Raw genomic sequence first — 113614 nt, 5'->3', positions numbered from 1 at the left:
CACGGGCTGCTCTCTCAGTAGTAAATGGATGGCTTGGGCCGCGTCTGCGACCAGAGAGCCTGGTGTTGGCCAAGCTGCTTTAGGCCCAGCTCCCTGTCCACTCCTGCAGACACGTCAACTGCCACACTCAAAACCGAATTTGTCGTCTCTTCCCCCAGCCCCACGTCCCTCCCACACCCCACTCTGCTGCTCCTGTTTCCTGCGTCTCAGCTGAGGGCACCAGCACGCCCACGGCCAAGTCCAGGAGTGTGGGTCTCACCTGAGCTCTGAGCATGACTCCGGCTCCGCCTCAGTCAACAAGATGTCAGTCACCTGGTCTGAAAGGGACTAAAAGTTCATCTTAGTGCCTCACTGCCTGGGAAACAGGATGGGTTTCAGTGTCGTTCCCTTCTTTTCTTCTGAACGATGCCTGGGACTCTTGTTGGCAATGCGTGCGTTTGAATCTCTTTCCCAATGTGGGGGATCAGAATTGGCCACCCCAACATGTGTCTCTTTGTCTTGCCTTCATTATTTTTAGGAACAAAAGACTCTGAAAGAAACTTTAAGATTCTCCCTATTGCCTGAAAGAAATTGAAGATAAAGGCCATCCCAGGACAGGCCATCACCATAGATAACTCTGGGTATCTGGTAGACTCAGAGGGTCCCTGCTGAGCCCATCTTACCTAAGTTCTTTTTACCAAACATTTGCTTTTCCATTTCTATGTGAATTGTCTTCCTCCCCTATGAAGCCCCAAATCACCAGCCCCAACATCCTCCTTTGTAACTGAAGATGGTATTTAAGATGGGAGCCTCTGCCATTTGGGCTACTTACTCAGTTTTCCTGAGTGTCTCCCATGCATACATGTTATAAAGCTTTGTTTGGTTTTCTCCTGTTATTCTGTCTCATGTCAATTTAATCTGCAGCCCAGCCAGAAGGGCCCAGAGGGTGTAGGATGTGCCTTCCTCCCCTACACCAGCACAGCTCCATTTTGAAGTGAGTTTATATCTCCTCTCGGTGGAGTCAAAGCAACTCCTGGAGCTGCGGGCAGTGGGGTTCCCAAGAAAAAGAGAATCTGTAATGGATGCACTGAGAAACCGGGGCGTGGGAGTCCCCACCCTGGCTGGCGAGCTCTTCCCTCCTTTCTGTCAGGGCTCAGAAGGCCTGGGTTTCAATGCTGTGTGCATTAGCAGCTGTGGGACGTGATAACAGAACCGCCCTGGATGGTAAATTGCCCGCCTCACGTCTGGTAGGAGTAAGTGAGATGGAGGAGAACCCTGGGCCCAGTGCCTGCCGCCACACCTGGGCATGTCGGATGCGTGAGCCTTGTCCTCTAGGAGGCGTGGGCACGGCTCGGGCTCCCCTGTAGCCTGGGGCTGCCCAGGGCGGCCTGCAGGGAAGGGCGCTCCTCTTGCCCGGTCAGGATGCTCCCGGGCCTGCTGGGGCCGGGCCTGTGTCTTGGATGCAACTTGTCTGCCGCTGGGAGGGGCAGCAGGCAGGGCTGGTGGACCGTGTGGTCCTTGGTAGGAGCCTGGAGGCCTGGGGGGCTCGGTGGGTGGCTGCCGCCTGGCGGAGCCTCAGCCTGTGTGCCGTCAGGGGCCTCAGAGTTGCCTCCTGCCCGTGGAGTTCGTAAGCGGCCCTCCTGGGCTGAGACTTGGTCACTCTGTTACACCTGTGCTGAGGGCCTCGGTCCAGGGGGCTGGGGGGAGTCGAGTGCTTTTGGATTAGCAGGACTGGGGCTCTGGTAGAGGTCGGGGCGGGGGCAGGCAAGTGCAGGCTGGTCCTGTGGGGAAGGGCAGCTGGCTCAGCATGCCCTCCGCCCCCAGGAGCTTCCTGCCCCACCAGCCATGTGCAGGCAGGAAGGACTGCACCTCCTGGGAGCCTGAACTCGCCTCCTCCAGAAACCGCCTCTTTTTCTGCTGTGTCACTGGCTTCCCGGAGGGAGGGAGAGGGGCTGGGCAGCAAGCGGGTGGAGTGGCTGCAGGCAGAGAGGACTTCCCGTGGGAACCGGGCCTTCAGGAAGGGCCTGAGGGATGCTCCGCCCAGGTCCCTCAGCTTCCTGGTGCCCCATCCTGGCCCTCTCTGCAGCAGCCTTGGCAAGACCAATGGAGAGCAAGCCAAGCCATGGGGGTGGTCAGGGCACACTGGCTGCAGTGACCTTAACTCACACAAGGTTCAGCAAAAGGGGCTGACCGGCTCCTGTGGCAGGGAGGGCCGGGGGACGTTCACAGACAGACAAAGGGACCGGGCCTGGCGCGCTAGGACAGACTGCACGCTGCACAAGGCGTCTCTCTCCATTGCAGCCTCCCCTTCACTGCATGTTGGCCTCGTTCCTCCTACGGCAGGCAGATCCTCTCCCAGTGGGAAACAGGGCCGCCAGCCACCAAGTTAGCAACCAAAGCAGAAAATTAGCCCACTTCACCCAGTGTGTGTTTATCAATCCTGGGCCTGAGTCACATGCCGGTCCAGGACTCAGTACTTTACTTTGAACCATGGGAGTCTGGGGGAGCTTGCTGCGTAGACAGAATTAGCTACAACAGCTCACCACCCCCAGCTAATATTTTGATTCACCAAGTGAGGAACCAGGTCCCAGATTAAGCAGCAGGGAAACAGACTCACATGGTCACCTACTATGTGCCTGGCTGACTCTCACGTAACTTCCCGCATCCATTTAATGCTGACAGAAGCCCTGTGCAGCTCAATGGTATACAGAAGAGGATGCTCACCTGTGTACAGAAGAGGATGCTCTCCCGTGTGCAGAAGAGGATGACCGCCCGTGTGCAGAAGAGGATGCTTGCCTGTGTACAGAAGAGGATGCTTGCCCGTGTACAGAAAAGAATGATCGCCCATGTGCAGAAGAGGATGCTCACCCAGATACAGAAGAGGACAGCTCACCCATATACAGAAGAGAATGCTCGCCCATGTACAGAAGAGAGTGATCACCCGTGTGCAGAAGAGGATGCTCACCCAGATACAGAAGAGGATGGCTCACCCATATACAGAAGAGGATGCTTGCCCAGATACAGAAGAGGACGGCTTGCCTGGATACAGAAGAGGATGCTTGCCTGGATGCAGAAGAAGACGGCTCGTCCGTATGCAGAAGAGGATGCTCGCCCAGATACAGAAGAGGATGTTCGCCCGGATACAGGAGTAAATGAGTCATGGAAACGAGGAGCACTGCCCATGGGTCTGGCCTGGCTGGCTGCAGCCCTGGGCACTGCGGCTGCGATCATAAATGATACTGTTGGGTTTTTGTGTACAAATGTCAGTGTGGGTATCCTTGCCCTTCAGAGGTACTAGGATCCCACAAGTTCCATGGTGGGGAAAGCCCCAAGTCCTCCCTGTGAATTCTGCTAATTCTGGGGACTCCTGTTCCTGTGGTCTAGTGGTTAAGATCCGGCACTGTCACCACCAAGGCCCAGGTTCGTTTCCCGGTCCGGGAACCACCCCCCGTCTGTAGGTCATCCTTTCACGGCCGCGTGTTGCTGTGATGCTGAAAGCTCTGCCACCGGGATTTCAAATACCAGCAGGGTGACCCATGGTCAACAGCCTTCAGCAGAGCTTCCAGACTAAGACAGACTAGGAAGAAGGAATTGGCTACATGTTTCTGAAAAAATTGGCCATGAAAACCTTGTGAGTAGCAGGGGCATTGTCTGATAGAGCGCCGGAAGGGGAGAGGACAGCACAAAAGACCAGGCAGGGTTCGCTCTGCTGGCCACAGGGCTCCAGGAGTCCAGCTGTGAGCACGGACAACAACGCGCTCCCAGCAGCCCATGCCTCTGACTCCTATGCCCCCCTGGCTGTCTCTGTTTTGTCCCTCCTCTGTCCTGGCAGAATTGGATGAACTTCACTTCTTTTTTTCTAAATAAAAAATCTACTCACAGCAAACATTTTGCGAGTTAAATCGTTTTGATGAAGATTTGGGGCAGGGTGGTCCACAGCCTCGTCTGCCTCTCTCCTTCCCCTGCCAGCTCTGCCGCTCAGGAACCCCGATTTCCAGCCCTGTGTATGTGGAGCACCCCAGCTCACCCCCGCTTGGCCTCCCAAATGTGCACCTGCAAACCTAGCAAAGTTTCCAGACACGGCCCTTCCTTCCAATAGCACCTGCTGACTCTCCTTAGAAGGCAGCGGGGGTTAAAATATTCTTTTTCCTGATACGTAAAACTGGGACCGTCCTACACATAAGATTTTACAACCTGCTTCCCCCTTAGCAATACGTCATGAGGACCCTTTCATGCCAGCAAATACCCTTCTCAATGTCAATTCTAACAGTCATATAGCATTTTATCCTAGTGATGTGCCACGATTTATTCTGCTAAACCCCATTACTGAATCCATCAGGTGTTTCGAAATTCGCACTATGATGACTAATGCTGCACTAGTTATTCTTGGCTGTGCCACAGAAGCCCCAGAGGTCAAGACCACCGAGGGACGCCCTGGCTGGGTCACAGGTCACAGGTGAGGATCTGGCTATTTATTCCCACTCTGATTACTGGACGAATATCCATCCTTTCCCCTCTGTTATTAACTGCCGTTTTTATCATCCACTAAATAATTACATACGTATTTGGAGCTGTGTCTAGGCTTTCTCACTTCTGTCTGCTTGTTCTCGTGTCAGGACTGAAATCTTTGATTTCATAAGTGTGAACTACGGGCAATCTAGAATTCAGTATTCCTCATTATTTTCTAGGCTGGTCACATCTTTCGTTTTTTTGGCTAATCGGGAATCATCTCGTCAGTCCTCTCCCCACTTCCCAGTTAATTTTCAGGTTTGGCTTGAAATTGTATTAAATGTATAAATTAATTGGAGATCGTATTAGTTACGTATCGCTGCATAACAGGTTGCCCTGACGTTTGGTAGTTTTAAACAGCACGTCTATACACACACCTCCCACCCCTTCTGCGGGTCAGGGTCTCGGATCGGCTTTGCTGGGTGCCTCCGGCTCCCTCGGGAGGCTGCAGTGGAACACTGACAGGGCTGCCGTCTCCCCTGTCCAGATCCTCTGCTGCACTCACAGCCGCTGTTAGGAAGCTCCAGTTCCTCCCGCGTGGGGCTCACAACGTGGTTTCCCCAGAGTCAGGGATGCGAAAGAGCGAGGACCGGGGAGGGAAGGTGAAATGTCTCTCTAGTGATCTCTAAAGTGACAGGCCATCCCTTCTGGCTCAACCCTGACACGTGTGCGGGGCCACACAAGTCATGAACACCAGGAGGTGGGGACGGTCAGGAGCCATCTGAGGGCCGACTGACACAGACGAGAACTGAACACTTCACGGTACCGGGTCCTTCTAAGTGTGAACGTGCCGTGTTCCTGCACCGGCTTAAAGCCTGGGTGTGTCTCAGTGAGGGTTCTTGCTTTTCTTCATACAGAACCCCATGTTGTTCAAGTCGTTCCCGGGATTTCCTATCTGGTTCCTCTTGTGAACAGGATCTTCTTCACGTGTTTTCTGAGTCGCGGTTGCATTCCTAAGGGACACATTGATTGTTATGGCCGTGATTTTTCAGCGGAGCTTAGCTGCTGACAAGGCAGAAATGACGCTAGACTTTCACTGAGCCCTTGGATTGCAAAGCTGAGCCCCGGGGAGCCCCTGAAGGTGCTGTGGGAGCTGCTGCCCCAGGTGACTGTGCCAGTGGAGGTGGGAGAGCCGTCCTGTGGCCCATCCTTGTGTGGTGGCCACGCCCATGGTGCTCACGGCCGAGATGCGGGGTTCCCTGGCCACCGCTTGGCCTTGCCTTTGAGGGAGCCATGCAGTCAGGGCCTGGGGGGCCAGCAGGGCCGGCATTCTGTGGCAGGGCCCTCAGTCACCTGATGCCCCCAGACTGAGTCCACCTGCCCACGCCTCTCAGGTCCCAGCGTCCAGCAACCTCTCTCCAGAGTCCTGTTCTGGACGCCTCCCCAGCATCGCACGGCTCTGGCCAACTCCACTTGGAGAGTTCCTTCATTCTTCCTCTTCTCCAACAGCTATTGTCCAGCATCTCTGCATGCCAGGCAGTGTTCTAGGCCCCAGGGACACTAGGGAGGCACCGGCCCTCATGCTTGTTATCTTGTAGGGAGAGAGACAAAGCACAAACAAGCAAGTAAAATGATACTTTACAAAGTAAACGAGAAGGGAAAATCCAGCAGAATAAGGGAGGACCAGGAGCTCAGAGGAGTTAAAATTTGAGCAAAGACATGAAGGAGGTGATTGAGTCACATGGGTTCCAGGCGGAGGGGACAGCCTGTGAGGCCCTGGGGAGGGAGCTTGCCTGGTGTCTGCAGAACTGCAGGAAGCCAGCAGGGTGGAGCCTGGATGGAGGGAGAGCAGAGAGGGGCTTTGGGGGGGCGGGGATGAGGCTCTTCTCCAGCCTAGGGCCTCGGGCGATAGGGAGATAGGGACGATTCATCCTTCCCAACGTCACAACCTTCCAGGCCAGGAAGGGGTGGCCTTGCCTGCACTTCCCTCCCTGGAGGTGAGGGTGGGGGTGATGTGGACAGGGCTGTGCATGACAGTCTCTGCCCCACCAGCACTGACCTCCATTCGCATTTTAGGACTTTTGAAATACATTTTATTTCAGTGCTATGGATTATGTAGGTATACCTTACTCGTATAAAATGATACCACGTTTTTAAAAGTGGTCTCTCTCCCCCTTCCAAGAAGGAAGAAACCGCGTGTGTTCTTCCATTTTTTCCCTTTGTCTACATAAAAGTGATGAGACATATCGAGTTTAAAAAACGGATTACACTATGCACACAACTCCGCTTGCGGCCCTTTCATTTTCCCTGCCAGTGGACATCTTTGCTGCATGGCAGGCAGGTGGACCCCATTCTCTGTGACAGGTGTCGCGTCCTGTCCTGGCTGCCGCGCCCCACGGAGGCCGTCCAAGTGGTCTCCAGCCCCTTGTCCGAGGCTGCAGGCATCGCCTCTGGCCCAGGAGGAGCGCGTCAATGTGCAGTTAATGCAGAATTAAATGCATCTCGCCGGCCGGGGACAGAAAACAAGACCAAACCAGCGCAAAGGAGGCAGAAAACCGTGTCTGAATCCGGGGCTCACTCGTTTCTAGTCGGCAGCACCGCCGGGTTCTTTTGTCACGCTGGGGGCCCGGCCATTGAAGGGCTCGTGTCCCCTCCGCCTGGGTCCCATGCATCCCCGGTCCCCACAGAGCCCAGACACTGCCAGGGGCACCCCCGGGCAGAGGGAGGGAGGTGGACCGGAGTGTGGACCCGGCGGAGGGAGGTGGACTGGCGGGTGGCTGGTAGGAGGGACACGAGTCCCTGCCCCAGCCAGGCTGCACCCCCTGGCTCAGATCCCTGACCACTCCCTGCCTGCTGCGCCGGGCTCCCAGAAGCACCCCACCCACCTCCGTGGCACAGAGCGGGGCGCTGGCCGGGTCGCTCCTGCCTGCCTCCCTACCCCCGTCGGTGTCACCACCCCGCGGGAACCCGGCCTCATGCCCGCTCCAGCCGCCCCCTCTCGCTGTTGGGTCTGGGCCCCGGGAAGTACGAGGCAGGGCAGCCCGGGTCTAAGAACCCCGGGGTGGGGGGCGCCGAGCAGGGGTCGCTGCGCGGGCGGAGCAGGATGGCCCAGGCCGGGGGGCGTGCAGGTCCCAGTGCCAGCGGGGCTTCGGTGCTGAGGCCCCAAGGTCTGGGTGGCGCTGGGACAAGCCAGCTAGACTTGGGGAGGGGCAGCCTGGCCCCCACACCTCTTTTTGACCCTGCAGGCTTAGAGCTCACCTGGACCCACCCGATGGTGCTCCTGTTGTGTGAACTTGCAGAGGGAGAGTAGGGCCCGCCCACCCCTGCGGCCACCCGCCATAGGCGCCTGACCCACCTTTGGTCTCATGGCCGGGGAGGGGACTCGCGGATCACCAGTCCCGCCAGGCCACACAGCCAAACGCGTTTGTTTTCTCCCGGTCGGTAGGTTTTCCAACCATCGCAAGATTCAGTTGCCAGGGGATGTAGTTTGGAAATGGAGTAGGGCCCCAATGCAACAGCTTGTCTAGTGGGTAGCATAGGCTGGTCACTTACCTCCTCTGGACCCCGACATCCTTGTCCGAGTACAAGGGCAGCAGTGAGTAGCTCTGAGCACACATCGACCAAGCTTTGGTCCCAGCGACAGCGGCTCCCACCCACCCTAAAAGAACACGGCTCTGTCCAGAGCACGGCAGATTCAGGGCACAGAGAAGACTCGGTTTCACTCTTTCTCATGATCTGCAGACACACGCAACAAACAAGAAAACCATCAGCAGCTAGCGCTGAGCCCCGGAGGGTTGACGTGTCAGCCCCTGCAGAGCTTTCGAACCTCCTTCCAGAAACGGGAGACGACGCCCCCCTCCCTCGTGTCTTCGAATTCTGTGATGAAGCCCCTTCAGGGTCCCTCCTGGTTCCACTTGGTTTTCTGTTTGGCTATAACACAGTCAGAAGGAAAGGAAAGGTCTCTCCTCTCCCCAGGCAGAGTTTTAAAAGTTTTACCTGAGGGTGCCAGACGTCCTGGAAAAGAATAAGCTTGGCGAGGTGGAGCAGGGACCGAGAGGGGCTGAGAGCCGAGCCGCTCCTGGCTGGCTCCTCTGGCCTGTTCGAAATTGGCTCAAAGGATGTGGAATCAGCAGGCGAGGCTGCCCGTTCCTCCTCCTCTTACCTGCCGGGGAGAGATCGGTTCCTGGCTGGCCCGGGCACTGTCATTGATACAACTGGTGTCATCGTTACCTTCCACTGACAGATCACTCGACACCTGCCAGCCCAGGCAGGGCTGGGCCCGGGCATCGCCCTGCGAAGCTGGAGGCTCTGACCCTCCCCGTTGTCCTGGAACTGAGGGGGAGGCCAAGACGCTGGCGCTGCTGGGATGCGCAGCTTGGTGACCCAACACAAAGACTAGGTTGCTTGTGGTGCCTGCTCCCCTTGTGGGGTCTGGCTGCCTCCCGTTTCCTGCAGCCTGGCCTCCGTTGCCGTCCTGGGCAGAGGAGAGGAATTTGTCGCTGGCTGGGAGTGAGGCCGAGTGACGGAGGATGCTGCACCCAGAAGGGGCTCTGGGCGTGAGGACCTGGGGGTGAGAGTCCCACCCAGCCCGGCCCTCCCGGTGTGTGCGTCCCGGGCGGCGTCATGCTGCAGCAGATCCTGCACGACATGTACATCGACCCCGAGCTCCTCGCCGAGCTCAGCGATGTGCAGAAGCACATCCTCTTCTACAAAATGCGGGAGGAGCAGCTGAGGCGCTGGAGGGAACGCGAGGCTTGGGAGGCCCTGGCCCAGGCCGAGGGCCTCAGGCCCCCGACGGTCAAGCGAGGTAGGTGGCTGGGGTCACCGAGGGGCTGACCCCTGGCGTCCCAGGAGGTGGAAGAATTATTGATGCCGGGCTCTGTTGTCCGGTCACATGGGCACTGGTGTGATGAGGGCTGGCGGCGTTAAACCCTTGTTCTGTGGACGTCCGGTCCCGTTAGTCCTGGCCTCTGACTTTTGACCCGGTCTGTAGGGTTCCAAGGCTGCAGAGGGGACTACCCAGGGACCCCGATGGGGTTGGGGAAGGGGGACTTGCTTTGTCTTGTTGTGGGAGGTCCAAGTTCTGGGAAGATACATTTGGGGTCTCAGATTGTGCTCAGACACAGTTGGTGGTGGCCTGGGGAGGGAGTGGGCGTATTCTTGACCCTCATCCGTGGTCCTGGGACAGAGGGACGGGGTGCAACAAGATGTGCTATTCCTGCCTCCCTTGTGTGTGCGGCCCAGTGGACCTCAGCTAGCCAGCCCAGTGCCCAATGCCCTGTCCCCCCTCTCCCCGTGTACGAGGCTGTGAGAGGTTGCTTTGGGTTGTGCCTGGAGCCCCACTGGGCATGCGGAGAGAGGGTGTCAAGGGACGTCCTGCTCAATGAGTGACCAGCCCCAAATGGCAGCAGCAACTGCAGACAAGAAGCAAGGGCCCCAAGCCATGTTTCCGGTGGGTCATGTGCGGTCAGGTGCCGGTCACGCCCAGGGCCTGGTGCATCTGCGGGTAAAGGCGCAGCTGAGTGGTCAGGCTGTGGTGACCTGGTACCCGACTCAAGACCCTGCTGGGAGCGGGGGTGGGTGCTTTATGTGGATGCCACACCTTCTGGGTTGCAAAGCCCTTTCATCTCTCTCTTTCACTCCCCGCAGCAGCGCTCCTCATGGCCTCCATACCGTTCACCAGAGCAAAGTATAGACCTGGTCTGTTTGCAGTTTTCAATCCAGGACAAAGTCCTGTTTCTGGCCTGAGCATCCAGGCCCCTCGGTGACCTGGCTCGGGCTCTCCACGCCAGGCTCCCTGAGGGACAGCCCCTGCCATGTGCCACAGGCTGCGCTCACCCATCCGTGGTTGCGCCAGCCCCTGCCTTTGCGTGTATAGTTCTTCCTGCTGTGAAGGTGCGCCTGCGTCCATCCCCTGACCAGCTCCTCCACGACCAGCCCTTGCCCCCCGGAGTATTCGGGGATGTTCCCAGCACGGGGAAGTCCTTGCTTCTCTGCGGCTGCTTGGCATGTAGGACCCGCCGTGCCCTACCACACGCCATGCTGTCATTGTCGTTCGTCACCTGCTTGCCTAGCTCTCCCAGGGGACTCAAAGCCACTGGAGTGTGAGACCGTCCTCCATCTGTCTTCCATCTTTGGGTCTGGCACAGAGTTGGCACATACTGTTAAATCCCTGTTTTGAAAAAGAGACAGCAGGACCCCAAGGAGGGAGAGCTCTGCCTTGGCGGCGTGTGGCTGGTGCCGAGGCGGGGGCCTTGCGGGCGGGGCTGTGCTGGCGGCTGCAGCGCTAGCTGGTGAACATGACAGGTTGCCTCTCCAGCCCCACCCGGCCTGGGCCCCGGGGCCTCCCGTCGTCTGTCCAGTGGCTCTTCTGGGAGGAAGACAGATGCCTCGAAATTTAACTGCAAAAATATTTTTACGGCCATTTGTCACACGTTGACATCTACATTCGTGTATAAATTATGCATTAAACTCGTTTGGGTTTCTGGTGCAGAAGACTCTTTTCTGGGTAATTAGTTTTCTGATTTATAAAGAATGGAAAAGAGGAGGAAACACAGTGAGGGATGTGTGGATTCCAGGGTGGGATCCTGCCAGACCTCAGCCCTTTGCTTCAGTCCTGTCCCTGGAGCTGTCTGGGGAGACCCCGGGGAGCCTTCAGCTGCAGGTCCGGGATACACAGTGCCTGCCCCCCGTCCTAGGATCATGATGCCACCGCCCCGACCTGGTCTGTGGGCTTTACGCTTACCAGGGGCCTGCCCTCACTGGATGCCCCCGTAGCCTTGTGACCCATTTCAGACGAGGAAGCCACGGCTTGCAGAAGTGACACAATCCATCCAAAGTCACCTGGATGCCCAGAAATGGAGTCGGCACGTGCGTCCCGTGACTTTGACCTTGGGTCCCGTGACTGATGTTTCTCCATTCGTTCCCTTCTGAGCTCGGACTTCATTCAACGGATGATCTGTGCACGCGTTCATTGTTCATTCATTCATTCCTTTGTCCCCTTGTTCGATGTCACTCAATGCTGCCTTTGGTGAGCTGAGCAGCTCAGGGGGACACAGCCAGGTGGAGCGCCAGGGGCCAGGCCCGGAGCAGAGCGGCTGCTTGAGGCTCGGGCAGGAGTGCGTGGGGACGGGCTCCAGTGGCTGGGCCTCTTCTCTTCCTTACTTTCGCAGGCGCCCCCTTCCCAATTTTGCACCCCCACTACCCCCTGCAGCTTGTCCAGGAGGAAGCATCTGTGTGGCCCGTTGAGCTGTGTACCAGCCCCTTGCATCCCTGAGCCCAGCTGACTCGGGCCTGGTCGGCCAGAATGCTGCTTGGCCTCCTCCTGCCCACCCCCCATCCTGCTCGTCCTCTGTGGCCTCCTGCCACCCTCTCTTTCCTGGGCACATTTCCCGGCTCCCAGTGGGCCTAGGGCTCAGGCCTGGAGGACGGGCAGGGCAGGGGGCACCCTGTCCCCAAGAGTGTCCCTTCTCTCCACTTGTGCCTGAGAGGGTAGGAGGAAACAGTGGTGACACGGATTGTTCTAGTTTACACAGCTCGGGGCTTTGTTGCTGCTGGGACACACAGCTGGGGTCCACACCGAAACAGGTGGGGGTGAGATGGTGGTCACAGCTGGCGCACGTTGCTGCCCTGAAGGTGTGGGCCTGTCTCTGTTTTCACGTTATGCTTTGGGGAGGATGCTCTGCTCTGATGGGGAAGAGGCAGACCTTCTGCTGGGGATGTTTTCTCATCTCCCGTAGCATTTGCTGTTTTGCCGCATTTCTGGCAAAATCGGACGTTTGGCGGGAATTTGCGCTCCTCCCTTGAGACCCCGGGGAGGAGCGTTACAGTGTCCTGTTCCTGCTAGACTGGAGCCGAGCCCTCCAGTGTCGTTCTGACCTTTGCAATCTCTTCCCTCTCAGCCCTTTTGCCCCCACGAGATCGCACGCCCGTGTTAGGAGTCACAGCCTTCACAGCCCCGCAGGACCCTCTGCATTTGCTCCTCTCCCAGTTTCTTGGCCTGGAGCTGGGTGTTGCCTGGGACACAGGACGCAGGTGACGTGTGTTCACACTGCTGCTGTGACCCGGGAGGCCTCCTCACCTGGACCTATCCGTTCTGCCGTGACTGACAGTTTCCATCAGTGTCGAACCAGTTCCTCTGTGACCACCTCCTTATGTGCCTGGACATCCTTTGCTTGGAGACCAGACATCTTTCCCCACCCTCCTTCACGCTTTCTCCTTTCATGTGGCCGACACCAGCCACGCTGTGAACCAAGCCTGCACACTCGGGGAGGGGTGCTTCCTCTCCTCTCTGTCTCTCACCCACACAGCCAGCCCCGGGTCAGAACCCCCGCACGCCTCCAGCGCTGGCTCCCTGGTCTGCCCCCTGTTCCAGCCTGTGGGGTCCTGCTGGGCTCCAGTCCCTGCTGCCTCCGTTCCCCACAGCTAGGATCAGGAGGCGGCTGCCATCCTAGGCCTGCCTTTCCCTGCAGGCTCCGCCTGGCAGCTCCCAGCCGCAGTCCTGACTCAGAGGTGGGGGGAGACACCCTCCTTAGCATCCTCTCTGTGTCTCAGCATCAAGCCGCTCCTGCTGCCTATCGGCCCCAGGTGGGCCTGGTCCATGCCCTCATGGAAGCCATGGGATGTGGTCTTTCTCGACCATCCAGTAACCACGGCAGCCTCACTTGCTGGTCCTGAGCCGTCAGCCTCATCATGTTCCCTTTCACAGCGTAGATGTCCTGGCCTTGAACACCAGCCCCGCTGTGGAGACACAGTGCACGGCCTGGGACTGCCCCGGTTGTGATTGTGTGGCTGGTGTGGGGCCCCTCCTGGGCAAGGCGGTGGAACAAAGAATCTAGGGTCTCTGAGAGCTCTGTGTGTGTATATGAATAGTGTGGGTTCTCCCAGTAGTTTGGGGCACGGAGAGAGGGGCTGGGGGTCATGTCCTTCTGCTCCACCCGCCTAGATTGTGAGACCCAGTGTGAGCCTTCCTCGCAGCAGGTGCTCCCCCCAGGTTTGTGGACTTGACCCTGATGGGCCCCCACTTTCTGGCTTCCCAGCCCTACGTCCTGGCTCCGTGTGGTGAACAGAAAGGTGGACAGCAGTGCTGGTGGGTGGAGCCCTCTCACCTGCTTCCTGCAGCTCTGTTCCTTCATCTGTCACGGGCGGGGGGCTCCGGGGGCTGTGAGGGTGAAGGAGGCCATGTGCGACGTTCCTGCGTGGCACCTGCCTTGGGCCTCCGGTTCCTTTCAGCCCCGCATCACACTCCCTTTTCCTCCCTGCCTCCCTGAGACCAGTGGTGGGCTCCTGACTGAGGTGGCTCCAACTGGCCGAGGGTCCACGGCTCCCCTTCTCCCACTCCAGCACCTTTAGGAGCTGGAAAGGCCCTGACTTGCCCGGCAGAGGCTGCTGGGAGGGGACGTGGGGCGCCTGCCGTGATGGCTCTTGGTGCCTGGCAGCCTGGGTGTCCCCAGGGGTGACGGGCAGTTTCCTTGGCTGTGGGGAGATCAACCTTATGTGGCGCCCTTAACTGTCAGCTTTCTATATCTAGAAGGAGAGAACTGAGGCGTGGCCTTGTCCAGCTGAAGGCTTTTGTTAGGGGAGTCTGAGGGTGTCCTGGAGAGGGGGCCCGGGTGCTGGAAGCTGAGAAGGGTCAGGTGGCCAGCAGGGCAAGGCCTGAGAACCCACCCAGAGGGAGCGCCTCCTCTGTGTCTGGCCCGTCCTGGGCCCTTCACGTGCCCCTATTTATCTCACCCGCTTAGGGACCTGGGAGCCGGGCCCTTGAAAGACGCTATTATTTATATACTAGGAAGAAAGCTGTAAATTAAACATGGGAGGCTGTGGTTTGTGAGACACATCCTGATTTCAGAAATGTGAAAATATGTGTCTTCAGATCAATGAAGTAAGTTGTTGTCCCCATTGGAGCTGAGCAAACTGAATCTCAGGAAGGAGGCACCCTGCTCCAGGAGCCGCGTGGCGCTGGGGCTTGAATCTGAGTCTGGGCTGCCGGGCTCAGGTTCCCTGTTCTTCCCACAGCATGCAATGCTCCTCTGCACAGCAGCTCCCTCGGTGGAAACAAGATATTGCAGGCGGTTACAGAGCAAAACAAAATTATAAAAGCAATGAAAGAAAACATGGGACAATATGGGGAGGGTAAGGCTTTCTTAAATAAGACATGACAAAGAAGATAAAGATGAATATGACTGTCTTAAAAAAACTCTGTGATAAAAGATACCAAACTGAGTTTAAAAAAAGAACACAATGAGATAAAAGAGAGAAAAATATTTGCAACATATAACAGGCAGACGCTTAGTGTCCACGGAACATAACAACGTTCTCCAAACCAACCCGTGCAAGACAAACAGTAGAAACATGAGGCAAAGACGTGCACAAGCCATTCACAGCAGTGACATTTCAGGCCACAGTGACTGCATGGACCGGTGTTCAACCTCATGGTAAACCACAGTGATGCGAACTGAACAAGATGCCAAGAGTCAAAGAGGTTCGAGGGTGGTGGTGTGGTGAGGGCCTGGGAAGGGAGCTGTTTGCTCTCCTGCATGGCCAGCCGGCGGAGGGGCGGATGCAAAGAGAACAGAGAGCACGTCCTCTTCCATTGTTTCTGCAGGTTTTGGAAGAGCTTGGGCCCATGGGGTGGGGCATGGGATGAAGGCCGGAGCCCATGGCCTCACATCGGTCAGTGGTCGGTGGCCCAGCAGAAGACTCGAGTTCCAGTGAAGTTCACCTCCGTCTCCTGTCTGCTTCTCCCAGCGGCTGCCAGAAGCCCCAGGACTGTTTGAACAGACGGACTGACGGAGCTTTGCTGGGCTCTGGGGGGAAGCACCTCCCCTGCCTGCTGCAGGGCTGGGGGGATACTGGGCTGAGCCGCCCGCCTGCCGGGGGCTGACTTCTGTCCCCTTGCCTCGGGGGTGATCGCCTCTGTCACCTCCCAGCTCCCCCTTCCAGCCTGGGGTCAGCAGGGGCCATTTCCGCCCTCGCAAGGCCACCAGCTGGTTATCTCCTGACTCCCTGAAACACGAGCGGCCGGCTGAGCTCCAGCTCAGAGGAGCTGGGCTGAAGCACAGGTGTGGGCAGCCGCCTGGCCCTTGGCTCACTCTCGCGGTGGCTGGCTGGCGTTACTGCTTTCCAGGTTTTTCTCATGTAAACGTTAGCAGAGCTTCTGAGGGTTTTCCCGTTGGGACCCAGGTTTTGCATCAGACTTTGGGGTCTAGATTTCTTGGGCAGCTGGCCTTAGAGGCGGGGGCCTGTGGATTCCCAGGGATGACCACACCGAGGCCAACACACATGCAAGATCTGGGGTTGCTCTCTTGTTCTTCTCGTAAGGGAGCAGGGCTTCCGTGAGAGACGTGGCCTGGATCTTAGGGACCACTGTGCAGGCCCAAGGCTGGAGGGAGTGATGGATGGTTTGGTGCACCTGACCCCGTGTCTGTGCTGCCGACCCGCAGCAAAGACAGTTCTGAGTGCAACATAAAGGAACCTGGCTTTACTGACCAGGGACCTTTCGCCCACACTGCTGGCCTTCACGTCGCCTGTGCCCGAGGCAGTCTGCCCAGTGGTCAGGGTGTCTGCGTTCGGGTTTCGGCTCTGCCCACTCCCTAACTAAGGGTAGCTACTTTCCACTTATAATTTGACCGCAGCAAGTTGCTCAAGCCTGCCTGAGCCTCAGTTTCCTCTTACGTAAACTGGGCATGTTGACGATAGGACCTATGTCCCAGATCTGTGGGGAGATGAAGTGGGATGGTCTCGTAAAGCCCCCTTTGTTGTAAGTACCTGGTAAACATTACCATGAGCACATTTCTCACATTCACAATGAGTTCTTTTCTGGTTTTTCTGGAAGGTTAAAGTTCACAGCTTAGAACAAAAGGCACCTATGTTCACACATCATGACACACCCGTGTCACCTGTCAGGGCAGCCGCCTCCCTGCGGGATTCACTGGAAGGGACCATGTCATCAGAAGTGCCCTTCCCTTAGGAGTATCTACCTGTCTATCATCTATCATGTCATCTATCTATTTTATCATCTGTCATCTCTCTCTCTATCTATCATCTATCTTTCTATTATCTGTCATCTATCTAACTATCTATCTATCCATCCATTTATTTTAAGGAATTGGGTCACACGATTGTGGGGCTGGCAGGTTCGAGATCCGTAGGGCAGGCCAGAATGCTGGAAACTCAGGCAGGATTTCTATGTTACAGTCTTGAGGCAGAATTCCTTTTTCCTGGGGAAATCTCAGTTATTTGCTCCTAAGGCATTTAACTGATTCGATGAGGCCCACCCACATCATCTAGAATAGTGTTTGACCAAACAGCGGGGCACCGTAGCCTGGCCACGTTGGCACATAAAATGAACCATCACAGTCTGTGATCGATCTGCTTACCTGTAGTGAGCACCTCCTGTGTGCGGCGTGCATCTCCTGCGAGAGATGCTGAGTCTGCGCACTAGACTCCTTCCACCTGGCTGGAGTGCCCAACATTTTGGTAAAGCCGTGCTGGGGAAAGGGGCATTCTTCCAGGGTACTTCCCAGAATCCAAGAACGGCAAACAGCCCCACTAACGCTATCCCGGATCTGAGTCCATGTGGCTTCCACCTCCAAGATCCGTTATCACCAAGTGACGCCCACACTTTCCGTGTCTCAGTCTAGATTCCGTTCAGCGGGCGTCACCTCTGTGAGCAGAGGTGGGGGTCACAGGGAAGGCGGCCATGCTGCCGTTCAGGGTGATGAGCTGTGGCCGGCAGAGCTGGGAGGGAAGCTGGGTGTGATGGGGAAGCTGATAATGTCTCCGCTTAGGGTGGACCATCTTGTTTTTCTTGACCCAGACTTTCCTCGTTTTAAAGCTGAAAGGTCTGCATCTGGGGAATGCCCTTGGTTCCAGGCAAACTGGGACTGTTGGGCACCCTCTCTCTGGCACATTAGACACACTTACATGAAAACTACCCAAAAAAGTGGGTTTAAGGAATAGGAAAATTGCTGCCATGTAAGTGCGGAGGAGTCAAAGAGAAGGGACGTCTTCCTGGGCCACTTCTGGAGGCAGTGACCACGCAGCTGGGCCCTGAAGGAAACTGGGTAAGACAATGCGGTGGATATTGATGGCTCTGGCTCCGGGCACCGGAGCACTCTTTCTCTTTGGAGGGAAAATGGAAGATGAAGGGGGATCTTGTTACCTTTCCCACTCATTGGCTGCTGGAATGTGGGCATATATGGTGCAAAGATAGGGTCAAGGTTCTTTTTAGTTTCTTTATGAATGTCTATTTTTTCCAGTACTCTTTGGTGGGATAAAACATTCTTTCTCCACTGAATTACCTTAGTACTGTTGTTGAAAAGCAATTGATGAGGCCAGCCCGGTGGCACAGTGGTTAAGTTCGCACGTTCTACTTCAGCGCCCCAGGGTTCACTGGTTCGGATCCCGGGTGCGGATGTGGAACCACTCATCAAGCCATGCTGTGGCAGGCATCCCACGTAAAATGGAGGAAGATGGGCATGGATGTTAGCTCAGGGCCAATCTTCCTCAGCGAAAAAAAAAAAGAGGAGGCTTGGCAGCAGATGTTAGCTCAGGGCTAATCTTCATTAAAAAAAAAGGAAAGCAATTGACCGTATGTGTGGGTCTATTTCTGGACTCCATTCTGTTTCATTGATGTATGTATCTACCCTTACACAAACACCACATATCCTGTAGCTTTATAGTAAATCTTGATACTAAATTGTATGAGTCATTCAACTTTGTTCTTTTTCAACATCGTTTTGCTATTCCAGGGTCTTTGCTTTTCCAGATATATTTTAGAATCAGCCTGTCAATTGCCATAAGAAGCCTGCTAGAAATTTGAGATTGCGTTGAATCTGTAGACCAATTTGGGGTGAGTTGACATTAATACAGTTGAGTTTTCCAATCTGTGAAAAAGGCATATTGTTCCATTTATTTAGGTCTTTGATTTCTCTCAGCAATGTTTTGTGGATTAGAGAACACATTTTGTTAAATTGGTCTCCTTCTATGTTTTATGATGCTATTGTAAATGGTATCTTAAAATTTAATTTTCACTTTGTTGATAAACTACAGAAATACAATTGATTTTTGTATATTGATCACCTTATCTCCTGTGACCTTGCTAAAATCACCTACTGGTGCAAATCGCCATTTTTGTAGATTCTTTGAAATTTTATAGGTAGATGATTGTGCCATATGCAAAAGAGACACTCTTATTCCTTCCTTTCCGGTATGTGTATACCTTTTATTTCTTTTTCTTGCATTATTGCACTGGTTAGGATGTTCCGTACAATGTTGAATAGATATGGTGAGGGGAGACGGCCTTGCTTTGTTCCCAATCTTAGGGGGAAGTATTTTGATCATTAATTTTAATGTTAACCAAAGATTTCTCATACCTGCATTTTATCAGGGTGAGGAACTTCCCCTCTATTCCTAGTTTGCTGAGAATTTTTATTAGGAACGACTGTTAGATGTGTCAAATGTTTCTCTGCATTGAGATAATCACAGTTGTTTCTTTTTTAGTCTGCTGATAGAACAGGTTGCTTTGATTCATTTTCAAATGTTGAATCAACCTTGAATTCCTGGGATAAACCCTATATGGTTATGATATGTTATTTAAAAAATATATTTCTGAATTCAGCTTGCTAATACTTTATAAAGAATTTTTAAAACCTGGGTTTGTGAGAGATCCTGGTCTGTAGTTTTCTTGAAATGTCTTTAGTTAAAAGTCAGGATGATGTTGACCTCATAAAAATGAGTTGGAAAATAGTCTTTCCTCTTCCATTTTCTGGAAGAGTTAGTGTAGAATTGGTATTATTTCCTCCTTAAGTATTTGGTAGAATTCACCAGTGATGTCTTCTGGGCCCAGGCTTTTGTTATGAGCAGGTTTTTTTTTAAAAGATATTTTGTTTATTTCCTTTTTCTCCCCAAAGCCCCCGGGTACGTAGTCCCACATGCCGCAACTAGAAGGACCCACAACTAAAAATACACAACTACATGCCTGTACCTATATCTATATTTTCAAATTTATTAAGACAGAATAGCACATGATATTCTCATGTAATCATTTCTTATTTTACACTGTCTTTATCACTCCTAATGCTATATATTTTTGTTTTATTTCTTTTTTTACTTAATTAGGCATTCCAGGTGGTTTCTCATTTTATTGCATTTTTCAAATAACATATGTTTTGGTTGTATTTATAACATATAAGCTTTGCATTTCACTAATATTAGCTGTTTTTCTTCATTAATTTTTTCTTACTTTTACCTTATTTTATTGTTCTTTTTAATGTCAGATTGAAAACTTAGTTTATTCATGTTCCATCTTTTTTAAATAAAGCTTTTAAAATTTCTCATTATAAAATATTTGAACATATGGGCAAAATAGGAAATAATATAATAAATACTCATGGCCCCATAATGTCTTTATTAAATGTTAACATTAGTGCTTTCTTTGTTTTTATTTAAACACTTCATACATACATTTGAGACCCACTTTAATGCCTTTCTAAAATTTCATTCCCCATCTCTAACCCTTATTATAAATTCAATGTGGATCATGCTTGTATATTTCTGTACTGTAATATAGATTTTGTAAGCAATAATGCAACCCGATTTTAATGTAATTTTGTGGTTCTTTATTTTTCTTTCTTTCTTTCTTTTTATTTTTTTATTGAGGTAACTGATATATAACATGATAGAAATTTCAGGTGTACATGATTATATTTTGATTTCTGTGTCGATTACATCATGTTCACCACCCAGAGACTAACTACCATCCATCACCACACACATGACTAATCACCCCTCTCACCCTCTTCCCTTCCCCCTTCCACTCTGGTACCCACCAATCCAGTCTCTGTTGCTATGTGTGTGTTTGTTTGTTGTTTTTATCTTCTACTTATGAGTGAGATCCTATGGTATTTGACTTTCTTCCTCTGACTTATTTCACTTAGCTTAATACCCTCAAATTCCGCCCGTGTTGTCACAAATGGCCACATTTCATCATTTCTTATGGCTGAGTAGCATTCCATTGTGTATGTATACTGCATCTTCTTTATCCATTCGTCCCTTGATGGGCACCTAGGTGGCTTCCAAGTCTTGGCTATTGTGGATAATACTGCAATGAACATAGGGGTGCATGTATCTTTACAGATTTGTGTTTTCAAGTTCTTTGGATAAATACCCAGCAGTGGGATAGCTGGATCATATGGTAGATCTATCCTTAATTTTCTGAGGATACTCCATACTGCTTTCCATTGTGGCTGCACCAGTTTGCACTGCCACCAGCAGTGAACAAGTGTTCCCTTCTCTCCACACCCTCTCCAACATTTGTTGTTTCCTGTCTTGTTAATTATAGCCATTCTGACTGGAGTGAGGTGATATCTCATTGTAGTTTTGATTTGCATTTCCCTGATAGCTAATGATGTTGAGCGTCTTTTCATCTGCTTGTTGGCCATCCATATATCTTCTTTGGAGAAATCTCTGTTCAGACCTTTTGCCCATTTTCTAATTGGATTGTTGGGTTTTTTTTGTTGAGCTGTATGAGTTCTTTGTATATTTTGGATATTAACCCCTTATCTGATATATGGTTTGCAAATATCTTCTCCCAATTGTTAGGTTGTCTTTTCGTTTTGTTGACGGTTTCCTTTGCTGTCCAGAAGCTTTTTAGTTTGATGTAGTCCCATTTGTTAATTTTTCTTTGTTTCCCTTGCCTGGTCAGACACAGGACTTGAAAATATGCTGCTCAGACTGATGTCAAAGAGCGTACTGCTTATGTTTTCTTCTAGAAGTCTCATGGTTTCAGGTCTTATATTCAAGTCTTTAATCCACGTTGAGTTGATTTGTGTGTATGGTGTCAGGTAATGTTCTATTTTCATTCTTTTGCGTGTGGCTGTCCAGCTTTCCCAACACCGTTTACTGAAGAGACTTTCCTTTCTCCATTGTATGTTCTTGGCTGCTTTGTCAAAGATTAGCTGTCCATAGACGTGTGGGTTTATTTCTGGGCTCTTGATTCTGTTCCATTGATCTGTGTGTCTACTTTTGTGCCAGTACCATGCTGTTTTAGTTACTATGGCTTTTTAGTACATTTTGAAATCAGGGAGTGTGATACCTCCAGCTTTATTCTTTTTTCTCAGGATACCTTTGGGTATTTGGGGTTTTTTTGTTGTTCCCTATAAATTTTTTTGATTCTTTGTTTTGTTTCTGTGAACAATATTGGAACTTTGATAGGGATTGCTTTGAATCTATAGATCGCTTTAGGAAGTATGGACATTTTAACTATGTTAATTCTTCCAATCCAAAGAAATACGGAATATCTTTCCATTTCTTTGTGTGTTTTTCAATTTCTTTCAACAATGTCTTATAGTTTTCAGTGTACAGATTTTTCACTTCTTTGGTTAAGCTTATTTCTAGATATTTTATTCTTTTTTGTTGCAATTGTAAATGGGACTGTATTCTTAATTTCTCTCTCTGCTACTTCATTGTTATTGTGTAAAAATGCAACTGATTTTTGTTTTTGTTTTTTTTCTTGTTTTGAGGAAGATTGGCTCTGAGCTAACATCTGTTGCCAATCCTCCTCTTTTTGCTGAGGAAGATTGGCCCAGAGCTAACCTCTGTGTCCATCTTCGTCTATTTTATATGTGGGATGCCTGCCACAGCATGGCTTGAGAAGCAGTGCATAGGTCTGCATCTGGAATCCAGACTGGAGAACCCCAGGCCCCTGAAGCATAGCGTGCGAACTTAACTAGTATGCCACTGGGCTGGCCTGCAACTGAGCTTTGTATGTTGATTTCTATCCTGCGACTTGACTGTATTCATTTACTATTTATAAACAGTTTTTGGTGGTTTCTTTAGGGTTTTCTATATATAAAATCATGTTGTCTGCGAAGAGTGACAGTTTAACTTCTTCTTTTCCAATATGGACCCCTCTTATTTCTTTTTCTTGCCTGATTGCTCTGGCTAGGACTTCCAACACTATGTTAAATAAGAGTGGTGACAGTGGGCATCCTTGTCTGGTTCCTGTTCTCAGAGGGATAGCTTTCAGTTTTTCTCCCTTGTGGCTTTGTCATATATGGCCTTTATTATGTTGAAGTACTTTCCTTCTGTTCCCATTTTATTCAGAGTATTTATCATAAATGGATACTGTATATTGTCAAATGCTCTCTCTGCATCTATTGAGATGATCATGTGATTTTTATTCTTCATGTTGATAATGTGGTGTATCACGTTGATTGATTTGAGGATGATGAACCATCCCTGCCTCTCTGGAATGAAGCCCACTTGATCATGGTGTATGATCTTTTTAATGTATTGTTGTGTTCAATTTGCTGGTATCTTGTTGAGGATTTTTGCATCGATGTTCATCAGTGATATTGGCCTGTAATTTTCTTTTTTTGTGTTGTCCTTGTCTGGTTTCGGTATCAGGGTAAAGTTGGCTTCATGGAATGAGTTAGGAAGCTTCCCCTCCTCTTCAGTTTTTTGGAAGAGTTTGAGAAGAATGGATATTAAGTCTTCTTTGAATGATTGGTAGAATTCACCAGGGAAGCCGTCTGGTCCTGGACTTTTATTTTTGGGGAGGTTTTGATTACTGTTTCAATCTCCTTACTGGTGATTAGTCTGTTTAGATTCTCTACTTCTTCTTGGCCCAGTTTTGGAAGGTTGTATGTTTCTAAGAATTTATCCATTTCTTCTAGACTATCCAATTTGTTGGCATATAGATTTTCATAGTATTCTCTTATTATCTTTTGTATTTCTGAGGTGTCCGTTGTGATCTCTCCTCTTTCAATTCTGATCTTATTTATTTGAGCCATCTCTCTTTTTTTCTAGGTGAGTCTAACTAGGGGTTTGTCAAGTTTGTTTATCTTTTCAAAGAACCAGATCTTGGTTTCATTAATTTTTTGTATTGTTTTATTTTAGTGTCTGTTTCATTTACTTCTGCTCTGATTTTTTATTATTTCCTTCTTTCTTCTCATTTGGGGCTTTGTCTATTCTTCTTTTTCCAGTTCCTTTAGGTGCACTGTTAGATCGTCTATTTGGGAGTTTTTCTTGTTTGTTGAGGTAGGCCTGAATTGCTATAAACTTCCTTGTTAGAACCACTTTTGCTGTATCCCGCAGATTTTGGCATGTCATATTTTCATTTACATTTGTCTCCAGGTGTTTTTTTAATTCTCCTTTTATTTATTCGTTGACCCAGTCATTGTTCAGTAGCATTTTGTTTAATCCCAACATATTTGTGGCTTTTCTGATTTTCTTCCTGTAGTAGATTTCTAGTTTCATACCTTTGTGGTCAGAAAAGATGCATGGTATTATTTCAATTTTCTTAAATGTATGGAGACTTGTTTCGTGGCCTAGTATATGATCAATCCTGGAGAATGTTCCATGGGCATTCGAAAACAATGTGTATTCTGTGGTTTTTGGATGGGATGTTCTGTATGTATCTACTAAGTCCATCTGGTCTAATGTGTTGTTTAAGGCCAGTGTTTCCTTATTGGTCTTCTGTTTGGCTGATCTATCCACTGGTGTAAGTGGAATGTTAAAGTCCCCTACTATTATTGTGTTACTGTCTGTTTCTCCTCTTATGTCTGTTAAGAATTGCTCTCTATATTTAGGTGCTCCTGTGTTGGGTGCATAGATGTTTACAAGTGTTATATCTTCTTGTTGGATTGTTCCCTTTATCATTATGTAGTGTCCTTCTTTGTCTCTGTTATAGCTTTTGTTTTAAAGTCCATTTTGTCTGATATAAGTACTGCCTGCCCAGTTTTTTTTTCATTGCCATTTTAATGGAGTATCTTTTTCCGTCCCTTCACTTTCAGTCTGTGAGTGTCTTTAGGTCTGGTGTGTCTCTTGTATGCAGCATATATATGGGTCTTGGTTTTTCATCCAAGCAGTCACCCTATGCCTTTTTTTCTTTTTTTTAAGGAAGATTAGTCCTGAGCTAACTACTGCCAATCCTCCTCTTTTTGCTGAGGAAGACTGGCCCTGAGCTAACATCCATGCCCATCTTCCTCTACTTTATATGTGGGACACCTACCCCAGCATGGCTTTTGCCAAGCAGTGCCATGTCTGCACCCAGGATCTGAACCAGTGAACCCTGGCCACCAAGAAGCAGAACATGTGAACTTAACTGCTTTGCCACCAGGCCTGCCCCTTACCCTATGCCTTTTGATTGGAGCATTTAGTCCATTGGCACTTAAAGTAGCTATTGATAAGACTGTACTTATTACCATCTTGTTCCTTTTTTTCTGGATGTTTTAGTAGTTCTTCTCTATTCCTTTCTTCTTCTATTGGTCTCTTTCCTTGTAGCTTTCTTTAGTATTATGTTTGGGCTCCTTTCTCTTAATTATTTGTGTAGTTATTATAGGTTTATTGCTTGTGATTACCATGAGATTCATACATAATATTCTATATAATGATCTACATGTATAGCAGTCTATATTGAGTTGATGGTTTCTTTACTCTGACCCCTTTCTAAAAGCTCTACTTTTTTACTCCCCTCCTCCCACATTTTATGTTTTTGATATCATATCTAACCTCTTTTTGTGTGTGTGTGGATCTGTTACCCTCTTATCATTGAAATAGGTAATTTTAGTACTTTTGTCTTTTGACCTCCATCTTATCTTCATAGGTGGTTGATTGGGTACCTTTACTGTATTTTTACCTTTATCAGTGATTTCATTGCCTTTTTTGGGGGAAAATTTTCTAATTCCTATTTGTGGTCTTCTCTTTCCCACTTTCCCAGCATTTCTTGTAGGGCTGTCTTCTTGATGACAAACTCCTTTAGTTTTTGCTTGCCTGGGAAACTCTTTATCTCTCCTTCCATTCTGAATGATAACCTTGCTGGGTAGAGTATTCTTGGCTATAGGTTTTTTCCTTTCAACACTGTAAATATATCATGCTACTCCCTTCTAGCCTGTAAGGTGTCTGCTGAGAAGTCAGCTGATAGCATTATGGGGTTTCCTTTGTATGTAAATTGTTGCCTTCCCTTGTAGCTTTTAGGATTCTGTCTTTATCTTTAATTTTGGACATTTTAATTACAATCTGCCTTGGTGTGGGCCCCTTTGGGTTTATCTTGTTTGGTGCTCTCTGTGCTTGCTGTACCTGGATGTCTGTTTCCTTCCTTAGGTTAGGAAAGTTTTCAGCTTAGCATTTTGGGTCTTCAGGTGGTGGTTGTGCTCCTTAGCATCACGTGTTTGTTCCAGCCATGAAGAACACGGGGAAGAAAGCGTGGATGGTGTCTCTATCAGGACAGAAAAATTTCTCACAACTTTCTACTTACATTCACTGGCCAGAACTTTGTCACACAGCTGCCCTTCCCTGGAGTGGAGGCAGAAAATGAAAATATTAAGCAAGTATATTGCTGTCTTGATTGAACTCAGAGTATTAAGAGGAAGGAAGCAGTGGGAGGATGGAAGGATAATTGGTGGGTAAATAATAGCATTTGTAGTAGTCATCGTATCTTTTCACTGTCACACACTCACAGTAAAATTAATGATGGTTTCACTCCTTGATGAAAGGGTAAAGCTTATTCACTTTATTGTAGGACAAAATGGGGAGTGTGCATAAAGCATTCTGCTGTGTGTTGAAGCATGATGAATTTCCTCAGGAAAAGCACTGTGTGACTTTTTGAGTTACTTGCTGAACTAGCCTCTTTATTCATGGAATACCATTTTTCCTTGAAAGAAGACTGATGACCAAACTATATCTTTTTTCAGACTTGGGTATTTGAAAGAGAATAAAATGAATCTGTCACTTCAAGGAAAACAACTGACAGAATTTATGCCCATGATCAAAATCCAGCTTTCAAGAAAAAATTAGAAATTTTTGGAAAACTTGTGTCTGCCACAATGAGCTTATTAGATTCTCGATACATAAAGGCTTTTCTTATGAGATTCATAATGATATTAATGAAGATGATTTTCTAACATTGTAAAATAAAATGGGTCCACATTCGGAAGACCTGCTAGACTTAGTGAGCCAATATTTTCCAAAGGACCAATGAATAATGTTGCAAAATTGCACGTGAGTAAAAGATCCATTCCAAGTGCTAAATAAATCAATGGATTTTTATTTTGCTTTTTAAAATTTTAAACTTTTAGTTTTGAGGTAATTTTAGACTTATGGAAGAGTTGCAAAGTTGTTCAGAGAATTCCCATATAAGCTTCCCCTAATGTTAACATCTTACATCACTGTGGTGCATTGATCAAAACTAAGAAATTACCATGACCAAAGAATTTTAGTATAATAAAGTACAGTAAAATCATTGATATTGTTTCAAGTTCCACATCACGAATAACCTACTACCCCTCGTTTGAGTTTTGGTACAGTGTCAAACAAGATTATCGATACATATCTGAAAAACTATTAATTTTTCTCTTTTCTTCTCTTTTCCAACTATATATCATGTGACATCAAAACTACTTTTATATACTTCAACTAAAATTATGTACTGCAACAGAGGGAATGCAGAAGCAGGTATGAGAATCCAGCTGCTTTCTATTACCCGGACATTATAAATAGACTTGAAAAAATATGACACAAGGCCACTCTTTGAATGAAATATTTTTTGTTTTAGAATATATAACTGTTTCATAAAAACGTTATATAAGTTAGTATGTAATGGATTCACCATTATTTTAGATAAATACATATTAAAATTTTTCTCAGTTTTAATTTTGAATATGGTGATATTGACAGATATCACCCACATAAACAAAAACTCTTTGAGATACTCAATATTTTTAAAGAATGTAAAGGGGATGCTGAGAGCTAATTATCTGATTAGCTAAATGATGCATTGAATGTAGTGCATTAACTTTCCTACATTGCGTCTAGACTAATACTGTCTGTACAGTATTAGTACTCTCTCTCATCCTTGGGAGAACTGAGAAAAATCATCATTCCAATTATGTCTTGTAGAGCTTATTTCTCTCAGAGGACCCCAGTAGAGAAAGACTGTTCTAGACACTAATAAATTAATAGATGTAAAATACGTTGAACCGTGACTAGTGGATCAGCCCTCTGTGCTTGTTAGCTGATATTGCTGCTGTTATTAATTGTTGCAATCGCTTGACAGTTATGCGTCTTCAAGTATCTTCTCTCAGTTGGTGGCTTGATTTTAATTGTTTTTATGGTGTGTTTCATTGTGTAGAAATTTTAAGCTTTTCTCTGTATTCAAATTTATCAACATTGTCTCTTTTACGTTATTGTCCTTTTTTCTTATGTCTCGGAGAAGAAACTCTTCCCTTCCCCAAAGTTATAATGATCTGCTTTTATATTTTCCTCTGCAAGTTTCTAACTTTCCAAGTCTTTGTTTTCACAAACTCTGAAACCACTGTTGTCAACCCCACCGGTGCCCACGTTGCGGAAGCCAGTGGTCCGTCCTCAGCCTTCATCCCATCGACTCATCGGCAGCCTTGACACATTCGCTCTCTCCTTGACTCCCGAAGTTCTTTCTCCCGTGGGCTCTGCAACATTGCTGTCTTTTGTTTTTTCCGCCTCACAGGCTGCTTTGTCCTTGTCTCCTCTGGGGGCCGTCCTCTTCTCTGCATGTGGGGGTGTCCTGAGCCTTCCTCCTTGGACCTCTCCTCTTTTCTGTCTATTCTCACTCTGCGCCTGCTCTGACCCAGTGTTGTGCCTTTAAATAGCTACACACTGACGACTCCAAACACTTCCATCTGAGTTCCGGCCTCTCCTCTCAACTCTGTTTTTTTCAGCTGCCTGTTGGATGTCTAAGAAGCACGTCAAACTCAATTTGGCCAAAACAGAAACGTTGATTTCTCCAAGCTGTTTCTTCCATTTACCCATTTCGGTAGCGTGACCATTCATTCAGTTGCTTAAGCGGAACCCTTGGCGTTTTCTTGTTCTCTTCCTTTCACAATTCATATTTAAAAATTTAGGCAAATATTGCTTTTTCCTTCAGAATGAATCCTAGATCTTAACCACTTTGTACCTCCGCCACCAGTACCACCTGTGTCCAAGAAATGGTTGTCTTTCACCTGCACTATGACAAATGCTAACTTGCCTGCGGGTTTGCTTGTCCCCCCCGTCTGCTCTCCACACGACGGGGAGAGCAAGCATTTTGAAATACACATGACATTACGTCACCTGCCCCACCCTCCACTTCTAGAGGCTTCTCATCTCACTCAGAATAAAATCCGACGTCCGTACCATGGCCGAAGGTGTCCACAGAGTGGGACCACTGCCGCTTCTCCACCTTCGTTTCCAGTTCTCCTTCTTGCTTCTCTGCTGCAGCCATGATGGGCTGCTGGCTGCTTCTGGGACTTGCTGAGCTCGTTACCAGCACCTGGCTTCAGTACTGATCCTATCCAGGCCCTGTCTCACTCGGAGAACTTTCATTCCTCTTTTCCCTGCAGGAGTCACATTCCTGGTGACCACTGTTTGCTTCCAGACCCACATGGAAGCCTGGAGTTTCACACTTCTGTTTGGTATAGATTCCATACAATATACATATTTGTATTTCTGTGCATTTTTTTCTTGTTATTTTGTATCTATTATTGTTACATCTTTGGAGAAGAGAGGTATATCTTCATGGGGACATCAAAAAGAAAAGCCATTAAGCCTTTAATTATAAATATAAAATATATTATATTTTTGTTTTAAGCTCACGGTTACTTGTGCATGTATATTTTTTGCTACATTTTCCCTCCCTACATAATGTGTCATTTCAATTTGATTTCCTCTAGATTCATGGGTTATCTAGGAAATATTTTCTTGATTATACATCAGTTAGGATTTTTTTTTCTTTTTGATGAGGAAGATTGGCCCTGAGCTAACATCGTGCCAATCTTCCTCTACTTTATGTGGGACACCGCCACAGTGTGACCTGATGAGCAGTGCTAGGTCCACGCCTGGGATGCGAACTCATGAACCCCAGGCCGCCAAAACAGAGCATGTGAACTTAACCACTACGCCACTGGGCTGGCCCCAATACATCAATCAGGATTTTTAAAGGGTATTATCCCCCACTGAGTTCTAATTTTTGTATTATTATTAAAGAATATGGCCTATATAATTTTTTTCCAAATTGCAAGATCAAACGTGAAATATATGTTCTCAGTGTTTAAGGAATAAAGTTCTCTAGTTGTTAAATAAAACTTATTGACTATATCGTTCAAATCCTCTATATTATTAATTTTTAAAGTCTATTTTAAAACCAACTTCTGAAAGAAATGTAGGAAAACTCCCCATCATGGGCACGTATGTATTTTCAAATCCTCCCTGCTTGTTAGGAGTTTTTGTTTTATGCAGTTGTCTGCCATGCTGTGTGTTGTATAGAGTCTCATGACTGTTATATCCTCTTTGTGGGCTGCATCTTTTATTCTCTCGTAAGACTCTTCTTTGTCTTCTGTTGAACACGTTTGTCCTTGAATTTGCTTTGTCTGAGATTGCTGCTTCTGCTTTCTTTTTGCTTTTGGCACTGTCTGTTGTTGCCCAGCTCTTTGTTTTTAACCTTTTTCTTTTTTTAAACGTGTGTTTTATTTAGATAATACACAGTTGCATTTTATTTTTTAGTCACATCTGACAGTCTCAGATTTTTAATAGGGGGATTGATTCTGTTCACATTTTTGTGGTAACAAGTATACTTTGGGCTTCGGTGTTATTTCGTTTGTTATCTGTATCAGTTAGGGATGCGCTTGACCATACGTAACAGAATACAAGGCTAATAATTGCTTAGTTAAATAAAACCCACATTTTTATATTATCATAGGTCATTTAATAGTTACAGAGCTTTATTCCTTGAAGTTCTGTATTTTTCTCAAATGACAAGAAATCTGGAGGATACTGCGATGGGCACTGTTGGCTTAGCTGCTCGACAAAATCCTTGAGGATCCATCTCCTTCTGTCCTTCCGCTTACTCATCCTGAGCTTGTGACTTTCTTCCTCACGGTTGCAAAAGTCTCTCCACAACTCCAGCGATCACTTCATCCCAGGGAGGAAGAGGGCGGCGAGGGAAAAGAGCAAAGGCTCAAGGGGTTTCTCCTAAGGAGTTTTCACCTTTTGTTTGGAGAAGGGAAGCCCCTTGCTGGGAATTCTGCCCATGTCTGCTTTGTCAGAAACGGGGACATCCGGTCACTCCTAGGCTGGTCACTTGCCAACGAGAATAATATTACAAGACGGCTTCGACCAATTTTATGTGTCCTTCAAGGCTGGAGTGGAAACTTGCCTCTCCCGAAACTGAGGGGTTTCTGTTACTCTCTAAACAAATCAGATTTTCTGATCAGGGAGGAAGGTGGGCAGGAAGGGGTGGTGGGCAGGTGACTGCCGAGTCTGCTGTGACAGCTACGCGTTTTTGTTGTTTTTTCTCTTCCTTTTACACATTTCTCCCTGTTGGTAAGCCTTTTAGCATTTAATTCCCCCACTATTAATTTGCAAGTTTTATAATTCTAATCGCGGTTGCCTCCCTGTTTCCATCAGTCACAATTAAACCCGTTTCTCTGTAACTATATTGCTTTCAACATGCTAAAAAATAGCAATGCCCTCCTATATTAGTCGGGGGGATCAATTTTGATTTGCGATGGGTATCTGCAATTCCGATATTTGCAGTTCTGCAGTGGATAACACCTGGCATGTCAGTGGACTGACACCAGGAGGGGCTGCTTCCTGGTTAATCACAGCGTGATGTGGGTTGGGTAGCCCTTCTGTGCCTCCCTTTCTAACATCAACTCACAGATCTGAATGCTTTTCTCTTGCAATTCCACCATCTTGGAGTTGTCTGTTTCCAGCTGGGTGGACAAGACGCAGAATGTGGAGAAGGCGCACCGGCTGCAACAGCCTCAGCCTGCAGGGACGGGGGCGGAGGAGGCTGAGGAAAGGAGGCGTCTGTGGGCTCAGGAGAGGAAGCAGGCGCTGGCATGGCGTGGTCCCTGACAGATTGTCATTCTGGTCCCTCCCACATTTGGTTCTTCTCCTCCATATGAATACACCCATCATCTCCCTGAGGGGGATGCCCTCGAGTCTCCTTCTGCCCCAGCATCCAGCCTTGAGTCCACAGTCTGTGGGGGCATTTGTCTTTGTCAGGTCTGGATGTGGCTAAAGAGACATAACATCTGGACACCCCCACGTTTAAGACACGACACGCAGTGGAGGCTCCGGGTCAGCACGCCCACCATGGGAAAGAGGGAGTGTGCGCGCTCAGGCCCTGTCTGCGATGCCCTGCAGTCCCACAGGTCGAGCTCTGTGGTGCGCCCCCCACAACAGGCAGTGAAGGGCCGGCCTTGACGGTGCCCCCGAGGGCCCCCTCCTGTTCCTTGTTCCGTGGCCTCGTCTGAACCGAACGCTGAGGATCACCCTTTCCTTGGGCCAGTACAGCCTTTGAGACCAGCCTCCTGCTTATCGAGGTTGGGGACCCAAAGGTTAAGTCTTGAGCATCCAAAGGCTTTCTTAGTCCAGAGTCAAAAACTTAGGAGGCTCCTGATCTGTTTGCATCCGCGTCCTGAGAAACCACGGCTAAGGGTCTTTTCTGGATGTATTCCACCGACTGACTGCACCTCGTTGCCTCCTTACCCCATGACGCCTCCCTCAGCTTCTTTGAAAGTGAGTGCGAGGGGTTGCACTCTGTGTGTTTGTGGCGGCCTGGCTCCTCTGAGGAGCAGAGACGGGAGTGGGATTAGACCCCTAGAGTTTTGCTAAGGAAACCCTGTGAAAGAAAGAGGGCAGAGGGCCGGCGGAGTCTGGGAGGGCTCTCACACCGCCACGCAGCTCTGACCTTGGGGCAATGAGGTGGGGAGCAAGTGGACAGAGGGGTTCCAGCAGCCATGACGTCCACGGAAGGCCTGCCGGGAGGAGTCCGGCATCTCCCAGGAAGGAGCCTGCCCTGCTTGGGCAAAGGCAGGAGCCACCTGTGGGAAGCGTGGCCTTGGGCAATGCCGGGAGGGCGGGAGCTGGAGAGCTCAGGTTGCTTATGTCCCTGCAGCTCCATGTCTGTGGAGCACGTTCTCACGGCCACCACGGCGCTCTGTGCCCAAGGTCACTCTATCCACCTTGCAAGTCTCGCTGGGCTCTGCCATGCAAAACCTTTAAATAGCCCATCCCTTGCACCTGGACCCTAGAAACAGGAGGTTTTTCTGATCCTACAAAGTTGCAAGTTTCTGCATTCTCTCTATCCCCTTTCATTTCTTCTTGCAAAGCCCTCTGTTCTTTTCTTGAACTCTCTTCTCTTAACACCTTGCCTGACACAGCTGCTGGCAACCAACACACCCCACCTGCCTTCTGTTTTCCAGCCACCTCCCTCAGAGCCACAAGCTCAGAAGGCAGGAGCGGCTGCCTCTTAAGCTAGTGTCCGACAAGTTTACCAGATGTTTGCTCCTGCGTCCCACGGATCTCCAGCCATTCGTCTGGCTCCACCTCACTCGCCGCCCAGCTGCCACGGCAGTGACATGCAGGGTCCGTTTCTGTCTCCACAGCACCCCGCTTTGGGGAGAGGCCTCCGTTTTAGGCGTGGGCTCACAGGATCTCTTATAACAGGCAAACTGGAAAGCTCAGTGGCTTCCTGCAACGCAGGTTTATTTCTTGCTCACGTCACAGGCTGACGTGGGTCAGGGAGACTCAGGGACCTTGCTGCTTCGTTTGCAACTCCAGTGTCTCCAGTTGTGTTTCTAGAGGTGGGCAGGAGAGAGCATCTCTGCTACGGATCTTGGAGGCGCCGGGCCTGGACACCTGCTGCGGCGGCTGACTCTGCTGCTGTGTTGCTGCCCAGAAAGAGTCGGAGGGAGGGAGCTGGGGCTGCTGTCTCTCTGGGATCCTTTCCATAGATGACAGCCTTCGGAGGGGGGTGTGACAGGCGGGTGTGCTCCATCAGCCAACTGGGTTGTCCTTACCAATGAGAATGCGGCCTGTTTCTTCTCCCTTGTTCCTCCTTCTGTCCCGATACAGAGAGCGACAAGCACATCCAGTGGCTCCTGGGGGCGGACGGCGAGGTCTGGGTCTGGATCATGGGCGACGGCCCCGGTGACAAGCCCTACGAGGAGATCTCTGAGGAGCTGATGGCTCAGCGGGCGCGGCTGCAGGCGCAGAGGGAGGCCGAGGAGCTCTGGTGAGTGGGCCGGGGGTGGGGGCCGCCCGTCTGTGTCTACGGGGTCTTTTCCCCTGGGTTCTGTAAGGTCCAAGCATCTTGGCTGTAAGCATTTTTGCCACAAGCATTTTCACCCTGTAACTAATTGGCCGTCAGGCAATTTAGATGTAAAAGACTCAATAACTGGTTGGCTGTTTCTACTTTGGTCATTTCGTTTCTCCATCGAGGAACTTCTCGCAGTTACTCCATTTTTCAAAATTTTATTTTATTTTGTTTTTTATATTTTTGGGGAAGATTAGCCCTGAGCTAACATCTGCTGCCAATCCTCCTCTTTTGCTGAGGAAGACTGGCCCTGAGCTAAGATCCGTGCCCATCTTCCTCTACTTTATATGTGGGACGCCTACCACAGCGTGGCTTGACAACCGCTGCCATGTCCACACCTGGGATCCGGGCCGGCAACCCCTGGGGTGCCAAAGCGGAATGTGCGCACTTAACCGCTGCACCACCGGGCCAGCCCCTCACAGTTACTCCGTTTTTATAGGATTTTAATCTTAGCCTCATAGCAGTCCATACAGTGAGGGGTGGACGTGCTGGTGGTGGTCTTAAAAGGATTCGCATTTCTTCCCATTGGCCACGTTATTGATGCTTCATCAAGCTGATGGATGAGGACAATGAGCCCCAAGAGTTGGCTTCTTATTTGAAACATGCTGCGTTGGAGGGGGCGGCCTAGGCCTCGCGAGGGCACAGCGTTGACCCCCGTTTCCCACAGAACAGGACAAGCGCTTGGTTAGGTACCGTCCGCACACGAAACAGAGTCAGTTGTTGGCACAGCATCACCGTGCATCTGCATACTAACGTTTTAAATGTCCTCAAATATTTTGTATTTCGCCATAAAGTCTTTTTAATTTTGTTGTCCGTTTTTTCACATTTCATTACATCCTCTTTAATTCGTGTCCTTCTTTTATTTTTCGCGATTTTATTTTTCCCAACCAGTTGCCTTATGGCAACTAGTTATGAGGCAAAAATGCTTCCTGCAAAGATGCGCGAGAGGAAACTACCCAGATCCGCTGGTGGGTCCAGGCCGGAGGAGAACGGGCGGGTGGAGGGGCAGGTCCCCAGCGGCCGCTGGCTGGTCAGAGCCCGGCTGAGACCGGTGACCCGGCATCATCTGGGTCTTGCCTCAGGAGGACCTTGTGGTTCGAATCCCGCGTCCACCTGTTAGAGGTGAGCTAGCCTGGGGCCTCAGTCTTCACATCTGTGCCGTGGGCGTCACAAGGCCCTTCCACCTAGACGGAGTGCCACTTCACGACATAATACAACAGTGCCCTCGCTTTCCCCTCCTGGGGTTGACCCGGGACAGGGGAGCAGTTTGGGTTCACTTCATTGTCCACTTGTCCTCCTCGTGTTGCCCCTGTTTCTCACGCAAGATGGACGGCGGAGCCCCAGAGAGATTCGGAGTCAGACTTCTTGCATAACCACTTTCAACATTCTTTTGCCAAACTTGGAAATCCGTGTGAAGTTGACTCCAACACTTTCCACCCAATTTTTAACGACAGCGTTTTAACTGTAAAATTGTAGCAACAACCCACACTCACCACCTGAAATGACCTCAACGAGCATTGAATGCAAGGCGTGCTTCATAATCGGCTTTATCCACACCTTGATAAGCTGATTAATATCGACCCATGACGTCATTTAAGATTCTGCCTGGTCTTCCTTTACTTGAGAAACCCAGCTTACTGGTCCTGTTAATGGACTTTCAGGTTGTTGGCAGTTTTTTGCGTTATTGAAGCCCTCTGATGAACACCTCCCACCCACACCTTTGTAAACTTGAGTGAGAAATGGGCTTTCTGAGTCTTTTTTCCTACACAGGTGAGCACCTATTTCTCCCCACCTTTGCCCACGTTGAGTTTTTCGACCTTAGACGTTTGCCATTCTGATGGACAAAGAACGGCGGCTCATAGTTTTTATGAGAAGTTCTGTCGTTCTGTGGTCCTTTGGTCTCCCACGCGAGCTCATACCGCTGGTTCTCTCGGAAGGAGACAGAAGGAGGCGGAGATCACCAAGAAGTTCCGGGATGCTCTGGCCAATGAGAAAGCCCGGATCCTGGCGGAGAAGTGGAAGGTGGAGATGGAAGACCGCAAGGCAGCTAAGGTTCTGGAGGAGGAGCGCATTCACGAAGAGTTCAAGGTGAGCCTTCTACGGGGCGTCTGTGTGCGGCCGCATCCTCCGACTCCCGGGCCACTGGGCCGATTTCTGGTTTGCACCAGCCTTTGGCCATTGGTTGGTTCTGAGCGCTTTATGAGAACAGAAATCCGGCAATGTCTGAGCAGGGAGGAATTTGACATCTGGGCTAATCCACTTCTCATTGTACAGATAAGGAAACTGAAGCTCAGACAGGGGAAGAGACTTGCCAAGGCTGTTTGTAGTTGGGCACAGATGCAGGATCAGGACTCAGGCCTTTGCCTCCCAAACCAAGCATCCTGAAAGGAGGCCTGGAAGTTCTGAGTCTGTGGTCAGACCAGCCTAGGATGCAGTTCCAACTCTATGCTTACTGCTGTGTGACCTTGGGAAGCTTGCTGAACTTCTCTGAGCCTTCACTTTTTTGTTTGTAATGTTAGTGTAATAACAACACCCACCTTGAGGTTTTTGGAGGTTTCAAGGAGATGAAAAATGCACATGGTCTCTATTTTGAGATTTTTTTTTTGCTACAGGAATAAATACATTTTTGGGGGGGTAGAAAATTCAGAAAATACATGTAAGCAAAAAGAAGAAAATAATCATCATGCTGAATCCCAACAATTGTATATTAATGGCATTTGCCCATTTTTGAGTTTTGAAAACCTTTTTTCCCCCAAAATGATTAGATAGTGAGGATATTGGCCCCTTAAGATCATTTCTGTTGCAAATGTTTTTCTCAGTGTTGTTGTTTTTTCCTAATTTTAGTTGTAGTGCTTTTGGGTGTGCAGAAGATTGAAATTTTTATTAGCCAACGATGTCAATCTTTATTATTTGTTTCATGCTTAGAAAGATCTGTGCCACTACAAGCTTATAGAAATACGAATCTACAGTTTTTTGTCTGTCTCTCGTGATTTTATTTCTTTGCACTTAATTTTCCTTCTCTTGGGGTTGTGGTGTGATAATCGGGCTCCGACTCTGTTTTCTTCCAGATGGTTGACTGGTGGTCCCAACACTGTTTACTATGAGGTCTGTCCTCTCCTCTCATTGGACTTGCTGGCTTCATTCTTACTTCTCACTTACTTATGAATCTCTTCGTGGATTTTTCTTCTTTGCCTGATTATTTCTGAGCCAGATTGACTTATTATTGTCTTTAAAATAAATCTTAACATGTGTTAAGGTAGGAACCTCTCATTGCTCTTCATTCCTAAAATGTCCATTTTCTTCTAATAGAGACACATATGAATTATTTTGTCGCTATCCTCCTCTCCCCAACAACAAAAAAACCACACGGTGGTTTTCATTGGAATTGCACCACATAGAGCTGTTTTTGTGGAAGTTGGACATTTTTGCGATATTCAGTCGATGAACCTTCTTGTTCAGGAATGTGTATGTTCTTCCTGTTATGCAAATCTTCTTTTTGTCTTTGATAAAGTTTGTTTTTTCAACACCTGTAAATGCACTGGTCACCCAGTCACAAACATCCACAATAACTTATACAAACCTACGTGCATCTATCTTTTGGACTTTCGTAAACTTATTGTTTTATTTAAGTGCTCCACATTTCTTTTTTAGTTAAACCTTAGGTTTAATATTTTTTGTTGCTGTTGTGAATGTATTTGTTCTCATTACTTTAAAACCTCTTGCAGTTGCTAGTTATATACTTATATATAGTGATTTTATTTATTGATCTCCTTATTTAACTTTCTCTAAGTTATATATTCTTTAGGAGATTCCCTTGCATTTTAAATGAAGCAATACTTACTGTCAAAACATTATGTTTAAAAAGAATTTCAAACTTGCAGAAAAGTTGAGAGAAAAATAAAATGAATGCTCATATATTCTCCACTTAAATGCACCAATTATTAATATTTTGCCACATTTGCATTCTCTCTTTCTTCCTCTCTCTCTCTCTCTATATATGTATATACATACATATATATATGTGCACTTTTTTTGTTGCTGCTGTTTTGCTAAACAATTGGAAAGGAGGATGCAGACATCTTACACTCTAACCCAGAGGTTAGCCAACTGTTTTCTGTAGAGGGCTGGGCAGTAAATGCTTCAGGCTCTGTGGGCCCCACTGTCTCCGTCACAATTACTGTGCTGGGCCTTGGTAGCGAGTAAGCAGCTGTGACAGCATGGAAACAAATGCAAGCAGCTGTGCACCAATGAGACTCTATTTTAAATAGCAGACGGAGGCCAGCTTCGTCCAGGGAGCCTTGCTCTGCGGCCTCTTGGTTAAGTCCTTCAGGCGCATCTCGCACGAATACGGACATCTCCCTGCACAGCCACAGTAATCACCACCACACCTGCTGACATTAACAATGATTCCATGATAGTATCTAAAACCCCATCCACGGAGGAGAGAGATTTAGTTTATCTTGTTAGATTTTGCACGGGATGGATTAAGTCTGCTGGGGAAGAAAGCCAGTACCTTTTCTGTGTCTCTAACAGCGGGCCCCTGTTCCAATGTCTGGCCTCGCTCTTCCCGATGTGGGCTGAGTGCAGAGGCTGGGAAGGCGGCTCAGTGGAACCCGGGTCCTAGGGCTTAGTTCGCAGGGAGGTGATGGAGGGACTGAGCTCCCAGTGGGGGTTTCCTGGCTGGTGGTCTCGTGGAGAAGCTCGGTGATCGACTGTGGGGTGCTCTGTGTTGGGGCTCACGGAGGGTTCAGTGAGGTCATCTGGCCGGGCCTTCAGGGTCACTGAGGACCCCAAATGCGGGCTTCGGGCATCATTTCCAAAGAAGGTTATGGTTGTTTTGTGTTTGTTTCTGTTTTAAAAATTAATTTGCTCAATGTGAATGTTTAAACTTTAAAACCCATAGTAATCCTGATTTGGTATCAGAGACGCAAGCCGTGTCTGCAGGCCCGGAGGCTCGTTAGGCAGCGTCTGCAGGGGCCTCAGAGCGTGGACTCCAGCTGCAGGCCAGGTTGCAGCTGGAATGTTGTCTGTCAGAGCGTCTGTCAGTGAGCTCCTCCTCATCACAGGGAACGGTGGCGCGCAGGCTGGAACAGTCTCTGAAAAGCTCTCTGTGGTGGATTAGTGGGGCTGCCGGTGGGTCCTTCACTGCCCCCTTTGAGAGGTGGGCTCAGTTTCCCCTCCCCTGAGTCCCGCGGCCTTGCGTCCAGCTGTGATCTGTGGAGGGCAGTGGAATGACTGTGTGTGATGTTCGAGGACAGGCTGCAAGAGACGTGCAGCTTCCACGTCCACCCCTCCTGCACTGCCCCCTTCCAGAAGCTGCCCCGTGGGAAGCCCTGCTGGCCTGGATGGCGGTGCTGGGAGGAAACTGGCCGGCCCGCCAGAGAGAAGGGGCCGGTGGAGGAGCACCGGCCACCAGACAGCCCTCACTGGGCTTCTTGTTCTTCCAGCGTCGCGTCTCGACCAAGTGACGGACTTCCGCGGACACCACGTGGGGCAGAAGGGCCACCAGCCAAGCCCTGTCGGAATTAATCATCTACAGAAGCACAAGCCAATAACGGCCGTTGTTCAAGCCACTACATTTTCTGGAAGTTTGTTTTTACTCACATAACAAACGGCTTCACCGAAGGGATTTATGCATCAGATTAGAGATTGACTTAGATGATTTTTATTGCATCTTTTAACACCAAGATTCTAACATAATGTGAGTCTTGCATGCAGCAATGTGCCAAGAGCATCATCTGATTTAACCCTTTTTTTCCCTGAGAACCTATATGCAGGTTATTTGGGGGGAGGAGGGAGGTGGTAGCAATACACGCCCTGCTCTCAAAAAGCTGACTAGAATGCGAACTGGTGCGGCTACTGTGGAAACCAGCATGGAGATTCCTCAAAAAAATTAAAAATAGAAATACTGTACCACCCAGCCATCCCACTACTGGGTATTTATCCAAAGAACATAAAATCAACAATTCAAAGAGACTTATGCACCCCTATGTTCATTGCAGCATTATTCACAATAGCCAAGATGTGGAAGCAACCCAAGTGCCCATGAACTGATGAGTGGATGAAGAAGCAGTGGTATTTATATAGAGTAGAATACTACTCAGCCATAAAAAAGACAAAATCATGCCATTTGTGACAAGATGGATGGACCTTGAGGGTATGATAAGCAAAATAAGTCAGACAGAGAAAGACACACACTGTATGATTTCCGTCATATGTGGAAGATAAACAGACGGAGAAAGAGAACAGATTAGTGGTTCCCAGAGGGGAAGGGGGTGGGGGGAGGGCAAAAGGGGTAAAGGAGCACATATATATGGTGATGGATGACAACTAGACTGTTGGTGGTGAACACAATGCAGTCTATTCAGAAACAGAACTATAATAATGTACACTGGAAATTTACACAATGTTATAAGCCAATACGATCTCAAAAAAAAAAAAAGGGCTTACCGGGTGCTGGGGAGAGAAGATAACTCCATGAGCGACCCTCAGCCCACCCACGCCATAGGGACTACAGTGGAGGACATAGGAGTTCCTCCAGGAATCTGGGCGCGAGCAAAGACAGGAGACGGAAGGCAGATAAGTGGACTGATGAATGGTCTGCTGGGGGAGAGCAAAAAGCATGTGATGGGTGGAGCCAGACGTAAGCCTGGAGGGGCAGGCTGTGGACCCTGGAGCGAAGCTGCCTGAAGGAGGTGGGCTGGTCTCTGTGGGCAGAGCAGAGCTGTGAGGATCCAAATGCAGAGGGACGTGGTTGGATCAAGTTTCGTGAGGAGAACTGGTGGTGATGGTGCAGGTCCAGTGGCGGAAGTTTGGGGAGGGAGAGGCCAGTTAGGAGATTTTTCACTGGTCTCCGTGGGAAATGATGTCTGTGGCTATGGAGAGAGAGAGACGGGGATGGACACAGAGAAAGGGCAGTGGTCAGGGCAGCAAGGCGTAGCATCAATTTGATGTTGGGACGAGGGAAAGCAAAGAGCGGGGGCATCTGAGCCCCAGGCGGAGGGATGAGTGGACGGCACCACCCTCCTGGCTGTGGAGAGCTGGAAGGAGGTGCGGTCTTGGAGGAGAGAATGAGCTTGGCCTGGCTGTGCAGAGGTTTTTTTTTCCCCTTGCCCAGAACTGGGAGAAGGGCTAGGGGCTGGGGTGGAGGAGGGAACCTGAGTGGAGGCTGGTGGTGGAGGGAGGTTGGCTGGGCTGGCTTTGGGCAGCCTCTGGTGAGCATGTAGGCAGCTTCTGCAGATTCTCCCGGTCATAGGAATGATGACAGTCAAAGTTCCTTTTAGAAAATGGGGGGGAAATCCCAGAATCTTATGTGGGGTTAAAGAGGGAACTTGAAAATAGAAGATACAGCTGGAAACTGGTTTGTAAAAACGGCTTTGTTGTGGCTGGTGCCGTTTGAAGGCAATTCACATGCACATTAAAGGTTTCCTTTAGCAAAAAGGACATCACGAGGCCGGATAAAACTTGTATTTTTTTCTGCTTTCCTTACTCATAAGCCTGCTTTGGGTGCTTCTTCCTCTGCTTAAGACCAAAGAACAGGGACAGTAAGGACCCTGCTGTCTCCCTCTGCCTCAGGTCCCGGGACCCTCCTTCTTGCTCTCCTGCTCCGACCTCCTCCCAGTTTCCCCATAAGGCACAGACACAGCTGACACAGTGAAGGTGTCCTTTGATTTTTCTCCATTTTCTATTCAAGGCTGCTCTCCTTTAGGTTTTTCTCTTTTAAGGTTGGAGTTCATTTTGGCCTCATAGTGACATCCTCTTCACCAATAGAAACTATCGTTACCTTATTCCCAATAAAGTTATAAGTCGGGGGAAAACCTTCCACTTTTCAATTTTCTCTTGAAAATTGTAGACTTTTCCTGTGTCTCTTGGACAAGGCTGGCGTCAACAAGACGACATGGTGTCCTTTACCCTTTTCCTGTCATGGGTCGTCACAAACCCTGTCTTGTCTTCATCCATTCAATAATTCACCCACTCCTACCATCAACGTTTATGGAATACCTACTGTATGCTGGGCCTTTGCTGGGAACCGGTGATGGAGGAAGGAGAGACAGGGGCCTGACCCTTTTGGAGGGCATCATCCCACAAAGGCAGCGGTGTTATTGGGGCCAGGCTAACAACAGTAACGACCAGAAAAGAGTGTCTGTCCCAGTGACATTTTCCCTCAGAGTGAGGTGGACCCCACGGGCCTTGGAGACTCCTCCGGTGCTGGTACTGATGGGTTTTCAGGAGAAAGAGACTGAGTCAGCAGGACAGCTCAGAGCTGGGCTTGTCGGAAAAAGGCAGTCGATCCCAGAGGGGGAAGGGAGTGTCTGCCTTTTGGCTGTGCTGGCTCTTGGGTGCCAAACACAAGAAAAGTGGACTTTTCTTCAATGATCACAGACGGGCCAAAGGATGCGGGTAGTAGCAACGACAATGAGTTTCCGCCAAGGGTGGAGCATTTTAGCAAAACCGCAGAGAGAAAGATCCAATACTCTTTATTTGCAGTCACAAAATGCTTTCTTTTGTCGTCCCCATCCCTGTGGAGAGCTTCCTTTGTCACAGGAAGTGGCCGGTTATTTTCCTTTGCGACGGAGGAAACATCAGGCTCCCTGGGCATTGTCCTCCACTCTCTCAGACGAAGAGGATCTAGTGAGCAGAGGGGCTGCCATTTATTTATTTATTTGGGGGTGGTAATTTTTTTCCCCACTTCATTGAGATGTGATTGACAAATAAAAATCGTATCTAAGGTGCACCATGTGATATTTTGATACATGTACCCGTCATGAAATGATCACCACAATCAAGCTAATTAACATATCCATTGCTTTACCTAATTACCTCTTTTTTGTGGTGTGAACGCTGATGATTTACCCTTAGCAAATTTCAAGTATCCGATACAGTATTAACTACAGTCATCGCGCTGTACGTTAGATCTCCAGAGTTTATTCATCTCGCATAACTGAAACTTCACGCCTTCTCACCAAACACGAGCTAAGTGTGTATCAGCAGATAAATGGATAAAGAAAATGCAGTGTATATATATATACAGTGGAATATAATTCAGTCTTAAAAAGGAAGGCCAAATCCTGCCATTTGGGCCAGCATGGATGAACCTGGAGGACCTTATGCTACAGTGAAATAAGCCAGACACAGAAAGACAAGCACTGCGTGATGCCACTTATATGTGGAATGGAAACAGTTGTAGAGAAGAGAGAGTGGTGGTTGCTAGAGGTTCGGGGGGTGGGGGGGTGGGCGCTGCCATTCCATTTGCTGCTTCCTGCACCCACAGCTGGTTGGAGTAGGAACACCGCATGGTTCTTTGAGGCGGGCCGTCAGATGCCCCTTGTCCCCTGTACGCCTGTCATGACCCTTGTCTGGGGTTGCAGTCTCCTTGTTATGAGCTGAATTGTGTCCCCCTACAATACGTGTGTCGAAATCCTAACCCCTAGCATCTCAGGATGTAACTGTGTTTGGAGATAAGGCTTTTAAAGAGGAAATTAAGTTAAAATGAGGTGTTTAGGGTGGGCCCTAATTCAATATGGCAGGTGTCCTTATAGTTAGAGGAAATCTGGACACAGACATGTGTGAACATGGAGGAAAGACCACGTGAAGACACAGGGAGAAGATGGCCGTTTACAAGCCAAGGAGAGAGGCCTCAGAGGAGACCAACCCTGCCGACTCCTTGAGCTTAGACTTCTGGGTTCTAGAGTGTGGGACAACACATGTCTGCTGTTGAAGTGCCCTGGTCTGTGGTGCTTTGTCATGGCAGCCTGAGCAAGCTAGTACACTCCTTATCGGCACCAGGAGCAGGAGCAGGGGATGGAGCCCTGTGGCTCTGGCAGCCTTGTCTGTATCTTTATTGATACCTTCTCACGCCTGGAAGGCTCCCGTGGGCGGGGGGTAGGTCCGAAGCACCTGGGTGGCAGCTGTCTTGGTTGGTGCCCTGTGTGCCGAGCGATGTGGTGACCACAGTCAGATTAGGGAGGCCTGGAGGAGGAATGGGAAACCTACAGTGTAAACTGTGAAGTGCTGTGCCAGTGGGAGAAGTGACTTTTTTGTGCTGCTGAGACGCTAGTGACCGATGAAAGTAAGATCCAACTTTGAAGTGAAACTCGACTTATTCTGCTTTACAGTCAGACAGACTTCGGTTCCAATTTTGCATCCATCACTAACTCTCTGTTCTAGTATTTCCCATCTTAAAACTCACTCACCCTCCCCATTTCCCTCTTAACCCCACCTTCCCCTCCAGCTGCTGCTCCCTGGAAGGGTTGTCTGCAGTCACTTCCACCTCCTCCCCGTGTAGCCTGGACCCTCCACTCCCCCAGGGCTGCTGGTGACAAGATCTCCCATCATGCCTCGTGGCTTCTCTGTCCTTATCTTTTGCGATGCCTCAGCCACCTGCAGCTCAGCTGACCACTCCCTTTCACTTGAAATGCTTCCTTCTCTTGGCTTCCCCAATGCACATTGCCCCTTCTGGGTTTTCCTCTCACCCCTTGGCCTCCTTCTCAGTCTCTTTTTCTACTTCCAACTCTTTCTCTCAACCTTTAAATGGTGGTGTGTCCCAAGGCCCTGTGGTTGTTTCCTCTTGATCTACATTCTTTCTCTCAGTGACAGCATTAAGTCCCACGGCTGAGAAACATCCTCCCAACTCAGACGATCTCTCGGTCAAGATCTTCAGCCTCACCTCGGCTGTAAGCCCCAGGCTCACGCGCCCCACTGCTAACGGCCTCTCGGATGTTGGACGGCATCTCAAACTCATCAAAAATAGAATTTTGATTTTTTTTTTCCCTCTGGCCACAGTGGATAATTCTGTTCTCAAACACACCCAACCCAGTCACAATGCTGGGGACATTGCATTGTGGCTCCTTCCGCCTGGAAATTTCTTCTCTCTGATGCTCACTTATCAGCCTCCTTCTTATTGTTTGGGTCTCAGATCGTACATCACCCCTTCAGAGAGGACTTCTGGTCATGAGGACTCAAGGAGCCTCCGAGATTCTCTCTACCACTTACCCTGTCTTAATTCTTTGCACACTGTTTATTATTTTCTGATACTTCTTGATTTTTATTTGTTGAGTGTTTTTTGCCCATTGGAAGGCGAGCTCCAAGAGATGGGGACGGTGTCTGCCTTGCTCTGTGCTGTATCCCCAAGCCTAGAACAGGCTGAGCCTCCTAGAGTCTGAAGAAGTATTTGGTGAATGACTAGATGAAGCCACTTTCCTTCTTCAGTCCTTAATTCCCAACTCTTAGAGAGTGGATCATTAGGAAGTTGGAATTTTGTCTACTTTTTAGAATTAAAAAATTGATCGTTGAGGTGGAGAAAAGTCCTCAATCTATGCCATTTCAGAGGCAACAAAACCTTGTGTCTTTTAAAACAAGGGATGAAAAACTCACAGTTGTCTGCCTTTTTTTCTTGTTGATCCATTAAAATAGAAGCAAAGGATGGGAAAAGTTATAAAACACCAGGAGAGAGATGAGAGGAGAGAATGGCTGAGAAGATGTCCACACAAGTCTGGGAGCTGCAGGAGAGAGACAGTGCTGGGGGCTCAGTGGGGTGACTGTCAGAAGGGGGCCCAGCCCAGAACCCCCACAGGCCAGGGCCTGCAGGCACGAGAGACAGTGAGGGGTGGGGCTGAGAATGTGGGACTGGCGACCAGTCAATGTGTGGCTGGCTGGACCCTCGTGTCCCCGTTTTCGCCTGTTTCTGCCAGGCTGCTGTGTCCCCCCGCTGACCAGAAGGAGATGGGGAGCTGGAAGGGACCGAGCAGGTGAGGGGCAGGTGGGAAACAGGAGGACTGAGCAAAGGTCTGAACCCTGAACAGTGGGACCTACAGCCAGGGTTGCCCCTAGCGGGTATGGGGCTGATAAAAACATTTTTGTGGGGTCTTTGTCTATATTAACAATTTGAGCCACATAAAATCAGCCAGTTAGGTCTATTCTGGTGACTTGATCTCATGTGATCTTGTGATCAAATTCTGTGCTGGCCATAAGGATCCATCTTCTGGCCAGGCCACCTTCCTGGAACCGTGGTGTGGCCACCAGGCCCCAGGATGACTCCAGAAGTACGAATCCTGGGACTCCTTGGGGCATGTGATCAACCGCTCACCTGGAGGAGAGGGTCAGAGAGCCCCTGGAGGGGAGAAACAGGGACGAGGGCTCCTCGGGGACCTGCTGTGGGCTTGGGACACCTCAGATGCACTGCACTTCTGCCCCAGCCTGTCCTGGGGGGACCTGAGGGGGAAATTCACAAAGAAGGCATTCAAAGCGTGGGGTTCCCATGAAGTGTGGGGCCCTGCTTGCTTGGGTGTAAGGGCCGTCCTGCCTCCCCCATTGACCTCTGGAACGCTGGGGGTCAGACAACACCCAGGTAGGACAGAGAAGACATGGAATCGTCTCAGAGAAAGGACCCGTAGAGCCTTACACTTGAGGGCTCCCCCGTGAAATGGCTGATGCAGTCATCCCAGAGTGAAGGCTGGCTCTCGAGGACGCCCTGTCCACACACGCCGAGTGTCCGTCCAGATCCTTCCTTCTTCTCTCCTGCATGTGAACAGTCAGGGAACATCAGCCGTCTGAGGAGAGCCTCAACACGAACCACAGGCACCAGATAAAGCAAACTTTAAAGAAAACAAAAAGCAAAAAAAATGGAGGAAATAGACCTAAATCAGAATGTGGGGGAGAAAGAGCTCGGAGCTCCTCAGCGATGAGCTATCGCACCCGTGAAACGAGTGGAGCGTGCAATGAAGCGAAAAGGGACACCCACAGAACGGGAACCAGGGCCTGGGAACGGCACAGGCAGCAGCCGAAATGAAAAAGTCAGCAGAAGGTTTGGAAGATAAAGTCAGTGGAATCAACCAGGAAGCAGAGCAAAAAAGACAAGAGACAGAAAATGAGAGAGAAGCTAGGGCACTTGCAGGATCTGCTCAGGAAGTCCCGCAGTTGACAAACGGGAGTTCAAGAAAGAGAAGGAGAACGGAGAGGAGAGGGATGGTCAGAGGAATCCTAAGCATGGATGTGTTGGGCTGGAGAGGTCGAGACTCTGGATTGAAAGCACCCAGGGCTGAGGACAGTCAGTGAGAGGAAATCTACACCAAGGTGCGGCGCGTAAAAAGTTCATGAAATCAGTGACAAAGAGAGAAATTAACCTCCTCCAGAAGAAGGAGGATCCCAGGGGCAGCAGCGGATGCCAGAAGACGGGGAGGTAAGGTCTTCCGTATTGGGCAGGAAAATGATTTTGAATCAAATGTTATGCTCAGCTCAATCAGCAGTTACATCTGAGGGTGGCGTGTAGATGTCTTCAGCCAAGACTCGGGAAGTGACTCTCTGTGCGTCTTTCCCTGAAAAGCACTGTAAGGCGTGTCTCTGCAGAATGAGGACACGGCCGAGAAAGAAAACGTGGAAGAAACTGGGGCTTCAGCTCGGGGAAGCTGAGATGTGAGTTCTGGGCGGGTGGAGGGACGGGAGGCCTGGATAGCAACCAGCTGAGACTGGAGAAGGAGGAAAGACGGCACCTGGGGGTGGGGATGTCCTGTGGAAAAAGGTAATTTCTGTGTTATTTCTTATAATAAAAAGCACTTGGTTAAACACAGAGAAAGATTTGCTACAGATCTTAGAGCAGTTTGGGAAAATTCAATACTCAACTTCAAGATAAAACAATAAGTAACTCAGGAAAAAAAATTATTTGAAAGGAAAAGCCATCATCCAGCCAACTTTTACTGAATGTAAGACACCCTCAACTGTAAAACTTATCATTCTTTTAAGAAGAAAGAAAAAGCTGTTGCCTATTAAAAAGGCAACTTGTAAGTTGTGGGACCCGTCCATGTTTCAGAGGTTGTGTTAGAAAGTTAAAAAATGTGCTCCTTAGAATTGGTGGAATTAGCGCCCTAGTTGGCTTAGCAGTGAACTGTATTTATGTAAGTACTGATTTAGCCACAAATCATGATATAAATTTATTGTGAGGACAAGGAGAGGAGAAGTGTGATGTGTACCTGTGTGGGACATCTAAGGGTTAAATACTTATGGACCAAAAAAGAAAGGCGGTCAATGTCTAGACTCGATGTCAAGAATCAGCAGCGTTACTGAGACACAGAGGTAACCACATGAAAGAAGGGCTGCCTTAGCTGACAATGGTGGGCTCGGCCCTGGGCGGGGTGGGGTAGGGTGGGGAGCAGTGGTTTGGGGAATTGCTGTTTTTTCTAACAAGCCTGTGCGTATCTGATGTGTGATTGACAGGTGCATGTTACTTTGATGTGAACAAAGTTAGAATAAAACACACACACACACACACACACACACACACACACACACTTGATCTTTTGGGAGCTTAAAAATGGGACAAAAATTGGAGATTTGGGGCACCCAAACCTACTTTCTCTTTGAAGTACCTTATCTGGACGTAAGGTCAGGCCATGACCATATCCTGCTTGATTGGCCTCCAGAAAGACTGGGTACCCTCCCCGTACCTCCCCTCCGTTGTCCCCCAGAATGGAAGGGTGGTCACAGATGGCCCGGAGTCCTCTTATCCTTGCAGAAGGCTGCACAGTTTACAAACTGTTCCAGGCATTTCACCCATTTGGTCCTTGCCAAAGCCTTGACGAGCTGCAACCACCTGCATTTCATGTGCGTAGAGGCCTGGACAGGAGCGGCCGCAGGGGCCGACCCCACGGGAGATGGCTCAGCCCTGCCCGCCGCAGACTCACAGTGTGGCTGTCGCCTGACCCCATTCTGTCCCTGTGATGTTTTAGAGGAAAGAGGAAGAGGAGAGGAAGCGAGGAGAAGAGCAGATTCGCCTCCAGGAGGAGCAGAGGGCAAAGGAGCTCTACTGGAGCCTGAAGCGGGCGCAGCTGCAGAGCCCGGCCAGCGAGAGTGAGGAGCGCGTGTGGGAGGAGCAGCGTGAGTACAGCCCGGCCTGCCTGCCCCCTGCTCCCCCAACTCACTGAGTTGCTGAGTCTTCGTTCCAGCTCACTCACTCAGCCCGGGGCCAGCCACGTGCGTGGTCCTGCTGAGGAGTCAGAGGGTAAAGGCTGTAGGGCATATTCCTAACACCAAAAACAAAACCCCACTGAGTAACCGGTAATTTCCTGGCTCTGCGCTAAGCCCTGGGGATCTAGAGATGAGGCCGGGCAGGAGATGGACACACAGGCTAAGGGCTGTGAGGGAGAGTGAACCACCTACCGATGGAGCACAGTGCCTGTTGTGGGGGGTTCCAGATGAGGTGCTGTCACATGAGGCTTGAGGGTGGCCCGGGAGCCACTGAGACCGAGAGGCTGGAGAGGATGCTCTGGAGGGAGCACTCGACGTGTGTAAGTCACGGCCACAGAGCGTGTGCTGTGCTTAGGAAGCTGGAGAGGGGTGGGCAGCCGTAAAGCTCGGAGAGTGTCCTGGGTGGTGGGAAGTTGGGTGGGAAGTTAGGTGGGATGGGGTTGGAGGGTGGTGTTTGAATACATCCCCGGGATTTGCTTTCATCAGGATGGTAAGACATGCAGACACAGAAACGACTGTGGCTCAGGAAGAGGGTTTTCCTCGCAGGGTCCCAGAAGCAGGAGGCAGGGCACGCCACACAGGGCCCCACAGGGAAGCACCAGGGTCGGTCAGGAGCAGGGAGCCAGCGTGAGATGTGGGCAGGAGCCTTTATCGTGGTTTCTTTGGGAAGGGGAAGGCGAGGAGGGGAGAGCAGGTTAGGACGGGCTGGTGTGAGTGACTTCAGCAGGCTCCGGGGTAGACGGCTGCTCTGGCTGTCTGATCCTGGCCCTCGGGTGATGAGGCAGGTGGCCAGCGACCCCGAGTGTGAGGGCTCCACAAAGGAGGTGGCTGGGATATGGGGTTTGGACTGGGTGGTTTGTGTGTGACGGGCTCGCTTGCAGGTGAGTCCTGTACTGTCTTTAGGGATCGGCCAGCCCTCTTTAGGGTCACCAAGGCCCCAGATGTGAAAACGTCAAAAAATACAGAAAATAGAAAGGTGTGATTAACATGAGTGGACAGTGGGAATCTCTGAAGGTGAGAGCATGATTCAGGCTGGGTTTGGGTGTGAGCGAGAGGAGGCTGTTGCCATGGTGCACGTTAGGGACGACTGGACCTAGGGCCACAGCGGGGAGAGCAGAGGGGCGAGGTGCCTCCTCCTGGCCAGTCCCCTGTCCTCAGCACTTCTTAACCACATGCCAGCTTCCTTAAACAGACTTTAAAAGAAACTAAGATATAATTCACATACCATAAAATTCATCCTTTTAAAGTGTACAGTTCAGTGGTTTCTGGTGTACTCACAAAGTTGTGCAACCATCACCACTAGACAATTCCAGAACATTTTCCTCTGCATGAAAAGGAGCTTGGTGCCCATCGGCAGTTACTCCTCCCCCCACCGCACCCCTGGAAAGGGCAAATCTAATTTCTGTCTCTCTGGATTTGTCCGTTATGGACATTTCATATAAATAGAATCAAACAGTATGTGGCCCTTTGTGTCTGGCTTCTTGCACTGAGCATCATGTTTTCAAGGTCCATCCACGCTGCAGCCTGTGTCATGACTTCATTCCTTTTTATGGCTGAATAAAATTTTAATGTGTGCATATTCCACGTTTTTGTTTATCCATTCGTCAGTTGATGGACGTTTGGGTTGTTTCCACTTTTTGGCTGTTATGGATAATGTTGCTCTGAACCTTCATGTATGTTTTTGTGGGAACATGTGTTTTCAGTTCTCTTGGGTATGTATCTAGGAGTAGCATTTCTGGGTCATGGGAACTTTATGTTTGCTGTGTTGAGGAACTGCCCGTACCATTTTGCAGAGCAGCGGCATCATTTTACGTTCCCACAGCAGTGGGTGAGGGCTCCCGTTTCTCCACATCCCTGTCAGCGCTTGTTTTGAGTCTCGCCACCCCAGCAGATGTGAAGTGATAACTCATGGTTCTGATTTGAATTTCCTTAATGACTAATGGTATTGAGCATGCTTTTATGTGTGATTTGGCCATTTGTATAACTTCTTTGGAGAATTATGCATTCAAGTTCCCTGCTCAGTTTTGAAAATTATGTCTTTCGTGGACCTGAAGGAGTTCTTTATACATTCTGGATGGCATTCGTTATAGATATATGATTTGCAAATATTTTCTCCCATTCTGTGGGTTGTCTTTTCAGTTTCTTGGTAGTGTCCTTTGAAGCACAAATTTTCCATTTCGATGAAGTCGAATTTATCTATTTTTTCTCTCTTTGCTTGTGCTTTGTGCTGTGGCTAAGAAACCACTGCCTACCCCAAGGTCACAAGATTTACACCCATGTTGCTTGTAAGAGTTTTATAGTTTCAGCTCTTACACTTAGGTGTCCAATGCACTTTGAGTTAAGGTTTGTGGGAGGAGGGTTCCCACTTAATTCACTTGCATGTGGCTACCAGTTGTCCGAGCGCCATTTTATTGAAAACATTCTTTGGATGGCCTTGGTACCCTGAGTTGAAAATCAGTTGACCCAAGATGTGTTCGTTTGTGGACTCTTGTTCTAGTTCATTGATCTCTATACCTATTCTTATGCCAGTACCACACAATCTTGATTACTGTAGCCTTGTGGCAAGTTTTGAAATTGGGTAGTATGAGACCTCCGAGGTTGCTCTTCTTTTCCTGGGTTGTTTTGGCTGTTCTGGGTCCCTGGCATTTCCATATGAATTTTAGGATTACCTTGTCGATGTCTGCAATAAAGCCAGCTTGGATTTTGATAGTCATTGCATTGATTCTATAGATTAATTTGGGGAGTATTGCTCTTTTTTTTTTTAGGTGATGAATTGTTAACTAACTTTATTGCGTTAATAATTTCACAATATATACATATAGCAAATCATTGCATTGTACATCTTAAATTTACACAGTGTTATATGTCAGTTATATCTCAATAAGGCTGGGAAAAAAAGTTACAGGAAAAGTTCCAGACTGTGGGTAGGGACGATGTGTTTGGTTTTATTGTTGTGGTTGTTTTATTTGAGGGGACATATTTTTAAGTTGAAAAATAAACAAAGTCAAAGTGAAAAAAAAGAAATGTAACGTGCAGGGACTGGGGTGTGTTAGAGGACGAGCGAGGAGGCCAGTGTGGCTGGAGCGGAGTGTGGTTGAGAAGGAGGTAGGAAGTGAGTCAGAGGAGCAGCCAGGGGTATGTCAGGACTTCGAGTCTTATTCCAAGTGTGACAGCAAGCTGCAGAGCCCGGAGTGTCCTGATCTGAGTTATATTTTCAAGGGGCACTTGCCTGCTGTGTGGGGCAAGGGGGAAAGCGAGCAGACAGTTAGGAGGATGTTGCATAATCCAGGCGAGAGAGGATGGTTGGGCAAGAAGGTTAGCAGTGGGGGTGGAGAGAACTGTTCAGAATCAGGATCTATTACACAGGCAGAGCAACCAGAAATTTATTTTTTTTTTTTCAATTATCTTATTGAGGTCATAATGGTTTATAACACTGTGTAATTTCAGGTGCACATTATTGTTTGTTAGTTTGTGTATAGACTGCATTGTGCTCACCACTAATAGTCTCATTTTTGTCCATCACCATATATATGTGCCCCTTTACCCATTTCGTCCACCCCTAGCCCCTTTCCCCTCTGGTAACCACTAATCTGTTATCCTTATCTATGTGTTTGTTTATCTTCCACATGTGAGTGAAATCATGCAGTATTGATCTTTCTCTGTCTGGCTTATTTTACTTAACATCTTACCCTCAAGGTCCATCCATGTTGTTGCAAATGGGATGATTTTGTCTTTTTAATGACTCAGTAGTATTCCATTGTGTATATACCACATCTTCTTTATCCATTCATCTGTAGAAGGGCACATGGGTTGCATCCATGGCTTGGCTATTGTGAATAATGCTGCCATGAACATAGGGATGCAGAAATCTCTTTGAATAGTTGATTTCAAGTTCTTTGGATAAATGCCCAGTAGTGGGATAGCTGGGTCATGTGCTATTTCTATTTTCAACTTTTTGAGGAATCTCCATACTGATTTCCATAGTGGTTGCACCAGTTTGCACTCCCACCAGCCGTGGATGAGGGTTCCCTTCTTTCCACACCCTCTCTAACATTTGTTATTTTTTGATTTGGTGATTATAGCCATTCTGACAGGTGTGAGGTGATATCTCATTGTAGTTTTTAAAAATAAATTTTATTGGGGTCATCATAGTTTATAACATTGTGAAATTTCAGGTGTACCTTACTATTTGTCAGTGACCATATAAATGGGCCCCTTTACCCCTTATGCCCACCCCCCCAACCCCCTTCCCCCCTGGTAACCACTAAAGTGTTCTCTTTGTCCATGTGTTTGTTTATCTTCCACATATGAGTGAAATCATACGGTGCTTGTCTTTCTCTGTGTGTCTTATTTCACTTAACGTAATACCCTCAAGGTCCATCCATGTTGTTGCAAATGGGGTGATTTTGTCTTTTTTATGGCTGAGTAGTATTCCATTGTATATATATATGTTACATCTTTATCCATTCATCAGTTGATGGGAAGTTGGTTTACATCCATGTCTTGGCTATTGTGAATAATGCTGCAATGAACATAGGGGTGCATAAGTCTCTTTGAATTGTTGCTTTCAAGTTCTTTGGATAAATGCCCAGTAGTGGGATAGCTGGGTCATATGGTATTTCTATTTTTAGTTTTTTGAAAAATCTCCATACTGTTTTCCGTAGTCACTACACCATTTTGCATTCCCACCAGCAGTGTTTGAGGGATCCCTTTTCTCCACATCCTCTCCAACATTTGCCATTTTTAGTCTTAGTGATTATAGCCATTCTAATGGGTGTAAGATGATATCTAAGTGGAGTTTTGATTTACATGTCCCTGATGATTAGTGATGTTGAACATCTTTTCATGTGCCTATCGGCCGTCTGTATATCTTCTTTGGAAAAATGTCTGTTAATATCCTTTCCCCATTTTTTTCTTCTTTTTGCTTGAGGAAGATTGGTCCTGAGCTAACATCTCTGCCAATCTTCCTCCATTTTGTACGTGGGATGCTGCCACAGCACGACTTGATGAGTGATGTGTAGGTCTGTGCCCGGGGTCTGAAACTGCGAACCCCAGGCCACCCAAGCAGAGTGTGCAAACTTAACTACTACACCACCGGGCTGGCCCCACTTCTGCCCAGTTTTTGATAGGGTTGTTTGCTTTGTTGTTGTTGAGTGTGTGAGTTCTTTATATATTTTGGAGATTAGTCCCTTGTCAGATATACAGTTTGCAAATATTTTCTCCTGGTTGGTAGGTTGTTTTATTGTTTTGTTCCTGGTTTTCTTTGCCTTCACAGAAGATTTTTAGTCTGATTTAGTCCTATTTGTTTATTTTTTCTTCTGTTTCCCTTGTCCAAGTAGACGTGGTATTCAAAAAGACCCTTCTAAGACTGATGTCAAAGAGTGTGCTGCCTATATTTTCTTCCAGAAGTTGTATGGTTTCAGGTCTTACCTTCAAGTCTTTAATCCATTTTGAGTTAATTTTTGTGCATGGTATAAGACAATGGTCTACTTTCCTTCTTTTGCATGTGGCTGTCCAGTTTTCCCAGCATCATTTATTGAAGAGACTTTCTTTTCTCCATTGTATGTTCTTGGCTCGTTTGTCGAAGATTAGCTGTCCATAGATGTGTGGTTTTATTTCTAGGCTTTCAGTTCTGTTCCATTGAACTGTGTGACTATTTTTGTAACAGTTCCATGCTGTTTTGATTAATAAAGGTTTGTAGTATATTTCGAAGTCAGGGATTGTAATGCCTCCAGCTGTGTTCTTCTTTCTCAGGATTGGTTTAGCAATTCGGGGTCTTTTGTTGCCCCACATGAATTTTAAGATTCTTTGTTCTATTTCTATGAAGAATGTCATTGGGATTCTGATTAGGATAGTGTTGAATCTGTATTGCTTTAGGTAGAATGGACATTTAAACTGTGTTTATTCTTCCAATCCATGTGCATGGAATATCTTTCCATTTCTTTATATCACCAGTGATTTCTTTCAATAATGTCTTAGAGTTTTCATTGTGTAGGTCCTACAGCTTCTTTGTTAAATTTATTCCCAGACAGTTGATTCTTTTTTTGTGATTGTAAATTGGATTGCATTCTTGCGTCCTCTTTCTGCTAGTCATTATTAGAATATAGAAATGCAACTGATTTTTGTAAGTTGATTTTGTACCCTCCACCTTTGCTGTATTTGTTGATTATTTCTAATAGTTACTCTGATGGATTCTTTAGGGTTTTCTATGCATAGAACCATGTCGGCTGCAAACTGTCAGAGTTTTCCTTCTTCTTTTCCAATTTGGACTCCTTTTCTTTCTTTTCCTGCCTAATTTCTCTGGCCAAACCCTCCAGTCGAATAAGAGTGCTGAGAGTGGGCATCCTTGTCTTGTTCCTGTTCTCAGTGGGATGGCTTTCAGTTTTTCCTCATTGTTTTCTCATGTTGGCTGTGGGTTTCTCATATATGGCCTTTGTTATGTTGAGGTACTTTCCCTCTATCCCCATTTTATCGTAAGTGGGTGTTAGATCTTGTCAAATGTTTCTCTGCATCTATTGGGATGATCATGTGGTTTTTATTCCTCATTTTGTTGATGTGGTGTATCACATTGATTGATTTGTGGATGTTGAACCCTCCCTGTGTCCCTGGTATGAATCCCACTTTATCATGGTGCATGATCCTTTTAATGTATTGCTGTATTCGGTTTGCCAATATTTTGTTGAGGATTTTTGCATCTATGATCATGGCGATATTGGCCTGTAATTTTCCTTCTTTGTGTTGTCATTATCTGGTTTTGGTAGCAGGATACTGTTGGTCTCATAAAATGTGTTAGGAAGTGTTCTGTCACCTTCAATTTTTTGGAATAGTTTGAGAAGGATAGGTACTAAATCTTCTTTGAATGTTTGGTAGAATTCTCCAGAGAAGCCATCTGGTCCTGGACTTTTATTTTTTGGGAGGTTTTTGATTACTGTTTCAATCTCTTTACTTGTGATTGGCCTATTCAGATTCTCTAGTTCTTCTTGATTCAGTTTTGGGAAGTTGTAAGAGTCTAGGAATTTATCTATTTCTTCTAGGTTGTCCAATTTGTTGATATATGGTTTTTCATAGTATTCTCTTATAATCCTTTGTCTTTCTATAGCATCCATTGTAATTTCTCCTCTTTTGTTTCTAATTTTATTTATTTGAGCCTTCTTTCTTTTTTCTTTGTGAGTCTGGCTGGTGGTTTGTCAATTTTGTTTATCTACTCAAAGAACCGGCTCTTATCTTCGTTGATCTTTTCTACTGTGATTTTGGTTTCAATTTCATTTATTTTTGCTCGTGTTTTTCTTATTTCCCTCCTTCTGTTGACTTTGGGCTTTATTTGTTCTTCTTTTTCTACTTTTGTTATGTGTAGTTGAAGATTACTTATTTGAGATTTTTCTTGTTGAGGATGGCTGGTGTTGCTATGAATTTCCCTCTAAGGACCACTTTTGCTGCATGCCATAAAAGTTGGTATGCTGTATTTTCGTTTTCACTTGTCTCTAGGTATTTCGTGATTTCTACTTTGATTTCTTCATTGATCCAATGGTTGTCCAGTAGCATGTTGCTTAGTCTCAACAAATTTGTGACTTTCCCAGATTTGTTCTTGTAGTTGATTTCTAGTTTCATAGCGTTGTGGTTGGAGAAGATATGTGATATGATTTCCATCTTCTTAAGTGTATTGAGGCTTGCCTTGTTTCCCAATATATTGTTTATCTTGTCTTGATAATATTCCATGTGCACTTGAGAAGAATGTGTATTCTGCTCTTTTGGATGTAATGTTCTATATATATCGATTAAGTCCATCTGATCTAGTGTTTTGTTTAAATCCACTGTTTCCTTGTTGACTTTCTGTCTGGATGATCTATCCATTGATATAAGTGGGGTGTTGAGGTCCCCTACTATTATTCTGTTGTGGCTAATTTCTCCCTTTAGAACTGTTAGCAGTTGCTTTTTATACTTTGCTGCTCCCATGTTAGGTGCATCTGTATTTATAAGTATTATGTCCTCTTGGTGGAGTGTCCTTTTTATCATTATATACTGACCCTCTTTGTCTCTCACTGTCTTTTTTTATATTGAAGTCCAGTTTGTCTGACATAAGCATGGCTACACCTGCTTTCTTTTGCTTGGAGTATCATCTTCCATCCCTTTACTCTGAGCCTGTGTTTGTCTCTAGAGCTGAGATGTGTTTCCTAGAGGCAGCATATTGTTGGTCTTGTTTTATAATCCATCCTGCTACTCTGTATCTTTTGATTGGAGAATTCAATCCATTTGCATTTAGAGTGGTTATCAATATATGAGGGCTTAATACTGCCATTTTATTTCTTGTTTTCCAGTTGTTCTATATTTCCATTGTTTCTCTTCCCTTGTATTTCTGACTGCCCTCTCAGTTTGGTGGTTTTCTGTGATAGTTTTCTCATTATTTATTAATTGTGGCTCTGCTCTGATTTTTTGTTTAGTATTTACCATGAGGTTTGTATAAAAGATCTCATAGATGAGATAGTCCATTTTTTGACAGCCTTTTATCTCCATTAGCCTAAGCAGGTTCCATCCTTTTCCTCTTCCCCTTCTGAGTTATTGTTGTCAACAAAATCTTCTGTTTTGTGTTGTGAGTTTGTGACTAAATGGAGTTATTTTTGATGCTTTCTTTCCCTTTATCTTTTGTTTTAATTTAAAGTTTGGCACCTGAGCTAACATCTGTTGCCAATCTTCTTTTTTTCTTCTTCTTATTCTCCCCAAAGCCCCCCAGTACATAGTTGTATATTCTAGTTGTGGGTCCTTCTGGTTGTGGCATGTGGGATGCTGCCTCAGCATGGCTTGATGACAGTGCTATGTCCAGGCCCAGGATCTGAACCAGCGAAACACTGGGCTGACAAAGCGGAGCACTTAAACTTAATCACTCAGACATGGGGCCAGGTGTAACTTTTATTTTATAATTAAGCATTTGCTAACTTGTTTTGATAGAGAACTGGAACTTTCTGATTTTGTCTGACTATTTATATCCTTGCTCAAAGTTTTGTAAATCTTTGCCTTTTTCTTTAAGGTTGGAGGGCTTCCTTCATCATTTCTTGTAAGGGAAGTCTAGTGGCGATGAACTCCCTCAACTTTTGTTTATCTGGGAAAGCTTGTATTTCTCCATCATATCTGAAGGATAGTTTTGTTGGATAGAGTGTTTGTGGCTCAAAGTTTTGGTCTTTCAGTATTTTGAATATATCATTCCAATCTCTCTTAGACTGTAACATTTCCTTTTTTGTTTTTAAAGATTTTTTTTGGTGAGGAAGATTGGCCCTGAGCTAACATCTGTTGCCAATTTTCCTCTTTTTTTTCTTCCCAAAACCCCAGTACATAGTTGTATATCCTAGTTGTAAGTCCTTCTAGTTCTTCTATGTGGGATGCTGCCACAGCATGGCTTAATGAGCAGTGTGTAGGTCCACACCCAGGATATGAACCAGCAAACCCCAAGCTGCTGAAGTGGAGCCCATGAACTTAAACACTGTGCCACTGGGCCAGCCCCACCTGTAATGTTTCTGCTGAGAAATCCACTGAAAACCTGGTAGGGGTTCCTTTGTAAGTTACTTTCTTCTGCCTTGCTGCCCTTAGTATTCTTTGTCATTGACTTTTGCCAGTTTTACTATTATATGCCTTGGAGAAGGTCTTTTTGCATTGATGTAAATAGGAGTTCTATTGGCTTCATGTACTTGTAAATCCAGTTCTTTCCCCACATTTGGGAAGTTCTCAGCTATTATTTCTTTGAAGAAACTTTGTGCTCCTTTCTCCTTCTCTCCTCCCTCTGGAATACCTATAATTCTTATGTTGCTTTTCCTAATTGAGTCAGATATTTCTTGAAGAATTTCTTCATTTTTAAAAAATGTTACTTTTCTCTCCTCCTCTACCTGAAACATTTCTATATTTCTGTCCTCTAAATCACTAATTCTGTCTTCCATAACATCAGCTTTATTATTTAAGGATTCTAGATTATTTTTTATCTCATTAATTGTGTTCTTCATCTCTAGAATTTCTGCTTGATTTTCTTGTTAGAGCTTCGATCTCTTTGGTGAAGTACTCCTTCTATTCATTAATTTTATTCCTGAGCTCATTGAACTGTCTTTCTGAGTTTTCTTATAACTCATTGAGTTTCTTTATGACAACTATTTTGAAATCTCTGTCATTTAGATTGTACATTTCTGTGAGTTCAGCATTGGTTTCTGAAGACTCATCATTTTCCTTCTGCTCTGAAGGGTTATTGTAGTTTTCATCGTGTCTGATGAACTGATCCTTTGCTGAGGCATTTGTAGTAGTTTCAGGTGGCAGATTCCACCTGCCACCTCTGGGTATGGGGGGTGGGGACAGGAGCTGTGTTTTCTGAACCCACTGTGTCTGCTGAAAGTTGTGCCGATAGGGCTCCTCTGCATTTTCCCACTGGCTGCAGGCTCTTAGTGGGTCACACACTCATGTGCAGGTGCTCTGGTGAGGGACCCCTGCCTTGGTAGAGGACGAGCTGAAATGGTGTGCTAGGTAGGAGTGGAGGGGCACTTCATTTTGTGTGCATGGCTGGCTCTGCACTCACAGCTGCTTTTCCTGAGCTGCTGCACTTGTTGGAGGCTCCCTCTTGGGAGCTGAGCCACACCACCTGGTGGGGAGCATTCCCATGGATGGGGCCATCATGGCATGGTGGGTGCTTCCGTGGCTGGGCTGCAACTCTGAAAGTGAAAGCTTTCTGGTGTGGTCCTGGCTGCCCCCCGCTTCCTCTTACAGTCATGCACCAGCTGCTGTGTGAGGACCCACCACCTAGATCGCTGCCACCATGGAGGGGGAGAGATCCACTCACCTCCTTCTACTGCTTCCTGGGGATCTGTCCCCCTAACCTTCAGATGTATGGCTGTGTGGATCTCTCAGATGTCCTATTGTGCTTTGTATGCAATCCTCTGCTGGTTAATGACTGTCTGTTCAGTTGTAACTTGGGGGGAGAGACTAAGGGAACAGCTCACTACACCATGATGCTGATGTTACTTGGGAGTATTGCTATCTTAACAATATTTTTTCTTCTAATCCATGAGCATGGGATGTCTTTCCATTCATTTGTCTTATTTAATTTCTTTCAGTAATGTTTTCTGGTTTGCAGTGTAGAAAGTCCTGTACTTGCTTTGATGAATTTATTACTAATTATTTATTCTTTTTAATGCTACTGTAAATGGAATTGTTTTCTTAATTTCATTTTTGGATCATTCATTGCTAGAATATAGAAATACAATTGACTTGTATATTGATCTTGTATCCTATAACCTTACTAAACTTGTTTATTAGCTCTAATAGATTTTTTGTGTATTTCTTATGATTTTTTTTTATCTACAAGATAATTTCATGTGCAAGCAGAGACAGTTTTACTTCTTCCTTTCCAATCTAGATTTTTAAAATTTCTTTTTCTTGCCCTAACTGCACTGGCTAGATCTTCCAATACTTTGTTGAATAGAAATGGTGAAAGCAGGCATCCTTGTTTTGTTCCTGATCTTAGGGGGAAAGCTTTCAGTTTTTCATACTTAAGTACCAATTAACCACTCAAGTGTGATCTTAGCTGTGGGTTTTCTGTAGATAACCTTTGTAGGTTGAGCAAGTTCTGTTCTTTCATAGACTGTTGAATATTTTTAACTTGAAAAGGTGTTAGATTTAGTCAAATGCTTTTCCTGCATCTATTAAGATGATCATGTGCTTTTTGTTCTTTATTCTATTAATATGGTATAATATTTCATTGAATTTCATACATTGAACCAATCTTGCATTCCTGGCATAAATCCTACTTGTTCATAATGTATAACCCTTTTTATATGTTGCTAAATTCAGTTTTCTAATATTTTGTTGAAGACTTGCATCTGTATTCATAAGAGATATTGGTCTTTAGTTTTCTTTTCTTGTGATTTTTTTTCTGGTTGCGGTGGCAGGGTAATATTGGCCTCAAAGAATGGGTTGGGAAGTGTTGCTTCCTCTTGTATTTTTTGGGGAAGTGTTTGTGAAGGATTGGAATTAATTCACCTTTAAACACACGGTAGAATTCACTAGTGAAGCCATCTAGTCCTGGAATTTCTTTGTGGGAAGTTTATTTTTAATTAATAATTTAAGCTCTTCACTCATTTTGAGACATTTTTCTCGAATAAATGTTCCCCATATTGCTTCAAGCCTTTGGTTAATTTCTAGCATTCTGAGAAAGTTGATTCTGACAATTTTTGCCAGTGTTGTCATTGCTTTTATGGAGGAGAGCATTTTCAGAGATCTTTAATTCATCTTTTCCACCAATACCCTCTTAAATCTATATTTAATTAATTCAAGGCCCATCCTAAAACACCCAGAACTTCTCAGAGCAGATTCAGAGACATCACTGGTCTGCTGGTGAAGGGGATGAGTGGGAAGTATTTGTTTTTGTGTTAGATTTTTAAAAATTCCATGTGACCTAATATATAATCAAGTTCTTGAAAAGAAACAAGCAAAATAGAAATTGAAAAAGTGAGAAATTTATTAAAAATTTTTATTTAATTTTAATTTCATGTTTTACATTTTTTTGCACCATGAGGCCATTGCAATTATTTTTTAAAGATTGGCCCTGAGCCAACATCTGTTGCCAATCTTTTTTTGTCTTCTCTCCAAAGCTCCCCAGTACATAGTTGTAGGTCCTTCTAGTTGTGCTATGTGGGATGCTGCCTCAGCATGGCCTGATGAGTGGTGCTAGGTCCATGCCCAAGATCCGGACCAGTGAAACCCTGGGCCACTGAAGTGGAGCATGTGAATTTCACCACTTGGCCATGGGGCCAGCCCCGAGGCCATTGCAATTTTTAAGATCCTAGTGTCCTCCCTACTTCTCAGCAATGAGGTAGGATGACCAGATGATCGCAGGCCCTTGAGCCATGGCAGCCTGAGGGGTATGTGCCTGGGCCCTGAGTGGACATCATCCTGAAGGCAGAAGCCTTAGAGCACCAAGGCTAGCATGGTTCACGCCTCATCTCTCAACCAGGCCTTCTGTCTTCCTTTCCCAGGGACTTGATGTCATAGTCATAAGAAAGTTTGAAAACCAGGCTCTCCAAAGGCCCCTTAGGGCTGTTGTTCTCATACTTGTTTCTGCTGAAGCCCACAGGTAAAGCGGGTGTGAACAAATGGCCTGGTGAAGAGGATGTGGGGGCCCTTGGTCCCTTAGCCCCGTGTATTCTCCCATCGCCTGTGGCTTCAGGAGCACTTCCATGAAACTCTTTGTTTCTCTGTGATACATTTTGAACACTACTGGCTTGACTGAGTGGCTTCCCTTAAGTTAAAATCTTCTTTTCTTAGGGAAAATTCCTTTCTTCCCTAGTGATCTCTGTACTAGGCACTTTGAATCACTGAGAGCATAAGAGATTGTATCATACAGATAGAACTGAATCTTGGGCCCACCCAGCAGTGTAAGCAGGGGCAAACTCTCCTGGTCCACCTGCTGGAGCACCAGAGAAGTGAGTCCATCCAGCTCTTCAGCTCGTCCTTACCAGGGCATGAAGGGAGGGGCCCCTGTCAGGATTTGTTGGAGACAGCAAAATGACTGGTTCAGAAGGATCCTCGATTTGGAATAGGAATGGAATTACTCTCTGGAATGCGTGTGTATGTCATTGAAATTACAATGGGATTTTGCTTTTAAGTCTCCACTTCTTGTTGCTTGGGTGCTGGTGTGCCCTTAGGGCTGGGGAGGAAAATACAGGTGGAGTCCCTGACCAGAACCATGTCCTCTTTCCCCTGTTGACCACTTCTGGCTGTGGCATCTGTGTCTCTCTGTAACAGCCACTTCCTCCTTTCAGACCTAACATTACAAATGCAAACTTTGGGTTCAAAGCTCATGTTTCTTCAAGGGCAAATGCATGGGAGGGAGAATGTTCCACCTACTCGTTGATAACTGCTCTTTAAGTGTTTCATGCCCATTCTCATAAGGGTTAGAATTGTTTCAAGAATTGCCAAATATTACCGATAACTATGTCCTCATTAAATTCAACTGAGTGCCCCAAACTCTGAGTGTTCACAAGCCTTAGGACGTCATTACTCATCTGCTTAGAACAGCTGTGGAGCAGAGTGGAGTCATTTCTGCTTTACTGATAAGGAAACTGAAGCTCAGACTCAGGAGGCAGGTTGGGGGATCCTGTGCAATGAAGGTCTCATTTTTCCTTACTCCTGGCCTAGTGTCTGGCCTGTGGATTAAGTGTCCTCCAAAACCAGGATGGAGGAGGGACGTCTTTGGCCATCAGCCTCACGGGGCCTCCTGAGATCTGTGCCCACGACTGTCACAGAGAGGCGATGAATGCTCATTGATTCCTGCCTGTGATGCATCCATTCCTGCATTTCAGGATTCCTTCCTGAAATGCACTTATTGATGCTGTTCATTCTGCTAAGATGCCCTTCCCACTTTCTTTACCCCCACTTTCCCCAAACTGAATGCCATTTCCTCCTTGGGGTCTCTCTGAATACTCTCCCTTCTTGGATGGAAAAAGGTATTCCATGTATGTGGAAACCAAAAGAGAGCAGATGTAGCTGTAGCTATATCAGACAAAATAGACTTTAAGCCAAAACAGTAACAAGAGTAAAAGAAGGTCATCGTATAATGATAAAGGGTGAATTCATTAAGAAGATATAACAATCATAAATACATCTGGACTCAACATTGGAGCAACTAAATATACAGAGAAAATATTAACAGATCTGCAGGGAGAAATAGACAGCAATACAATAATAGCAGGGGATGTCAATAACCTACTTTCAATAATGGGTAGATCATCCAGTCTGGAAAGCAATAAGGAAATATTGCATATGACTGTACTTTAGATCAAGTGGACCTAACAGACGTGTAGAGAACATTCTATGTAACAGCAGCTGAATGCACATCCTTCTCAAACACACATGAACATTCTCCAGGATAGATCACGTGTGAGGCCACAAAGCAAGTCTTAACAAGTTGAAGAAGATTGTAGTCAGAAAAGACACTTGATATGATTTCAATGGGATGAAACTAGAAATTAATAAGAGGAAGAAAACTAGATAATCCACGAATATGTGGAAATTGAACAACACACTCCTGAACATCCAATGGGTCAAAGAAGAAATCAAAATGGAAATAAAAAAATATCTTGAGATGAATGAAGTGGAAACATAGCATACCAAAACTTATGGGATGCAGCAAAAGCCCTTCTGAGAGGGAAGTTCATAGCAATTATGCCTACATAAGGAAAACAAAGATCTCAAATAAACAACCTAACTTTACACCTCAAAGAACAAGAAGAAGAATAAACAAAGCCCAAAGTTAGCAGAAGGAGGAAAATAACAAAGATCAGAGCAGAAATGAATGAAACAGAGATTAGAAAAACAATAGAAAAGATCAATGAAACTGAGAGTTGTTTTTTTGAAATGATGAACAAAATGAAGAAACCTTCTGCCAGACTAAGAAAAAAAGGGAGAAGACACAAAGAAATAAAATCAGAAACGAAAGAGGAGACATTGAAACTTATCCCACAAAAGTACTAAGGATCATAAGAAACCACTATGAACAATTATACTCCAACAAATTAGATCACCTGGAAGAAATGGGTAAATTTCTAGAAACATACAACCTACTGAGACTGAATCATGAAGAAAGAGAAAAATCTAAACAGACTAATTGGTAAGGATATTGAATCAGTGATCAGAAACTTCCCAACAAAGAAAAGTCCAGGACCAGACGGCTTCACTGGTGAAGCCTACTGAACATTTGAAGAAGAATTGATATGAATCCTTCTCAAAGTCTTGCAAAAAAAATGAAGAGAGGGAATACTTCCAAACTCATTTTATGAGGCCAGCATTATCCTCACACCAAAGCCAGATCGAGACAATACAAGAGAAGAAAATGACAAGCCAGTCTTGATAAGCACAGATGCAAAAATCCTGTGATGTTTTGCTACAAAATCTTAGAGCATTTGGAGAGGCCCTGTGGAGGAAATGGCATTTGGTTTGGGAAAAGCAGGGCGGAGGGCGTAAAGAAGGTGGGGAAGGGCATGATAGCAGGGGGAACAGCGTTGCACAAAGGCAAGGCCAACTGTGTGCGGCAGGACATGGCGTGCGTTTTGCTGTGGCTGCAGCCTGGGGTTGATGGTGGGAAATGATGAAAATGAGGCTAGAAGATAAGATGGGCCAGAACTAAAGACGAATTTATTCATTTAAATTCAGAACAGATGAAGAGAGAGGTGGAGAAAGAAGTCAGAGCAAAGGTTATACTGAAAAAAACAGCAGTGAACAATTACAACGTGAAGTCACACGAGGCTGGCTACTGTCGTGTGGGGGAAGGAGCACTGGGCTGGGAGTCCTGTCCTAGCTCTGCCACCTACTGATGGGACCTTGAGCAAGCTCTAAGATGCTCCGTTTCTGCATTTGTAAAAAGAGGGTGATGACGCCGAGCTGAGGCTTGTCTGGAGGGTGAAATGAGAGGAGGAAGCTGAAGAGCTTTCTAAGTTGTAAGGGGCTATCACTCACCAAGCGATCCTCTTTTAGGCGACGAGATGGAAAGTTATGGGCTGGGCTGGTGTTTTGTGGGAGATGGAAATCGTTTGGCCCAGGTCCTGCCTGTTTGCTAACTAATGTTCTGTGTGGCCACCGAAAATGGAAAAACCTTTGAAAGAACAGAGAAAAGACGGGATAATTCGGGCGCTGTGATTTTGGTTCCTCATTTTATGCTTTCTTAAAGAAGGATGAGCTCCATTCCGGAGCCTGTCATTCAAACCCTGCAAAACCATTCTGCAGTCAATTAATTTAATAGGAGAGATATCGCGGGCCATTAATCTACCGGGAGCAGCGGTTTCGGATAAAACACCCAAATTAAATCCCACAAATTGGAAGAAGAGGGAATTGCTCCCTTCGCTATCTCATGAAGGCGGAGTAGTTACTCGTTTCAAACAGCACATCAGGCTCTGGATTCGGGCTTCTGAGAAGCTCCGAGTGTATCAGGCAGAAATTCATTTCATAATTTCTCAACTGTGAGCTTGCAGGGGTAACATCTCGTTTCCCCGAGATTTAGAGACGAGCCAGCATGATGTAGTAAATGAGATTATTTACAAAAACTGGAACTTCATTGTTGTTGTTGTTTGATTAAAGTGTGAACAGTGTTTTGCAGCCGCCGGCCAGGCCTGTGTTCACCCCCCGGCTCCCTGCACTGTGTGATTCTGGTCGGGGCCCTGACCTGCTGTCGGTGCTCCAGCAGCCTCACTCCTTGCTGAGCTGTCGTCAGAGCCGGGCGAGCAAATGTGTGCTTATGCCCGGGCTGCAGTCTAGTTATGTTGCTATACGCTGTCAGGAAGGAGCGTGCCCCGGGGTCTGGGTTTAACGTCGGTGATTCTGAAATGCTGTGTGATGGAGACAGGCTGTGGAGACGGGGCGTGGTCTGGAGACTGGGGTGGGGCAGAGTGGAATTCAGGGCTGGAAGGAGAGCTGAAGGATGACGTGAAAGAAGGGCCTTTTCTGTCCACTGAAGGGATGGGCGATTGTGGACATAACTGGTTCGAACTGCTCCTCAAACTCCACTTATTTTTGGTTTTAGAACTCGAATAATGCCAGCCTGAGCCCCACATGCCCCATTCGTGTCCTGCTTAGGGTTCTCTCTCCGCTCTTGAACTGCTCAGGAATGCCTCGGGGCTGTATGTCAGCTGAAGTGAAGTCACTACATTTCCCACTGGTGTGGGGAGCCCTCTGGCCTTAGGAGTCCCTTCGGTTGCTGTGGTGGCCACAGGGCTCATGGCTGGCAGCCATCACATGGCAAGCAGGGCGAGGATGGGTGGAGCCACCCTCAGAAGCCTTGGGGTCAGGATGGAGAGAGCCCTCGCCTGGCCTCGCTCGCCTGCGGGTGGGCCTCCTTGGTTCCCTGAGGCTCATCTCTCAGGGTCCATCGTCATGGTGCCAAACCCTTCATTCCTCAGGGGACGGCTGCCCCAGCCGGCTGAGTCACCAGGGGCCGTGCGTATAGCCTTCAACATCTGGGCCCCTGTGTCCCTTCCTTGGGCGTCAGGAAGCATCGCCGTTTCCCAGACAGGAGCTCCCAGCCCTGCACCACTCCCCACCTCCACCCCGTGAGCCTAAACGGGGTGGGCCCTTTCTACCAGGGCGTTCTGTTCCCTTAGCTCATGGTGCACACAATGGTAACAACCACAGTAAATGCATTTAGTGACCCTTGACCCCGTGCCAGGAACCGTCCAAGCCCATCTACATACCATCTCATCTACGTCTATGAGGCCCCCATCCTTCAGATGAGGAGAAAAAGTACAGACATGGGAATTCAAGTTGCCCCAGGTCACGTGGAGCAGGAAATGGAGCAGAACTTAAACGCATCTGCACACTTGCACAATTTAGATCTTTCTTGGTGCCTTTTCCTGTATACAGGATTATTCCCTAATTTTCCGGGACGTGATACTATTCGCCCAAAGGTTACTGCAAACTGATACTAGTTTGAAGAGTTCTGCTTCTCCGTAGGATGTCGCTGGATTGTCTGAATTCCATAAAGCACTGGGCCCAGTGGGGAGGGGGCCCCGGGAACCAGGGCAAGCTCACCAGAGGGGTCTCGTGAAGAGCAGCAACTAAAGATCTTGCAGACCCTCGTGCCCTGTGGGTCCTTCCTCCTGGAACCCCACGGCACCTCTGCCTCCACACGTCCAACCCCATCCTCCTCTCCCCTGCAGCGTCCTTTGTCGCCTGGCTGTCAGATGCAGAGACCCTGCTGTCCTTCAGGTCTGTCGCTTTTGCTCTCTACCAATCCCCAAACTCAGGAAATTGTACGGATCCTACTTCCTGAGTATTTGAGCTTACGCCCCGCCTGCCCATTCTCCAGGCCCTGTCTTCACTTCGGCCCCCCTTGCTCTTTGCCCAGATTTCTGTTTTCCAAGTCTTCCTCCTTGTTCTTGTTAGATTCGTTCCCAACGCAGCAGCCCAATCAAGCTTGGAAAAGTGCATACGGCATCCGCTCTTCTCGTTAAAGCCTTTTGGTGGCTCCCCATCGCCCTTTAGTAAAGCATTAAAATTCCTTAGCCAGTGTCTGTGGCTCTCCTAAATGGCCTTTTCTGTTTCTTCATCCAGCCTCCTGCACCCACCCTACAGGGGCCGCCCTTCCCCCACGCTGACCCATTCGAAGAGGGATGCCCCAGCTCCCTCCTGCCTCTGAGCCTCTGGCCCTGAGCCTCTTCTGCCTGGAATGCCTTCTCTTCTCTTGGTTGAATCCTGGGGTCCACCAGGTGTCAGCTCAGCTGCCCTTCTCCGCAGGGTTTCTCTGCCTGGATCAGGGTCCCTCCTCCGGGCCCCACAGCACCGTGCACACAACCGGCTGCTCCCCTCACCCTTTGCTCCCATGCTCCCCCTGCCAGATAGTCAGCTCTAGGGGAGGCAGCGACTGGGCCTTGCTCCTGGCGGCATCTGCATTCCTGGCACCAGCCGGCAGCTGGCTGATGTAGTGACCTCGTGAGGTTGAGAAAAAGTCACCTGTTCCTCCAGACGCTGCAGTGCCACCTGCCAGAAGGCTGTTCCAGGACTTGTGCCAACTGGTGACGATCGTGCGGTGCCCTCACCCCTGGAGTTGTGTGCGGCACAGAGCTGGCATAGAGAGGGCGCTAAACACACACATACTCAATAAACGTCCACAGGCCACCCAACGATGGTGTACAGAAACCCTGTCTCTTGCCGCCACCAGCCTGGCTGTGTTTCCGGAGCGAAGAGGAAAACCAACTCCTGGTGTCTCTCTTCAGTGTCGAGACTGAGCTGGAGCCTTGAGCCCGGATGAGGACATGATCCCAGAACAGCCTAGCAGTTTGGGCAGCCCTGGACGAAGGATGGCACTGCCCTTATTTTCCACGGAGGGAAAACGCAGACCCAGGGAGGTGAAGACTTGCCGTAGGCTAGACAGAGAGCTAGGAGCAGAGCGAGGCAGAATGCTCAGCGCCCCCATCCCCACGCCCGCGGCGGCTGGCTCCCAGGTCTGTCTGCGTGAGGTTGGGCTGCAGACACTGGGAGACCCCCGGCTTCTTACTGAGCAGGAGGGACCCAGGCTGGGCAGGTGGGAGCGTCCTTGTGGTGGGAGGGCAGAGCTGGAAGGGACCGTCCCCTCGGATCTACAGACGGGTGGACTGAGGGGTGGATGTGGGCACACACATAGCTGACGGCGACACCTCGCAGGTCTTTGATTCCCAGCGCAGTGCTCATGACGCCAGAATGTTACAGAATGCCCATTTTTTTATTGTGGTAAAAAGTACAACATAAAATTGACCCTTTTAACCATCTTCAAGTGTGTGGTTCAGTGGTGTGGAGCACGTTCACATTGTTGTTCTACCATCACCACCGTCCATCTCCAGAACTTTTTCATCTTCCCAAACTGAAACCGTCCCCACTCAATGACAAATCCCCATCCTCCCAGCCCAGCCCCGGAGACCTCTGCCCTCTGCTCTGTGAACACAGCGACTCAAAGTAGATGTGGGACAGACGCAGAATCATGCAGTGTTGTCCTTTTGTGTCTGGCGTGTTCACTCCGCACCATGTCTTTAAGGTCCATCCGTGTGGTAGCAGGTGTCACACTTTCCCTCCTTTTCAAGGCTGAATAATATTCCACTGTTTATCTATTCCTCCGTCGATGGACATTTGCTTGCTTCTGTCTTTTGGCCACTGTGAATAATGCTGCTGTGCACATGGGTGGACAAATATTTGTTTGAACCCCTGCTTTCATTTCTTTTGGGTGTATCCCCAGAACTGGAATTTCTGGATCACATGGTAATGGTGTGTTTAGTTTTTATGGAACTGCCGTGTCGTCTTCCACAGCAGCTGCACCGTTTTGCATTCCCACCAGCACGGCACAGGGGTTCCAATTTCTCCATATTCTCGCCCACACTTATTTTCTGTTTTTTTTTAATTAAAATTGTCTATAGCAGCCGTCCTAATGGGTGGGAGGTGGCGTCTCCTTGCGGGTGGTCCATGTTTACTGTCTAACTCCAGGCTCTCATGGGAGGCCCTCAGCGTTTTCGTGCTGTCTCAGTCGTCCTCACAGTGTTTCTGTGAGATGAAGCTCACGCTCCCTATAACAGACGGAGAAAGGAGACCGGGGACCTACCTTAGAAACGGGAATGGCCACGTGCCCCTTTATTCTGCGTGCAGTGCAGGCCCTTGCACCTGCTGGACAGGTCTGCGTGGCGTCAGAACGTGGCCGTGGGAGGAAGCAGGGGGCTCCGTCTGGCCCTCACCTCTGTGGTGGGTCCTCCGGGGCACAAGGACAGTCCCGTATGTGCTGGCTCGGGGCACAGGATGCTTGTGGCAGCTCCTAACGTGGCTCCGGATGTCCGTCTTGGTTGTTTTCCCTCCATGAGTTCTGGCAGATCCATGGGACGCAGCCCGAATCGTCCCCTGATTCTGAGAAGGAGCTAAAGCAACCTTTTAAGATTTTGAAGCATCATTTAGGGTGAGCTGCTTGAAAACTGACCCAGAGCAGATGCCAGGTTATTGATAATCACGGTGCCTCCCGACCCTGGACAGCCAAGAGCTGCTCACGGCTCCCTGTCACCCGTGGCGATCCCAGGGCTGATGAAAATAAAAATTTCAGCTAACACTTCCTGTGGTGCTTAATAGGCACCTGACATGGTTCTACGTGGTTTATATTATCTGCTCTCTTAATCTCCGTAACAACTTTATGAGGACTATTACTATCTCCATATTTCTCATGAGGAAACAAAGGCCCAGAGTGATTAAGTAACTTGTCCAGTGTCACACAGCTGGTGAATGCAGTTGGGGTCTGAACCCAGGCAGCCTGGCCTCAGACTCAGGCTCTGGCAGATTTGGAGACAGGATCAAGGTCAGAGCCCGGACTTAATAAGACATTACTTTTCCAAAGCACTTCATAGTTTGCAGTGTTTTTATATGTTTTATTTAATCTTGCTAATAACTCATTGAGGAAGCCATTCGCATCGTTCTTATTTGCAGATGTGCAGACTGAGGCCTGGGGACATTCGGGGTTTTCTGAGGAAAGCAGGTATAGAGTGCTAGCGAGGCTGTGCAGAAAGGGGATCCCTGGTGCACTGTTGGGGGGAACGTAAACTGGCGCGGCCACTGTGGAAGACAGTGTGGAGGTGCCTCAAAACGTTAAAAACAAAACTAGCACGTCCTCCTGCAATCCCAGGTCTGGGTACACATCCAAAGGGAATGACAACAGGCGACTGGAGACACGTCTGCCCTCCCGTGTTCATGCAGAATATTCATAGGAGCCAAAAGACGGAAACTAAGTGCCCATCAGCGGATGAAGGGATGACGAGAATGTGGCGTGAACACCGTGGGATGTTACTCACCACGAGAAAGGAGGACATCCTGCCGTTGGCGCCAGCATACATGGACCTTGAGGGCACTACGCCAAGTGGGATAGATCAGAGCGAGAAGGACGAATACTACATGATGTAACGTATGCGTAGAATCTGAAAAAGCAGATCTCGCAGACACAGAGCAGGATGGGGGTCGCCAGGGGCTAAGACGGGAGCTGGCGAGGAACGGGGTTGGGGGGCAGCGGTCACAGGGCATGGACTTGAGTTGAAAGATGAGTACATTCTGGGGATCTGATGCCCAGCGTGGTGACTGTTGCCAATACTGCTGTAGTACGTGCTGCAAGGTTGCTGAGTGACTATATGTTAAATGTTCTCACCGTGAAAAAGCAATGAGGATTATGTGACGGGTTAGGTGTCAGTTATGGTGGCAATTGTCACAGTATAGAAACGTATCAAATCAACACATTGAATGCCTTAAACTTACACAAGGTTATATGTCACTTATATCAAAGAAAAACGATGCAGGGGGGCCGGCCCGGTGGTGCAGTGGTTAAGTACGCGCATTCTGCTTCGGTGGCCCGGGGTTCGCCTGTTCAGATCCCAGATGCAGACATGGCACCACTCATCAAGCCATGCTGTGGTAGGCGTCCCACATATAAAGTAGAGGAAGATGGGCACAGATGTTAGCTCAGGGCCAGGCTTCCTCAGTAAAAAGAGGAGGATTGGCAGTGGAAGTTAGCTCAGGGCTAATCTTCCTCAAGAAAAAAAAAAAAAAGGTGCAGGGAGAGGAAAAGAACAAGACAGCTGTTCTGGAGATGCCCGTGCCCTGTCTGACTGCACGTCAGTCCTTGTCCACAGCCAGGCCAGCAGCAGGGTTGGCTTGCCGAGGCCTGGTGGAGGTCTGGTCCTCACTGGGTGCCTGCAGGGTGGCTGGACTGCGACATGGACGCGGCTGCTCAGAGGAGGGTTCACAGAGCAGCGAGGACTTTGTGGAGCCAGGTGCAGAGTGGGAGCGGTGCAAAGGTGCCGGGGGTGGGAAAGCAGGTGGGTGGAAGAGCTTGCCCTCTGTCCCGGGTGCCGTAGAGCCCTGCAGGTTTCGGGGAGAGAACAGCGGGCTGAGGGCAGGGCTGGGGGAGGCTGGGCTCCGTCTCTGAGTGATGGCGGCTAGGGGCCTCACCTGGCTGAGTTGCGAGAACCTATACGTGACTTCCTGGTTGCACGTGACTTCCTTCTGCAACCTGTCTGCCTGGTGTCCGTGAGCGTCGCTGTCTCTCGGGTCACCAGCAAGGTCGCCAGCCTCAGTAGGGCACAGGCCTCTGTGTTTAGTTTGCAATCTTGTGACGCAAAGTCCGTGCCCGGTGTCCTGGCCTTGCTGGGCCTCTTACCACTGTGCAGGGCGGGCGTGGCGTTCGCAGGATCCGGAACTTACAGACAGGCCACGGGGCACTGGACCCAGGTTTTCTCCCTGGGGTGGCTTTTTCTCTCTCTTCCTTCTCTGGGAAACTCCTGTTGGCCTGTCCAGACCCAGTCAGATGCCCGTCTGCAGCCATGGCTCCCACTTCCTCACAGAACAGGAGTGTTGCTGCCCCTGAACCCTGAGATTCTCTGCCGGTCGCCGTCTTCACTGCGTTAGGGGTATTGATGCATCTTATTTCCCCAGCGCGGCTCTGAGTGCCTTGAGGTAAAGGGCTGTTCTTGTCGTCTCTGTACCCAGCTAGGACCCGGCACAGTCGTCCTAGAATGTGGACCGCCTGCCGACTGTGCTCGAGGAACCAGAATACAGCAACGAGTGGGCCAAGGAGAGTTGCCTGCCTGCCCCCGGGGAGCCTGCAGCCACTGGAGTCTCTGTGTGTGACCTTGTGACCTCTGTTCCACAAATGCCTTCTGAGGGTCAGGCTCCACGCGGCCTCCCTCAGACCTGGGGGACGTTATGTTTCAAGGAAGGGTCTCGGACATCTTGAGCAGTAGATCAGGGCTGTTTACCCGGTGGCCCCTCCAAACACAGCAGAGCCCAGTCCTCTGGCTGGGGAGGTTGTAGGTGTCGCTGCGTGGGTGTGGATGGGGTTAGAGCTGAAATAGACCATGGGTTTACTCGGGGCAGGGAAGGTGACCTGCTTGGCTAGTGCAATCACGGGTCACACACAATCAGGGGGACGTGGCCAGCTTCAGAGTCCTCCACAGAAGGGCTGGATTTTCGAGGCAGACGGGGGCCTGACAAGATGCAATCAGACTACAAAATAATTGGCTTTAATTCTAGACCTTGCCTCCTGTGCCCTCCCATGGCCGTCTCCCAGGTCCAGGACTCCCTTTTGAGTTTTAGAAGCAGTGACAGATGCACAGGTGTCTTTCCAAGGCCACTTGGCTGAGGCGGGGCCCGGCCTCAAGAAAGACAAAGAGCCGGGAGGCTGGAGAGAAGGGCGTCTTGGGGTCTGGAAACCTGTGGAGTGACAGCTATCAGAGGATCCTCTCCCCGCTCCCTCCAACACACTCGCTCCCCAGATGCCAAGGCCGCTGGAAACCGCAGAAAAAGGGTGTCAGAAGGGGGACACCAGTGTCCCCAACAGCTCGTCCTGTGATCACCGAAAGGATTGTTCCTGGCCTGGCTTGGCCACTGACCCTGCTGGCAAATCACTGCCCTTTCTTGGGCCTCAGTTTCCCCATGAGGAACATGAGAGGCTTGGACTGGATCGTCTTAAATGATCTTTCGGGTTTTGTAGGAAAGAGCAGGGGCTCTGGTGTCAGACACGTGATTTTACAACAAAGGAAGCTTGAGAGGTGGGGTCTGTGTGGTGGGAAGAGATGTGGGGGTTTCAGAGCCACATGCTCCTGCGTTCCCAGCCTGGCCCTATCCCTGATCAGCTCTTTAACGTTGGGCGAGTTACTGACCTCCCTGAGGCTGGGCTTCTGTGCAGAAAGAGTGGTGTGCCCTCCTCCCTCGGGAAGAGGCTACAACGAGATATGGCAGGGGAAGCCCAGAACCCAGGCCTGAGGGGGAGAGAGCCTACAGTGATGTGGGCGATGGGGTGGTGTCTGGACATGCCGACACTTTGACAGGTGCCCTTGAGCCCAGGTGGAGGGGCACCAGGTTGGAGAGGCCACTCTGAGCAGGGCACTCCCAGGAAGGAAGATACATGGAGATGGATCCGTCCAGAGGTTGCTGGCTCATCCTGGAACAGGGTGGCAGGAACAGCCAGATAACCCTAAAGTGCCATGGGGTCAGCTGGCTAGGGCTTTGCCTGCCCTGCTATTCTGGGGCTCTGAGCCTCCATGCAGCCCATGTGGGTGGATCCAGGTGGGTCCTGGGACTGTGGGTGAGTCCCGGGGCTCCCAGCCTGCGCCCAGCCCCTGCTTGCACAGTGTACAGCCCGGGTGGCGGGGCTGGGCGAACATGCTCTCCATCCCTTTCCAGTGCGTCGGTCCAAGGCGGCGGACGAGGAGCAGAGCCGCCGTGCCCAGCGCGCCCGGGAGGAATACCGGCGCCACTCGCTGTGCGCCATCCAGAAGGGCACGGTCGCCGGCCTCAGCTCCATGTTCCGAGAGCTCGGCCAGAGCCACGAGCAGGAGACCAGACTCTGCCACCACCTGCCAGGGCCTGGTCCGCCGGGACCCCTCGCCGTGCCTGCCAGGTGGGTTGGGGGCTCCGTGTCGGGGGCGGGGGCGCGCAGCGCGGAAATCCTGTTCGACTCTGCCACCGAATTACGGTGCAATTTGGGGCTAGTCGTCCGCTCTGCGGGCCCCAGCATCCCAGTCTGTGTAACCGGCAGCAGCGGGAGGGGAGGAGTCCGGATGGGAGGTCTCTGACTCTGGAGTGGGGCGTCCTAACCTTTTTGGGGTCTAGGATTCCTTTGAAAATCTAAACAAAGCTTTGCGCGCTCTTCCCTCCAAAGTGCGCGTACATAAATACTCCAAGATGTTTGCGTATACTTTCAAGCGCTTAAAGGTCCGCAAGACCCCAGGTGAAGAGCTTGTGATGTAAGACCTCAGGGGGGTTAAATAGGACCTGCAGCCTGGAAAGCAGGGCCGGCCGCGGTTTGTACCCACGGGGGTCTGGTGCGTCCCGGGTTCTGAGACCGGGTGTGCCGATGAGCGTGGGTCGGTGCAGGGGGGTCCCACACACAGCGAGTCTCCAGAGGGGTTTGGCGAGGGCGCTCAAGTGACCGCCCATTGTTGCGAGGACAGAGGTCAAGAGGTAGCCTGGAGCCTCTCCATCTTCCGCCTGGGCCCACCCTGGGCCAGCCCCAAGGTTGGTCCCCCGCTCCTACATGCACCATGGTTGTGAGCAGCTGCGGCCCCAGGGAGGGCTGGACCAAGAGCCGGGCCGGCTCCCTGGCCGTGGTTAATCCGCAGGAAGTCCCTCCATCCCCAGATGATGGAAGGCTGTCAGAGTTTTGTGGGATTTGGGATTATTCATAACCCCCTTCTCCTCCCCTTCTCCCTCCCCTGCCGTCTTGGGCATGCTGACTACATCTGCATTTCTTCCTTTCCTCCCGCCCTCCCTCCCTTGTCATTTATGCGACTCCCAAAACACATAAAGTGGTTGAAAAGACATATGGAGAAGAGGCTGACTGACATCCTTGCCTCCATCTACTCTGTTCCCCTCCACAACAGGAGCCGCCCTTCCTGGTCTGTGTACCCTCCTAGTGCCCTTTTGCAGTTGCCAATGCAAAAAGTTCTATGCCCCTGTTTTTTGTTTTATTTTAGTTTTTTTGCATGAAAGGTAGCATATTATGCACATGGTGCCGCATCTTGATTTTTTCCCATTTAACTGTATTTTGGAGGTCTTTTCATATCAATTCTTAGCTATTTATTTTTACTTGGTTTTCTCATTACAGCTGCATGGTATTGCACTGCAGAGATCTGTCATAATTCATCTATCAAAGACGATACTAATGGACATTGTTGGTGTTTTAAATCTCTGGTTATTACCAATATTGCCCTTAATGAGTAACCTTGTAGACATTAATTTTACACACAGACAATTATCGTCTGTGGGGGAGATTCCCAAAGGTGGGGTCACTGGTCAAGGGTGTGCTAATGGTTATCGTCAACCTGTGGTCCGCAGGGTGGGCCCGGTGAACGCATCACCTTTTAGCCTCGCCCGCAGTGAGTTGTCAGATAATGTCTCAGTGGAGGTTTAAATTTGTTTTTCTACTTGTGAGTGGGCAAAGGGTTTGTGTGTATTTAGGAGCCATTGGTGCTTCCTTGTCTGTTCATGCCCCTCCCTGCTTTGTCACTGTGCCTTTGGTCTTTTCCTCATCCATTCCCAGGAAGTCCTGAGATATTAGGGACGAGGACCTTTTTGTTTGTGATAAGCTTTCTTCTCAGTTTCTCATTTGTCTTTTGACTTTTGCCGTGAAGGTTTCTGTCGCCTGGGAATTCTTGATTTCTGTGAGGTCGGATTCTATGTTTCCTGGATTTGAAGATTTAGAAAACCTTCCTCCCCTCCTGCTGTTTTTAAGGAAACAGATGGTTTGTCCTTCAGGCCCCGGGTGTGTGAACCATGGGACCCCCTGGCTCCAGGCTGCTGCATGCAGTGGTCAGAAGGGGAGCCGTGGCCGCCACCCTGAGCCTGGGGGACCCGGGGCCGTGAGATCCAGGCCCCGGGAGAGGCCGAGCCTCAGCCTCGCTCCTGTGGCTGCCCCGTGGGCCTGCCTTTAGCGCTGCGGACACGGCTTGTCGAAGGGACGGGCTTCCAGGCCCAGGAGCGAGGCTTCTGGCCCGGTGGCCCTGTGGAGCATCCCGTCCTGGCATTTATGTTCTGGTGAATCAGATTCTCTGCTTAGAAATGGAGAGAGAAGAGTGAACGAGTTTCCTTTGCTCTTATTTCTAACCTTCTCTTGCCTCCTAAGGAGAATGAGTCCTAGAAACTGGAAGATCCGCCCCCCCCACCCCCAGCACAGTTATTTATTGGGGAAGCGAGTAAGAAGGCAGAGGCCAGGCAGCTGTCATGTGCTGCCTGATAAAGAGGAACGGCATCTGGGGTTACTGAGAAGGGCCGGTCCCTCAGGGCGGACACGCAGGAGCAGGGCTGGAGGGAGGGCGTGAGGGGAGCCCAGAGGCGGCAGCAGGAAAGGGGACGTTTGAGAACCGACTCCCACGATGATGGCTGTGAGCCATGTGATGGGACCTCACCTGCTGTCTTTCTCGTGACATCCTTTCTAAAATTCACACCCTCCACTGCTCTGTGTGTGTTGAGTGGGTTTGTTTTAAGGCAGTAGAAATATGAACTCGTTGTGTGGTTTGCAAGGAAGTGGCAGCTGAGGTTTATTTTATGGAAAACGGTGACAACAGTGGGGGTGCTAAATGCCAGTGCTCCAGGGGCAGATACAGCAGCAAAGTGAGAGCTTACCAGATTTCTCTCACTCGGGTGGGGAAGACGGAGAGGCTGTGGTTGTTGGAGCTGGGTCAAAGGCCCGTCCTCAGCTGCTGTATTTTTTTGTAGTTTGACCATAAATGGACGCAGTGTGATCTCGTCGTTGTCGTTAGTGCCATCAAGTCAATTCCAGCTCCTGGAGGCCTGTGGACAGCAGAGTGGGGATCTCGCTGGTCTTTTGCGCCATCTGCTCCCCTTGTGTCGCTCTATCATGCAGGGCTCTCTGCTATTCACAGGGTTTTCATGCCCATTTTCTTCGGAAGTGGGTGGGCAGGTCCTTCTTCCTGGTCTGTCTCAGGCTGGAAGCTCCACTGAAGCCCGTCCCCATGGGGGACCTGCTGGAATGTGAAATCCCGGTGGCAGAGCTTCCAGCATCACAGTGACATGCAGCCGCCACAGTGTGACAGCCGACAGACGGGGATAGTTCCTTGACCGGGAGGCCAGGCCGTGGTGTGAGAGCCAAGTCTTAACTGCTGGGCCCAGGGCTGGAGGCAGCATGCTCGCTGCATGTCAGCTCAACACGTGGTTGGTGTGTGCCTGGCGTGTCCTGTGCTGTGCTTCGTGCTAGTGTGCAAAGTGCCTTCAAGTTCCTGGACTCAGCGAATTCTCTCCACAGGAGCCAGTGTGGGCATCCTGGGTGTTCAATCTCACCGTGGCCTTCTCACTCCTCCCTGCTCCCTCCTCCTGCCTCCTCCTCCCCCTCTCCCCTCCTCTCCCTTCCTCCTCCTCCCCCTCCCTCCTCCCTCTTCCCACCTCTTTCTCCTCCTCCCCTCCCTCCTCCTCCCCCTCCCTCCTCCCCTCCTCCCTCCTCCCCCTGCCTCCTCTTCCCCCTCCCTCCTCCCCCTCCTCCCTCCTCCTCCCTCCTCCTCCTCCCCTTCCTTCTCCTCCTTCCTCCTCCTCCCTTCTCCTCCCTCCTCCTCCCTCCTCCTCCCTCCTCCTCCCTCCTCCTCCCTTCTTTCTTCCTTCTTCCCTTCTTTCTACCTTCCTCCCTCCTCCTCACTCCTCCTCCTTCCTCCCCTTCCTTCCTCCCCCTCCTTCCTCCCCCTCCTCCTCCTCCTCTTCCTCCCTCCTCCTTCTCCCTCCTCCTTCCCCCTCCTCCTTCCCCCTCCTCCTCCTCCCTCCTCCCCTCCTTCTTCCTCCCCTCTCTCCCCCTCTTCCTCCCTCCTCCTCCCTCTTCCTACCCTCCTTCTTTCCTCCTCCCCTTCTCCACTCCTCCCTTCTTCCTCCTCATCCCCTCCCCCTCCCTCCTCCCTCCCCGATGCTCCCCCTCCCCTCTCTCTTCTCAGCAGGGCCTGGGAGCGCCCCCTGCGTCCTGTGTCCAGAGCGGCCATCGTCCGCTGGTTTAAGGAGGAGCAGCTGCCTCGCCGAGCCGGCTTCGAGAGGAGCACCAAAGCCATTGCCCCCTGGTTCCATGGTAGGACTGCCTTCAGGGCCACCAGGGCAGATAACTCCCACGTCTCTGCATCTCTCTGGGGCTGGGAGGAGGTCCTGAAGGCCTGCTGTCATTGGGGACTTGAGCCTCTGCTCAGTCCGCTCTGCCCCCAAGCCTGGCCTGTCCCCCAGCATTGGGACTCGGCTGTCCTGGCTCGCCTGGTGAGGGGAGTGGGGAGAGGTCCCGCGTCTGTCCTTTGTTTGCTGCTGAGGGTGCTGAGTTCTCGGCACAAGTGTGGATTTCTGGGGGGCACACGCTGAAACACCAAGTGACCTTTACTGAGGCCTAGAGACCGGGGCATGACGTCTCTGGGCAGAGTCTGGGAGTGGGCTCACTCCACATCCCGAATGGTGCTCCGCTCCCTCTGCTGGGTGGGACGAGCCTGCCTCTCGCCCCGCAGCCTCCTTGGCCACCTGGGGCTCCTCAGAGGCGTCTTCTCTGTGCTCACAAGACAGTGAGCTGTCGTGGACCCCGACCTCCCGGTGGGCAGGGCACCCCGTGGTCTGGGCCTGCGCCCCAGATGCTGGCCGTGGGCTGGCGCACAGCAGGCTCTGAGCAGATGCCTGTCGGTTAGGTGACAGAATGGCTGACCAAAGAGGCCGGGCGTCTACACAGAACCCTGGAGCCCGGAGGCTCCTGGAGTATCTGATCTCGTCATTTCACAGACAAGAGAACAGGCCTGGGAGGGGCGGGTGGTTCACAGAAGGTCACAGGAGACTCATAGGGTCGAGTTCAGGAGTACATCTCAAGCCTCAGGGCCCCAGTCCAGCCATCCGACCGCCTCGAGGCCTCAGACATGGAGGCAGGTTGCGGCTTCAGTTGAGACTTGCTCTGGAGAGAGAGGACTAGTTTCCCTCCTGCCCGCTGCCGCTCCCACCGTGGCCTGCACTTCCCCTGGCCGTGTTCGCTGCCCACCTGCTTCCTGGCCAGTGTGTTCGCACTTGTACCCGGATGGAGAGGTGAACCCGGTGTCGTGGTGGCTAGAGAGGGAGGCCTTCGCAGGCGAGCTCTGGGCACGACTCCAGCTCTGGGAGAGGCAGCTGGAAGGGTTAGAGGAAATTGTGCCACGGCGAGCACGGCTGTGTGCACCCGCATCCCCGCCTGCAGGAGCCCGGAGAGTTTGTCGGCTGTGAAGCACAGGCATATCCAGATGGGTGGCTGTGATGTGGCCCTGTGAAGGGACTGCCCGAGGCCCCAAAGGTGATGGCAGCACCCAGTCCAGGCTGCAGGAGTGTCCTCGTTGGTCTCTCTCTTTCACTGGCCCCTCTATGGTCCATCCACAGCTCTGGCTTTGCCCTGTTCCTCCAATGGGCCATTTCCTTCTCCACCCCAGGCCCTTTGCACTTGCTGTTGCTCTGCTCACTGTTTCCCTTGCTTTGTGCATGGCTGACACGTTCTCATTTCTCATCTCAAGTGTCCCCTCCTTGGAGAGGCCTTCCATGGACCCTTCACCTTCTCTCAGTTTCTCGCCCTGCTCATTTCCTTAAAGCTGCTCACCTAGTTGGTATTCATCTTGCAATTTGCTTATTGTCTGTTCCCCTTCCTGCGTGTAAGCCTGCAAAGCTGAGGACCTGGTCCGTCTTCCCTGGTACCTGCCATTGTAAGCATCCCTGGGGACCACGGATGACGGTGGGAGTGCAGTGCAGTGTCAGAGGGGGACAGACGCCGGTCTCTCCAGTCTTGAAGAGCAGCCTCGCTTCTCTGCCCTGGGCCCTGGTGGTGTGTGAGTCCCCATGGTGCCTGATGGGGAGGTTAAGCTGGGAGCAGCCAGGAAGTCCAGTGCCCCAGGCGAGGTCAGGCTTGCGTTCGCGGTCGGCTCTGGGCTCCTCGGGGCTGAGGCTCAGGCATCCCGCATTCAGCCCTCCCGTCTGCTGCTGACCTGCCCGGGGTGGGGCGCAGAAGCACATCCGAGACCCTCGCCGTCTTTCTCCGTGGCCCCTGTTGCTGAGCTCTCCAGCTCAGTTACCCTCGCTGCCGACGTATTGGTCCGATTACGCCTGATTGTGCCGCGGTGACGAGTGACCCAAAGTCTCAGTGACTTCCGCCAGCCGAGCTTCATTTCTTACCCGTGTTGATGCCCACTGGGCGTTGGCTGTGGCCTTCTATCTGGCCCTCAGGCTGAAGGGCTGTTTCTATTGGAAACTCTGATCGTCCCATAATGGACTGAAAGGTGGCCTGGCCAGTCATGTGTTGGCTCCTGAGGTTCTGTCTGGAGCCGGCACCTGCCACTGTCGCTCCCGTCTCTTGGGCCGGCCTGGCATCTGGGGTGTTGACGGTTTCATTGATGACAGAGTCTGTTGTGACCACTGTCCACTTCTGGGGCCCTTCCCTCTCTCCGGCCTCCGAATATCTGACAGAAGGATGGGGTGGCCCTTTAGGGCTCAGAAGGAAGACAGGTGGCCTTTGCGGGTGACGGAGCCACGTGCCTGGAGCTGGTCTTGGGATCTCCTGTCCTGGAGCCCCTGGGAGCTTCCGTGGGAACTGCTGACTTCCTTTCCGTTTCACGTGTCCTCGTCGTGGGAGCACGGCGCCAGCATCTCCGGCGTCTGCGTGGCGGTGGGGGTAGCCGGGATGCTGGTCGCTCCACGGGGCTTGTGGCAGCCAGAGGAGAAGGCAGGACGGAGATGCTCAAACTCGTCTTTAGCTTTGCTTTCTACAATTTTGTGTTGTCACAGGACAGACAGTGATTTCATTCTCGCGGCTTATATAACTGACTTCGCATTCTTCTGACAGTTCTGCTGTAAAGCGGGCATGTTGCTCATCCCCAGCCTGGAGCTAGTCAGTGACAAAGTTTTCATTGATCTGTGACAGAATGAAAGAACAAAACTCACATCTGGAGGGTGGCCGAACTCTTCTTTGCTTGCAAAGGACTGCGTGGTTCTAAGATGATCTTCTTTCCTTGGTTTCAGTGTTAAAATGTCCTATCTTTTATGAATTGATGGTAATTGTAGGCAGTAGGTTTTTTTTTTTTTTTTTTTGGTGAGGAAGATTGGCCCCGAGCTAACTTCCATTGCCAATCCTCCTCTTCTTTTCCTTGAGGAAGATTGTCCCTGAGCTGACCTCTGTGCCCATCTTCCTCTACTCTGTATGCGGGATGCCTCCACTGCATGGCCAACAAGTACAGTAGGTCCACACCCAGGATCTGAATCCACAAACCCAGGCTGCCAAAGTGGAGCGTGCAGAACTTTAACCACGGGCCACGGGGCTGGCTTCCAGCAGTGATATTTTTGTATGTTGCCTTTGCTCAGAAAAGCAAAAAGGTGGCAGCCCCAAGTTGGTTTCCACACTCTTAAGAGTTAACTTCGCTCATATGTAAGGTCCCAAAGTCTGGACCAAAGACTGGTAGGGTCCAGCTTGTCTCCCAGTGTGGGAATTCCCGACAGAATCCCAGATAGGACGCCCCCGTCCTAGTACACAGAGGGAGGCTGCTGCCCCGCAGGCTGCCTGCACCATCTGAATGTCAGGGCAGCCCTGCTGTGGCCGGGCTGGGGGCCCTTCTCTCCGCTGGTCTTGCTGGGCGTCTCACTGGGGCAGCTCTGCCCCGTGTCTCTCTCAGGCTCCTCCTGGGACCCGTGGGCTGGCCCCGGCCTGCTCTTCTCCGGGACCAGAGAGCAAGCAGTGCATGCTGGGATCTTGACGTCTCGTCTTCGAACCAGCACACCGTCCCCTCACCTCGTGCCACTGACCACCATACATCCCCGAGCTGAGGGTGGGGAGCGGAGTCTGCTCCTGTCGTGTGAGGAACCACAAAACCGTCTATCAGAGGGTGTGAGAAGAGGGCGGGAAGGAGAACTGGAGCCTGTAACGCCACCGATTACAACCCCAATATGAATCTTTTCTTTCCCAAGTAAGACGTTCCAAGTTGACTAAGCTGGATTTTAGTTGCGGGTTAAAAATGACACAGTACTGTGACTTGTGTTGACTTACCTGCCCGCAGACGCATTTGCGTGTGTTGTGCTATAATCCAAAGAGTGATGTGGACAAGGAGTCTGAAGATGTGGGGCCCCCCTAGGACCCAGCAGCTCTGTGACCTTGGGGGTGTCCTTTATATTCCCTGTCTGGGAGACAGGGGTTAGAACATTGAATTCACAGGATGCTTATGAAAATCATCCCACCAAGGTGCTCTGTCCACCATAACGAGCCACGTCGGTGTCGGTGATGATGTCCCCTGAGTCCATGGTGGGCCACCAGCGACCCCGCCTCCTCTGGGAAGCATTTGGGGAAATGGGCTCAGAGCACAGGGATGGGGGGAAATGGCTTCCCACGGGGACCACGGGCTTCTCCATAAAGTCTCCTCTGTTAAAAAGGGAGAGAAAGCAGTCAAGTCATCCCTCACTCCTCCTTTGTCCGTCGTCAGGTTCCAGGGGCCATAAGGGAGACTTCTGGTTATGCAGAAATTCTCCTGGGAAAAGTACTGCACATAAGCTTGGCTGAGGGAAAAAAGCCTATTTTGGGACTTCAACATGTATCTAAAATTGTTAAGAGCATCCTCTGTCTGAACACTGGCTCAGTCGGAACCCGTTCCTCTTCATGAGCTTTGCTTCCAGAAAACAGTCTCAGCATGGCCCCGGGGCTGACGGTCTTGGCCACAGCCCGCTGGCTGTCCTGTGTGCGTCCCTAGGGCTTGGTAGGGTCCAGAGCTGTGCAGCCGGTGGTGCGGTTGGTGTTGGTGACCTGTTCCTGTGGGATGCTGCACAGGTGCTGGGAGCGGCTCCCAGGCGTGGCCTCACCTGCGCCCGGGTGGGTGTCATCGTCCTGTTTCTCACGAGCACGAAGCGGGGTCTTCGCCGTGGAGGAGGTGCCCCCATCAGTGCAGACAGCACGGTCTACGGAGAGCGCAGCAGCTCGGGGGCTCTCTGTGTGAAGCGAGAGCTTCCACGTGGCATGGGCGCCGCCTCCTGGCTCCCCAGAGCCGTTTAGAGCAGAGGGATGGTGCTGGTCACAGAGTGGTGAGATTCTAGAAGTCACCCAGCCCTGCAGACTCCTTGCTCTTGACCGCAGTGTGTCCAGATGTGTCCAGAGGATGGGAAGGAAATAGAGGTCATACTGGTCGTTGTTAGCGGTTCCCTGGGGGAATGTCTGTCTGGGACAAGAGGAGCCTTGTGGTGGGATGGTGGGGGCAGAGCCACCTCTTCTCAGGCTCGGGAGTCCTGTCTTGAGGGACTTTATCTTGAGGGAGATTATCAGAGAGGATGGAGCAGGGGCTGGGCTGGGAGTTCTGAAGAAAGGACCTCTTGATGGCTACAGCTCACTGTGGGGCCTTGTAGACGGCCTGTGGGCCCCTGGCTTGGGGAGTGGGCGGCCTTGCTGCTTTCTGCCCTGGCGCCTGCTATGCGGTGTGATTCTGAGGGGGGGTTCTGCCGGCATCATTGCAAGATCCCTGGCCCTGCCCCTGCCGAGCCTCCTGTTTGCCCAGGGGGTCAGGAGCACCTGGAATGCTGGCCGGGGTGTGGGGCTGGCCATGGACTGGGTGCCTGGGAGCCTGTGGGCTGAGGGCCCAGGTGTTCTCTTTAGCCTTGCTCGTTGTTTCTCTGCTGCCAGTGGTGTTTCTGGGCCAGGAGCCAAGGTGCAGGCGGTGGTGAGCCCTCTGGATGGCCTGCCCAGAGTCCTGTGGGCGGGGGCAGACCCCCCCCCAGGCTGTCCTGCAAGGAGGCGGCCCCCGGCAAGGTGGGAAGATTGTGCCCCGGGAGGTGGAGGCTGAGTGGTTATGGCCTCTTGGCTCGGCCTGTCTCCTTGCTGCTCTGGGAGGCCGCCTCTTCTCAGAGCTGCACAGAGCAGGAAGGGCCTGGGGGCTGAGCAGGGCTGACCGTGCGTGGAACTTGGCACGATGCTGCTGTGTGGTCTGGCATGTCCGCCTGGCTGTCGCTGTTCAGAGCAGTTTGATGGACACTGTCTCATGGGTACTCTCAGCTGCCTTGAGCCGGGCATGGACAGCCCTTTACAGGAGACCACGTGGAGGCCCAGAGAGCTTGAGAAACCAACCCCTGTTTACACAGCAGTAAGCACGGAGCTGGGGCAAGATGAGGGCTCCTGGCTCCTGGTTTTTGACTCCATTCTGGCGGCTCCTTGAATACACTGCTCTCCAGGGATGGAGACTGGGGCAAAAACATGTCCCCTCTGGATTTACAGTCCCCCCAGATGTTCATTTGAACTTCCTTTACACACAGCCTGAGATCTTTATTCTATGTCTCACCCCTCCTCCTCCTGTGACCTTGCAGAGTGGAGCTGCCGCCGTCCGCAGCTGGAGGGAAAGTCTGGGGATGCCCTGTTGCTCTTCGGGACCACTCTCAGGGGCTGGAGTCAGGGGCCAAGGTGCAGAGAGTGAGCCAGCTCAGCCCTGGGCCTTGGCTTCCAGGATCAGGGGGAGGATGCGAGCCCAGGGTGAGGCTTGGGGACCAGCTGAGAGGTGGCAGCCGGAGTGGGGACCTGGCGGTGTGGACTCAGGCACCGAATCCACGTTAAGCAAAGGATGCTGAAGAAAACGGAGGTGGAGAAATAGCAACAGCCACTGCATTGTGGTGCTATGAGGACTCAGTGCATGATGTTTGCCAAGTGTTTAGAACGTGCCTGGCAAGCGGCGAATGCTCCTGTTTGTCGTATGGAATAAGGAACCACGGCCGCCTTTGGGGAGGCACATCAGGCCTGGAAGTATGAAAGTGGCGGCTCCTGCCCTTGGGACACGCCAGTGACGTCAGTTGGAAGTAAAGAGAAAGGTGACATCAAATGACAGCGCACAAGAGGAAGGTGACACTTATTGAGGCTTCTGTAAAAAAGCACAAGCCTGAACTTTCTTTTGTTAGGAATACGATACTCATCTTGAACAGTGCTTTGAAAGCTGTGAGGGGTACATGTGGGTCATTAGGGGCATGACCAGCATCTCGTGATCCATCACGTCAAGACATCCGTGATGTCTGACTTTCCTCTCCTGGGCAGAATTCGGGAGGGAAAATTTCCACCAGGTCTGATCCCAGATGCAAAAATTCTAAAGAAGAAAAAAGTGGGTCACTTGACCTACTTTCCTCTTAAGTTCCAGCTTAAGCTGTTCCAACTGAGAAATAAAGGAATCTTCTTCCTTCTTTTTTTTAAAAATCGTGCACTGGCTGTAGAGTCTCAGAAAAGGATTGCAAAGAAGAGCGGAGCCATTTTTTGCTTTAGGAAGGCGTGGACTGCAGTGCATTCCCGAGATGTGAACTCTTTGCTTTCAGCCGTCCCTGGTTCTGCATTTCTGAGCTTAGACCCTCTGTGCCTGGTCTGCCTCCCGCCTGTGGTTGAGATGTTCTTCTGAGTGCTTCGTTTCTGATCCACAGATGTGGGTAGCAAAGATGTGTGGGAAGGTCAGAGGCTGAAGGACCTGGGGATGTGGATTTGATTTCATAGAACTGATTTCTTATTTTCTATCTGGATTTAAAAAAGCACACAGAATAGCGATCAACAGTGATTTCTGGTGATGCAATGATTTGATATACTTCGGACGGTCCCGTTGTATTTCTGGTGGTTACAGAAGGTTCCTCCTGCCTCCCTAACTCGGGGAAGGTCCCCTCACAGGTTAGAACCTTCTTCAACTCCAGGAAGCTGCCTTTGGGTTTTCCTTGCTCCGGGCCCTGTGCTCTTGGTTTCCCCCGTCCAGCCCCAGGCTCATCCCAGCCCTGGCCCCTGGGGCTCCTGCTCAGACCACAGCCCTCGGCCTCATGTGTTCACAGGACTGAGAAGGGAGACTTGAGGCTGGGGGGCACAGCTCTGTCTTCAAACCACTACACGCCCGACCTGTAAGGGCCTCAGGGCCGGGACGCTGGGCAGCTGGTGCCGGCTTTGGTTCAGTCTGATGAACTTTCTAGCAGTTACTTTTCTGAGATGGAATAAAGGACGTCCAGGAGTCGTTAGCACCCGTGGCCGGGGCTGTAAACAGAGGCCAGACAGCCCCTTGTCAGGACAGTGAAGGCCTGGCTTGTCCCGTCTGATGAGGCTTCCATCAGATCACACACTTTCCTCCCCTCCGCTTCCCACCGTGAACCGTTCTTTCGCTGCTTCTCTGAGAAATGAATGTGGCGGCTTTGACGTTCACTGGAGGACAAAGTCCGGTCGCAGGAGTAGCTGAGAAGCCTCATCTGGAGATGAGGACTCACGTTAATATTCACGCTTAATTACTGAAAGTTTATCAGACTCAAAGCACCTTCTGTTTAGTAATTACATTCTTTACAGATTCGCCTGCCAGAGTCACTTGCTTACAGGTTTCATTTAAAATAATGATTCTGCTTTTGGCTGTTATGATTCACGCTCCCCCACCAGCCCCCCAGGTGCACACCAGGCGGAGCGCGTCCCCTACACAGGGATGCGACAGCCCCTGGCCACTTCCTGGAGGGGTCAGCCTGGCTTGCGTCTGTGGTCTTGATGTGTGGGACACTATCTACCCCCTGCAGACAGCAGGGTGGGATCGACATTCCTGCAGCTGTGTTTCAAGCTTGTGTGCAAAGAAAACGTGAAAAAGCAAAGTTCCTTTACTTCTCCACAATTTCTCGGATCTCAAGAATTATCGCCGCCCCCTTCTTCCCCTCCAGGTAGTGGGGATAAAACTCTAGTCCATTTTGTTTAACGTCATCCTATTCGATGGTGCAGTTTTTTCTGTTGACTTGGTCCCTGTGGGGAGACCAGCCTCTAGGCTTTCCTCCCCTCCCTGCTTCTCCCCAAGAGGGCCTCTGAGCGTCTGGGGCTTCCCTTTGCTGTGGGAGGTGGTCGTGGGTGGGGCTGCCATATGGATGTGCACACTTTGTCCTGCACAAAGGTGTGTGGCTGAGATCCTGGTCCCCAGCTCTGCTTCCAGGCCTTCTGCTCTGTGTGGGGCTGTGTCCACTGGGAGGTGCACAGAGGCACCGCTGGGACGGTGGCATCCCTGGAGGGGGGCGCCTGACCTTGGACCGCTCCTCAGGGTGGCTGGCCTCACCTGTGGGCCATGCTGGCTTGTATGTTTTAACTGATAGTTTATCGAATCTTTGCTTTGTGACAGCTTTGTGTTGAGTAAACGTTGAACTTCAGGGTTTCATTTGTGCCCCACATGGCTCTCTGGAGGGGTAATAGGTATGCAGGGCTCACAGATGCCCGCTCTCCTCCAAGCATCTCACGTACATTGACTTATTTAATTCTTCAACATCACTGTGCACTTGCCTCTGGCACCCGCCCCATTTCACAATGAGGAAGCGGAGCAGAGAAGCGAGGCCACCTGCCCGCGGCTCACTGTTAGTGCATGGGGCGGCAGGATCCCAACCCTGCTAGTCTGGCTGCATGGTCCACGCTCTCATCCGTGATGCAATGCAGCCATTTTCGTCGCACAGGTGAGGAGCTAGAGGCTCCGAAGGTTGAGTGACTGTCCCGGGGCACATTGTACCCAGGGGGTCAGTGTCTTTCCAGAGGAGGAAGAGGCGGCTCTTCCTCTAGGAGACACCCAGCCGTCTCTGGGGCCTTGCCAGCTGTTTCAGCCGCCATGTCTTAGTCCCAGCTGGGGAGGTGTCTGCTCCTCGAGGCTGGCATCAGCCCCCCACGGAATTCCTGAAGGGGGCTGCTCAGGTCTCCGTACGGCCTGCAGAGTCCTCATGTAGTAAATGGCCTGAAACCGACTTGTCCACATTTGGGATCGTTATGTTGCCTGGGCGGGGCCTCTCGGAGGCAGGATCCTGAGCGAGGTATTTAAATAATTGGTTTGTTGATTGTTGATGTTGAGCTCTTGTTGTGTGCTAGGCACACACAGGCATGTGGTGAATGAAACCGATAATTTCTCTGCCCTCGTGGAAGTTTGCAAGTAACTGAAAAAAATCAAACCTGTAGCATCAAAAAAGAGAATTTACTGGCTCAGTTGACGGAGAAACCCAAACGGAGGGGCAGCTTCAGGCTTTGCTTGATCCCAGGAGCTTAAGTTCTCGGCACCTCCTCTCTCCGTCTCTCAGCTCTGCCGCTCACCTCGTTGTTTTCTTTCTCAAGCAGTGCATGGGCCTGTGCTCGAGTGCCCACGTTCTCCTAGATTCAAATCCAGCAGAAGAGAGGGTACACTTTTCTCTCCAGTCCCAGGATTAGTCCCAGTATTCTCCCTTACTGGGTCTGGTTTGGTCACATGGCCAGAAGAAGGGCCAGTGGTCCTGGGCAGGCGGAACCAATCAATGTCCACCACAGAGAGGGAAGTCGCCTGTCCTCTGTCCTAGGGACACTGTGGGGCCTGTCGGCGAGACTGGCATGAGTCCCATAATAAATTTATATGCCCGGTTGGGGTTGTGCTGCACAGGATCCTTGCATAGCCAGTTTCAGAGGTCGTTTTGCTGAGTGGTTGCAACCCTCTGTCGTGATCGGCCGCATTAGTTATTCGAACCTGGCCTGTCATCTTGGAGCAGACGATCGCGGGCACGGGATGTTCCCTCTTGTGCGTGAATATATCTGGAACCAAGAAGCTTGTCCCGTGAAACCCTTGTCTCACCAGTTAGCCATGGTTGAATTTCATTTGGAGTTATAAAAAATGAAGGCGTTTGAACCCATTCATCACAATCTCTGCCGCTTTAGGATGCTTTGAGAAACTGAGAATGAAGAGCTTAATAATTCCAGCCTCCTTAATGCTATTATCTGGGAAGTATGGCAATAAAAGAGGAAAGTCACAAAAATGAATGAGAAAGAACTGAGCACTAATGGAGGAGCTGTGGACCGGCGAAAGCCTTAAGAAATATGCACGTCAGATGAATTGAGACCCATAAAACGTAAAACGTCGTGTCTGGCCCATCTGGGTCTCTTTCTTTCCCAGGAGAAGCCTTAACAGAGAACTAAAAGCAGCTCATTTGGTGACTGAGGTCCACTTCCAAGCTAATGGTTTCAGGGCCCTGGATGGAGTGGAGGAGGGGCTGGGAGGTGAGTCCCGGGCCAGCTTGAGGCTTTGCTGACAGGTGGGCTCACACTAATTTTTCTCTCGGCACACTGGAAATAGTGGCCCATTGTGCTCTGGCTTCTGTTGTTGTCACTGAGAAGTCGGCCACCAGCCCAGTTGTTTACTCTTTGTGTTTACTCTTTGCGGGTCATCTGCCTTTTGTCTGGTTGACAGAGTGAGACTCTGAGGAGCTTGGGGCTGCTTCACTGTGATGTGTCTTTGATTCTCAACCATTCGCTCTTTCAATATTGTCTCCTCCCCTCTGCTCTTCGGGATTCAGATTGTACGTGCTTTAGACCTTCAGCTCTGTCTCCATGTCTCTGAACCAGCTGACACTTAGATTCAGCGTCTCTTGTATCACATTATCTAAATGTCCGGGGATGTGTCATTCTTAGCCTTCACTGTGACTCTTCACTCATCTTGTCCCTTCTGCTCCCCTTTCATCCTTGCACCACCACTTACTGCTTACACAGAGTCTGCCCGGCCTTCCGGGCCCCCTTCACATCCCCCTTCCTTGCCTCTGCAGAGCCTGCTCTGACTTCTTCAGGCCCCGTTAGTCCCCTCCTTCTTGTGTCTTTCACTGCACTTACTGTCCTCTGCCTGAGATGTCACGGTGTAGGGCAAAGAGCACTGGACTTGGAGTCCAAGGACCTGAGTTCAAATTCTGGCTCCACCACTTAGTAGCTGTGTGGCCTTGGGTAAGTCACTTGTCTTGCGGACCCTCCGTTATGAACGGATGAGGACAGGGATGTTAGGAAGACGAAATGAGATGAGGGCCACAGAGTCCCCAGATGGTGCCCCGTGCTGACTCTGGCATGAGGCTTCTTCTGTCACCCTCAGTGTGTCCCGTTGCCTCTCTGCCTCAAGATGGAAGCCATTTCCAGCAGCCTGCTGGTCTGGGAGCTGGATTTCAATGCTACAACTGTGGAAACACAGCTCTGGAGCAATCCGTAGATGAGGAAGCCCTTTCGGAGCTCACATCCCTGGCTTGTCTGCCTCCAGTCCATGCGCCTTCGATCCATCTTCCACCCTCGAACATTCTCACATTCTTCTGTTTGGGAAACATCAGTAGCTCCCCGTTGCCCTTAGAATTAAGTCCATAATCTTTGTAACGGCGTGGAGAGCACTTTGAGGCCTGACCCCTTCCTACCACTGCATCTCACCACTGTCCAGCTCCTGCTTGAGCGACAAAGAACCGTGTGCTAATTCCTTCAGCCCACTGCGCTCCCTGCATTGTCCCTCTGTCCTGGCCTTTCTGCTCTCAGTCTAACTGACACTTCCATCCTGGGCTCATTGCTGGTGGGGGGGGTGGGGCGTGCCTCCCCTAGCTGCCACCACAGCAGCTGAGCCCACGCCCACCTGGCCTTTGTCTCCACCGGCTACTGTGAGCCTTGTTTTCAAGAGCAGAAACTGTGTGTCACTCATTGCTGACTCCCAGGTGCCCAGCATGGGGCCTGGCTCCCAGAGATTGCTTAATAAATGTTTATTAAAGAGAGGAAGGAAAAGGGAAGAAAGGAAGGGAGGAGAGAAAATCTCCCTGGAAACAACATGTCTCCGATTGTCCGGGGTGAGAAGTGGCTCAGAAAGAATCTGCAGTTGGCTTCTCCCATGATCATTCCGGAGCAGCCACCCCGGAGCGTAGGCTGGTTGGGCTGCATCCCTCAGCCAGCCCTGGTCGTCAGCAAGTTAGGAAGTTTCTGTGATCCCAACGGAGTGCTCACTTCCCAGCCAGAAGGGGTGAGGCGAGGCCCAGCCCTCTTTCCTCGGCCAAGAGGTAGAGTGTTTAGGAGGGGCCGAGGTGGGGTGGGGTGGGGTAAGATTGATGCCCAGTTCCCAGGACAATTGGCTTAGAGGCAATCCAGGGCAGAGGCAGATGGGGAGGGCAGAGCGAATGGGGTGGGAAAACCTGACAGCTTCTCCTTGCAGGCTTCCTGCAGGGCTCCTGGCCACCAGCGGCATTTTGTTGGGGGTTGGGTTTTCTGTGAAATGGTCTTTGCCATCCTGAACCGTGAGGCTGTCTCACCTTTCTTCTTGGGCCAAATCACAGTTTGGATTTCCAGCTGAGTATGAAAGAGGAGGCAGAATCCACAGATGCTTATTATTCTCTCAGATGCCTGCAGACTCTCCTGGGAGGGGCCCGGCTGACTCTATGGCCCAGGTTGGGGCCCAGAGATCCCAGCAGTGCCCTTCAGAGGACGTCACCCTCAGCAGCCTCTGTTTGAGAGGATTGGCGTGGGGGCACAGCCTGGCACTGCTATGCCCATCGCTGCTACCAGCACAAAGTGACATCAGTGCTGGCACATGTGTAAGACACAGTGTATCCAATGCAAATGTGCTACAGTGTGTCACATAGTCGTTGTGTTACCAGGCTCCACAATAAGCACATTCATGGTTTCCTTTAACGAATTCTCAAACAGCCTCGTGATGCAGGTAGTATTATCAGTACCACTTAATAGATGAGGACACGGAACTGGGTCTCAGAGGGGCTTAAGTCACCTGCCCAAGGCGACCTGTTGATCAGGTCCCTGAGCTGTGATTTTAGTCCACACGCTTGGTCACTGCCCCAGACAAACCCCCCAACATCCCAGGCACTTGGGGTCTGTTCGGGTCTTCCAAGAAGCAGAAGGGCAAGAGGTTTATTGGAGGAAATGCCTGTAAGGATGAAGGGGAGAGGGCACAGGAGAAGGTGGGGGCCTCTGACCTGCTGCAGCCTGAGCTAGAAACGACTTCCTGTGAAGGTTGCGCAGGTTGGACACTGAATCAAGGGACCCTGCCAAGGGGGGTGGTTGCAGGGACAAGGTTTGGAATGCAGAAGAGTAAGTTTTGCCGTTTTGGCCCAGAAAGCCGCCCTTTTCTATTTCAACCCCTCGGAGGAGTGATGTCTCTTTCTAAATTGCACGAACGTAGACTGTAGGCAGCCGGCGGCCTGTGCTTCCTGGAGAAGAGAGGAGTCCTTGGCTGAGGACTCAGGGTCAGCTGGGCCAGGGGGCCAGGAATGAGGAGGAGGCGCTGCACAAGGGGGCCTGTGGTGGGCAGCCGGGAGCGGTGCATGAGGCGAGCGGGCGATGGGCCTGGAGAGGCAGGCAGGGGCGGGGCCCGGAGCCCGGCATCCATTGTTCCTGAGCCCAGACTCTGCTGGAGGCCAGTGGGAGGCCTTCAAAGGTTTTAGATGGCAGAGAGGTCATGGCCGGGGGTACTGGTCACAGTCGGATGTTAGTCATATTCCAAGTGGACTGTTTAGTCTCCCACCCAAAGTGACGCTCGGCCGGTCCAGCTCCAGTCTAGGCTGGGCTTCAGCTTGGGGTACATGGACTCGGGATGGGGTGACATCATCTGGTTCTTCTTCCCAGTCCTGACTCTCCCCCGTCTCCTCTTACTTACCTCTCCCTGACCCTCCAGCCCCCTTTAGGGTCTAGGTCTCCTGGTGTTGCGGGGGGGAGGGGCAGTGTTGGGTCTTTGGACAGCTCTGGGTGGGCCCTTTTGGCCCTCTGTTGGCTGTCACCACCCATCTGGCTGAAGGCACCAAGGCCTCCATGGGGCAGCCCCAGGAATCCTATGTTGATGCCTCAGGCGCCCTGGGTGGGAGAGCTCCCCGCCTCCTTCCCTCTGTCTCTCCCCATGTAGGTTTTCTCCATGTGTAGCCTGGTTGGGGAGGGGGTAGCTGGCTTGATTGCCTCCTGATAAGTCCTGGGGAAGGAGTAAAGTGGTGGCCCCCAGTTGTGTTGGTTGTCGATAAAAGGGGGACAGGTGACAGTGTAGTTGCCTCTGTGTCCTCTGCTTTGGGCGTGAGGAAAGCCCTGTCACTTATGTCAAGTCGGAGAGGAATGGGAGGGGAGTGGGTCTTCGGTGAATTGGGAGCAGCACTGAAGATGGGGAGAAGCCGCAGTATGTGGGGCCTCAGGGCCATGGGACGGGCAGCCAGCTACCTTCTGCCCTCTGCTGTGTCACTGACAGCAAATAATCCCCCTGAATGTGTGTAGAGGGTGAACAAGTGGGTGTGTGAACAGACAATGTTCAAGTCACCTCTTCCCGGAAGTAACGGATGATAACAAGAGCCAATGTTTCCACTGCTCTTCTCAGTTTTGAAATGATTTTAAATTCTTTATCTGACTTGAAAGTCATAATGTGCCTTTTAAAATTGTTATTATTTTTATTGATATCACATTGGTTTATAATATGTAAATTTCAGGTGTACATCATTATGTTTCAACTTCTGTAGAGACAGAAGTTGCTCGCCCACAATAGACTGTTTTTTCTCTGTCACCGTACACGTGCCCTTCACCCTTTGCACCTCCCTGACCCCCTCCCCCTCTGGTAACCACCAATCTGTTCTCCTTATCTGTGTGTTTGTTTATCTTCCACATACGAGTGAAATCATATGGCATCTGTCTTTCTCCTTCTGACGTATTTTGCTTAGCCTAATACCCTCGGGGTCCATCCATGTTGTTGAAAATGGCTGGATTTCATCATTTCTTATGGCTGAGTAGTATTCCATTGTGTATATGTACCACACCTTCTCTCTCCATTCATCCCTTGATGGGCACTTGGGTTGCTCCCAAGTCTTGGCTATTGTGAATAATGCTGCAATGAACATAGGGGTGCATGTATCCTTTCGAATTAGTGTTTTTGTGTTCTTTGGATAAATACCCAGCAGTGGAATAGTTGAATCATATGGTATTTCTATTTTTAGTTTTTTGAGGAATCTCCATACTGTTTTCCATAGTGGCTGCACCAGTTTGCACTCCCACCAGCAGTGTATGAAGGTTCCCTTTTCTCCACATCCTCTCTAACACTTGTTATTTCTTGTCTTGTTAATTATAGCCATTCTGACAGGTGTAAGGTGATATCTTATTATGGTTTTGATTTGCATTTCCCTCATGATTAGTGACGTTGGACATCTTTCCATGTGCCTGTTGGCTATCTGTATATCTTCTTTGGAAAAATGTCTGTTCAGATCTTCTGCCCATTTTTTGATAGGGTTGTTTGTTTTGTTGTTGAGTTGTATGTGTTCTTTATATATTTTGGATATTAAACCCCTATCAGAAATATGGTTTGCAAGTATCTTCTCTCAGTTGGTGGGTTGTGTTTTTTTTAAAAAAAATTTTTTATTGTGGTCTAAATAGTTTATAACATTGTGAAATTTCAGTTGCACATTAATATTTGTCAAACACCATATAAATGTGCCCCTGCACCCCTTGTGCCCATCCTCCCCCTCATGCCCATCCTCCCCCCCGCTCCTGGTAACCACTAAATTGTTCTCTTTGTCTGTAAGTTTGTTTATTTTCCACATATGAGTAAAATAATACAATGCTTGTCTTTCTCTGTCTGGCTTATTTCACTTAACATGATGCCCTCAAAGACCATCCATGTGGTTGCGAATGAGATGATTATGTCTTTTTTATGGCTGAGTAGTATTCCATTGTGTATATATATATATATATATATATATATATATATATATATACACACACATACACCACATCTTTTTTATCCAATCATCAGTCATTGGGAAGTTGGTTTATGTCCATGTCTTGGCTATTGTGAATAATGCTGCAATGAACATAGGGGTGCATATGTTACTTTGGATTTTTCATTTCAAGTTCTTTGGGTAGGTACCCAGTAGTGGAGTGGCTGGGTCATATGGTATTTCTATTTTAAGTTTTTTGAGAAATCTCCATACTGTTTTCCATAGTGGCTGCACCAGTTTGCATCCCCACCAGCAGTGGATGAGGGTTCCCTTTTCTCCACGACCTCCCCAAGATTTGTTCTTTTTTGTCTTGGTGATTATAGCCATTCTATTGGGCATAAGATGATATCTTAGTGTAATTTTGATTTGCATCTCCCTGATGATTAGTGATGTTGAACATCTTTTCATGTACCTATTGGCCATCCATATATCTCCTTTGGAAAAATGCCTGTTCATGTCTTCTTGTTTTGTTCCTGGTTTCCTTTGCCTGGAAGAAGCTCTTTAGTCTAATGTAGTCCCATTTGTTTATTTTTTTCTTTTGTTTCCCTTGCCTGGTGTGACATAGTATTCAAAAAGATACTGCTAAGACAGATGTCAAATAGTGTGCTGCCCATGTTTTCTTCTAGGAGTTTTATGGTTTCAGGTCTTACATTCAAGTCTTTCATACATTTTGAGTTAATTTTTGTGGATGGTGTAAGATAATGGTCTACTTTCCTTCTTTTGCACATGGCTGTCCAGTTTTCCCCACACCATTTATTGAAGAGACTTTCCTTTCTCCATTGTATGTTCTTGGCTACCTTGTAGAATATTAGCTGTCCATAGATGTGTGGGTTTATTTCTGGGCTTTCAATTCTGTTCCATTATTCTGTGTGTCTGTTTTTGTGCCAGTCCCATGCTGTTTTGATTACTGTAGCTTTGTAGTATATTTTGAAGTCAGGGATTTTGATGCCTCCAGTTTTGTTCTTTTGTCTCAGGATTCCTTTGCACGATCATCTCAAGAGATGCAGAGAAAGCATTTGACAAGATTCAACATCCATTTATGATAAAAAAAATTCTCAGTAAAATGAATATAGAAGGAAAGTACCTCAATATAATCAAGGACACACATGACAAACCCACAGCCAATGTCATACTCAATGGAGAAAAACTGAAAGCTATCCAAGACCAGGAACCAGACGAGGATGCCCACTGTCACCACTCTTATTTAACATAGTGTTGGAAGTCCTAGCCAGAGCAATCAGGCAAGAAAAAAAAATAAAACGGATCCAAATTGGAAAGGAAGAAGTGAAACTGTCACTTTTTGTGGATGACGTGATTCTATATATATAGAAAACCCTAAATCCACCAAAAAACTATTAGAAATAATTAACAAAGAGGGTCAATTTGCAGGGTACAAAATCGACATCCAAAAATCAGTTGCATTTCTATACACTAACAACGAACTAGCAGAAGGAGAAATCAAGAATACAATCCCATTTACCCTTGCAACCAAAAGAATAAAATACCTAGGAGTAAATTTAACCAAGGAGGTGAAAGACCTGTACACTGAAAACTATGAGACATTACTGAAGGAAATGGAAGAAGACATAAAGAAACGGCAAGATCTTCCATAATCATGGATTGGAAGAAGTAACATTGCTAAAATGTCCACACTACCTAAAGCAATCTACAGATTCAATGCAATGCCTATCAAAGGTCCAATGACATTTTTCATGGAAATAGAACAAAGAATCCTAAAATTTATATGGAACAACCAAAGACCCTGATTAGCCAAATGGTCACTTGCTTTTGAAGTAGAGGGTTGAGATGATCACTTAGATGTCAAAGGACGTTGGAGAAGTTGAGTGCTTGGCTGAAGATCAGAGAGCCAGGTGGGGGCAGAGTTGGCAGGTAGTCTGGGTCTTCCGACTGCCCGCATCTTCCCACGGTCCGGCCTCCGGATCTGATCCAGTAAACTGCCCTGCTCAGACGAGAGCAGCTCCTCCAAGCATTCGGGGGTTTGCCACTGACATACCGACAACTCCACGGCAGACCCGCCTTTCCTACTTGAAACCGCACCGTGAAGGACTGCAGAACCTGAGTGAGTTTCGTCCCTTGAGCTGGAGTGAAGCTCAGTTTTGTGCCCCTGTTAGGAACCTGTTTGCCCAGCGTCCACAGGTAGACGGAGGAAGTCTTTTTACTTCTTAAGAGGAAATACCGTTTTCAGGCGCTCATTCACTGGTATTGGAGAGACAACTGAGTCAGGAATCCAGAGTCGTCCTGGTCTCGTCATTAAAACAGAACTCCTAAAGCTGTCCACAGGGCAGTGTGTGTTGACTTGTATTTGTAATCGATAGGTGCTATAAGTCCACCTCATTACCGATTCTTTGCCTACCCGATTAATCCAAATTAGTGTGGCTTAATTTGGAGAAAAGCATGCTAAACTCGGGTCTTAGTAGAAACTGTGGTCCCCAGACTCACGCCTGGTTGCTCTGGGCCAAGATGCGCCCTCTGTGAAATGAGGCGAGAGCCAGACAGCCCCCAAAGCCCCTCCCTTCCCCAAACCCTCCACGGAGGATGAGGGGCTGGGTGAGTGGGGGAGGCTGAGGGTGCAGGGGTGGCAGAACCTGCTGACATTTTTTTTTTTCTGTTTTAAACCAGGAATTATTAGCCGAGAAGATGCAGAGCATCTCCTGGAGAACATGACTGAGGGAGCGTTTCTGGTTCGGGTCAGTGAGAAAATCTGGGGTTACACCCTCTCCTACCGCCTGCAGAATGGGTTCAAGCACTTTCTCGTGGACGCCTCTGGGGACTTTTACAGCTTCCTGGGGGTAGACCCCAGTCGCCACGCCACACTCACCGATCTTGTTGATTTCCACAAGGTATCCCTCTTCGGGGGGCTCGTGGGGAGACGACCTGGGCAGAAGCTTGAGCTGGACGGGGAGCCGGGCTGCAGGCATTCTAAGAGGTGGGGATGGAGAGTGAGCAGGAAGCCCCAGAAGGTCCTTAGGGTCCCAGGGATATGCAGTGTCGGGTAGAAGAGACCAGAGGTTGGCTAGACCAGGCTCTGGGACCCACTGTTCTGTCGGGCTTGCCCTCTGACGGTGCAGGCTCCCCAGGCGCCCTCTCACCTGGAGTACCTGGGTGCTCCTTGCTGTCAGCTCTCAGGAGCTGGTTGACCAGCCTTCTGTCCAACTTCATCCTCAGGGGTCCCTCCTGAGGACATTCTGGGCAGGCCCCTGGTGGCTTCGTAGATGAGCTGAAACCTAGAGAGCAACTCTGTGGATAGAGGAGCTTTTCTCATCGAGTTATGTCTCTTGTTCCAGCTACAGCTTTATCACTTAGGTGTGTGGCCTCAGGCGGGTCACTTCATCTCCCTGAGCTTCAGTTTCCTAATGGGGCAGGCGGGTGTGACTAATACTTAGCTCAGGGCCCATGAGCATTAAGTGAGGGAGTGTCCCTAACAGCACGCCAACCATAACGTGGTGTGGAAGTCCTTACTGCCCGAAACTGTTTTTGTTCTCTGTTCCTTTGTTCTCTGTTCCCTGCGTGGACCTCGCATCCAGAGGGATGTCACCTTCCAAACAGCGTGTGTAGAGAGAAGTGACTTCTGTGTTCAGGTGGCTGCTGGCATTGGGAGTAACTGGGAGGAAGCCAGAGGGGGAGCTCGGTGACCCAGAGGCAGGACCCAGGGATGCCAAGGGACTGAGTCGTGGTGGCTCAGGGACCCACCATCACCTGAGCTTTGCAGTTGTAAAAAGTTCACAGAGTTGCTTGCCTGTGTCACTGGGTTTTTGCAATAGTAATAGTGATAGTGTGGACTCTTGGATCTGCATTGCTTTTTCTTCACGGATGTCCCCAGGGCTCTGACCTTATAAGTTCATAGAAATTCACCCGTTTACCAATACTGGGTAATACTGGAAAACTAGACTGACCAGGTCAAGGCAGAATTCTGCTTGTGTTGGGAACAGGCTTGTGACAACTCCAGGAGAGAGAAGGGCAGGGGGTGTGGATATGGCACCTTCTCTGTGTCGAGCACTGTGCCTGTTGCTCCACATCCAGGTTCTCATTTAGTCATCATGATAGCTCTGAGGGTGGCATGTTAGTCCCATTTTGCAGATCAGGAAACTGAGGCAGGGAGGTTCAGGAGGTTGTCTAAGTTTTCAGGGCTGGTACCGGCCAGGTCCAGGAGTCAAGCCTCAGGTCGTGTGCCACTAAAGCTTGAGCTTTTTCCTCTATGCCACATTGCGTCCTCTGTCCAAAATAAGCTGGTTTGAGCAGTTATGAGCTCCTTGTCCCTGGAAGTATTCAAGCGAAGGGCAAACATCCATTTCTCAGAGATGCTGTGGACAGGTTCCCACAGAGGAACACTTGCCAAGATGTCTTGGAAGGTCTGTGTTCTCTCCCAGATCTAAGACTTGAGACGGCCGATTTAGTTCCTGACACTAAAGAGAGATTGCATTTATGCCCACCTGGAGATCTGGTGGCCAGCTTCTATAAATTAAAATTTTAATTACACGCTTAATTCATGATTACATTCTAAAAAAAATCAAACACAATATGAGGTGAGGGGCTCATCTGTTTCAAATCTCCGTTTTCATCCTCCACCTTGAATTATCAGTTTGCCTCATAACATACTTGTTCAGGTGTTTCCTGGGCATTAATGTAGAAATTTACATCCGTGAGGAAATACATAGTTTTGTTATTTTTCACATAAATTGGATAATCCTTTACCAGTAGCTCAGAAATTTGATTTTTTTTTTAGCATCGTTAATGTATCATAGAGTGTATTTTTTGAAGGCATGGTCCCTGGAATTAGGCTGCCAAGTTTTAAATCTCAGCTTCATTTCTGTGTGTAACTTGGGGCAGCTGCTCAGACCTTTGTACCTTGGTCTCCTCTCCAGTAAGATGGGTTAGTAACAGTGCTGCCTCGTAGGGTCACTGTGAAGATTCGAGGAGCTTTCTCTGTGCAAAGTGCTGAAACAATACACCCACGTTTGTAAGTTATCAGGACATGCTGGCTGTTACTGGAATACATCCGTGAGGTCTTCCCGTGTCATACGTGTACCCCGTGCTTGTAAATGCTCTGTGGTATTCCACGGTTTGGACGCATGTTACACTTTAGTTGTCCGTCCTCCTTCTGAAGGCCACGTCTGCAGCTTTCAGGTCTCCGTGGTCACAAACCTCGCTGCCGAGACTTGCTTGTGTGTGTCACTTTGGGCACGTGTGCAAGTATTTCTCTAGGGTGGGTCCCTCGAACTGGAATTGCTGGATAGGAGTCTATGCGCGTTTTAATTTGAAAAGATCTGCCAGATTGCTTTCCAAAGATATAGCACCAATTCATGCTCTTGCCAAAAGTGGATGAGGCCATTTCCCTATGCTGCTGCCAACACTGGGATGATCAGTCATGTTAATTTTTTCCCATCAGATGGGCAGACACTGTCCATCACTGTTGTTAAGCTTCATTTCTCTGATTATCACTGATGCTGAGGATCTTTCGTATTTTAGTGGCCACTTGGATTTCCTCTGTGAATTGTCTGTTCATATCCTTCATCCATTTTTCTTCTTTGATGTCTCTCTTATTGATGTGTCAATTCTTCCGGCGACTAAATTGCTCTTTAGTTGTGTCTATTCTCCTCTTCAGTTCTTCTGTTGAAATTTTTCTTTTAATTTGAACGGGCATCTTTTACATTTCCAGCTCCTTTAATTGGTTCTTTTTTTTGAAATAGCCCATTCTTGTTTCATGGATGATGTATCTTCTCATTCCACCGAGGAGATTAAATACACGTCTCTTAGAGGCTCTTCCTGTTTGTTTTATAAGCTTGATATTTTCTTGGGAGTCGGCTCTGTTGTTGAGTTTGGCACTTTCCTTTATGGTTATGATTTTCCTTAAATGTTTATAAGTTTTGGGCTATAAGGGGGTCTTTGAACTGTGGATTTCCTGTTTCTCCATCAGTGGGTACAGCTGCTGTTTCCTAGATGCAGTCTCTTCGTGCTGTAAGGGTTGGGTTGATGGTGGGTAGCTCATCTTGGGCATGGGAGTGTGAATTTCTTGGATCTTTTCTGCCTCCCAAGGAATCTCTTCGTACTGTAAGGGTTGGGTTGATGGTGGGTAGCTCATCTTGGGCATGGGAGTGTGAATTTCTTGGATCTTTTCTGCCTCCCAAGGAACTGCGTGCCTCCCCTCGCTTCCTGACCTGCCTGAGGCAAGGAACTCTGCTCTCTGGGGTCCCCCAGTCTGCCCTGCTGACACTTCCTCTAGCCCCTGCCCCACCTTAACTCCTCTGACTATCTCATCCTGTATGCCTTTTGGTTTTTGAGGGTTCTTCAGCATTTTTGCTCTGTTGATGTCCTTCCTTCTGATTTTTCCATATTTTGTGGATTCATTTCTTTTTAAAAGCATATTTTTTTCCTGTCATTTCTATAAGTTAGAGTGAGGAGGAGGCAGATAGATATTCTTAGTCTTTCTCTTTTGAACTAATCTCTCTCGGGTGGATGTTTATTCCCCTTTCTGGATTATAAATGAATTTTTCTTTTTCTCTTTTTTCCTTTTAGGAGGAAATTATCACTGTTTCAGGGGGAGAGTTGCTGCAGGAGCCTTGTGGACAGAGGGACAGCCCACCAGACTACCACCTGTTGTTTGAATGATTTTTTCCTTCCCTATCAATTGGATTCCTTTGGGCATCCTATTTTGAACTCCACTTAAGAACTTCCCAGCTCGAATCCTTATGGCCTTTTGAAAGCTCCACCACCATCCAGAGGAACAAGTAGATTTATATATTTCAAGGGCTATGAAATATATGGCATAGGTGCTTGTGGTCCCCAACCCCATGCCTAGGACAGAAATTGCTAATAGCTGATGCAACTCTTTCATGAAGAGTTTAGATATGACCTCAGAAGATGAAGTCTCTTTGTCATGACTGCCCTAAACTGAGCTCGCAGAGGACATGGGTCATGTTTTAATAATCCAAGTAATTCCAGTGCCGAACTCTGAATTGAACACATGGTGGACGTTCAATAAACGTTTGTTGAATGAATGCACTTCTTCTGAAAGTTTTCCAACACCAGTCAGCCATGATTTCTAGTAAGTGATTTCCTATTTGTCACTGTGTATAAAGTCATGGAGGTTACGGAAGAAATATCGTAAAGGCTTTGTATGGAAGACATAGATGCTGCATCTTTAATGGTGTCTGTTACCATCCTCATTGATATTATCATTGGAATTACCAAGGCTCCTGAGCCCCAGCTTCCAGAACTGATGACCGATCTGCCCCGCCTCCTTTTTCCTCATCTTCTGCCAGCCCTCCTTGGTCTGGGAATCACCTCTTGGCTCTGTTCTGCAATGTTGAGGCAGTGGTTTCATGTCTTCCTACAGATGTGCCTAAGAGCTGGGGTGAATTATAAGTCCAAGAGTGGTTTGTAGACGTCTGGTAAGGCCTTTGGCCTCCAGGATGTGGCCCTCGTTGTGTGGGGTACTCAGATGGTTACCTCTGCCCCTGTAGTCCTTTAGATCGTAGTCTACTGTCCACTTAATCTGAGTATGTTCTTCTTATTAACAAGAAGACTCTCCCAAGAACTCCAGTAACTCTCAGGGATGGTGTCTGTGCATACTCATGTTTCATATTTATGGACATATACGTGGAGACAGCAGGTTATGATGGGACTATCACGGGCTCTAGAATCAAGCAGACCTGGTCCAAATTCCCATGCTGAAACTTACTAGTGTTGTAATGATCACAGGGTTGCATTTGCTGAGAGTCAGAGGACAAATGGACTCTGGATGTCGGTGAACTGGTCTACTTCACTTGATGACTGCATCAAACATCTTATACTCGGCTTCCCCTCGGGCCTCCCCTGTTCCTCAGATCCTTGGCTGCTTGTTTCACCCCAGTCATCCCCACTGCCATCAATTTTGCCTGGGCTGTGCTTTCCCCACTGTATTGATCAGCATTGTGTGAGCATAGGCAGTGGTGCCTTGTCCCATGTGGTGCTCTGGGCCTCTCACCTCCTGTTGCTGCAGAGGCATAAGATGCCGTGCAGCCAGGAGGAGGTCCACCTCTCAGTGAGCCTGTGCTCAGTGAGAGACAGAGGCTGCTAGATTTCTTGGTCTCCATTCCTCCTTCTCGGGGGGGCTCTTCTGAGCGGCACTTCTCTGTGGCCTCTTAGAAGACAGTTCAGGATCCAGCAACCAGCCATGAGGAAACCAAGCCATGGCCAGATCAGTACCTGATCTTGCCCCTTCTCTGCCTCGCTCGCCTCTCTCTCTCCCTCCGGCTCCCAGAGATTGCACTCCTGAGTAAGATTTATACAGCACATCAGCATTTGCTGCAGGCTCTGCCTTTTGGGGAAGCCAGGTGAGGACGTATTGTACAAATGTGCTCAATAATACCAGCCTGGGTCCATGACATCCCTCCTGTCTGCCTGTCTCCCAGGGCCTCTGACCGGATAAAACGAAGTGATGGCAGGAACCTGCTTTCTGAACTCTAACACCCTTTAAAACCATAGCTGATGATTATTGTCATTACCTTCTTTCTGTTAGACCCAGAGGAACTGAATTTTAGTTTTGGCCAAGCTACTTACCGACTTTGTGACTTCGTTCAAGTCATTTAACGTCACTAAAGCTCCGTAGCACAGAAGAAAATTTTCTGTATGGGCCTCACTAGGTTTTTTGGCCGGTCAATTAAATGATGAACGTGGGAGCCCGTCTAGATGAAAGGTATTGCTGACGACGACACAGTGACAGCAGGAACGATGTCGTGCTCAGCGGTGACGTGTCAGGGGGCTATAATGTGATGATTCTCAAGGTGTTAGAAGAAACCTTTTGTTCCAAAGCAGCTTTGAAAGCCAACCAAGACAGGTTGAGAACCTGAATCCCCGAGCTGTTGTTTCTGTCACCCCTAATTAAAATGTGGGGAGACAACAGCTGCATTTTCCATGCCTAACACATTTATTTCATTTTATTTGGGGCCTGCACTTTCTGCATGTCTCATATATTTTAGGTTTTACCTGGCCTTAAAATAAATTCCCTGTAGGTTGTCCTGAAAATGAAATTACTGTCTGGAAAACTGCAATTTCATCTCAAGAGTTTTATTATGCTAATAAATGTCAGGATTCTCAAATAAAGGAATTGCCTTTTTTTCCTTTTTTTTTTTCTCCCTGAGCCCTACAAATAGAATGAAAAACAGTCTGCTACAAGACCCAGCAGAGGGAGAATTTACAATCTATAACCAGAAAGAGAAGTTGTAAAAAGCACTCTGCAACTTAAGGGAAGATAAATTGTAAGGAACGGAAGGGTAGCTTGGGGTAGGGATTCAAGGAGATCTTGGCGTGGTGGGGCTGGGGAGCTGTGATGGGGGAGTGGGGGAGCTTCTGAGGGGCGTGGGCTGAAGGAGGCCACTGGGAGTGGGCATTAAGAGGGACATGCGGACATGGGACCTGGAGCTTGGGCAGTGTGTCCGCCTTTGGTACCCTTGAACTCTTCATTATCCTCAGAATTAAATCTGGATGCAGAAAGACCTTTGTTTTGTGACCCTGGACAAGCTTCTCCGGTTCCCTGGGCCATAGTTTCTTCTGTGAAATGGGGTAAACAATGCTTGTCTCAGAGGCTGGCCATGAAAAATAACATAATGTGAGGGTTTGTAAGAGTAATGACAAATACTGTTTTAAGCTGTGTGTGTGTGTGTGTGTGTAATTCTCACAACCGTGCTGAGAGAGGCAACTCTATCATTTCCATCTTACACATGGGGAAACTGAGGTACAGAGAGGTTGAGAACCTCCCAGGGCCGCTTCTCTGGTGGATCGATATTCTAAAAGCTCCTGGGCGCTGCTGATGCGCTGAACCATGGGCCACACTCTGAGAAGCGAGCATGAGAGCAGGTGTTTGCAGATTGCAGCCGCGGGCCAGATTCCGTTCCTACCAAACCCGCCTGTGTTTCTACAGCCTGAGGGCCCAGAGTGGTTTTTTACATTTTCAGATGGTTGGAAAAAATTAAAAAGAAGAATAATATTTTATGACCTGTGAAAATTACATTAAATTCAAATTTCAGCGTTCATAAAGAAAGTCGTCTTGGAATACAGCCCCGCTCCTTTGTTGATGCGGTGTCTTTGGCTGCGCGTGGCCTGCAAAGCCTTAAACATTCACTGCCCTGCCTCTACAGAAAACGTTTGCAGACCCTGGCTTTCAATTATGGTGCATATGCTGGGAATTATTTTACTCTCTTTCTCCGCTTTATCTAAATATATGCTCAGGAAAGATTCTCACATGGTCATTTATGCTTCCGAGGACCCTAAGGAACTCTTATGTTTTCCAATAGAGTTCCCGTCTTAAATGTGAATCTCATGTCTAGTAATCAAAAAGGAAGCTGATTTCTTTGTCAAAGCGTTTTCACCAAATGTAAGCAAGTTCTGTCGCAGCTGCAGAGATGCTTTCCATGGGCACAGGGTCATTCGCTCTCTAGAATTCATCATCCTTTCCTACCGTTGACCGTGTAGCATCGTTTCGCCCTTCGAAAGTGAGGTCCTGGAGGTCGGGCAGTGCCGCATTGACCTGTGTGTTTTACGGTGCCTGGAACGGTCGACGCTGTTGAATTGCGTTTGTTATGGATTAGGGACAAACTGACTGTGCGGATTTCAAAGACCTTCTTTAGCCTTTAGGGGAACCTGCAGTTGAAAAGCCCAGGCTGGGCGTCACAGAGGCTTTGGGTTGGAATCTCGAATCTGCTACTTTCAGTTATTAAGAGGAATAAACAAACAAACCAATGAGATTGAAAAACTCAAAGACAGCTCTGCCGGCAGTGAGTCTGAGATGGGGGAACTGAGACGTGAAACAGAAATCGCCACTTGGCAAAACTGTCCAGGAACTTGCAAAATAGATAAACTGGACTCAGCCACAGCACGCGGGAGAAACTAAGCTCAGACTCTCGCAGCCAGCTGTGCAGACCCGAGTGTTTTAACAGGACGTCAGGCGAACTGATCCAACGGTAACTCTGCGTGACTCTCTTTTTCTTTAATTGTGGTAAAATATGCGTAACATAAAATCTACCATTTTAACTATTTTTAAGTGTCCAGTTCAGTGGTATTAAGTACGTTCACATCGTTGTAAAACCATCACCATCATCCATCCGCAGAATTCTTCACCTTTCGAAACTGGATCTCTGTATCTATTACACTACAACCCCCTTTCTCCCCTCCCCCAGCCCCCGGAAACTAGCCGTCGACTTTCTGTCAGTATTAATTTGATGACTCTGGTCATCTCCTCTAAGTGAAATCATACACACTTGTCTTTTTATCACTGGCTTGTTTCCCTTGGCATAATTTCTTCAAGGTCCATCCATGTTGTAGCATGTGTCAGATATTCTTTTCCTTTTTAAGGCTGAATAGTATTCTATTGTGTCTACAGACATTTGGTTTATCCACTCATCTGTCAATGGACGTTTGGGTTGCTTCCACCTTTTGGCTGTTGTGGGTAATACCATTGTGAATATGGGTGTCTATCTGTATGACTCGTGTTCTAGAGAGTTCTGGGTGCTCCAGCCACTCCCCAGTTTGCAGATTCTGACCAATCCCTGCCAAGGCCATTCTCTGATCAACTCCAGCTCCCCCATCTCAATGAGTAGCCGTTTCTAACTCCCACCTTTTGAGCTCTTCACGGCCCCTCTGATATGTGTTCTCCCTTGTTGCACCCAGCCAATAAACCTAGCTGTGGTCACATATGTGTTCTGAGGGCCCTTTAGCTGGTGGGCTTTAGAAAGACAGCAGCTGTAAAGCGTGGGGTCCTTGATAGCCCTTAATAAGAGCTGAAAGTCTTCTCTCCGTCGACTGCACTCAGAGCAGCTGTGTCCATCCCTGTTGTGTGTCCGTTGACATCCTCATCTCAGAGGATGCGCTCATGGACTTGCTGGGCTTCTGAGCTCATCCCCTGGGAGATTGTGTAAATGAAGGATGGTGAGGTTGCAGAGCCAGAGGTGTGCCAGCTGATGCTCTGAAAGGAAATTTCTTACCCTGGGGGCAACCAATGTCAGAAGCCCGGGAATCAAAGGGACCCCCTAGATGGGGGCTGACAAGAGGAGGCCTGAGGAGCAGAACGAGGCAGCCAGCAGACTCATCAATGGGGGACCCTTAACCATTCCCCAAGGGCTTCTCCCCTCCGTGGACACCCCTCCTTGCTCTGCCCCCCAGGCAGGAGGAGACAGCAGAGTATAGTGGGAACAGTAATTCTTCAGGGGTCATCAATATAAATCTGAACTTAAAAGGCAGAAGAAGAATAAAAGAGGCTTCCAGAAAGAAGCAGCAACTGGCACAAGCTCGGTACGGAGCACGAAGCTGCGTAAGAGTCTACGTGTGTGTGTTCCAGGGCAAAAAGCCTTGACTGTGATGCACGGGTCATTCAGACCCAAAGGCGGGCTGTGCACCTGCGTGTGTGTGCGTGTGAATGAAGCCCTGATATAGCTTTTTAGCATAATTTACCCTTCCCTTATCATACAAACTAAACATTTGCACAACCAGATTCATCACCAGGGACACATTCTGCCCAGATTCTCAGTCATCTTCTTCAAGCCCTTGGGGCAACAGCAATTTGTGCCAATAACTTGGGTGTTGACCAAAAATTCAGCCTAGACCCGCCATAACTTGGTTACTCCTCCTGTATCTTTTCCCGACTCCTTTAATCAATATTGTACACTGCCGATTACCTTTTGTGTCTTATGCTGGCATGTCCCTGGTTAGTTTGCTGTTTATTCTCACATCTTCACGGGTTTTTGGTGGGTTTTCCATTTGGCTTGACCAGATTGGCTGTAATTATTGCTTCATTTGCCTTTTCATTCTTTAATGATTCTTTTTTCCCTGGGCAGTTGCTGAGCAGTTTGATAAGAGGGGGGACCCACCCCCTTACGTGTGGAATGTGTATTCTTTGCAGCCTCATGTTTCTACTGGTAGGTGGATGTTGAACAGAACTACAGAAAGCTCTTTGGGATAATCAAGTCTCTCCCCTCATTTCCAGTTTCTAAGGATTTATGGAAGGTAAGAAGCATTTGTAAAGCTTATAAGCAAACAAAACAGCTAAAATATTACACGGAGATACGAAAATTAGTATTCAGTAAATAACTAAATCCGTAGAAACATCTGTGAGCTGGGAGCCCAGGGTCTGACTCTAGCATGTTGTTTCAGGAACAGTCACCTCCCCAAGTCTGCCTAACAAACAGGGTTTTCCATTAACGACTTTGCCATTTGTTGGGGAGGCCGATGATCTCTGAACAAATGGGCCCTGGAGGAACTAATGAGTGATGCTCAGCCTTAGAAACATCCTTCAGACGCAGACTCCCAGCTGAAACAGCAACGCAGCATCATTTTAGGAACAACTTCACTTTTATTACTCAGCGCACACCCAGGGAGGAGTATGTTGTGTTCAGAGCACTTACTGACACGTCTATAAAACAGCGGGGCCCCGGCTGGTCGGCGTAGCACACAGCCGCATAAGAGAAACCGTCAGAGTTCACAATAGAGATTTATGTCCTCAATTAAGGAATTCAGTGATTGGTTTAAGGGAGGTACCATTTCTCCGAGAAATTTTTAAAAGCCCCTGAACACTAATTTTTAACCAATTGTACTCAAAATTACAATGGTGACTCAAAAAGGAGAAAAAGTTAGAGACACATTTCATAGGCTCTTATAGGCTTTTTCTCTTGTCTCTGTTTCTTACTTCTTGAGATGGAACCATTTTTGTGTTCTATTGAATGCGTACTCTGTCTTTTTCCAGACACCCAGGATGGCCAGGAAAGGCAGACCTAGGGGCTGTTGGTGTCTGTTAGTCAGGGCCCTAATAGGAAGGAGGAGGAAGCCTTGGGAAAGGGTCCTCTGACGAGGCTTCACTCACGAGGGCAGGGTGTCGGGGAGCCATGATGGAAAGCACAGTGGCCTGTGGCCTAGCTGCGTCCCAGCCGTTACCCCCAGGCCCTAATGACAGGGGAGACACACCTGCAGTGGGCCTTTGCAAGAGCATCAGCTCTGCGTCCAGGGCCAGAGCCAGCCGTGCAATAAATAGACACCTGCCCTCCCCAAGCCTCCTCCTCCTCCTCATCTCTGCTAGGTGCCCCAGGGACTGGACCAGCCGAGGCCGGAGGGTCTGAAACTCTTGCTGTAATCTGCGATGGAGGGGGCCACGGGTGCCTCTGGCCACGGGGGCAGGGCCAGTCTCACAGCGTCCCAGCTCTTCCTGCCAACCTCAGTCCTCTCGCATGTGCAGAGACAGCGACCCCGTCTGCTCTCCTGCTCCATCCAGCACAATCCCCTTTCCAGTCCCCTTGCGAAGTCTGTTAACGGGCCTCTTCATCTTGCTTTGAAGGCAGAAGCCACATCTCGTTACCCAACCTCCGGCTTTTAAACTTGGCTGTAGTGTTTCGGCACCCCCACCACGAGGTGACCCTCACGGTTGGTTCCCTCGGTGCCTGAGAAGAGAGACGGCTCGGCCGTGGTCACCGGACCCCAGGATGGCGGGTGCCTCATCCTTTACGCCCTGACGTTCCTTGGTTACGCCGCTTTTGATGGTTTTCCAGGATCCCAGTCATTTCATTTTTAGCAATGAGCCCATTCTTGGTACATCTCTGGCCTGGTTGTGACCATTTGAACAGTCTCTGTTTAAAAGTTTAATCCACTTCTAACTTTCTCCACTTTCCCTGTGGAGCAGATTCTCTCCTTTTTTGGGTCTCCAAAGACAAAGTCACAATAAGGGCTTGGGAAATTTGTCAGGAAAGCTCACAGTTGGAGTCAGTACACTCTGAGCATCCCTCAGGCTTCTCCACTTGGCCCTGTGGCTCAGGGTCCCTGCAGGGTCCTCCTGGGGCCAGGAACCAGGGCTCTGCTGCTGGGCAAACACGGGGACCTCGGTCCCACCCCCCCGGGGACCTCGGTCCCACCCCCCCAGGCACCTCTGTCCAGTCTCTCCACGTAGTTGTTTCTCGGTTTCAGCAGAATGAGGGGATGGCCGTCCAAAATGGCTGTCGTTTCCTCACTGGTTAACCTGAGCACGGGAGGACATTAATGGTGTGACTTCTGGCAAATTAGAAGAAGCGAAATTAACATAGCTGGACTTGAGTCCGATATGGCCGTATTTGAAACTTTGCTGTCACAGAAAGACAGAAAACAAACCAGCAAGGAGGGGAGGGTCCTCAATCGTCTGCTTATGTCTGTCCAGCCAGTAAATCATCTATACACGGGATTCTGTGCCAGGCAGGCAAGGGAGATCCAAAGTAGTTTCCAGCTGTGCTCACTTGAGAATAATCCAGGGATCTCAAAAACAAACAACCAACCAATTTTTTTCCTCTAGAGATGCCGATACCGTTGGTCTGAGCTGGGGCCTCTGCATCAGGACATTTTAAGGAAATGGTTTCTGAGGGTAAGTATCCCCTCGGTGGGGCAGGATAGTGTGGACACACAGTCTCTGGAGGATGATGACATTTACAATCTTCATAACTCAGGCAGCTGTGTAAGAAACGCAACTTCAGTTTTCCGTAATGGGACCTAATGTATATCAAGTTCCCATTCTGCTGAGTAGAACTTGGTTACTTCGGGTTAAAGTCAGTCAGTTCACAATCCCATCTTCTTCTCAGGATGGACCTACAGCACTGGGGGACTGTGACTTATCCTGTTGGGTGATGGGGCTGCCTTTCAGGAGATGTTCCATTCCAGTCAACATCTGCTGCTGCGTGTGGACCCATCTGATCTTTGGGTCCGTCCTGCTCTCCTGCTGGACCCCGACAGGACCCATCTAGTTCCCAGCCGTGAGATTCACATGGTTCCAGCTGGGAGTCTTGACCTGGCTCCAAAGCCACATAGGAAAGGGTTTGCCTGCTTTCTGAGCGCTCTCTATCCAGACATGTGGGGACTCTGTGACACCACCTGGTTCCATCCTTCTGGGCACCTCCATGTGGCCTTCCCCATATACATATAAATCTGCAGGGTGGGCCATCCGGCTGGAGACCCAGGAAGGACCCAGTGTTGCAGTTCAGGTCCGAAGACTGTTGCAGAATTCCCTTTTGGTCAGGGGAGGTCAGTCTTTTTTTCCATCCTGGCCTCCAATGGATTGGATGAGGCCTACATATATTATGGAGGGCAATTTGCTTTATTCAAAGTCCACCAGAGAGTTTAAATGTTACTCTCATCCAAAAACACCCTCACAGAAAGATCCAGGATAATGTTTGACCACAGATGTGCGCACAGGGGCCCAACCAAGTTGACATATGAAGTTAACCTTCACAGTGGCCCTTAAAATCCAGAGGCCAGTGGTGCTGTTAAACATTGACCTGCTGATGACGTGATCTGGGCTGTGTGACCTATGGAGGGCCTTACTGGGTGGTCCCCTCTCTTGGTGGCCTGCCACATTCCTGGGGCTGCCATCTATGCCTCAGACTAGAAGGACCCAGCTCTCTCTAGCATCCCAAATCAAGCCTTGGCTGAGTCACTCCGCCCTGCTTCTTCATCCTACAGTAGGGGAGGCAGGTTGCCTGCAGGCTCTGCTCTCTCTCTGAGGTTGGCCAGTTCAAAGGCTTGGATTAAAAATAGCCCTCTCTCCAGAGTCAGCCTGGATGGATTCTCGGGGGGCTCTCCTGTGAAAGCACGTCCATCAGGGGACTTTGAGCCTGTCCGGTCCTGCCTTCCACTTGCTGGTAGGTGAAGAGGAGTGAGTGGCCGTAACAACTCACCCGTGTCCTTTGGGTGTTGTATGTGACTTCTGGAAGCCACCTAGATTAGCTCCAGCTCTGTCCTCTTCCCAAGGGGACGGGTGGTTGTGAGCCAGCTGAGTCTGGGGACTCAAAGGGTGTTCGCCTCTAGACAAGTGTTCCCTCCACACTGGATCCCTCCTAACGACAGGGCTCCCCAGACCCCGGAAACTCTGTGAAATTCTTTCTTTTGACAGAGACAGTGTGGCCGGGGTTTTCACGATGACGAAGGGCCTGTGAATCCGGGTTGGAGCTCCCTGACCCTCGCCTGCCCGCCTCCCATCTGGGTCTGCACTTGGCCCTGTTGCTTCCTTTCGCCCGGAAGCAATATGCCCCCTCTAGCCAGCGTTTATGCACTTTGTGGACATTTTCTGGACAGCCACTCAGCTCCTCCCTGTGTGGGGTGCTGGGAACAGAGGGACAAGTGAGCCACAGGCACGTTTTTGGGGGGGCTCCCAGGCTAGTGGGGTCACGGGAGCAGACAGTGTCAGCTCTGTTCCTCTCCCGCCCCAGACTGTGTTTTACCAGCGCTGCTGTCAGTGTCGGGCTTTCAATATCTTGCCCCTGCCACCCTCCTTGTGCTGGGGCACCTGGAGCGGCTTTGCAGGTACGTGCCTTGGAGTTCACGTGTCCACCTTCCTTCTCCAGCCCCAGCTGCCATTGATCAACGCCTGTTGGGCATGGAGTGTGGGCACAGCCCCCTGCCTTGGGGTGGGACAATCCTGACAAAGAGCTTGCCGTCCTGAGTTCAGCTCTGGGATCAGCCTGAAGCCAGCCTCTGCTTCACGGCTGTCCGAGGTCCCCTGCTTCCTCGGTCAGCTTCCTCCTCTTCCTGCCCTGCTTCCCCGTCCTCACTGATCATCCCTGGAGAACTGTCTTTACAAATGGCTGTGTGTGTTTGTTCCTCAAGGCCTCCTTTTGTGGGGCCTGTCCTATGACGGTCACAGGCAGTCACAAAAACCTAGGCAGAAAAATACAAAACCGTATGATCAAGTTCAAGGGGTGCTGGGAGCACAGTTCAGGGACGGTGTGTATGTGTGTGGGACACACACAGAGAAAAGTGTATCAGAGGAGTTTGGGCACCACCATGATGCTGGTGAGGAGCTGCAGTGTCGGTCTTCTTTCCGGCTGCCTGGCAGCTGAGCCCTTCCCCTGAGTGGGTCTTGCTGGAATGCATGCCCTGCATCCCACCACAGCAGTTGGAAAGCCCACTTTCCCACTCTCCACCTCCCTCGCAAGGAGGGCAAAGTCCCCAGACTCGCCAACTGGACACATCTGTCTGGGGCTTGGCCTTGCAGTTGACAAGCTCATTTCCTGGATCGGCAATGGTGGCAGTGGGGGGCGGAGTCAGCCTAGAGGGTGGCAGTGTCGGTCCACACACCGATGGCATCCGGGGCTTGGCGGTGGTCCCGGGCGGTTCTGCACCGCGATCTTGGCTGTGCTTCGCACTGTGCTCTCTCCATTCCCACCCACCTGCCCAGCGGCTTCCTCCAGCCTCCTTGGTGACTCTGGGAGCTCCCTGATATCCTCAGATACACTGTTTTACTGCCTACGTCGCCCAGACAGATTCTGCTGCAACCAAGAGGCTGACTGGCCTTTGAGGCAGAAGTTTGGGGAGGATTGAGCAAAAGGACAAGGGAGGGGCATGAGAAAAGGCGTGGAGGTGTAAAAGGGCACCAGGAGCCAGGGAGCAGCAGGAGTTTGGCGTTATTGCGGACGGAGTGAGGGAGGAGCCAGTGGGGCCCAGTGCAGAAAGGTCTTATGGGCTTTGCTACAGAGATGGGACTTGCCTCGTGTCAGTCACTCTGCTTCAAAATGTAACCCAGATGGGAAGATGGGCCTTCAACACTTGCTGAGTTAATTTTTTTGGGGGGTGAAGAAAATTGGCCCTAAGTTAACGTCTGTGGCCCATCTTTCTCTTTTTGCTTGAGGAAGATTGTCTCTGAGCTAACATCTGTGCCCATCTTCTCCATTTTATGTG

At 49.2% G+C, this 113614-nt stretch overlaps 1 protein-coding gene across 1 annotated transcript; it reads left to right on the top strand.

Annotated features, from left to right (window-relative positions):
• The first annotated feature begins 33013 nt into the window (after nt 1–33013).
• On the top strand, nt 33014–104037 carry SH2D4B (SH2 domain containing 4B). The gene is made up of 8 exons (XM_070493939.1): nt 33014–33032; nt 33304–33463; nt 35482–35632; nt 48265–48412; nt 74186–74402; nt 78436–78563; nt 97583–97803; nt 101477–104037. Exons 2-8 carry the CDS (start codon nt 33363–33365, stop codon nt 101567–101569), a joined length of 1059 nt encoding a protein of 352 aa, XP_070350040.1. The 5' UTR covers nt 33014–33032; nt 33304–33362; the 3' UTR covers nt 101570–104037.
• The last annotated feature ends 9577 nt before the right edge of the window (nt 104038–113614 follow it).

Source organism: Equus asinus, chromosome 2 (genome assembly GCF_041296235.1).
Source record: "Equus asinus isolate D_3611 breed Donkey chromosome 2, EquAss-T2T_v2, whole genome shotgun sequence".
In the NCBI taxonomy this organism is placed as follows: Eukaryota; Metazoa; Chordata; class Mammalia; order Perissodactyla; family Equidae; genus Equus; species Equus asinus.
The sequence above is the reverse complement of the archived record's forward strand: the minus strand, read 5'-3'. Positions and strand labels throughout refer to the sequence as shown.

What these genes read in the sequence shown, in the direction of transcription:
- SH2D4B (XM_070493939.1), top strand. Translation starts at nt 33,363, where the DNA reads ATGGGCGACGGCCCCGGTGACAAGCCCTACGAGGAGATCTCTGAGGAG. An exon ending in AGGGAGGCCGAGGAGCTCTG is followed by an intron (nt 33,464 to 35,481) that starts GTGAGTGGGCCG and finishes TTCTCTCGGAAG; the next exon opens with GAGACAGAAGGAGGCGGAGA. An exon ending in CCCCTCGCCGTGCCTGCCAG is followed by an intron (nt 74,403 to 78,435) that starts GTGGGTTGGGGG and finishes CTCTCTTCTCAG; the next exon opens with CAGGGCCTGGGAGCGCCCCC.